The 124,612-nt window shown below is 48.2% G+C and overlaps 1 protein-coding gene, 1 long non-coding RNA gene and 1 pseudogene across 2 annotated transcripts; 2 read left to right on the top strand and 1 right to left on the bottom strand.

Annotated features, from left to right (window-relative positions):
- Positions 1–30,706: 30,706 nt before the first annotated feature.
- LRRC38 (leucine rich repeat containing 38) lies at positions 30,707–73,416 on the bottom strand. The gene is made up of 2 exons (XM_015114256.3): positions 71,995–73,416; positions 30,707–31,815 (listed from the first exon to the last, which is right to left on the bottom strand). The coding sequence occupies exons 1-2, from the start codon at positions 72,623–72,625 to the stop codon at positions 31,562–31,564; spliced, it is 885 nt and encodes a 294-aa protein (XP_014969742.2). The 5' UTR covers positions 72,626–73,416; the 3' UTR covers positions 30,707–31,561.
- LOC106993240 (uncharacterized) lies at positions 44,686–50,854 on the top strand. The gene is made up of 3 exons (XR_001439435.3): positions 44,686–45,186; positions 46,396–46,498; positions 50,719–50,854. It is a non-coding gene; the product is annotated as an uncharacterized LOC106993240 (long non-coding RNA).
- A 41,500-nt stretch (positions 73,417–114,916) lies between the features above and the next one.
- On the top strand, positions 114,917–115,638 carry LOC722790 (bromodomain and WD repeat-containing protein 1-like; annotated as a pseudogene).
- Positions 115,639–124,612: the final 8,974 nt, after the last annotated feature.

The raw sequence follows: 124,612 nt of genomic DNA, 5'->3' as shown, positions 1-124,612 counted from the left end.
ACTCAGCTGTCAGAGGAGCTGTTTCTAACAAAGGACTGCCAAGGAGTTCTATCTTCCTGCCCACTCTTTCCAGAGCTCTTGGCTTCTGGGTGGTTCTAGATGTTGCTGGTGGGATAGTATGGTATAGTGGCCTCCGAATGGATGTGTCTCACTGGGCACCAGCTTCCCCTGTGAGCACAAGCGCTTCCCAAGGGAAAAACAGGGACAGAAGGGCTTGTCTGGGATGGAGGTTTGGAAGCTGTGTGACAGGTACCTGGCTTGTGGCAGCAGGAGCTCACCAGGTAATTATTATTATGATTATTTTCATCTTCTTTATGGCTGACATCAGCCTAACACGTACGTCTATAGCCACATGACTTGAAGAATACCAGGGTTTAAAGAGATCTGTGCAGGCCAGGCGCGGTGGCCCACACCTATAATCCTAGCACTTTGGGAGGCCGAGGTGGGCAGATCACTTAAGGTCAGGAGTTCGAGACCAGCCTGGCCAACATGGTGAAACCCTGTCTCTACTAAAAATTAAAAAATTAGCCAGGTGTGGTGGTGCACGCCTGTAACACCAGCTACTCGTGAGGCTGAGGCAGGAGAATCACTTGAATCCAGGAGGCAGAGGTTGCAGCGAGCTGAGATCGTGCCACTAGACTCCAGCCTGGGCGACAGAGCAAGACTCTGTCTCAAAAAATAAAAATAAATAAATAAATAAATACAATTAAAGAGATCTGCGCAATATGAATCCCCAGGGCCTGAACCCAGCCCCATCTCTATAGTGATTTATAACAATTAGTTTGGGGCCCAGTTGGAATGGGCTGCCTCGCAAAACGTTGCAGGTGGGAGGCCGAGGTGGACGGATCACTTGAGGATAGAAGTTCGAGACCAGCCTGGGCAACATGGTGAAACCCTGTCTCTACCAAAAATATAAAAATTAAGCCAGGCGCGCTCCTGTAATCCCAGCTACCGGGGAGGCTAAGGCAGGGAATTGTTTGAACCCAGGAGGCGGAGGTTGCAGTGAGCCGAGATCGTGCCGCTGCACTCCAGCCTGGGTGACAGAGCGAGACTCCATCTCAAATAATAATAATAATAATAATGTTGCAGGTGGTGCTCAGGCAGAAACCCTGCCATATCACCAATCATCAATGGCCAACCCCACCCAGAAATCCAGAGGGCAGAGCAGCTGGTTCCCTTTGGGAGGGTGAAATCCCAGTGAGTAGGAATACTTAGAATCATTTAGAGCCATCATCTTCTACTTGCTGACTCTGGGCTTCCCACAGCTCTTCTGATTTTGCTTCTATCTCAACGTTTCCCCCGCGTCTTTTCTTCCAGACTAAACATCATGAATTCTTTCTGCATTTGCTGTCTGCTGTTTGCATATTCTCCGATGGTGAATATCTTTTTGTTCTTTCTGTCGGGACTTGCTTGTAAAGGGACTTGCTAGCCAGCTCCTGAGGCTGGGGATGGGCTGCCAGCTGCTGGCTTTGTGTAAAGATGAAGGATTGCAGGACTTCTGTGAGGCACAAGGAGAAAGAGGAGACAGCAGCCATCAATTCTCGGTTATATATAACTGTCCACCCGCAGCGGAACCAGCCCTGCCAGGGCCCAGGCAGCTTTGCTCGCTTTTTCTAGGGCCCCACTCCAGAGGGTGGGGCTAGAGAGAAGGGGAAACGGGGCTCTAGGTCCCTCTGCTCAGCAGGGCTGAATGCTTAGCTTCTCAGAACAGAATTCTCCACCTTGCTACTTACATCTTGTTCTTTGAATTTATCCCACCTCTTCAGCTTGGAGAGGGGCAAGAGGGAGAAGTTAGGTTGAACAGAACTGAGTTGAAGCACACTCATTGGCTGTGTGACTTTGGGGAAGACACTTAACCTCTCTGAGCTGATTTTTTCCATCTGTTAAATAAGCTTAAATATTTCTCTTTCATGGGAGTATTGTAAGGATTAAATGGGTTATGTGTGTATCTGTATACGTGTATATGTGTGTATATACACAGTTGGTTCTTCTTATTTGAAGTCATCATGTTTTCTTCTTCCTTTTTTTTTTTTTTTTTTTTTTGAGACAGAGTCTTGCTCTATCACCCAGGCTAGAGTGCAGTGGCGCGATCTTGGCTCACTGCAAGCTCTGCCTCCCGGGTTCACGCCATTCTCCTGCCTCAGCCCCCTGAGGAGCTGGGACTACAGGCGCCTGCCACCATGCCCAGCTAATTTTTTTTGTATTTTTTAGTAGACACAGGGTTTCACTGTGTTAGCCAGGATGGTCGCGATCTCCTGACCTCGTGATCCACCTGCCTTGGCCTCCCAAAGTGCTGGGATTACAGGCATGAGCCACCACGCCTGGCCAAAATCATCATGTTTTATAAAGTCATCTCGAACACTGAATTATGAAATATTATACTTGTTTCCCTAGTAGAAACATAGGGCTAGGTTCTTTGAGCCTCTGGTCACATTTTTATCTATCAATACACAGCCTTGTTTTATGTATGTTACTGTTTAAAAATACCTTATTTAGTATATATCGTTGTTTCATTAACATTGAACTTCCCTACAGCACTATAACTCATGCCTGGTTAAAATTTTTTTTCTCACAATAGAGCGAGACTCCGTCTCAAAAATAAATAAATAAATAAATAAATAAATAAATAAATATAAACAAAAAAAATTTAATGAAAATATGTGCATCCAGGTATGTTTCTACTTCTGAGGGTTATGTAGTCTTCACTTTTTTTTTTTTTGTTTTTGAGATGGAGTTTCGCTCTTGTTACCCAGGCTGGAGTGCAGTGGTGCGATCTCAGCTCACCACAACCTCCACCTCCCGGGTTCAAGCAACTCTCTTGCCTCAGCCTCCCGAACAGCTGGGATTACAGGTGTGTGCTACCACGCTTGGCTAGTTTTGTATTTTTAGTAGGGACAAGGTTTCTCCATGTTGGTCTGGCTGGTCTCAAACTCCCAACCTCAGGTGATCCACCTGCCTTGGCCTCCCAAAGTGCTGGGATTACAGGTGTGAGCCACCACGCCCAGCCTAATAGTCTTCATTTTTTTTTTTTTTTTTTTGAGATGGAGTCTCGCTCTGTCGCCCAGGCTGGAGTGCAGTGGCCGGATCTCAGCTCACTGCAAGCTCCGCCTCCCGGGTTTACGCCATTCTCCTGCCTCAGCCTCCCGAGTAGCTGGGACTACAGGCGCCTGCCACCTCGCCCAGCTAGTTTTTTTTGTATTTTTTTTAAGTAGAGACGGGGTTTCACCGGGTTAGCCAGGATGGTCTCGATCTCCTGACCTTGTGATCCGCCCGTCTCGGCCTCCCAAAGTGCTGGGATTACAGGCTTGAGCCACCGCGCCCGGCCATAGTCTTCATTTTTAAATTAATTTTTTTTTGAGAGCATGTCTGGCTCTGTTGCCCAGGCTGGAGTGCAGTGGCACGATCTCGGCTCACTGCAACCTCTGTCTCCTGGGCTAAAATGATTCTCCTGCCTCAGCCTCCCTAGTAGCTGGGATTACAAGTGCACACCACCACACCTGGCTAATTTTTGTTTTTTTGTTTTTTGTTTTTTTTTTTAGTAGAGACGGGGTTTCACCATGTTGGGCAGGCTGGTCTTGAACTTCTGACCTCAAGTGATCCGTCTGCCTCAACCTCCCAAAATGTGATTACACACGTTTGCGCCACCATGCCTGGCCAATGTAGTCATTTATCCTAGTTGATTAAAACTGAACCAGGGAGGTACCAGTCAGTGGCTTCATTATCATCAACTTGGTGACTAAGGTCAAGCTTTTAGAATCTTCTAGAATAAATAATGTCTTACACCTCTAATCATATACACAGGTTTAAAAAAAAAATCTTTAACATAGGCTGGGCACGGTGGCTCATGCCTGTAATCCCAGCACTTGGGGAATCCGAGGCAGGGGGATCACCTGAGGTCTGGAGTTTGAAGCCAGCCTGACCAACCTGGAGAAACCCCATCTCAAAAACACAAAAATTAGGCCAGGCGCTGTGGCTCATGCCTATAATCCCAGCACTTTGGGAGGCTGAGGCGGGAGGATCACGAGGTCAGGAGATCGAGACCATCCTGGCTAATACGGTGAAACCCCGTCTCTACTAAAAATACAAAAAATTAGCCGGGCGTGGTGGCGGGCGCCTGTAGTCCCAGCTACTCAGGAGGCTGAGGCAGGAGAATGGCGTGAACCCAGGAGGCGGCGCTTGCAGTGAGCCGAGATCACGCTACTGCACTCCAGCCTGGGCGACAGAGTGAGACTCTATCCCCAAAAAAAAAAAAAAATTAGCCAGGTGTGGTGGTGCATGCCTGTAATACCAGGTATTTGGGAGGCTGAGGCAGGAGAACCACTTGAACCCGGAATGCGGAAGTTGCAGTGAACTGAGATCACACCATTGCACTCCAGCCTGGGCAACAAGAGCAAAATTCCATCTGAAAAAAAAAAAATCTATAACATGTAGTTTCCTATAACAAACATTCCTAGGTTGTAAGTCACAGTCCTTACATCATCTATCATAACAAATTTTTACTATTATAAGAAGGAGGTTCCTCTCTTGGTGAACAGACAACATACAGAATAAACTTAAATTTAACATAAATATGAAATGGTAACTGGAATGTACAGACTTGCTGATCTCCACAAAAGCAAACTGTTCACTGAGTCCTTTGCATTCTCAAAATCAGAGTATTATGTTCTCTTGAGTGTCCTGCTACAGTAATCTCTAATCATAATTTATATTCAGGCTAAATTCAAGATACATGGGGCTTGTCATTTTTTTTAATTCTATAGTGCAAAGCACAAACTTTTTCTTTTTTCTTTTTTTTTTTTTTTGAGACGGAATCTTGCTCTGTTCCCCAGGCTGGAGTGTAGTGGTGCGATCTCAGCTCACTGCAACCCCTGCCTCCCAGATTTAAGCAATTCTCCCTGCCTCAGCCTCCTGAGTAGCTGGGATTACAGGCACCTGCCACCCTGCCCAGCTAATTTTTTGTATTTTTATTAGAGACGGGGTTTTGCCATGTTGGCCAGGCTGGTCTCAAACTCCTGACCTCAGGTGATCTGCCCACCTCGGCCTCCCAAAGTGCTAGAATTACAAGTGTGAACCACCATGCCTAGCCTTTTCTTTTTTTTTTTTTTTTTTCTGAGACGGAGTCTCTCTCTGTCGCCCAGGCTGAAGTGCAGTGGTGCAATCTTGGCTCACTGCAACCTCCACCTCCTGGGTTCAAGCGATTCTTCTGCCTCAGCCTCCCGAGTAACTAGGATTACAGATGCCTGCCACCACGCCCGGCTAGTTTTTGCATTTTTAGTAGAGATGGGGTTTCACCATGTTGGTTAGGCTGGTCTCCAACTCCTGACCTCGGGTGATCCACTCGCCTTGGCCTCCCAAAGTGCTGGGATTACAGGTGTGAGCCACTGCACCTGGCCCAAACTTTCTTTTTTACTAGTTTAGGCAAATGACTATTTCAAGGCAGTTGCATGGTGGGCATTTCATAAATATTTTGGACTGAATCAATGAGTGGTTGAATGAATGAACACATGAGAATCGAGGGATAGTTTCAACTAAAGCTTGCAGAAGGGAATTTGAAAGCTTTTTGCAAAGAGGAAAAGGACTATTGATTTTAAGGGCTAGCCTGGTCCAGTGAATACCCCCAGCATCTTGGATTTTTGGAGCCGGGATCTCTTCTGTACAAAGCGTTTGAAGAGTATCCAGTGCCTATCACCGTTCATTCTCGTGACTGCCTTAGGTGAACATCTACTTTCAAGACCTTCACTTCCAACTCAGAGCAAGATGCAGGGGTCACCCCGAGTGTCTGGACTAGATATTGGCCCTGTATCTGCTAGGTGTCATAAATCAGAGCTCTGGTCACCCTCTGAACAGAGAACAAAGAAGCCACCAACGTCACATCTGTCACCCTGGTGCTCGGAACTGTCATAACTGCCGGCCAGTGTGACTCAGGCGTGACCACATTCTCAGTGTAACAAATCCCCCAGGATGAGGCATGGCTTTCAGCAAGAGCCAGAGAAGAGGCAATGCAGAAGGAGCTACCCACAGGGCTCGAAGCCAGAGCAACAGAAGTCAGTGGTCACGAAACACCCTTTGCCCTTTGACCGATTGCAAGGTTTGGACCTCTGCAGACTCTTCTGAAGATACCCTAACCCTCAAAAGGGGATTGTAGATGTGATTGTAACAATAATAATTAATGTCTAAACAGTTATTTCCTTTTTTTTTTTGAGACGAAGTTTCACTCTTGTTGCCCAGGCTGGAGTGCAATGGCACGATCTCGGCTCACTGAAACTTCTGCCTCCCGGGTTCAAGTGATTCTCCTGCCTCAGTCTCCTGAGTAGCTGGGATCACAGGCATGTGCCGCCACACCCAGCTAATTTTGTATTTTTTGTAGAGACAAGTTTTCTCCATGTTGGTCAGGCTGGACTCGAACTCCTGACCTCAGGTGATCCACCCACCTCGGCCTCCCAAAGTGCTGGGATTACAGGTGTGAGCCACCACGCCCAGCCTCTAAACAGTTATTTCTTTTTTTTTTTTTTTTTTTTTTTTTTTTAGACGGAGTCTCGCTCTGCCACCCAGGCTGGAGTGCAGTGGCCGGATCTCAGCTCACTGCAAGCTCCGCCTCCCGGGTTCACGCCATTCTCCTGCCTCAGCCTCCCAAGTAGCTGGGACTACAGGCGCCCGCCACGTCGCCCGGCTAGTTTTTTGTATTTTTTAGTAGAGACGGGGTTTCACCGTGTCAGCCAGGATGGTCTCGATCTCCTGGCCTCGTGATCCGCCCGTCTCGGCCTCCCAAAGTGCTGGGATTACAGGCTTGAGCCACCGCGCCCGGCCCAGTTATTTCTAAGGAAGAAAGGATTTGACCTTCTTGCCTTGGCCAAGGTTCTCAACCTCTCTCTGCCTGTTTCCCCAACTGTAAAATATGGAAAATAGAGTAATCCACCTTGTAGTGTTGTTGTGAGAATTAAATGAACAAATTGCACACAGCACTTAGAGCAATGCATGCTCAGTGCACAGTAGGTGTTATCTGTTGTTATTATTTGTGTGCGTGTACAGAAAAATTGGAACAAATTATTATTATTATTATTATTATTATTATTATGAGACAGGATATCCCTTTGACACCCAGGCTAGAGTACAATGGCACAAACACGATTTACTGCAGTCTTGACCTCCCAGGCTCAAGCGATCCTGCTGTCTCAGCCTCCCAAGTAGCTAGGACTACAGGTGTGCCACCCTGCCTCGCTAATATTATAATATTATTTCTGTTTTGAGGCTCAGGACAGAGCCTTGTGGTTCCCTATCATTTTACAGCCATCTTGCTGAGTTAGGCAGAGTGGGAAGAATGCGTGATCTTTTCTTCACAGTTGAGGAAACTGGCTGTATTGGTGTCATCGGTATCTCCTGTTCCTCCCCTCCCTGCCTCTCAAGGGGTTTGTCTGGAGCCACAGTGTCTGCAGAATTCTCTTGGTGTTCTCCCTGCTGCCGACCTCTGGGAGGCAGTGAGCTCACTAAGAAGAAAAAGAACCTCAATGTCCGGCAAAGAAATCTCCGAGCTGGCTACCAAAGAACCAAACAAATCCGAGTGTAAACGCTTTCAGGGCCAGATGGTGGTGGCAGTTTTCCAATCTGAGATTATCCAAGAGTATAAACCCCTAGGTTCCTCCAGCAACTCAGACAGGGAGTTGGCTCAGACAGTTCCTCCTATTGGCAATGTTCCTAATGAGTAAGTGTGAACTCCATGACCTTGCCCTTACTCCACGGAATTAATGGGTGACGATTCTTTTATGTGCATTGACTAAGAAAGCCTTAGCTCCCATCTTTCAGATGCCCACACTGAGGCCTGGTGCAACGAAGGCCAGACAACTTTGCTTTTTTTTTTTTTTTTGAGATGGAGTCTCGCTCTGTCGCCCAGGCTGGAGTGCAGTGGTGTGATGTCCGCTCACTGCAAGCTCTGCCTCCCGGGTTCACACCATTTTCCCGCCTCAGCCTGCCCAGCAGCTGGAACTACGGGCGCACGCCACCACACCCAGCTACTTTTTTTTTATTTTTAGTAGAGATGGGGTTTCACCGTATTAGCCAGGTTGGTCTCAATCTCCTGACCTTGTGATCTGCCCGCCTCGGCCTCCCAAAGTGCTGGGGTTACAGGCGTGAGCCACCGCGCCCGGCCTCATAACTTTGCTTTTCAATCTGATCAGGGTTACCAAATTCAAATTCAAAATATCACTTCCAAATTTGATTCACTTCATATCCAGTAAAGCTACAATGAGTATAAGTATGTCTTAAATATTGGAAGAGATATACTAAAAAAGTTAGTTTTTTTTGTTTTTGTTTTTGTTTTTTGAGACAGAGTCTCACTCTGTCACCCAGGCTGGAGTGCAATGGCACCATCTCAGCTCACTGCAAGCTCTGCCTCCCAGGTTCATGCCATTCTTCTGCCTCGGCCTCCCAAGTAGCTGGGACTACAGGCGTGAATCACTGCACCAGGCCAGTAATTCTTTAAAATTTGAATTCAACTGGGAGTTGTGTCTTTTATCTGGAAACTACATCTGCTTGTACCTCCATTAAGCTGGTTGTTTTAGGCAGTAGAACAAAAAGAAAAATACTAGAAGGTGCTAGACCAGTGTGTGAGCTCTGAGCTTAATCTACCTGGGTTTAAATTCTAGATCTATATCTGGGGATGGTGGCTCACGCCTGTAATCCCAGCACTTTGGGAGGCTGAGGCAGGTGGATCACTTGAGGTCAGGAGTTTGAGACCAGCCCGGCCAACATGGCAAAACCCCGCCTCTACTAAAAATACAAATTTTGGCCAGGCATGGTGGCAGGTGCCTGTAATCCCAGCTACTTGGGAGGCTGAGGCAGTAGAATGACTTGAACCTGGGAGGCAGAGGTTGTAGTGAATCAAGATTGTACCTCTGCACTCCAGCCTAGGGAACAGAGCAAGACTCTGTATCAAAAAAAAAAAAAAAGAAAAAATCTAGATTTACCCTTTTCGAGCTTTGTGACACTGGATGAGCTATTTACCCTCTCTGTGTCTCTTGTGTAAAATGGAAATAATAATTGTACTTTCAGGGCTTTGTGGCAAATTAAATAGTACCCATAATGCAAATAGTAGGCACTCGACAGGTGATATTATTATTTAGAGTATCGGGCAAGCTAGGATATTATGTAACTATGTCTGGGGTTCAGCTTCACTTCCAGTCTTCCCTTAGTTTTCATTGTCATTTGCTGACAATCCCAGACCCCTCACACGCAGGCACAGAGGGCAATGACCTCATTAGGACTATGTTCGATAATGTCCTAAATCAAGCTTGTCCAACCTATGGCCCACAGACCACATGGGGCTCAGGATGGCTTTGAATGTGGCCCAACACAAATTTGTAAACTTTCTTAAAATATTATGAGATTTGTTTGTGACTTTTTTTTTTTTTTTTAGCTTATCAGCTATCGTTAGTGTATTTAATTTAATTCAATTAATTTATTTACTTTTTTGAGACAGAATCCCATGCTGTTGCCCAGACTGGAGTGTAGTGGCACGACCTCGGCACACTGCAACATCTGCCTCCTGGGTTCAAGCAATTTCCGGCTAATTTTTGTGTTTTTGGTAGAGATGGGGTTTCACCAGGTTGGCCAGGCTGGTCTCAAACTCCTGACCTCAAGTGATTCACTTGCCTCGGCCTCCGAAAGTGCTAGGATTACAGGCGTGAGCCACTGCGCCCAGCCATTAGTGTATTTTATATGTGGCCCAAGATAATTCTTCTTCTATTGTGGCCCAAGGAAGCCAAAAGACCGAACACCTCTGTGTATAAATGCTAAACCCCATGCCCAGTCTTGGAGTCACAAAAGCAGCTCGGGGCTGGTAGATGGGAGACCTCAGAAGAGAGTTCTGGATGCCTCTCAATACCCAGTCTCCCCCTCTTCTCAGTTGAAACACAACAATAACAACATTTCAGGCAGTCACATAACTCCCCAGCTAAACGACATTTCCCAGCCTCTCTTAAAGGAGTTATGGCCTGAAGGCCAAGTTCAAAACAGTAAGAAACCCAAGTGTTGTGTGGAACTTTGGGGAAGTCCTCTTTTGAAAATTTTTTAATTAATTAATTAATTAATTAATTATTATTATTATTATGTTTAGGGGAAATGGAGTCTCACTCTGTCACCCAGGCTGGAGGGCAGTGGCGTGATCTCGGCCCACTGCAACCTCTGCCTCCTGAGTTCAAGCAATTCTCCTGCCTCAGCCTCCCTAGTAGCTGGGATTACAGGTGCCTGCCACCACGCCCGGCTAATTTTTGTATCTTTAATAGAGACAGGGTTTCACCATGTTGGCCAGGCTGGTCTCCAACTCCTGACCTCAGGCGATCCACCCACCTCAGCCTCCCAAAGTGCTGGGATGACAGGCATGAGCCACTGGAAGTCCTCTTAAAAGGGAGTGGGGATTCCCTACCCCTCTTTCCCTTCAGTTCTTTCTTCTTGCTGACTAGGATGGTGAAGTGATGACTGGAGTACAAGCAGCCATCTTGGACCATGAGGTTCCTGGAAGCCAGAGCCACAGTGAAAAAAAGCCTGGGCTCCTGGAATTGTGGAGTGGCCAAGAAGCCCTCTACTGACCACCCAGTCTGAGAGGGAAAGAAGCTTCTGTCTCATTCAAGCCACTGTTATATTTTTTGTTGTTTGCTTGTCTGTTATTATTTGTAGCCAGACTGAATCCTGAGTAATACACGGGGATTTTCCTCCTGCTTCACCATTAACCAGCGTTATTTATTTATTTATTTATTTATTTATTTATTTTGAGACAAGGTCTCACTCTGTCGCTCAGGCTGGAGTGCAGTGGTGCAATCTTGGCCCACTGCAACCTCCGCCTCCCAGGTTCAAGCGATTCTCCCACCTCAAGCTCCCGAGTAGCTGTGATTACAGGCACGCGCCACCACGCTCAGCTAATTTTTGTATTTTTAGTAGACACAAGGTTTCATCATGTTGGTCAGGCTGGTCTCAAACTCCTGGCCTCAAGTGATCCACCCACTTCGGCCTCCCAAAGTGTTGGGATTATAGGCGTGAGCCACTGCGCCCAGCCACCATTAACCAGCTTTATAACTTTACCGCAGTCATTTTACCTCTTTATGCTCAATTTGCACATCAGCAAAACAATGTGGGAATAAATTAGAAATGAAGTAACTTTCTTGTTCTAAAATCCTGATTCCAATCAATCTGAGACATAAGCCTTCCATAGCCTGTATTCGTAGGGTCATTTTCTTAAGGTAGATGGAAAGTAAGATGTGGATGTCACGGAGACGCCCCAGGGATGCTGCTCAGTGCCAGTTGTAGCAGAGAAGATGCCCAATGCCTGTTTTCTGGACAAACGGAAGGAACTTGTGCCAGCGTGTGGTCAGAAAGCCACTAGTGGGCTTTATGATGAATCGGAAGGATGACAGCCTTTGTCCTGGCCAAAGAAAGCCACTGTTCTTGCCTCAGGAACCCGGGGATGGAGCAGGGTAACTGTTGAAAGCGAAGGTTTCTTATGCAAGAAAGCCAGAGATTGCTCAAACTAGACCACAGGCATAGATGCCCAGAGGAGGGAGTTCCAGGACACCTTGAAAAATAGACCTTATAGGTACAGCCCGTCCAATGCCCCTACTCCCAGCAGCAAGTGAGGCTTCCCTGATAGGGGGAGGGATGTAGCCCAGAAAGGGGTGGGGTTTCAGTTCAAGAGAAGGGCTTCCTTGCCCGGGTGACTCTAGGGCCAGGGGTTCCTCCATCAATAGGTGTCCTCTCTGTTTTGGAAGTTCTAGTTGTTTTATTTTATTTTATTTTATTTTATTTTATTTTATTTTATTTTATTTTATTTTATTTTATTTTATTTTATTTTATGTTTTGAGACGAAGTCTTACTCTGTCATCCAGGCTGGAGTGCAGTGGTGCAATCTCAGCTCACCGCAACCTCCGCCTCCCACATTCAAACAATTCTCCTGCCTCAGCCTCCGGAGTAGCTGGGATTACAGGCGTGCCCCACTGTACCCGACTAATTGCTGTATTTTTTTTTTTAAGAATATTTATTCAAGACTTGGCAGGGTGAGGCGCTTATGCTTATAATCCCAACAATTTGGGAGGCTGAGGCAGGTAGATTGCTTGAGCCCAGGAATTCACGACCAGCCTGAACAACATGGCAAAACCTGTCTCTACAAAATATAGAAAAAAATATTGAGGCATGGCAGCACGTGCCTGTAGTCCCAGCTACTTGGGAGGCAGAGGTGGGAGGATCACATGAGCTCAGGAAGTGAGGGCTGCAGTGAGCTGTGATCGAGCCCCTGCACTCCAGCCTGAGTGACAAAGTGAGACTCTGTCTCAAAAGAAAAAAAAAAATTGCTATCTTCCCTTTCCATATGGGAATTGTATGGAACTATTAGAAACAAGACTTGGGGTTAAGCTGGCCAAGGAGATCCAGAAGTGCTTCTTGTTTCTGTTTCTCTTTCTTTTCTTTAAAAACAACATATTGCCGGGCGCGGTGGCTCACGCCTGTAATCCCAGCACTTTGGGAGGCCGAGGCGGGCGGATCACAAGGTCAGGAGATCGAGACCACGGTGAAACCCCATCTCTACTAAAAATACAAAAAAAAAAATTAGCCGGGCGCGGTTGTGGGCGCCTGTAGTCCCAGCTGCTCGGGAGGCTGAGGCAGGAGAATGGCGTGAACCCGGGAGGCGGAGCTTGCAGTGAGCCGAGATCTCGCCACTGCACTCCAGCCTGGGCGACAGAGCGAGACTCCGTCTCAAAAAAAAAAAAAATAAAAATAAAAATAAAAATAAAAACAACATATTTCCATTCTTTTCTAGGGCAGGGGCTGCTCCCCCACTGCCTCCCCACTCTCAGCCCTAATCACCCACTGCACTATTTATAGTCCTCATGCAGGATCGCAGCAGAAAGGAGGGCAGGGCTGACAGCAGTCGACCCTGCAATTGCAACTGATCCTCTGTGTCTGCAACACTGGAGCTGAGTTCTCCTCCCAGCACCCCGACCGCTCAGGGCGATAGAGCTGCTGCTGCCTGTGAGGTCACGACCAGCACAGAGGGCCCCAGAACCCTGGGCTTTCCGACGTTCTCTCTCTCCACAAATTAAGATCTCAAGGAGATTTTTTTCAGACTCTGAGGCAGTAGCTGCACAGGGAGAAATCCCAGGCTGGACAGGAAGGTCCTGGAAGACGTACACAGTATTCTGAATCTCAGGAAGAAAGACAGGCAGGTAGTGGTTCCTCAGGAATCTGGTGTCTATTTACCACTGAGGAAACTGAGGCCCAGAGAGATCGAGTGACTTTCTTAAGGTCAAAGAGTATTCCAGACCACTCAGCAATAAAAAGAAATGAACTATTGACACATGCAGCAACACGGATGAATCGCAAAATAGTCACACTGGGTGAAAGAATTCGGCCCAAATAGGAGAACGTACTCTATGGTTCCATTCACAAAAATTTTAGAAAATGCAAATCTAAAATCCCCTATAGGGACAGAAAGCAGATCAGCATTTGTCTGGGGATGGGATGGGGAAGAGGGAAGGATTCCAGGGCGGAAGGAGGAAAGCCTTTGGGTGGGGACTATGGTCACGATCTTGACTGTGGTGATGATTTCATAGGGATAGATAGATGATTGATTGATTGATTGATAGAGAATTATATTCTTTAAACATTTTTACATGTCAAATATATCTTAATAAAGCTGTTAAGGGCTAGGCGAGGTGGCTCACACCTGTAATCCCAGCACTTTGGGAGGCAGAGGCAGAAGGATTGCTTGTGCTCAGGAGTTTTGGCACCAGCCTAGGCAACATAGCAAGACCCTATGTCTACAAAAAAATAAAATTAGCTGTGCAGCATGATGGCATGCTCCTGTCATCCCAGCTGCTTGGGAGGCTGAGGCAAGAGGATCACTTGAGCCCAGGAGTTCAAGGTTGCAGTGAGCTATGATCACACCACTGCACTCCAGCCTGGGTGACAGAGTAAGACCCTGCCTCTTAAAAAAAAAAAAAAAAAGGTTGGGCTTAGTGGCTCACACCTATAATCCCAGCACTTTGGGAGGCTGAGGCAGATGGATCACCTGAGGTCAGGAGTTCAAGACCAACCTGACCAACATGGAGAAACCCTGTCTCTACTAAAAATACAAAATTAGCCAGGCGTGGTGACGTATGCCTATAATCCCAGCTACTCAGGAGGCTGAGGCAAGAGAATCACTTGAACTCAGGAGGTGGAGGTTGTGGTAAGCCGAGATCACACCATTACACTCCAGCCTGGGCGACAAGAGCAAAACTCCGTCTCAAAAACAACAACAGCAACAACAAAAATCTGCCCCAGTCAATCTTCCTTAATCCACTCTCCCCATCCTTTCAAATAGCATTCAGAGAACAGATACTGTCTTTGATTCCAATCTCCTGATACTCACTGGCTTCTGACCAAGATGCCTTTCTCCTCCCACCCCCCATCTATTAATGTGCTCTAATGAAATTACTACACATTTTGCAGCTTAAAAAACAACACCCACGCATCATCTCCTGGTTTTAGAAGGTGGGGAGTCTCAGCAGAATTTAACCATGCCCTCTGCTCAGGGTCTCACCAGGCTGCAACTGATGGGTAAGCCAGGGCTGGGATCTCATCTGAGGCTTGCAGTGGCAGAATTCACTTCCTCGAAGCTGTACAACTTAAGGCAGCTTGCTTCTTCAAGGCTAGCAGGAGACAGTCTCTCTTCAAGATCTTCCTTTACAGAGCTCACCCTATAGTTCAGACTCACCCAGGATAACTTCTCTTGGATTGACCCAAAGTCTTCAGCTGCAAAATCCCTCCACCTTTGGCCACATCCTACATCCTTATCCTGAGAGTGAAATCCATCATATTGTCTGTCCCACCCACACTCAAGGGGAGGGGATTAGGCAGGGTGTACACACCAGGGGCTGAATCTTGGGGATGGTATTAGAATTCTGCCTCCCTATGGCGGAGCTAGCAGTGAGCCGAGATCACGCCACTGCACTCCAGCCTGGGCAACAGAGCAAGACTCCTTCTAAAGAAAAAAAAAAAGAATTCTGCCTCCCTGCGATTCTGGCGCTCTCTCTCCGGTAACATACAAGTAAACAAGTAAGTAAATAAAACCTTACATACACCACTTCAGAAAGAAGAGCAAAGCAGCTTAGATTCCCGCTCTGGTGGCACTGTCGACTCACTGCTTGCCCGCCTTCATTTCTTTCTTGGTTCTGAGTTATAATAAGCTACAGTGTCTCCCTTACCTGTGAGTTAGCTTTCTGGGGTTCCAGTTACCCGAAGTCAACCATAGTCTGAAAATATTAAGATATTTTGAGAGAGAAGAGGCCACATTCATACGACTTTTATTACAATATATTGTTATAATTTTTCTACTTTATTGATTATCATTGTTCATCTCTTACTGTGCCTAACTTAGGAATTAAACTTTATCATAGATATAGGGAAAAACCTAGTATATTTAGGGTTTGGCACTCTCCACAATTTTTTTTTTTTTCTTTTTGAGACAGAATTTCACTCTGTTGCCCAGGCTGGAGTGCAATGGCATGAGCTAGGCTCACTGCAACCTCTGCCTCCCAGGTACAAGCGATTCTCCTGCCTCAGCCTCCTGAGTAGCTGGGACTACAGGCGTCCGCCACCATGCCCGGCTAATTTTTTGTATTTTAGTAGAGATGGGATTTCATCATGTTGGCCAGGCTGGTCTCGAACTCCTGACCTCAGGTGATCCACCCGCCTCAGCCTTCCAAAGTGCTGGGATTATAGGCGTAAGCCACGGTGCCTGGCCGACTATCCACAATTTCAAGCATCCACTGGGAGTCTTGGAATGCATCCACCTCAAATAAGGGGGACCTACTGTATTGCATTAAAGAATACCCCCATCTTTTGAGGGATCTCAGGCCCCTCTGCTGACTTGGAGTAGCCGAGAGCTCCCACCTAGACAACAGGAGGTGACAAGACCTAGGGAACACGTCAAAGCTGAAACCATACTGGGGAACATAGTCACTTTTCTGGAGACCAATGACACAAATGGCCAATTCTGAGGAGCCACAAGCATGGCTGGAGTTTGCAAATAAGGAGTCTTGACTGCAGCCCAGGAAATAGCATCAAGGAACTCAATTTGGGAGCAAAATATGAAGAGTCAGTGGTGAGCAGGGGGCAGCCCTTTCACAGGGCAAGTGTACACCTTGGCAGCAGGGACTGTGAATTGGAGCAACCATTTGCTGCAACGCCTGTGGTTGGAGTTACATGCTAGTGCATGCCTGTGCCATCAGGTAAGAGTATAGAAAGCCGAGGGGAAGGAGCTGCATCCCTTCCGTGGGTCTCCTGGCTGAGACCAGGCTCCCCCTTACCTCAAGCCTTGCCCTCCTAAAAACAAGCCATCTTCACCCCACCTGGGTCAAAGTAGGTGTTCTAAGACCTGCTTCCTTTCCCCAGAGCACTGGCCTCCCTGTTGGGGCATGGTTCAGGACCAGACTCTCCACTAAAGAGAGGTTGTGATGATGAGGACAGGAAATGCTGCAGCAGAAGGTTCTTTACCTGGGCCTCATTTCAGCTGAAATGATTGGGCCTATTTCACCTGAAAGAACCTGGACCCACAGCCTCACAGCTCTGGGCTACCTGCCCTGGTGAAGTGTTTCTCAGTGGCACTTCAAGAAGAGCGGGGGTTGCAATCTGAGCCCCTGAAGTTGAGGCATTCTCTTCAACTTACGAGGTTTTCCCACCATCCTCCAGGAGGAGCTGGAGAGGAGTCTGGTACCGCTGTGTACACAAAGCCAGAAGCAGGGAGGGGTGAATGAGGATGAAGGGACAAGTAGCCATGCGCCACTTCACACCCCCAGGATGGCTGGAGTCAAAAAGATGGACCATAGCCAATGGGGTCGAAGATGTGGAGAAACTGGAACCTTCGAATATTGCTGGTGAGAATGGAAAGCGGTGATGTCACTTTGGGAAACAGGTAGGTCCTCAAAGCATTAAACAGAGTTACCGTGTGACCCAGCAATTCCACTCCCATATATACACCCAAGATAACTGAAAACATATGTTCATAATAACAATATGTACATAAGTGGGCCAGGTGGGGTGGCTCCCACCTGTAATCCCAGCACTTTAGGAGACTGAGGCAGGTGGGTCGCTTGAGGTCAGGAGTTCAAGACCAGCTTGGACAAAATGGTGAAACCTCGACTCTACCAAAATTACAAAAATTAGCAGGGCATGGTGGGGCACACCTGTAATCCCAGCTATTTGGGAGGCTGAGGTGGGAGGATCGCTTGAGCCTGGGAGATTGGAGCTGTAGTGAGCCAAGACTATGCCACTGCACTTCAACCTAGGTAACAGAGTGAGACCCTGTCTCAAAAATAAAAACAAATGTATAGAAACGTTCACAACAGCATTATTCACAAACCAAAGGGCAGAAACAATCCAAGCGCCCATCAGCTAATGAATGGGCAATCAAAATGGGGTCTGTCCACACAATGGAGTATTATTCAACCATAAGAAGGCAGTGCTGGCCGGGTGCAGTGGCTCACACCTGTAATCTCAGCACTTTGGGAGGCCAAGGTGGACAGATGGTTTGAGCCCAGGAGTTCAAGACCAACCTTGGCAACACAGTGAAACCCCTTTCCTAACAAAAATACAAAAATTAGCCAGTGTTATAACCCAGTCTCAAAGTAAATAAATAAAAATTTAAAAATAAATTTTGGTTAAAAGGAAGCACTGATCCATGCTGCAACATGGATAAACCTTGAAAACGTGATGCTCAGTGAAAGACGCCAGACACCCAAGGCCATGTACTATATGATTCCATTCACAGATGTCCAGAATAGGCAAGTCCACAGACACAGTGGTTGTCATAGATTAGTGGCTGTCAGGGGCTGGGGAAAGCAGGGAATGGGGGTGGCTACTAACGGGTAGGAGTTTCTTTTGAGGTGATGAAATGTTCTGGAATCAGACAGTGGTGATGGTTGCACAACCTTGTGAATACTAAGAACCATTGACTGTACATTTTAAAAGGATGAACTTTATGGTATGTGAATCATAACTAGATTTGGAGTTTTTTTACTCTTCCTAGTGCTCCAAAGGAATGGTTTTTGGTTGGTTGGTTGGTTGGTTGGTTGGTTGGTTGGTTGGTTGGTTGAGACAGTGTCTTGCTCCATTGCCCAGGCTGGTGCGCAGGGGCACGATCATGGTTCATTGCAGCTTCAACCTCCTGGGCTCAAGCCATCCTCACGCCTCACCCTCCCGAATAACTGGGATGGGCGCATGCCACCATACCCAGCTAAATTTGGTATTTTTTGTAGATGGGGTTTTGCCATGTTGCCCAGGCTGGTCTCAAACTCCTAAACTCAAGCAGTCCACCCAGCTCAGCTTTCCAAAGTTCTGGGATGACAGGTGTGACCCATCGTGCCCAGCCTAACTCTGTTAGGGACAGGGACAGGGCAGGGCTGGCTGAGAGCCTACTGGGTAGAGCTGATCGGGAAGAGGGAAGGAGGCTGGATGGGTTGAGAGCAGCTCCAGTGAGGCCAAAGGCTCCTGACACCTCGGTGAGAGGCGGTCACTGGGGATAAAAAGAGCTAGGACGGCCTTGCGCCGATAGGGTGGACCAAAGACCTCCTCCCCTTTCTGACTCCAGCTTGTCCAAGTCTCTTTTGACTTCTCCCTTATTCTCTATTTGGAATATTCTTGCCTGCCCTGCCTCTGTGCCTCACACTCACCCACGAAGCCGGACTAACTGCTCCCCAGCTTTCCAGCTTCAGACAGAATGCCCCTCCCACAGCACCAAAGAGAAACAAAGCCAGGTGTGAGTTAAAGCAGTGAAAATAGATGATATCCAAACAGTGGCCGAAAGGGCTGAGCTCCATCCTGATTTGTGCGGAGGGAACTGGGTGTTCCGAAGGCAGAGTGAGGGAGTTTGGAAAGATGGGCTTAGTAGAGCCTAGAAGTGAAAAATCACAAAAGGTTGGTCGATGTGAATGTGACGAGGCCAGTGTCTTCAGGCTGGCAATGACTAAAGTCAGGATTCTAATTCCTACAGGGTCTGGGAATTGGAGGTGCCATCCTTCCTGATTACATTTCAAGAAGTGGCTGTTAAGTCCTGGAGAAAGACACTTCTGAGTTGCAGGAGATACAAATGCATCTCAAAGGGACCAAAAAAAAGAGTTTATCATTAGCCCCTTTCAGTAAATGCTCTAAGAAAGGGAGACCAGGTCCTATGTCAGTTGCTGGACTGGCAGCCCTGGGCTTTCCTAGGCAGGCATCTCAAGGAGGTGCTGGCGTCATGCTGGAGTTCAGCTGTCTCTGAGTGCAGGTGTTTGGATAGAGTTACGTGCTGAGAGTTCTGCATTTCTTGCCAGGAAGCCTTTTCCTGATCCCTGACCCTGAGATAGTCCCAGTTCTAGGCTCCCCAAGCAGCCCATGTTTCCTATGGAAACTCATTCTCATTACATTTGTTGCGAGCACTTGTTTATTTGTCTTCTCTGATAGAAAGATGCTTGTGGTTAGAAACTGTGTGTCCTGTTTGCTGCTCTGTGACCAGTCCCTTGCATGGGTTAATACTTAATAAATCACAAATGAATGAATGAATGAATGAGTCTCAAGTCAGAAGCATCTAGGATAAGGAGGATTTAGCCAGGACAAATAGGGGAAATGGGGGGAAAGTGAAGACTCAAATAACATGGGTGCCTGTTACACCCTCCCTTGAAGCACTGGAGGGCTGGGGACAGGTACCACGGGCATCAGGTGATGGTTTGAGGGGCAGTGGGGGCTGTGGGTGTTTGTTTTGTTTTGTTTTGTTTTTTGAGAGAGTCTCGCTGTGTCGCCCAGGCTGGAGTACAGCGGGGCAATCTTGGCTCACTGCAATCTCCGTCTCCTGGGTTCAAGCAATTCTCCTGTCGCAACCTCCCGAGTGGCATGATTGCAGCTCACTGTAGCCTCTGCCTCCTGGGTTTAAGCAATTCTCCTGCCTCAGCCTCCTGAGTAGCTGGCGTGTGCCACCACACCCACAGGGTTTTGCCACGTTGGCCAGGCTGGTCTCGAACGCCTGACCTCAAGTGATCTGCCAGCCTCCGCCCCCCAAAATGCTGGGATTACAGGCATGAGCCACTGTGCCTAGTAGTGGAAGCTGTAGGTTTTTATGCCACGCTTGAACTTCTGTACCGTGGGCTGGGTTGCTCCACGCTGGCCTTTCCTTGGATGTAAGAACCAGAGAGGGGACCCCAAAACAACAGAAGTGGTTAATTCCGCAGGGCACAGATGACAAGGCGCATCCCCCCTCCCTCCTTCTCCTGCTCTCACACTTGTTTCCCCCATCAGGCAATCAGTCACCAGAAGATTCAGGATTAGTCAAAGAATAAGCTCTTCAAGGGAACCTATCAGAATGACAGACGGACCTCAGTCATGGCTCAGAATCTGAGAGAGAACAGATCGTTGGGAAATTGAATAACCTGCACCGTGTACCGCCTCCTTCCTCCAGGGACAGGTGGCGGACAAGGACAGATGAAGGACATCCGCTTCCCGCTGTCCCTGGGTTTTAAGCCCTTTTGGCACAGAAAGCCTGTCCAAGTAATTAACAGAAGTAATTAGAGGTCAGATGGTCACAAATGGAAATCACTCAGTACCCAGCCACCGATGCCAAGGCTGGCAGTGCCAAGGAGGTGGGAGGGCTCAGAAAGGAGAGGGCAGCCTGACCAGACATGGTGATCCAACTGAGGGGCTTATTCCCCCAGCCTCTCACAGGAAAGGCAGGCTGTGAAGTCTGGGGTTTGCGTCTGTAACCAGCAGCCCGAGGTACAACAGGAATAGGCAACTGCTAAGAAAGGAAACACCACAAATGGCTCCTGCTGTTGCTACAGCCCTGGGTTCAGAACTGTGCCCCAGGGAAGATGAAGAAGAGGAATTTTTCTTTAATGAGCTCAGTATGAGTCTTGTAAATCCTTCCTTGGTCATATTTCTTACACATTATGTGTGGCTTTCACATCTTTGGAAAGGATAGGACATTTATGACCTACCCATCTACCCATTCACCCATCTATCTACCCACCCACTCATCCACCCACCCACCCATCCACAGGTCAGTCACCTACCCATCCATCCATTCATCCACGCACTCACCATCCACTTCACAAATATTAATCAGGCTCCTGCCAAGTTCAAGGCAGGTCTAGGCTCTGGGCATACAGAGTAAGCAAGACAGGCATGGACTTTGCTCTTGAGGTTTATAATCTAGCAAGGGAAAACAGTATACAAGCAAGCAATCAAAACCCACGAAGCCCACACAGTCGTGAATGCTGTAAAGACAAACAGGGGTTACAATGCATTAGAGGGTGTATTAGGGTTCTCCAGAGAAACAGAACCAATAGGATAGGTAAATAGATGATGATGATGATGTTAGATGATAGACAGATAGATAGATAGATAGATAGATAGACAGACAGACAGACAATAGGTGATAGACAATAGACAGATGATAGATAACAGATGATGGATAGATGGATGGACAGATAATAGATGATAGAATGATGATAGATAAATGATAGATGACTGACGGATGGATGGATAGATAGAGAGAGAGATTTTTAGGAGAATTGGCTCATGGGAGTAAAGAGACTGAAGAGTCCCACAGTAGACTGTTTGCAGGCTGGAGAGCCAGGCAAGCTGATACTGTGGCTCAGTCCAGGTTCAAAGGCCTGAGAACCTGAGGGTCACTGGTGCAAGTCCTGGAGTCCAAAGGCCAGAGACCTGGAGTTCTGATATCTAAGAGTAGGATAAGAAGGCATCCTAGCGGCCGGGCGCGGTGGCTCACACCTGTAATCCCAGCACTTTGGGAGGCCGAGGCAGGCAGATCATGAGGTCAGGAGATCGAGACCATCCTGGCTAACACGGTGAAATCCTGTCTCTAATAAAAAATACAAAAAATTAGCAGGGCGTGGTGATGGGCGCCTAGTCCCAGTAGTCCAAGTAGTCCCAGCTCCTTGGGAGGCTGAGGCAGGAGAATGGTGTGAACCCAGGAGGCGGAGCTTGCAGTGAGCTGAGATTGCGCCACTGCACTCTAGCCTGGGCGACAGAGCAAGATTAAAAAAAAAAAAAAGCATCTTAGCTTCAGAAGCCAGAGGGAGGAGTGAATTTGCCTTTTCTCTGGCTTTTTGTTACGTCCCAGCCCTCAATCGATCGGATGGTGGCTGCCCACCCTGGCTGAGGGCTGGTCTTCCTTACTCAGCCCACTCACTCGAATGCCAGTCTCTCTGGAAACACCCACAGGCCCGCCCAGAAGTAATGCTTGACCAGCTACCAGGGTAGCCCTTCATCCAGCCAAGTTGACACCTAAAATTAACCATTACAGAGAGTGGCAACAAGTGAGGGTTTCTTTGGCAGGGACGGGCAGGGAAGGCCTCTCCAAGCCAAGACAGTGACCTGGAGGCCTAGAAGGGGCAAAGATCTCTGGGGAAAGCATCCCATGCAAGGGGATGTCCAGGTACCAGGACCCTCTGGCTGGAGCAAACTAGGCCTGGGTCAGAAACCGAAGGAGGACACGGCTGAAGGACATGAGTGATGGGGACAGGGACAGGGCAGGCTGGCAAAGTCTGGGACCTCTCATGACAGCACTACAGAACCTAAGGGCCGGCTGGGTGGGCAGCGGGCCCAGCTCAGCTGCCCCCTAAATACTCAAGTGGAATGTGAATACTCTGATATTCGGCTTGAATATTTTGTTACTCTGCTATTCTAATACTTGGGTAACACTACTTCCAAATATTCTATTAGAACCACTTCAATCGTTGTGGGTTTCTGAAAAGATCAACTGCAATCAACTCTAGCTTGGGCCCCAGCTTGGACTCTGCCATGCCTCCTCAACCCACCTTGGACTTACTTCCTTAAGGCACGCCACACGGTATGGCCCTCTGCAGGTTAGGAGCTGCGTCCGTGTTCCTCAGTTCATGCTCTAATCGAGGGTTCCTGTCTGCCAAGCCTGCGTCAAGGCTTGGTATTTACTGAGGAGTGACATCCATTAGTCCTGACCTCATGGAGCTCACAGTCTAGGGCATCTCTGGGGACAGAGGATTCCATGGGGAGGAGGGGAGATGTCCCGTGGTGCCCCAGTCCCTGCGTTCCTCGCCGTTTCAGGCAGCAGTTCCTAAGGATGTGTGGAGCGCACGGCTTTCTGGTCACCAGCAGAAAGAACCCTGCAGCCTCCCTGACGATCAGGAAGGAGCAGAGGTGCAGGCTCACAGCCATGCACTGTCCCACCTGAGCCTGCTCTGGAGTTAGGAAGCTGGCCGGCTGCTGTGGCTTCAGGATCTTCCCTGCCCCGGGGAACCTCATTTCTTACATTGATTAACCTGAGTGGAGGAGGCTGATGAAAGGGAGGTTTTGATGTCCAGAGAAGAGACTGGAGCGATGGGGAAACTGGGGTGATAGGAGGAAATCTGGCCCTGAGGTTGGCCTAGGGAGTAGGGCTGACCTCGTGGAGGGGACACTGTCCCTGTTTCCAGGAGAAACACTGTGGTCCTGTGGGGTGAGTACGAACCAAAAGGAAGCTCATTCTATGAGGGCACCTCCAGGGATTGGCAGTTTGGGATTAAACACCTGGGCAGGGGCCAGGTGCTGTGGCTCACGCTTGTAATCCCAGCACTTTGGGAGGCCAAGGCAGGTGGATCACCTGAGGTCAGGAGTTTGGGAACAGCCTGGCCCACATGGTGAAACCCCGTCTCTACTAAAAATATAAAAATGAGGCAGGTGTGATGGCGCACGCCTGTAATCCCAGCTACTGGGGAGGCTGAGGCAGGAGAATCGCTTGAACCCGGGAGGCAGAGGTTGTAGTGAGCCGAGATTGTACCATTGCACTGCAGGCTGGGCAACAGAGCAAGACTCCGCCTCAAAAATAAATAAATAAATAAATACCTGGGCAGGGTGGACAGTTTCAGGAAGGGGACCCCAAGAGGGCCGGTGGAGGCCATATTGCCCCAGGGTAAGGGTGAGCTCTCAGCAGGTACCCTGCACACGAGTGAGGCTTGGCTTCAAGCCCAAGAAAGCTTCCCCATCCCCAGAAGTCCTTAGTGCCCACGGGCTGGAGCGTGGAGCGTGGAGCGTGGGAAGGTGTGCTTTCACTGGGGTGAAATCTTGCGTTCAGGTGGTTGAATGACCAGGACAGCATAATTTGGACATTCATATGGCCTCATTTGTATGCCCAGGTGAGTGGACTCTGGGGCGTGTGGGTCACATGTGTAAAAGCCGCCTCTGACATTTATGCAGATTCTCAAGCACTGAAGTGCAGCTGGGTCATTAAGCCAACAGCAGGGGGGCCTGGGGACTAATTATGAAACAGTACAAATGAGAACTAAGGTCTTCAGGCTGCTGGCTCTCCGTTCTGTTATCTGATGCTGGGAATTGGGCTCTGAGGCTAGGGTCCTCTTGCCACTGCATCCTCTTCCATCCACCTGTGAATCCTCAAGGAGGCACCACCAGGATTCTGGAGGAGGAGAGAAGGGAACCCACGTTTGCAGGGAAGTCCCTCTCATTACCTCATTGTGCTCTCACTGACTGCCAAGCAATCAGTGTGACTGTTTACCAGAGGAGGACCCGTGGCCCTAAGAGAATCCATAGCATGTCCCAGGCCACTCGGCTGTGAGGATAGAGGGGACGCTCCACTGAAGGGCTCTGTAGGAGACCAGTTAACAGGCGATTGCTTCCTGCTGTGGTTATTCACAATCAGAGACTCAGACAGGGATGAGAGCTCTGTGCTGAGTGTCAAACTCTGAGAGAATGATTCTCGGAAAACCAACTCCCAGCTTGGGTTCCAGTGGAACTACAGAGAGCAAATGAGTTCATGACTACTGGTCCTGAATGTGGGTATAAAGTTTTACCCTAAAAGTACCTTGTATTTTTTTCCAGCCAAAATATAATAACTCATTTGCACCCTGGAAAGTTATGTTTATAAAAAAAAAATAGATTGCATTTGCAAACAGTAGAGAACACTGCTCCTTTTTATTAAAAAAAAAAAATCTTTTCCATGAAAAACAATGTAAAGTTTGCATGTGTGTTTATTGGTCTGGGGACTTAAAGAACAAAAAGATACCTTGTGGATTGCGGGCAAATGAAACCCACAGAGGTTTGCTTTGGGAAGGTTTCACCATACAGGTGTTTGAATAGACCACTTTGCAAATAATAAATTACTTAACACTCAAGGCCGCTAGAGGCCACTAAAAAGGAGTTTATGGCCAAGGCACAGGGCTGGTGGCTGGCTCTGAGCGGTAGCAGGATATTAATGAGACTCAGAGCCTGGATGTGCTCTGGGTCCAGTTAAATGTAACAGAGTTGGAAAACCACCTGCCCCCAGCCAGTGACTGCACCTAAGATTGGTGCCTGTCACTTTGAGCATCTGAGCCTGTAGGGACACTGGGGAGGAGAGGGAGGGTGAAAGGAGGCAGTGGCAACAGCAGCATGGATGTTCCATGCAAACCCTTGTCTGTCACCAGGGAAAGCAGTCTGCGCACATGCATTTCTTAGTCCCTCTTCCAGGATAAAGCCTAGTTTGGACCAGCATTGCAAGGTTGAAGTGTTACTGCATCCTGGGGCCAGAGCCAGGGCGTGTGGCCACGCCCTTGGTCCCTGCTGTGGTACCCAGAGTCACCTGGAACATCTGTGAAGCCAGGACAAGAGTGCAAATGCCCTCCAGATGCTGATATCTAAATATTTACAAGTCACAAATACACATAAACTGCAAAAAAAATGTTCTGGCCAGGCGCGGTGGCTCACGCCTGTAATCCCAGCACTTTTGGGAGGCCGAGGTGGGCGGATCATGAGGTCAGCAGATCGAGACCATCCTGGCTAACACAGTGAAACCCCGTCTCTACTAAAAATACAAAAAAATTAGCCGGGCGTGGTGGTGGGCACCTGTAGTCCCAGCTACTCTGAAGGCTGAGGCAGGAGAATGGTGTGAACCTGGGAGGCAGAGCTTGCAGTGAGCCAAGGAGTGAGCCACTGCACTCCTGCCTGGGTGACAGAGTGAGACTCTGTCTCAAAAAATAAAAATAAATTTTCAAAAAATGTTCTATCCAGTTACCTTGACAAAAGTACCTTTTTTTTTTTTTTTTTTTTTTTTTCACTCTTGTTGCCTAGCCTGGTGTTCAATGGTGCGATCTTGGCTCACAGCAACCTCTGCCTCCCAGGTTCAAGTGATTCTCTTGCCTTAGCCTCCCAAGTAGCTAGGATTATAGGCATGCACCACCACGCCCAGCAAATTTTGTATTTTTAGTAGAGATGGGGTTTCTCCATGTTGGTCAAGCTGGTCTCAAACTCCTGATCTCAGGTGATTCGCCCACCTCGGCCTCTCAAAGTGCTGGGATTACAGGCATGAGCCATCATGCCCGGCCAACATAAGTAACTTCTTAATGACTTTGAAGACTAGGTTTAGATGGTAAATTATTATATTATTGGAAATCTGCTGCAGAATACGGCATTGTGGGGACAGCCGAGCTGATTGGAACCTGCTCCCTTTCTCTTCCCACCCCCAGCTCCATCCTGCACCTTAGGGGTCTATGCACACCTGTGTGGACATCCCACCCTCACATCCAACCTCTATTCACATTCCCCGCCACCATCTTGTGTGACCACTCAGCCTGCTCTAAAGCAGGGATGCTGGGAAGATGCCCACATCTAAGCTTGCAATTGTTTTTGCCAGAAATCGGGGGCCCCAAGTACCCAGAAAATGTTCTAGAAAGGGACATGTGTGGGTGGCCATGGATTCCTTCCTCCCTAGGGAAGAGCACAGTTGGAGGACTGGAGCAGGGCCCCCTAAAGCCTGGAGGAGGACTGGAGCCAGGCCCCCTAAAGCCTGGAGGAGGACTGGAGCAGGGCCCCCTAAAGCACTGGACCCAAGATAGCGCCCCTCTTGCCCAGGTCCAAGGGCTGTACTAGTGGTATCCGCTGTCATCATAGCATTCATTACTGATGAATTTGATTGTGATGTTGGAATCCTCTAGTCATAAGGTCTTGAGAGCAAGACAGTAAGACATTTTGGTGGTTTTGACTCTTCACTGGGGGGATCTGAGATGTTGGATTTGAGGCTTGGAATAAAGTCATCTTGGGTGCATATGGCAACTGCAGGCTGCTTTTCCAGAAGCTCAGCATGCAGCCTCAAGAAACATGTCCCTCCACGCTGCTCTTGCCAGGCCTGCACCTGCTGACCTAAGAAGGGAATGCAGGTGGCTAAGAGAGGCAGTGCATGCAGGGGTCAGAGCACCTGTGGCCAAATCCCACTCTGTCAGTGACAGACTGCATCCCCCCGGCAAGTTACTCCCAGACCCAAACCAGCTCTCTCAGTGGCAAAATGGAAATGATGGAATCGTAAAGACTAGGTAGTAATGGTACCTGCCTCATCCAATCTGAGTGGTTTATAGGAGGAAATCCGCATAAAGGCTTGGTCCAGCATCTCATACAGAGAATGCCTCTAATACACATGAACTATGAGCAGAACCAAGAGCACAGGCTTTGGAGTCCAATAGCCACAAGTCTTTTTGGGCTCAGTTGCTTCCTGTAATCTACCTACTTTCTCTGAGCCTCAGTTTCCTTATCTACAAAACTGGGATGATAGTGGTTCTTACCTGGAGTTGTAAGGATGTGTACATAGACCTCAGGTTTGTGGGGTAGCTAGTGTGGCAAACCATTTGCTTGCTCTTTCAACCAATACCTATGCTGGCTGTCCCACTGCTATGTGCCGGGTATGGTTCTTTTTTTTTTTTTTTTTTTTTTTTTTTTTGAGACAGAGTCTCGCTCTGTCACCCAGGCTGGAGTGCAGTGGCACGATCTCGGCTCACTGCAACCTCCGCCTCCTGGGTTCAAGCAATTCTCCTGCCTCAGCCTCCTGAGTAGCTGGGATTACAGGCATGAGCCACCACACCCAGCTAATTTTTGTATTTTTACTAGAGATGGGGTTTCACCATGTTGGCCAGGATGGTCTCAATCTCCTGACCTCATGATCCGCCCACCTCAGCCTCCCGAAGTGCTGAGATTACAGGCGTGAGCCACCACACCCGACCATGCTGGGCATGGTTCTAAATGCTGGGCACATGAGCTGCCCAAGTCTGCCCTTGGGGAGTTCAAGTTCTAGTCCAGGAAGGAAAACAGTAAACACGTGCACACACACATAGATCAGATCACGGTATGAGCTGTGCAGAAAATAATACAGGGTGGTGTGATAAGGCTGACACTGAGGAAGTGATGTTTGAGCGGAGACCCAAATGACACCTTTGGAGATGTGGGAGACCCTAAACTGGTGTGTAGCCTTGTCGCTGTTAATAACGGCAATAACTTGAGGCCCAGTGGTGAGTCAGAGAGCTCTAAATCATTGCCTATTGTTTGTGCAGTGTCACGTCTCAAAAGGCATTTCCCCAGTTGAGCTGTGGCTCCTGGTCAGTTTATTTTCTTGGGCCTGACTGCACATCCTCCCCACTCCCAGGTCCCCCGTATTCTCAATGTTTTATAAAAATGTTATATGCAGGCAGTAAAGGACCGTTTTAACTGGACATCTTTTAAAGCTTCTCTTCTTCCCAAGAATCACGTTCACTCCAAAATTCTTTGGTACAGCCAGCAGAAATGACTGCCCCTCCCCTGCTCACTCGTTTATTCTGTGAAGGAACCCTGGCCCCTGTGCCACGCAGGGTTCGTGCCTTCTAAGGAAACAGCTGAACCTGCTGACCAGCATGAATCACCTGAGGCAGACAGAAGGAATAAAGCAGACTCATTACATGGGAATTCATTCACTAGAACCTACTAGAACAAGGGTCTAGTGCTATTTCCCCAGCTTAGGGTACCACGTCCCCAGGACTCTTGGAGGTACATATTATGACCTTGGCGGGGGCCAAAACCCAGTTGGGTTCAGGCCTTTGAGTCTCAGTAGTGGTGCTCCTGGGGTAGGGAGCAGGCCACGGCAGCAATTCCAACCCCACGTAGATCTCAGCTGAATCTGTGGCCAGGCTGGGGAGATGCTGACTTTAGATTGTGTGTCTTGCATCTAAAACTCCCAGGGGGAGCAGTATGTGCACCGAGGGTCACAGACCATAGATGGGGCTCTCACAGGAGCTGAGGTTACCATGGAGTTCTGGAAGATGCCACTCACTTCTCCGCTGGCCCAGGGTCTCTGTGAGAAGGTAGCCCTCCTGAGTCAGGGGTCTCTTCCACTGGAGACTGCAATGCTGGGGAGCAGAGGGGTGACCCAGAGTCTCCTCTAGGCCGAAGGGGAGAAGAGTGGAGAAAGAGAGTGGGAGAGTAGGCAAGAAGGGAGGAGGTTAGGAGGCGGGAGAAGGGGGAAGCAGGACTCAGCCCAAAAGCCACCCAATCATAGGCCTTCTACGATGTGATGGTTAATTTTGTGTCAACCTGACTGGGCCATGGGGTGCCCAGATATTTGGTTAAACTATTTCCAAGTGTGTCTGTGTGTTTTTGGATGGGATTAACATTTGAACAGGTGGACTGAGTAAAGCAGATCTCATCTAATCCAATAAGGGCCTGAATACAACAAAAAGGTGGAGGAAGGAAGAATCCACTGTTTTTCTACCTGACTGCTGAGCTGAGTCTTCTCCTTCCCTTGGCCTGGGACTACACCATCAGCTCTCCTGTCTCCAGCTCACCAACTGCAGATCATGGACTTCTCAGCCTCCATCATCTCCTGAGCCAATTCCTTACAATAAATCTCTTTGTCTGTCTGCTGTTGGTTCTGTTTCTCTGGAGAACCCTAACACACCCCACTGCCTCCGCTGGAGTGTCTTCTCCCAGTGACTCTCTGTCAACGGACTTCGTTTATTTCCTTCATGATACTTTACCTGCAATGGTAGTTTTGTTTCCCTGGTTTTGTGTGTGTGTGTGTGTGTGTGTGTGTGTTCTACCCATAAGAATGTAAAGCACAAGAGAGCAGGGAACCTGTGTTTCCTATCCAATGCATAGCCACAGTGCCTGCACCAGTACCTGGCACTTAGCAAGCACTCAATAGCTATTTATGAGGGCAAAGACGGAAGGGAGCAATGGAGGAAAGAAACAGGAACATATGATAGGAAACAATGGAGAAATGATTCTCAAAAATATCTCGAGAGTTGGTGTGAGCCCCTCATCCAAGTCTTAGCCCCCAGCCTCATCCAATGCTGCTAACACAAGCTATCTTGTATTAGCGCACTGGGGCGTAAGACTTGTTTGTTTCGTATTGTCTCTGAACCAAAGTGCTGCATTCCACATCCTGGAAAACACTGCCTGTCATAGCCTGGGCACCAAAGCAACGTCACATACACCCTAAGGGCCACTGATGGGAGTTTTTCAGAGGCTAAGTCCCAGTGTTTTGTTTTGTTTTGTTTGTTTTTTTAACCATTTGGTTGATCCAATGCAACATGCTGCGTGGAATACTGGCCTCCAGGTAAGTTTACCCAAAGATCTGGAGATGATGAGTCCAGAACTGTGCCAACATAGAGAGTAGCTGGGAAGGGACTCAGGAAGCGGGTGATGGAGAACCACCTGTCTGTACTTCAGAAGGAAAAATGATGCTGAGCAGAGAGACCATCACAACGGTACAAAGCAACTAATTCTTCCTCTACAAGTCGCTACTGCTTAGGATAAAGATCAGGGTTTGAGTTATGTCAACTCAAAGTTTTCCCAACAAGCTTACCAAAATTAACAACAGACACCCTCTGGCCAGTTCTTAGCTTCTTCATGGGTCCATTTCAGTCACTATAACAGAATACCAGAGATTGAGTGGCTTACAAACAACAGATATTTATTTATTTCTCCCAGTTCTGGAAGCTGGAAGTCTGAGATCTGGGTGCCAGCATGGTTGGGTTCTGGTGAGGGCCTGCTTCTCGGTTCATGGGCGGCTGATTTCTTGCTGCATCCTCAAGTGTTGGAGGGGTGAAGGAGTTCTCTGGGGCCACCTTTCATGAGGGCACTAATCCCATCATTTGGGCCCCATCCTCATGACATCATCTAAACCTAATCACCTCCCCAAAGCCCCACCTCCAAATACCATCACATTGGGGATTAGGTTTCAACATATAAAATTTGGGGGGAAATAAACATTGTGTCTATTGCACACGAGTTTATTAGTTCTCAGTATAACATCCCAAGGTTGCTGAGGCCTATTATATAAAGATCAAAGTTCTCGCTCTTGTGGTGAATGACCCGAATTTGAATCATTTGAATTTGAAGGAAGGCAGATGCTTCATGATCTCCCAGTACAGGTCAGAAGAAGAGTGGCGCAAAATCGTCTTTGCCATTGAAAAGCTACCAGTCTTCATATCTCCTGGGGGAGGCTTTTAGTCATCAGCTATGAAGCCCGACTGGGTCATCCTCTCCCCCAACACACACCTCAATCTGAGAGGCAGGTTATGCTCCAGGAATAATTCCCTCCATCCTTCCTGGGCTTCTCTGCTCTGTTGATTCTAAACTCTGAGATTGGTGGTCCCAGCAGGTGTACCCAGGGGCCAAGACACGGAACAGGCTCTGTTCCGTTCACGGACAGTGGCCAGTGCTTTTCCATTTGCAGCATTTCCCTCTCTTCTTGGAGAGAGCTTCTGGTTCGGTGCTGGAGAGTAAGGAGCAGGAGGGAGGAGGTGGCTCACTCATCCTCGTCCTCGTCTTCATCCTCCGCATCTTTGTTGGGTGCACACCTCTGGAAGCACTGCACCACAGTGGCCAGGAAGAAGCTGGAGATGATGGCCGCGATGGACACAGCCACGCCGGAGAAGATGATGATGAAGAGGTCTGTGAGCGACAGGCTGAACCTACACTCGCTGAAGCTGGCCTCCGACAGCTCGCGCAGGGATATCCTCCTGCTCTCCATGGGCAGGGAGCACTGGATTTCATCAAGGCCTGAGAAAAGGCAGGCAGAGGAGAGAGGGGTTTAGACTGCAGCTCAAGGTTGCCTAAAAGTTGACAAGGCCGGTGCTTACAAAGCTAGCAATATGCAAGCATCCTCCCAAAAATAAAGGGGGGGAAAAGACTAATTTAAATGGAATTTAAACTATAAAAAAAAAGCCTTAGAGTGATCACCGTGGGAAAAACTGGAACGTGCTGGTCTTCACTGACCTATTTTCAGGGTTTTTTTTTTTTTTTTTTTTTTTTTTTTTTGAGACGGAGTCTGGCTCTGTCGCCCAGGCTGGAGTGCGGTGGCGCGATCTCGCCTCACTGCAAGCTCTGCCTCCCAGGTTCACGCCATTCTCCCGTCTCAGCCTCCCGAGTAGCTGGGACTACAGGCACCTGCCGGCACGACCGGCTAATTTTTGGTATTTTTCGTAGAGACAGAGTTTTACCGTATTCGCCAGGATGGTCTCAATCTCCTGACCTTGTGATCTGCCCGCCTTGGCCTCCCAAAGTTCTGGGATTACAGGTGTGAGCCACCGTGCCCGGCCTCTTTCTGTTTTGTTTTGTTTTGCTTTGTTTTGTTTTTATGAGATGGAGTCTCTGTCACCCAGGCCGGAGTGCAATGGCATGATCTCGGCTCACCTCAACCTCCACCTCCTGGGTTCAAGTGATTCTCCTGCCTCAGCCTCCCGAGTAGCTGGGATTACAGGCGTGCACCACCACACCTAATTTCAGTATTTTTAGTAAAGACAGCGTTTCACCATGTTGGCCAGGCTGGTCTTGAACTCCTGACCTCAGGTGATCCACCCACCTCGGCCTCCGAAAGTGCTGGAATTACAGGCCTGAGCCACCGCGCCCAGCCAGGTTTAGTACTCTTTTGATTTTGAATTACTCAGTGCGGGGATGGAAGGGCACCATTATCTGTTTCAGGTTTAGGACCTCTGTAGACCCTAATCCAGACCCGGCTAGTAGCAGGGAGTGGAGGTTGGGGCAGATACAGTGGGATGGGTCAGTGCCAATTAGCGGATGGACCCACCACTTGGTAGTGCCATTTTCCAAGTTAGATACTGTCCTCCTTTTCACTGTCCTCTGAGTGGAAGTGAAAGGGGAGTTAGCATGGCATTGTGGGAACCCCACAACCCCGAAAGGATTTTCCCTTGACAGGGGTGGAGAACATAAGGATGTATCTGAAGGTGGCCTTCAAATAGTACTTGGTACTTGGAAGCTTGGAGGAAGCTTCCATGTGCTTAGAAGTCACCTAAAGACTGTTAAAATGCAGGTTCCGAGGCACCACCCATGGGGAATCTGATTCAGTAGGTCTGGGGTGGGGCCCCAAACTCTGTATGTTTAATAAGCATTTTTAATAACCAGGTGTTTCTGATGCTGTGTGAATCCTGAGGCCCACTTCAAGAAGCATTATTTTCTAGTTGTCAAGAGGAGGATGGGAAGGGATTTGGGAACTTCTAGGACACTCACTTCCACTAGGACCAGAGAAGCCCCTTTTTTTTTTTCTTAATTTATGTACTTACTTATTTTTGAGACAGAGTCTCGCTCTGTTGCCCAGGCTGGAGTGCAGTGGCACGATCAGGGCCCACCACAACCTCCACCTCCTGGGTTCAAGTGATTCTCGTGCCTCAGCCTCCCGAGTAGCTGGGATCACAGGTGTGCGCCACCACACCCAGCTAATTTTTGTATTGTTAGTAGAGATGAAGTTTCACCATGTTGGCCAGGCTGGTCTCAAACTCCTGGCCTGAAGTGATCTGCCCACCTCGGCCTCCCAAAGTGCTGGAATGACAGGTGTGAGCCACCGCACCTGGCCTCAGAGGAGCCCTTCAAAACTGTGTGTTGCATGTTAGGATTGTCTTCCCAAGTTCACTTGAAGAGTGTTTGACTAATTTATGAAGATGTTTCAAACCCTCCAGCCTAGAAAAAGACCACAAGTGAGTATGTGCTAAGCAAGAACTTTATAATTACTAACATATACATGCTACGTAGACCTTACCACAGGCCAGGCACTGCTCTAAGCATCTGGCTATATCGATTCATTTAATCCTTCCAACCACTCCATGGGGGTATGTTCCATTATCATCCCCATTTTACACACAGGGGAACAGGCTCAGAGTGGGAATGTAACTTGCCCAAAGCTGTACAGCTAGTAAGTGGCTGAGCCTGGATTACAAGTCAAGCAATCTGTCTCCAGAGACCTGGCCTGTAGCCACTATGTCTCCAAAAGGAAGAGAAAGGAGAAGAAAGCCAAGAAGAGAAGCGCCAGGGATGCAGGTGATGCGGACACAGGAAAGTGATGCTTTCTTGCCATGGCTGCCATCACATGACAGTGACAGAAGCTGCCAGTCAGCTGGTGGTGTCCTAGCATAATGGGCTTATAACATTTTAGAGACACCTCCCGAGGACGGTTCCCTTATCACTAAACTACCGCTTTTAGGGAATCCCACCAGCCACCACGTGCGGTAGAAGGCAGCTTTGAGAATGACAGACAGGTGGATTCTGTACCCTTCATCTACTCATATGAATCAAAAGGGAGACCTGCCTGAGAGGTGAGAAACTGGGCACCATGAGAGGTGGCTCTCCATATGCTCATTTATTCATTTAATAAGATGTACTGGCTGGGTGTGGAGGCTCATGCCTGTAATCTCAGCACTTTGGGAGGCCGAGGTGGATGGATCACTTAAGGTCAGGAGTTCGGGACCAGCCTGGCCAACGTGGTGAAACCCCGTTTCTACTAAAAAATACAAAAATTAGCCAGGCATGGTGGTGTGTGGCTGTAATTCCAGCTACTCAGGAGGCTGAGGGACGAGAATCACTTGAACCCGGGAGGCGGAGGTTGCAGTGAGCCGAGATCGCGCCACTGCACTCCAGCCTGGGTGACAGAGTGAGACTCCATCTCAAAAAAAAAGGAAGTATTGAAGATGGGGTTTCACCATGTTGCCCAGGCTTGAACTTGTACTTTTCCTGGGCCAAGGGGTTGGTGATATACAAGGCAACTAAGTCCTCTACCCCTCAGAGAGTGTAAATTCTAGTTCAACAAGATAGACATTCATTTATGCCACCGATGTTTTTGAGTATTTGCCATGTACTAGGCCCTGGGGATACAGCAGGAAACAAAACAAAGCCTTTATGCAGCTTACATTTTAGACAATAAATGAATAGTTCAAGACATATGTAAAATGTGTAGGATGAAACAGCAGGGTAGAATGATAAAGAAAGTCTGGGACAAATAATTGTCTTTAGAAGGAATGGCCAGGAGGTATTATTTCAGTTAAGGTTAAAAGGATGAGATGAACCAGCCATGAGAAGAACACTCTAGGCAGAGACAAGAAGCTGGGAAAGAGGCCGGGTGTGGTGGCTCATGTGTACAATCCCAGCACTTTGGGAGGCCAAGATGAGAGACTCACTTAAGCTCAGGAGTTCAAGACCAGCCTGGGCAACACAGCAAGACCCTGTATCCACAAAAAATTTAAAATTTAGCCAGGTGTGGTGGTACACACCTGTAGTTCAAGCTACTCAGGAGGCTGAGGCAGGAGGATCATTTGAGCCTGGAAGACTGAGGCTATGATCACGACACTGCACTCTAGCCCAGACAACACAGTGAGACTCTGTGTCAAAAAAAAAAAAAAAAAAAAAAAGTTAGGAAAGAGCTCAGCATTTGGGGAACACAATGTAGCCAGGGTTAGCTTAGTGAACATAGGATAATTTAGCATTAGCTTAAGTGAGAAACACAGCATGTGTTGAGATGAAGCCCCTGATGGTTAAGGTCTCTGAATAAATATTATGAACAGAGCACCCCTCCCCATCCCCATTACCAGCCCTCCTTGGACATGAACCAAAGAAATAGCTTATGTGGTACAGAGCTGCTGAAGACTGTTTGTTACCAAGCATAATCATCCTGACTGATACACAATACAAGCTATGTTCAAATTCAAATGATGCCCATGATTTTACAAACCTCAGTAATAAGAGAATGAATGGTATTAGAATGCATAAAGAGCTCAGATCTTTTGTTTCTGATCTGGAAGAGGAGAGAAAAATAAAGTAGTAGTAACTAATGGTCATGTTGCACTTACTATGTGCAGATCTTGTTCTAATTGCTACACACGTTTTTACTCACAACAATCTTATGAGGTTAAGTACTGTTATTATGCCCATTTCATGAATGAGAAAACTGAGAGCATTTGCATAGCTTGACTTTAGCAATACAGCTTCACAGTGATGAAGCCAGGATTTGAACTCAGCCATTTGGCTGTGGAAGCTTACTCTTATCCTTTGATTAACAAGGTGCCCTTTTCCCAGTGAGAATAGCCAGAGAGATGCAAGGCCGCCATGTTGACATGAAGCTCAACTGCCTTCAGCCACGGCGTGCCTCTGGCTTCGTTCAACTCTCAGGAAAACCTTCACCTACTCTCTTTTTTAGTGCTTCCAGGTTTCAAAAAGCTGACCCTTAACCCATTTCCAGCATCATGTGAAAATTGAAATGATGTCTTCACATCTCGCTAATTAGCAGGCTTCTGTCCTGCAAAAAGCAACCCTCCTAATTACACAGCAAGCCTGCAACCACCCTGGGGGGGCTTGTGTGTCTTTTCTTCTCCATCTCAGAAACTGAAGATGGAGGAATAGTGTCTGAGCATCCTCCTTCCTTCTGTCCTGCGCCATCTTTTATGTAGTCTACAGCCAACCCATCGATGCTTCTGTCCCATGGGAACCATTGCCTAGCAACAAGACTCTGCCGTTCCCTTCTTTGCCGGAATCAGTGTCTGCTTTATATACCCAAGGAATTAGCTGGACCAGAGCTCTGCAGGCCTCCTCAATTTACACTTGATTACTGTTTTTGACTGGTTCTTTTTCTTAAAGAGGCCAAACTTCTGCCTACTTCTGAGAATTTTAAATGTATTTGAATAAAACAGGAGAGATTTATCTTTTCAAAAATAAAAATAAAAACAGGAGCACTTTAAAACAAAGTTATACTGGGCTTTTTTTTTTTTTTTTTTTTTTTGCAGACACTGATGTCTTCAATGAAAAAATGGAAAAATAGCAATCAACCTGCCTCCTAACAGCCCACCCCAGCCAAAAACGTTACGAAAATAAATAAGATGGACACCAACAGACTGTGTGAAGCACAGACAGTTTCTAAAGCCAGCAGATTATCTGCAGCCTCCAAACAAGTGACAGATCATTATTTAGCTGGAGAAATTTTCTAGAAATCCTCATCTTCAGGAAGCGGTATCAACCGGAAAACAACCACAACCCAACAACGTAAGCCCACAGCGCCTGCCGTTTAAATCCAACCTTTGCAAGCCACGACTTCCCAAGTCAGTTCTGGTGCCTTGAGACTCATCTTGGCATCTTTGCAAAGTGACAGTTTTAGAAAATGTCATCTCACATTTCTGTGTGGCTAGAAGAAATGGACTTGTTTGGAAAATGGTGCACACAAGCCCACCGGGGTGGGGACTTTGGAACGGCAGTGCTTAGTGGAGCTTTCATAATAAGATCCACTGACTTGATGAGCTTTCATAGCTCACAAAGGGCAGAGAAATACGAGGAGTTGGACAAAGAGAGTCTGCCAGGCAGACAGAGCCCAGCACAAGGCTGAGGGGGGTATTGCTACAAAAGCTGTCTAGAAAGGCTGTGAAGCCAACAGCACAACTCTGGACTTGGCATAGGCAGATTCCAGGGTCCCGTCTTCTCCCCTAGCGGACCCTTGGTTAGACCAAGGTTTCTCAACTTGGCCATTACTGACATTTGGGACAGGATCATTTTTTGACATAGGGCCTGTCCTGTGTCCTGTAGGATGTTTAGCAGCATCCCTGCTGGCCTCCACCCACCAGATGCCAGCAGCACACCCCACCCAGTGTGACAATCAAAACTGTCTCCAGTCCCGGTGCAGTGGCTCATGCCTGTAATCCTAGTACTTTGGGAGGCCAAGGCGAGTGGATCACCTGAGGTCAGGAGTTCGAGACCACCCTGGCCAACATGGCGAAACCCTGTCTGTACTAAAAATACAAAAATTAGCTGGGCATAGTGGCACATGCCTGTAATCCCAACTACCTGGGAGGCTGAGGCAGGAGAATTGCTTGAACCCAGGAGGTGGAGGCTGCAGTGAGCTGAGATCATACCACTGCACTCCAGTCTGGATAACAAGAGCGAAACTCCGTCTCAAAAAAAAAAAAAAAAAAAAAAAAAACTGTCTCTAGACACTGCTATATGTCTCCTGGATTGGGAAGGACAAAGTCACCTCAGTTGAGGATCACTGCTTTAGACTGAAATGCTCTACTAAGTATGCAGCTATTGTGTAGACTTTTAAATTTTTTTTTAAAGATGGGGTCTCGCTATATGCCCAGTGATATGGTTTGGCTGCGTCCTTACCCACATCTCACCTTGAATTATAATAATCCCCAACTGTTACGGGGGAGACAATTGAATCATGGGGTTGGTAGGTTTCCCTCAGACTGTTCTCCTGGTAGTGAATAAGTCTCACTACCATGACATTTTTATAAAGGGGAGTTCCCCTCTACCTGTGCTCTTGCCTGCCACCACGTAAGACATGAGTTTGCTCCTCATTCGCCTTCCACCATGATTGTGAGGCCTCCCCAGCCATGTGGAACTATGAGTCCATTAAACCTCTTTCCTTTATAAATCACCCAGTCTCAGGTATGTCTTCATTAGCAGCATGAGAACAGACTAATACACCCAGGCTGGTCTCGAACTGCTGTCCTCCAGCCATCCTCCCACCTCAGCTTCCCAAAGCTCTGAGATTAAAGGCATGAGCCACCAGGCCCAGCCATTAGGTGGCTATTATGGACTAAACATTTAGATCCCCAAAATGCAGATGTGGAAGCCCTAGCCCCCAGTGTGATGGTAGTTGGAGGTGAGGCCTCTGGGAGGCAGTGAGGGTTAGATGAGATTAGGTAATTAGGGTGTGGACGTCCTGATGGGATTAGTGTTCTTCCTCCCCACCCTCGCAAAAGATGGACTCTCACTCTGGAGTGCAGTGGCGCGATCTCGACTCACCACAACCTCTGCTTCCTGGGTTCAAGCAATTCTCCTGCCTCAGCCTCCCGAGTAGCTGGGATTACAGGTGTGCGCCACAAGGCCCCGTTAATTTTTTTTTGTAGTTTTAGTGGAGACGGGGTTTCACCATGTTGGCCAGACTGGTCTCAAACTCCTGACCTCAAATGATCCACCCACCTTGGCCTCCCAAAGTGCTGGGACTACAGATGTGAGACACCACGTCTGGCCAGGGATTAGTGTTCTTATGGTGTTTTTGTTTGTTTGTTTTTTGTTTTTGTTTTTGTTTTTTTTGAGATGGAGTCTCGCTCTGTCACCCAGGCTGGAGTAGAGTGGCGCAATCTTGGCTCACTGCAAGCTCCACCTCCCGGGTTCACGCCATTCTCCTGCCTCAGCCTCCAGAGTAGCTGGGACTACAGGCGCCCGCCACCATGCCTGGCTAATTTTTTTTGTATTTTTTTAGTAGAGACGGGGTTTCACCATGTTAGCCAGGATAGTCTCGATCTCCTGACCTCGTGATCCGTCCGCCTCGGCCTCCCAAAGTGCTGGGATTACAGGCGTGAGCCACTGTACCCGGCTAATGTATTCTTATAAGAGACACCAGAGAGCTCTCCCAATCTGTCTCTGTCTCTTTCTTTCTCTCTCTCTCTCTCTGCCATGGGAGGACCCAGCAAGAAGGCGACCATCTGCAAGCCAGGAAGAGGGCCCTCTCCAGAGACGGAGAGGACCCTCTTCCAGCCCTGCTGGTATCCTGATCTCAGACTTCCACCTTCCAGAACTGTGAGGAAATAAATGCCTGCTTGTTAAGCCACCAATCTATGGTGTTTTCTTATGGCAGCCTGAGAAGGCTAAGATAGTAACCTTCTAAGACAGACCTATTTTTAGTCAATCAATAGACATTTAGTTATTAAATGGCTTCCTTTAATTCATGCATTTAGCGAAACAGGTGAGGCTTCATGCTACATGCCATTCAGGATACAAAAGGAAGGAAGGGAGGATGGAAGGGAGGCAGGGAGAGAAGGAGGAAGAGAGAGAGACAGAGAGAGGTGGCCCTGGCCTCATGGAGCTTAGATCTTAGAGAAGGGGGCATCAGGACACAGGCACAAAAGAGAACATTTAAAGTAGAAAGTGCAAAGCCCTGCCAGGCACAGCGGCTCACGCCTGTAATCCCAGCACTTTGGGAAGCCGAGGCTGGTGGATAGCCTGAACTCAGGAGTTCGAGACCACCCCGGGCAACATGGTGAAACCCCGTCTCTACTAAAAATACCAAAAAAAACTAACCAGGTATGGTGGCACACGCCTCTAGTCCCAGCTGCTTGGGAGGCTGAGACAGGAGAATCTCTTGAGCCCCAGAGGCAAAGGTTGCAGTGAGCCGAGATCGCGCCACTGCACTCCAGCTTGGGCTACCAAGTAAGACTCTGTCTCAGAAAAAAGAAAAAAGAAAGTGCAAAGCCCCACAGGAGAGGTCAAGGGCAAGCCCAGAGGGGGCTTTGGGGGCTGGATCAGCAGGACAGTGGAAGGGTGGGCTGGCAGGCGGCATGTGGAGGTAAGGATGGGATCCCTGCAATGTTCCTGCTTGACCTTGGAATGTTCTTTTCCCGACCCGTCCCTTCAGCTGTCTAAGTTAAGAATAGCGAACGAAAGCCAATACTTCACAGCACCTGGTGTGTGCCTGGCACACTTGAAGCTTCACAGAACGTACTCGCCTTGTTTATTCCTCAGGCCAACCCGATCGGAAGGCCACTGCAAATATCCACATCTTACGGCTGACCAAACTGAGGCACAGAGAGGGCAAGTCACTTGCCCGGGGCCATGCAGCAGGGAAATACCAGAGCTGGGCCTGACCCCAGCTGGTCTGGCTCTGCAGCTTGGCCACTGCATCGTGCCTCCCATTCTCCCAGGCATGAGACCCAGGGCTGCACCAGCCTGGCCCAGCCCCTCCCAACAAGCCCCTTCGAGGCACAGTATCTTTTTAATTTTATTAATTAATTTATTTAATTTTGAGACAGAGTCTTGCTCTGTAGCCCAGGCTGGAGTGCCGTGGTGTGATCTTGGCTCACCGGAACCTCTGCCTCCCGAGCTCAGGCAATTCTCCTGCCTCAGCCTCCCGAGTAACTGGGATAACAGGTGCATGCCACCACCCCCAGCTAATTTTTGTATTTTTAGTACAGATGGGGTTTCACCATATTGGCCAGGCTGGTCTCGAACTCCTGACCTCAGGTGATCCACCTGCCTCGGCCTCCCAAAGTGCTGGGTGAAGCCACGGGGCATCCAGGGAGCACAGTTTCTGGAAACCCTTGTCAGAAGGGCTTCCTGGATGCCCCGAAAAACAGAATGGAGAGATGCTGCCCATGTTAGGGTTAGGACGGACCCCAGGCTGGGCCACTGTACCTCCTGGTGCCTGTGTGACCCTGGGCCAGGCCTAGCCACCCTGAGTGCCACCTGGAGGTGACACTGTGAACATGAAACAAGGGAATATCTGAAAAGCTCTCACCACAGTACCTGGCCACACACGTACTCAAGAACCCTGTGGTTAGCATTGTTCAGATTTTTGAAGTTGCAGACTGAGCCTGCATCTGACTCCAGATATATGAGGATGGTGCCCGTGTTAGGGTGCTCCAGAGAAACAGAACCAACAGGGAGGAGAGGAGCGGGGAGTAGAGGAGCAGGGAGGAGTGCGGAGGCGAGGGGAGGAGAGGGGAGAGGGAGCGAGCACGCGTGTGCGTGTGCGCGCGCGCATGTGTGTGTGTAGAGAGATTTATTATAAGTACCTCTAGTCATTCCTCTGCTCAACCACCCTCAGTGGCTCCCCATCTCTCTTAAAATGAAATCCACAGTCCGTATCATCCCTGCTAAACCCCTCCACTCTGCCTTGCTCACCGTTCCTCAAACACCCCGGCAGAGGCCGTGCCCTCGCGGCCTCTGCACCTGCCTGCTCTGCCTGGCTCACTCCTTCCCTTTCTTCAGGCGACTCTAGGCGGTCACCTTCTCAAAGAGGCCTCCCTGCCTCCATTCAAAGCAGGTGCTCTCCCCACCCCATCATCCTCCATCTCCCCCTTCCTTCTTTAGTTTTCTCTGCGCAGGTATTTATTTTCTGCCTCCCTGCTCCTCCCCCACCCCCAGGTCGGCTATGTGAGGTCCAGCATTTTGTTTTGTTCCCTGCTGTATACCTAGGACTAGAACTTGTAAATGATATTTTTGAATCAACCTATGAATAAAGACAGGATCAGAGAACATGGCTTAGATGTGTGGCCACAAAGGAGTTCTGAAGCCAGCTCCCCTATCAGACAGGTGGATCCCCAGTGGCCAATGGTGCTGGACCGGCACAGGCCCCTGCCTTCCAGGACAAAAGTTCTTTTCCCCAAATTCACCAGCAGGTAACTTGCAACTCTCTGGAGGAGAGAGAAGCTGTGTATGTTTTCATGCTTTCCTCTCTTGGGAGGCGGAAATTCTCATTGATCTTTGGAAACAGAGTGGAGATGCATCAGCCAGCCTCTCCTGCAGCCTCACCATAGGCCAGATATTCTTCTAAGCACCCTGCATTGCCTGCACGCCTTTCGTCTACAAAACAAATTCTGCGGCTGGTCCTGGGAGGATCCTGGTTCGCAGATAAGCAAACTGAACAGTTATGTTACCTGCTTGAGGTTATCCAGCTAAGAATGGAAGAGCCAAGATCTAGAATCAGGTGATCTCACTCTAGTGCCTATGCAGTTAGCCAGTACCCTTTCCTGTTGCCTTAAGAATGCTTGCACAGGCCGGGCGCAGTGGCTCACACCTGTAATCCCAGCACTTTGGGAGGCTGAGGCAGGCAGATCACTTGAGGTCAGGAGTTCAAGACCAGCCTGACCAACATAGAGAAACCCCGTCTCTACCAAAAATACAAAATTAGCCAGGCATGATGGTGCATGCCTGTAATCCCAACTACTCAGGTGGCTGAGACAGGAGAATCGCTTGAACCCGAGAGGCAGAGGTTGTGATGAGCCGAGACTGCGCCACTGTACTCCAGCCTAGGCAACAAAAGCAAAACCTCGTCTTAAAAAAAAAGAAGAAGAATGCTTGCACAAGTTATTGCCAGGACACTAAGACCCAGAGGGTCCTATAATGATGCCAAAGCTGCACAATGTCTTGTCAACCTGGTTTGGGGCCCATGCTACCTCCATTGGTGGCCTGAGCCTGGAGTACTCAGGGCAAAGAGCACTAAAAGGTCATTCTAGGAGGGTTGAATGCTGTGTTTGTTTTTTGGGCTGCTGTTACAAATTACCACAAACTGAGGGGCTTAAAACAAATTTATTATCTCATAGTTTTAGAGGCCAGGATTCTGAAATCAAGGTGTCAGCCAGGCTGGGCTCCCTCCGAAGGCTCTGGGGAGAATCCTTCCTGGACTCCTCCAGCTTCTGGTGGTTCCTCTTTTTTTTTTTTTTTTTTTTTTGAGATGGAGTCTCGCTGTGTCCCCAGGCTGGAGTGCAGTGGTGCAATCTAAGCTCACTGCAACCTTTGCCTCCCGGGTTCAAGCGATTCTCCTGCCTCAGCCTCCCGAGTAGGTGGGATTACAGGTGCCTGCCACCACGCCCAGCTAATTTTTGTATTTTTAGTAGAGATGGGGTTTCATCATGTTGGCCAGGCTGGTCTCAAACTCTTCTGGTGGTTCTTGACATCCTTTGGCTTATGCCTGCCTCTCCCTCTGTCTCCACACGGCCTCTGCTCTGAGTCTCCAATTTGCAAGTCTCCCTCTGCCTTTCCCTTACAAGGACATCTGCCATTGGATTTGGGACAGTCCTACCCTCAATCCAGGATGACCTCATCTCCAGATCCTTCATTTAATTACATTTGTAAAGACCCTTTTTCCAAAAACAGGTCACATTCATAGGCGCCAAGGCTTAGGGCTTGGACAAGCCTTTTCAGGGGATGCAGTTCAACCCACTATAGGTATCACATATTTCATAGCCACCTGTTGCCCCCTGGCTTCTCCCCCTTCATCTCTCCTGAGGCAAATTCCCAGCTTCTTTTGGGGCAATCACTTCTCACCCATTAAATATGTCTTGGTGCCCTTCCTTCCTTCCTTTCCTTCCTTCCTTCCTTCCATCTTTCTTTCTTTCTTTCTTTTTCTTTTTTTTGAGACAGGGTCTCACTCTGTCACCCAGGCTGGAGTGCAGCGGCATGGTCATGGCTCACTGCAACCTCCACCTCCTGGGTTCAACCAATCTTCCCACCTCAGCCTCTCAAGTAACTGGGGCTACAGGCACGCGCAACCACACCGGGCTAATTTTTGTATTTTTAGTAGAGACGAGATTTCGCCATGTTGCCCAGGCTGGTCTTGAACTCCCAGACTCAAGTGATCCACCTGCCTCAACCTCCTAAAGTGCTGGGATTACAGGTGTGAGCCACTGCACCTAGCTTAACTTTCTTAAAATGTGTGGCCCTCTCCTGGCATAGAGGTTGGTACCCAACCCACACTGAGCCAGAGTCTGTCCGTCCCAGGACACTGAGTCTTGGGTGGATTGACTGAATAGAAGGCTGGAACCCGTTCAGTCCAGCCAGCAGCCCCGCCCTGGAGAAACTGTCCATTCGTTCTGCGTTCTCCACCTGCAGAGCTACCCCATTCTCTTCTGAGCCTGCCTCTCCAGGCTTCTTTTCAGTTCTGTGAACTATCTGACATCCCTGCAACAAATTCCTTCCCTCCCTACATTAGACAGAGTTGGCTTCTGTTTATGCTCAAGACACCCAACCGATGGATTCTAGGACAATGGAATTCAAGAACGAGTTGGGCTCCTGTCCTAACTGTCAGCCTTTGTCCCACAGCCACAGATCATTTAACTGGGTCCTGCTGTTCTATAAAACACGAGGGCTTCGGCAGGCAGCGGGAGTCACGCGGCTCACCTCCCCACAATGGGCAGGCTCAACTAGTGGGAAGTTGACCTCCTACCTTTCGTCTTGTGATGGGTCTACCTCCAACCCACTGAAACCAAAGTGGGCTCCATCTCATTCCGGCCTAGGCAGAACAGGGTCCGCAGCACCCTCCCCTTATAACCACGACTTCCTTCTCTTCCAGGGCACATTCAGAAGAGACAGGCATCTCCCTTGTGCAGGGCGGCTCGGTGGCCTGCCTGTCACCACCTGTCTGGACTCCCTCCCCTTGAGTGATGCCTTCTCCCCAGCAGCTGACACCTGAGCTGGAGAGGGTGAGGAGCTGCCATTCTCCAGAAATAGACAGTGACACAGCGGATGTTAGACTGAGATTAATCTCTTGCACCGGACCGGCCCCTTGCCAACAAACAGGCCTGCAGCCAGAGGATCTCTCAGGGCCTTTCCCCTCGTCTGGCCTCCTGGGAACTGCGTAACTCAGATTAACAACAGGCTCTGGTAAGCACTTTTTGTCATTAAAAATATATTTTTGTTTTCCTAACTCCACTTATTAGGCAAAGCTCACATATATACTGAGACAATAAAAACAATCAAAGAGAAGGTAGAATTAAAAAAAAAACAGTTAACACTTGGCTTATACCTTTCTAGACTGTGTGTGTGTGTGTGTGTGTGTGTGTGTGTGTGTGGTGTGTGTATGTATGTACATAAAACTACCAAGTAGAAATATACTCCACCACTCTGTCGGATAACCATACTGGGAACATCTTTCCATTCAACAAATATAATTATATCATTTTTAATGGCTGCAGGGTATTTTACTGTGTAGATGAGCCATGATTTACTTACCCAACCCCAGGATGTTTCCAGTTTTCTCTCTTAGAACTAATGCTGCTATGAACAGCCTTGCACACATTTTTTTTCTTTTTTCTGAGACGGAGTCCTGCTCTGTCACCTAGGCTGGAGTGCAGTGGTGGTGGGATCTCAGCTCACTGCAACCTCCGCCTCCCGGGTTCAAGCAATTCTCCTGCCTCAGCTCCTGAGCAGCTGGAATTACAGGCACTTGCCACCATGCCTGGCTAATTTTTGTATATTTAGTAGAGACGGGGTTTTACCATGTTGGCCAGGCTGGTCTTGAACTCCTGACCTCATGATCCGCCTGCCTCGGCCTCCCAAAGTGCTGGGATTACAGGCATGAGCCACCGTGCCTGGCTGAACACATTCTTTTTTTTTTTTTTTTTTTTTTTTGAGACGGAGTCTCGCGCTGTCACCCAGGCTGGAGTGCAGTGGCCGGATCTCAGCTCACTGCAAGCTCCGCCTCCCGGGTTCACGCCATTCTCCTGCCTCAGCCTCCCGAGTAGCTGGGACTACAGGCATCCGCCACCTCGCCCGGCTAGTTTTTTGTATTTTTTTTTTTTTTAGTAGAGACGGGGTTTCACCATGTTAACCAGGATGGTCTCGATCTCCTGACCTCGTGATCCGCCCGTCTCGGCCTCCCAAAGTGCTGGGATTACAGGCTTGAGCCACCGCGCCCGGCCGCTGAACACATTCTTAATTATTTCCCTAAGATACATTCCCACAAGTTGAAGGTTGTGGGTGAGTCCTTGAACTTGTGCCAACACTGGATTTTGTCACTCTTTCATCTTTATCAATCTGATAAGCCATGAAAGGGTATATTGTTGATTTGGTTTGCATTTATCTGGTTATCAGGAGAGCTGAACGTTGTATTACGTGCTTAGTGGAAACTTGGATGTGTCCTTCTGTGAACTGCCTGCCCAGGAGCTGTGACATGAGCTTTGCAAGTCTTCCCAAGGTGAGAGGCCGTCGTGCAAAGGGGGAATTGGAGAGAAATACGGTGGATCCAGCCCACCCAACCCCACCCATTTCCACAAACTTCAACTTGTGGGAATGTGTCTTGGGGAAATCATGAAGAATGTGGGCAAGGCTGTTCACAGCAGCATTGCTTCTAGGAGAGAAAACTGGAAACCTCCCAGGACTGAGTAAATCGTGGCTCATCTACACAATAAAATATCCTGCAGCCATTACTGCAGCTACAACTTCAGGGAAGGCAGGTTCTTCCTCCCATGGCCTAGAGGAAGGACCAACATGGAAGGTTCTCCAGGGACCACTGGGCATTGGTCCCTCTGCTCTTGGCAAGAGCTTACTACTCCCCGTCACTCTCTTCTGCCTTCCCTCCCTGGCTAAGAGAGCCCAGCCTATGCTGGTAGAATACCTTCCCCTGCCCTCCCTGCCAGCCTCCAGGAACTCCAATCCCAAAGGCCCAGGAAATAACAGCGGCTTTTTGGCCTTTCAGGCCACAGCCAGCCTTGGTTTCACAGTATCATAGAGGATCTGAGGCCACCTTTGGTATCTCTCACTTCCCCTCCCTCCCTACCCCTCTCCCTTATTTTACAGATGAGAGGCCCAGAGAACTTGGGCAATTTGTCTAAGGTCACTTGGAGTCTAGACTGGAACCCAGGTCTCCTGACTCCCTGTGTAGTGCTCTGCCCAGGCACCAGGTCCTTAATTCGCCCTGAGCATCTGGGGAAGCTGCACGTGCTACGGTCGCTGCTGCAGCTGCTTCAAGCCGCAGAAAAATATTATTCGTAAGGAGGCAGCTGAGAGGGGACCGCAGGGCTTGCTCCTCTCCTGGGGACACGGGTGCCAGGAACACCAGCTCTAATTTCTGATAGTGCTGACCTGTGTTCTCCACCACCACTTTCATTAAATATCGACAGTGGCATCGGGCAAAAATTCCCAATTAAACTCCCATCTCGCCTCCACCGCAGACACTTCGTCTGATTGAGTAATAAGCTGATTTTGCTAAGAGGAAGCTGCATCTGCAGCTTTGGGTCAAGGGTTCACCCTGGCTTATCCTGGCTCCACAGAGTGTGTCCTGTAGAAGGGGCAGTGCGGTAACGGGGACCCTGCACCAGGGGTGTGACCTGTGTCTGAATGCCACACACTAGCCTGAGTCCCACCCCTCATCTTAAAACCCTGACATCAGTCACACACATAAGCGAGGAAAACCGACTGACTGTTCATGTGATTTTTATAATCTGTCCTTCCCCTGGTAATAAAGGAGCAGAGGATGATCATAGAATTTTCTTTGTTTGTTTGTTTTTGAGACAGAGTCTCGCTCTGTCGCCCAGGCTGGCATGCATTGGTGCAACCTTTACTCACCGTAACCTCTGCCTCTCGGGTTAAAGCCATTCTCCTGCCTCAGCCTCCTGAGTAGCTGGAATTACAGGCACCTGCCACCATGCCTGGCTAATTTTTGTATTTTTAGTAGAGATGGGGTTTCACCATGTTGGCCCGGCTGGCCTTGAACTCCTGACCTCAAGTGATCTGCCTGCCTCGACCTCCTAAAGTGCTGGGATTATAGGCATGAGCCACTGCACCTGGCCTTATAGATAATTATATTCTTGGGAAGGAAGCAAGAGTTTCCACTATTCCCACTGATGTCACAATCACCCCTGTCATCTCGACCATCCCTGCCACTGCTGCTCCCATCACCTCCCCATGTCCACCCCCACCCCCACCCGCTCCATCATCCAAAATAAACACTTCCTATGAGTTGAGCCCTAGGCTGAGTACTAGGGAACTAACCTGTGTCTGGTGACTACAGATGATCTGGTTAGAGAGAACCTTCTGGTTAGGCAGTGTGAGGAAATCCAGGAATGGTCCATGAGTCTCGTACCTCCCATAGGCTGTCATGGTGCTCAGAGCTCCACACGGCCTCTGGATGGTCAGGCACCCACTGTGGCTCCCTCCCAGGCCTGCCCTTCTAAAGTCTCCATGGTCCCAAGTTCATCTGTAATGGTGGGCTCACCGGCACGCTGGAAGCAGAGACGTGTTATGTGTCTCAGGATATGCAGGGGTGTGTGTCCCCTCCCATGACACTGTCAAGCAGGCATCCTAATGGGAAGTAACATTTCTAGAAACTCCTGCTATTTATCAGGAACTACAATGAGTACTTCCCAGTTACCATTCAACCCCTTTGTCCAACAACCCTTCAGGGCATTGGTTCTCCGCTGGGGGTGATCTTGCCCATCAGGGGGATTTGTCGATGTCTGGAGACATTTTTGGTTGTCACCCTGGGTGGGGCACCAGTAGCATCTGGAAGGTGGAAGACAAGGATGCCATGGAACATCCCATACTGCACAAGACAGCACCCACAACACAGAAGTAGCCAGCCTCACTCACACAGCAGCTGTGCTGAGTGTGAGATGCCCTGCCTTGGGGTATTTTTTAAACCCAGTTCAAAAATTTTTATTTTTCATTTTTTAGACAGGGTCTTACTCTGTCGCCCAGGCTGGAGTGCAGTGGCATGATCTCAGCTCACTGCAGCCTCAACCTCTTGGGCTCAGGCGATCCTCCCACCTCAGCCTCCTGAGTGACTGGGATGACAGTCATGTGTGACTCCTGGCTAATTTTTTGTATTTATTTGTAGAGACAGGGTTTAGCCATGTTGCCCAGGTTGGCCAAAACAAATTTTTGTTGTTGTTGTTGTTGAGACAGAGTCTTGCTCTGTCGCCCAGGCTGCAGTGCAGTGGCGCAATCTCGGCTCCCTGCAAGCTCCGCCTCCCGGGTTCACGCCATTCTCCTGCCTCAGCCTCAAGAGTAGCTGGGACTACAAGCACCTGCCACCACGCCCGGCTAATTTTTTGTATTTTTAGTAGAGACAGGGTTTCGCCGTGTTAACCAGGATGGTCTCGATCTCCTGACCTCGTGAACTGCCCGCCTCGGCCTCTCAAAGTGCTGGGATTATAGGCATGAGCCACCATGCCCGGCCCCCAAAATAATTTTAATTGTGGTAAAATTTATAACACAACAATGTGAAGGTAGCTTCATGCTAGAGAAACAAACTGTCCACTTGAAAATGGCTAAGATGATATATTTAAATCTTAGCTATTTTCTTTTTTTTTTTTTTTAGACGGAGTCTCGCCCTGTCACTCAGGTTGGAGTGCAGTGGTGACATCTCGGCTCACTGCAACCTCTGCCTCCCAGGTTCAAGTGATTCTCCTGCCTCAGCCTCCAGAGTAGCTGAGATTACAGGTGTGTGCCACCATGCCCAGCTAATTTTTGTATTTTTAGCAGAGACGGGGTTTCATCATGCTGGCCAGGCTGGTCTCGAACTCCTGACCTCAGGTGATCCACCCACCTCAGCCTCCTAAAGTGCTGGGATTACAGGCGTGAGCCCCAGCGCCCAGCCAAATCTTAGCCATTTTCAGGTGGAGAGTTTCTCTAGCGTTGTTACATTCACATCGTTGTGCAATCATCACCACCATCCACCTCCAGAACTCCTTCCACCTTCCCAAACTGAAAGTCTGTCCACATTAAACACTAACTCCCCATTCCCCCTCCTCCCAGGCACAGGCAAATATTATTCTACTTTCTCTTCTATGAGTTTGACTATTCTAGGTACTGCATAGAAGTGAAATCATACAATATTTGTCCTTTTGTGATTAATTTCACGTAGAATAATGTCCTCAAGGTTCATCCATGTTGTAGTACATGTCAGAATTCCCTTGCTTTTTAAGGCTGCACAATAATCCATTTCATGGATAGACAATATGTTGTTTTTACATTTAATAGGAGGAAAAATATAATGTAAAAAATAGAGAAAATTTTCATTCTTAAAAAAAGCACTTTTGGCCGGGTGCGGTGGCTCACGCTTGTAATCCCAGCACTTTGGGAGGCTGAGGCAGGTGGATCACCTGAAGTCAGGAGTTTAAGACCAGCCTGGCCAACATGGCGAAACCCCATCTCTACTAAAAATACAAAAATTAGCCGGGCGTGGTAGTGGCAGGTGCCTGTAATCCCAGCTGTTCGGGAGGCTGAGGCAGGAGAATCGCTTGAACCTGAAAGGTGGAGGTTGCAGTGAGCAGACATCGCACCACTGCACTCCAGCCTGGTCGACAGAGCGAGACTTCATCTCAAAAAAAAAAAAAAAAAAGCGGGGGGGCACTTTTAAAAAACATACTATTACCCAGCCCTGAAACTCTATGAATTCTTCTCTTACTCATCCAGGACCTGTTTGACTGGCGCCTCTGTAGACCCAGCAGATCTCAAGCCAACATAACATAGCGTTCACAATTGTATCACAAAGATGTAACGCATCTCTGCTCTGCCACTCCCCTCTCTCCTCTGACCCAGGCCTAACCTCTGACCACGTGAGGCCTGTGTCTCTTGGGAGTTCCCTGGGAGCCACGCTGTCCCTGGGATGGGGATTCTCCCTCTGTGTCTGTGCTGTGTGTGAGTTACTCCAGGGATATCTTCCTGTGAATGCCAGCATCTCAGCCTCAGATCACGAAGTGCTCTCTACGCTTCAAATAGCTGCAAAACTATTTACCAATAAAAGTAATTCCGATTTTCCTGGCAAGTCGGAAATCAAGTTGCTTTTTTTTTTTGTTTTGTTTCTGTATATGTAATTTTTCTAGCAGCAAGGGCCATGGTAGACCTAGGTTCCCAGCAGCAGATATCTGCACCTGGTGGTCTTAGCGGGGTTCAATACTGCAGCAACTGCTGTCACCAGGGCCAGAGTTGTGGTAGGGGAAGTGACCTCGAGGTGGGGCCTTTGGGGTGGACAAGGGGAGGTTCATGAGAAATGAGCTACACAGGTGGAGGAGACGTCACCATTATCTGACCTTCTACTGTCACAGGTGGGGACACAGCAGTGAGGTTACTTCCCTGGAGGAGATACAGACCGACCCTCTAAGTCGTCCACATGCTAATCCTCAGAATCTGTGAATATGCTGCCTTGCAAGGCAGAAGAGGCTTTGCCAATGTGATTAGATTAAGGTTCTTGGGATTGGGGGATGATCCTGGATTTGCAGGCAGTCCTGATAGAATCACGAGGGTCCTTATAAGAGGGAGGCAGGAGGATCAGAGTGGGAGAAAGAGATATGCCGATGTAAAGAGAGGTCACGGGGAGGTGCCCAAGAGCCGGGGGGTGCCGGCACCCTGTAACCTGGAAAGGCAAAAGGACACAGACATTGTGATTTTAGCCTGTAAGACACATTTTGGGCTGGGCACAGTGGCTCATGCCTGTAATCCCTGCATTTTGGGAGGCTGAGGTGGGTAGACCACAAGGTCAGGACTTCAAGACCAGCCTGCCCAACATGGTGAAACCCCGTATCTACTAAAAATACAAAAATTAGCTAGGCGTGGTGGCGCGCTCCTGTAATCCCAGCTAATCGGGAAGTTGAGGCAGGAGAATCACTTGAACCCAGGAGGCAGAGGTTGCAGTGAGCTGAGATGGCGCCACTGCACTCCAGCCTGGGCAACAGAGGGAGACTCCATCTCAAAAAAAAAAAAAAGAAAAAAAAAGACGCATTTTGGACATCTGACCTCCAGAACTGGAAGATAACAGATTTGTGTCATTAGAAGCCCTACAACGTGGTCGTTTGTTCCAGCAGTAATAAGAAACTCACACGTACCCCTAGGTCACACAGTGAGTCAGTGGCAGAGCTGAGCCCAGGAGCCAGGTATCCGCACTCTCAGTTCCACCCATGTTCAGCAGTTCGTCATTGAGACACATCTGTGGCTCAGTGTGAGCCTCAGGAACTGGGTCCTTTGAGTGTTAACACTGACTGACTGCAGTGACAATAACAGTGGCATTGATGTGCTCTGTGTGCCAGGCACTGTGCTAGACTTTATTTATTTATTTATTTTTCATTTCTTCCTTGCTATATAATGTGGTAGGCTTTTGACAGGGATTCTCTCTCTGGCCCTCATGGTAGATTTGTGAATTTTTTTTTTTTTTTGAGACGGAGTCTCGCTCTGTCGCCCAGGCTGGAGTGCAGTGGCGCAATCTCGGCTCACTGCAAGCTCCGCCTCCTGGGTTCACGCCATTCTCCTGCCTCAGCCTCCCAAGTAGTTGGGACTATAGGCGCTAGCCACTACGCCGAGCTAATTTTTTTGTATTTTTTGTAGCCACTACGCCGGGCTAATTTTTTTGTAACACGGGGTTTCACTGTGTTAGCCAGGATGGTCTCCATCTCCTGACCTCGTAATCCGCCCACCTCGGCCTCCCAAACTTTGGTTTCCAAAGTGCTGGGATTACAGGCGTGAGCCACTGCACCCGGCCTTGTGACTATTTTTGTCCACTTTTTATACATTAGAAAACTGAAGCACATAGCGGTGAAGCAGTTTGCCCAGGCTCACACAGCTGGTAAATAAAGGCACTGAATTTAAACGATGGTGGATCGAAATCAAAAGTCTGTGTTCCTAGCCACTGTGATGTATCTATCCCCCTCTAAGGGGTGCCATGCAATATGAGGGGAGCAGTGCTGAACCAGGAACTGGGGGGCTTGGCTCTTGCCTCGGCTTCTCACTAGTTCGCTGTGTGACTTTGTGCAAGTCACTTGGTCTCTCTGAGCTGTGGTTTCCTACCTGAAAATGAAGAAAGGCAGGTTACGTGACCCTACAGTCTACACATGTGTCTTCTGGAATGTTGGCTCCACGAGGGCAGAGCCATGGTCAGCCTCGCTATGTCCTAGGCAGCTGGACTTAAATTTGCTTTCGGCAGGTGTTTGGTCTGCTCTGGTTTCTGCTTATATGTTCAGGTCACCTTTGGTTTAGCCCCTACGAGGCCAGGTTCTGAAGCAGGGAAGCTAAGTTTGGCTCTCAGCCTAAAGCAGGAGCCATGGACACAAGGGGGTAGGGATACAAGTTTCTGCTATGCGATTTGAGACCACAGAAGAATCAGGGACAAAGATCCTGGAACCAGTCTCTCTGAAGCATGGAGCAGACGCAAGACAAATATTCATGAAGGAAAGAATGAGGATGAGCTGGTGACATACACGGTGGGATAGCCCCAGTGTGTCTGGGAGCCCAGGCTGCACAGGTCCACAGGAAGAGCTGTAGAAGGTCAGTATTCTGGCTCAAGGGTAGCTGAACATAAACTAGATGTACGTGATACATATTTAGAAGCCGATTCTGGTTGCTGGTGGGTGATCTAATTTCTGACAAGGATCCGGTGTGAGCAGAATGAGACCTGAGACGTGCAAGAGGCTGGGAGCTTTGCATGTCCTCTGCTGCAGGCTTAAGGGCTCTGTCTATTTAGGTTCAGAAAGGAACGTGGTGGAGACGGGGAGGGAGGGAAGAGGAGTGACTGCTCTGGGTATCAAAGGAGGCACAGTCACTGGTTTATAAGCACTCTGGACCCTCCTTCAAGACCTACTCCTTTGGCCAGCAGAACCAGAATAGGAACCCCAGAAAGAATCACAGGACTCAAGCACCCTGGGCAGAAATCCCACCTGATATGTGATGCTCCTTGCAGCACCACTAAAAAGTGGTCATCTGGACTCTGCTCGAATGCCCCTAGTGATGGCAGCCTCATTACCTCCCAAAGGCAGCCCATTTTCAGAGCCCTAATGCGGTTAGACAGTTCTCATTATGGTACATCGAATTCTGTTTCCCTGTAGCTCCCAATCATGGGCCCATCTTCTGAGGTCAGAACAAGTCTCCAGTGTTCAGTGACAGCCCCTCAGGCGCCTGTAGACAGGCATTATGTTCTTCCAAGTCTCTACTCTTGAGAGTTGAACATCAATTGTCCTGTATCAGCACAGTCTTACTCTCCGAATACAAAGAGTGTCTGACATTTTATAATGAACTGGAAACCCAGGTAACGGCTTACAAATTGTGATTAGAAGGGGTCTGGGGGCCTCAACCTTCCTACTCTCCGAACACCCCTATCCAAGCATCACCATGTCTGAGAGTCTATACAAACTCATGCCTCAATGATCAACAGTGCTTATCAGATATATATATATAATATTATATATAATATTATATATATTATATATAATATTATATATAATATTATATATATTATATATAATATTATATATAATATTATATATAATATATATAATATATAATATATACATTATATATCATATGTATAAATTACATATGATTATATATACATATATTATATATAATATATATATATATAATGGAGAGAGGGAAAGAGAAAGAGAGAGTCTCGTTCTGTCACCCAGGCTGGGGTGCAGTGTCAAGATCCTAGCTCACTGTAACCTCAAACAATCCTGGCCTCAAGTGATCCTCTTGCCTCAGCTTCCCAAGTAGCTGGGACTACAGGTGTGTGCCACCAAACCTAGCTATTTTTTAAAATTTTGTTTTGTAGAGATGGGGTTTCACTATGTTTCCTAGGCTGGTCTCAAACTCCTGGGCTCAAGCAATCCTCCCGCCTCAGGCTCCCAAGTGCTGGGATTACAGGCGTGAGCCACCTCACTCAGCCCCCTTCTGTCTTGACTGCATTTATCTCTGCTTAAGCCTCAAGTTGCTAACACTCCAGCAAGAACCAGTTGACCATACTGGCTTCTCTCAGCAAGGGACAGTTCTGGAGGCCTATTCCTCTCCATTTCTCCTCCCTTTGCCTTGGCTCAGCATCCACCCACCATGTCATTCATCCCTTCAACGCATACGTATGGAACACCTGCAAGCGTGGTCCTAGCACCGTGGCTAAAACACTGAACAGAACAGACAAGGCCATGCTCTTGTGGCTATAACTAAGTGAAACAGATGATGGGTAAATGAGTAAAATGTATAATATGACCCATAGGGACTGGTGCAACAGGAAGAAGAGGAGCAGGGGGACAGGGAAGGAGAGCCAGAGGCAGTGGGGTACAGGGTGCAATGGGGCTGCGGCTCAGGGATAAGGTGGCATTTGAGAAAGGGTCTGAGAGGAGGGAGGGGCCTAGTCATGCTGACACCCAGAGGGAGGTCATCCTGGCAGAGGAAGTAGCAGGTGCAAAGGCCCTGAGGTAAGGAAGTACCTGATGAGCTTCAGGAATGACAAGGAATCTGGGGTGCCCAGGCCAGCGTGAATGAAGGGAGAAGAGCAAGAAATTTGATCAGAAAGGAACTAGGAGGAGGACAGATTACAGGAGGCCTTGTGAGCCGCTGGAAGGACTTTTACTTCTGCTCTTCACGATATGGGAGCCCCTGGAGAGCTCTGAGCCGAGGAGGAACATGACTTGATATCTGACAAGCAGGGAGGGGTCACTGCTCCAGAAAAAGCTCTCATAGAAGGTAGAAGTCAAATTTGTTTTTAACACGTGTTTAATCCACTCGGGTTTCCACTAATATGGTCAAGTTACCTTTGATTTACCTCCCTCCAAGTCAAGGTTCTAACTCAGAAAGACGCACTGAGTTTGGTTCTTAGCCTGAAGCAAGAGTGGAAGCTCGTGGCTAAGAGACTCTAGTTTCTGACGTGAGATTTCAGGGGCCACAAAATGGTTAGCAACAAAGATCCTGGAGTCACACCTCAGCTCTGCCACTTCTTGGCTGGTGACCACCTTGGTTTCCTCTCTGGGGGAATTGCTCCACATAAACTGGAGTGATTCTGAAGACTTCATATGAAAAAAAAGGAAAAATAGCTCATGATTAATTTTTCTATTGATTACAAGTTGAAATGACATTTTGGGCCGAGCATGGTGGCTGATGCCTGTAATCCCAGCACTTTGGGAGGCCGAGAAGGGCAGATCACCTGAGACCAGCCTGACCAATACAGAGAAACCCCGTCTCTACTAAAACTACAAAATTAGCTGGGTGTGGTGGCACTTGCCTGTAATCCCAGCTACTCAGGAGGCTGAGGCAGGAGAATCGCTTGAAGCCTGGAGGCAGAGGTTGCCATGAGACGAAATTGCACCACTGCACTCCAGCCTGGGCAACAACAGTGCAAAACTCCATCACATATACACACAAAAAGACATTTTGGATATGCTGGATTAAATAAAATATCCAAGATCATCTCATCTGCTCATTTTTCTGTTTTAAATATGGCTGCTGGAACATCTGGAATTATCTCTGCAGCTTGCATTCTATTTCTATCAGGCCACGCAGCCCAAGAGTTTTCAGCTCAGCGCCTGGAATCGAGCAGATAATTGACAAAATGAAGCCAGGGGAGGAGCCTGCCCCGGGGCAGGAAGCAGAGAGGACCCCCAACCAAAAAATAAAAATAAAAAAAGAGCCCAGTTTGTGTTTTAGTGCTTATTTCCTCACATGCAAACCAAGTAAAGCAACTTATTTGGATATTATAAAATCTGAGGGCTGAGAGGCAGGGCATGGTGGCTCACATCTGTAATCCCAGCACTTTGGGAGGCCAACGTGGGCAGATCACAAGATCAGGAGTTCAAGACCAGCCCGAACATGGTGAAACCATGTCTCTACTAAAAATATAAAAATTAGCCAGGTGTGGTGGTGCGCGCCTATAGTCTCAGCTATTCGGAAGGCTGAGGCAGGAGAATCCCTTGAACCTGGGAGGCGGAGGTTGCAGTGAGCCAAAATTGTGCCACTGCACTCCAGCCTGGGTGAGGAAGCAAGACTCTGTCTCAAAAAACAAACAAACAAACAAACAAACCCTGAGGGCTGGACCCATTCTGGAAGCTGTAAACCACTCCCTGCCTCTGATACATGAGCTGTTAGCATTATACCCTGCAGGTGTCTCCTGGGGTGGCTGCAATGCAATACCACCAACTGGGTGGCTTATACAACAGAAATGCTTGTCTCAGAATTCTGCAGGTTGAACATCTGAGATGAAGGCATCGGCAGCGCTGGTTCCCTCCAAGGGCTGTAGGAAGAATCTGTTCCCGGCCTCCCCACTGGCTCCGGTGGTTTGCTGGGAATCTTCGGCTTTCCTTAGTTTGTAGGTATAACACCTCCACCTCTGCCTTCCTCTTCACATGGCATTCTCCCGGTGTGCGTGTCGGTCGCTATGTCTGTCCAAATTGCCCCTTTTTATAAGGATACCAGTCATACTGAGTTCAGACTAACATCTGCAACGGTGATCCTATTGCATTTTTTGTTTGTTTGTTTGCTTTTTTGAGACAGAGTCTCACTAGTCTCACTCTATTGCCCAGGCTGGAGTGCAGTGGCATGATCTCAGCTCACTATGCAACCTCCGCCTCCCAAGTTCAAGCAATTCTCCTGCCTCCACCTCCCAAGTAGCCGGGATTACAGGTGCCCGCCACCACACCCGGCTAATTTTTGTACTTTTAGTAGAGATGGGGTTTCACCATGTTGGCCAAGCTGGTCTCAAACTCCTGACCTCAAGTGATCCACCCACCTCCGCCTCCCAAAGTGCTGGGATCACAGGCATGAGCCACCGCGCCTGGCCGGATGATCCTATTTCTAAACAACAGAAATAGGATCAGGTCACATTCTGAAGTATTTAGGGTTAAGACTTCCATGTATGAACTTGGGGGTGACAGGGAGACACAATTCAACCCAGAGCATCCTTTTCCGTTGCTCCTTGCTCAGAAATCTACAGGAATTTGCTTCCTTTGTCAGGATCCCGGCATGGCCCACTCAAACAGGATTATTTGAACAGAGTCTAACAAAGGGGCTGGTTACAAAGGTGTGTACTGGATTTAGAAAGTCAACAGGGATACTGCGGTACCCCAGGGCTCAGGCCAGTGGGCGGGGTGGTCTTACGGCCCCAGCCTGAAGAGATAAGGAGAGCGGGCAGTTATGTAAGGCAGAGAGGCAGCAGGACTGGAGCTGTGTGCGGCCTTCCAGACCACAGTGCGACCCACGGGAGGTTGCCTGCAGGAGGTATGCACGCTTTCCGTATGTGTATTGTGAAAGAAAAATAAATCTCACCCAAATCACTAAGCCAAAGGGAAAAGTCAAGCTGGGAACTGTGTAGGGCGAACCTGCCTCCCATTCTGTTCCTAAATAAGATAGCTACAAAGATTGGCCGGGCTCGGTGGCTCATGCCTATAATCCCAGCACTTTGGGAGGCCGAAGCAGGCGGATTACCTGAGGGCAGGAGTTGGAGATCAGCCTGGCCAGCACGGAGAAACCCCGTCTCTACTAAAAATACAAAAATTAGCCAGGCATGGTAGCACATGCCTATAATCCTGGCTACTTGGGAAGCTGAAGCAGGAGAATCACTTGAACCTGAGAGGCAGAGGTTGCAGGGAGCTGAGATCATGCCACTGCACTGCAGCCTGGGCGACAGAGTGAGACTCTGTCTCGGAAAAAAAAAAAAAAAAAAAAGCTACGAGATTTAAAAAGAAAAGAAAAAAGCTACATACCTCCCTCACAATTTGCCCACAACAAAATTCTCTGTGGACAAAGGGCAGGTAGAGCTCAGAGTCATCTCTCTGTTCATATGAGACAAATGCCCATCTGATTGCTTCCTTTAACCTACTCTTTCACTCAGACAGACTGTGGCATAAGTGACTATTCCTATAAATTGTGCATTCAGCAAAAGACTAATCAGAAACTTGAAAGAATGAAACTGTTTGTCTCCTGGAGGCCCCCTCCCCACTTCAAATTGTCCCACCTTTCCAGACTGAACCAGTGTACATCTAACATGTATTGACTGATGTCTCATGTCTTCCTAAAATGTATAAAACCAAGCTATGCCCCGACCACCTTAGGCCCATGTCGTCAGGACATCCTGAGGCTGTGTCACAGACACATCCTGAACCTTGCTAAAATACACTTTCTAAATTCACTGAGACCTGTCTCAGATACCTTTTGGTTTACAGTGTTATACTAAAATAAAAGGTTATAAAGTGAACGCCAGCAGGCATACGAAAGAGCAATTTTAAATGATACGACATTCTGGAAAAGGCAAAGCTAGAGGCAGCGAAAAGATCAGTGGTCACCAGGGGTTGAGGAGGGAGGGGAGAGGAATGAATGAGCGGGACACAGAGATTTTTAGGGGCAGTAAAACTATTCTGTGTGATTCTATGATTGGGAAGGATGACATGACATAATCCACTTGTCAAAACCCATGGAATATGCAACACAGAGTGGACCCTCATGTAAACTTGCTGTGGGCTTCAGTGAATAATCACGGTCACATTGGTTTATGCAATATATGGTACAGATGTGGCATACTAATATATATACGCATATGTATTAGTATATACTAAATAGTATGTGGCATAGTAATATATATATATGAATATATACAGCATATATATAGAGTATATATACTATAGATAGTACTTAGGTGTTTACGGTACAGAGGTGACATATTAATGTAAGATGTTAAAATAGGGGAAATTGCAGGGTCAGGAGTAAAGGGAAACCTTTACTGTCTGCTGAATTTTCCATAAACCTCAAATTGCTCTTAACAAAGTCTATTATTTATTTATTTATTTAGAAACGGAATCTCACTCTGTTGCCCAGGCTGGGGTGCAGTAGTGTGATCTCGGCTCACTCCAACTTCCAAATACTGGGTTCAAGCGATTCTCCTGCCTCAGCCTCCCTACCAGCTGGGATTACAAGTGCGCGCCACCATGCCCAGATAATTTTTGGGTTTTTTTGTTTTTTGGGGGGTTTTTTGTTTGTTTGTTTTGAGATGGAGTCTCGCTCTATTTCCCAGTCTGGAGTGCAGTGGCGCGATCTTGGCTCACTGCAACTTCCAATTCCTGGGTTCAAGCAATTGTCCTGCCTCAGCCTCCCTAGCAGCTGGGATTACAGGTGTGCGCCACCATGCCCGGCTCATTTTTGTGTTTGTTTGTTTGTTTTTTGAGACGGAGTCTAGCTCTGTCACCCAGGCTGGAATGCAGTGGCGCGATCTCAGCTCACTGCAAGCTCCACCTCCCGGGTTCACGCTATTCTTCTGCCTCAGCCTCCCGAGTAGCTGGGACTACAGGCACCCACCACCACGCCGGGCTTATTTATTTATTTATTTATTTATTTATTTATGTATTTTGAGACAGAATCTTGCTCTGTTACCCAGGCTGGAGTGCAGTGGCGCAATCTCAGCTCACTGCAAGCTCCGCCTCCCGGGTTCACGCCATTCTGCCACCTCAGCCTCCCCAGCAGCTGGAACTACAGGTGCATGCTACCACGCCCAGCTAATTTTTTTTTTTTTTTTTTTGTATTTTTAGTAGAGATGGGGTTTCACCATGTTAGCCAGGCTGCTCTCGATCTCCTGACCTCAGGTGATCTGCCCACCTCAGCCTCCCAAAGTGCTGGGGTTACAGGTGTGAGCCACCGTACCCAGCCAAAGTCTATTAATTATTTTAAAAAATAAAATAAAATAAAACCACCTTTTCACCCAGAGAAAATCACTATTGACACTAGGCTGTCTATCTATCCCTCTGGTCAGTTTTCTAGGGAACTTACTTCTTTCCCCTGACCTCGGGGCTCCCATACCTGCCCCCGCTTGCTTCCCCAGCCTTGCTGCTCCCTGGCCAAGAAGGCAAGAGGCACTGGCCAAGAGGGTTCCTCACCCCCTCACCGCCTCCTCCCTCTGACTCGTGCACACACAAATGAACGCTGGAGCCGGGGTTTCCCATCAGCAAGCAGTTCTTGTGGCCTGGACCATCACCCTCTCTCCTTGTCTGGCTGCCCTGTTGTTATTCTGTGGCTTGCCATGTGACTTGGAAGGGGAGATGAGGAACGGTCTATAAACCACTGTCATTTTACTGGGCTAACACGAGCCCTCCTCATTTGCAAGCGCTCCTCCATTCTCTTCTAAAGATTTTTCACATCTGTGTTTCCTCGATCCTCTTGACAACCCTCAGGATGACAGGCAAGGGAACAAACACCCAGGGAAGTTAGGTGACCTGTCAAGTCAACAAAGATGTCCTGACCCTCGGCTCTAAGCCCTCTGTCCCCTCCAGGCGACCACCTCAACTTTCACTTCTGGTGTAGATGATCACTTATGATGGTAACATCTAAAAGCACACATCATCTCATTGGGGTCTTATGAAAAAGCAATGCTATTCTTTCCAATAACGCACGGAGGAAGGTATTTTTTCATATGAAGACAGGAACATACTCTTGCACCTCCTGATTTGAAAGAGATGTCCTGGGGTGGTGGGACATTGCCACAGGAACCCACCCAGGGGACCTTTGCTGGGAGCCTCAGACTCTTTCATCCTGTGCCCTGCAGGAGGCTGGCACAAGAGGCCCCAGCTCAGCTTACATCAGAACGAACAGGGGCCTTTTTGGTCACCTACCACTGGTGGCCAGTGGGAGGAACACGTTTTGGAGTTCAGCCAGCATTCAAAGTGTTTGTTTGTTTGTTTGTTTTTGAGACAGTCTCGCTTTGTCGCCCAGGCTGGAGTGCACTGGCGTGATCTCGGCTCACTGCAAGCTCCGCCTCCTGGGTTCACACCATTCTCCTGCCTCAGTCTCCCGAGTAGCTGGGACTACAGACGTCTGCCACCATGCCTGGCTATTTTTTTTTTTTTTTTTTTTTTTTTTGTATTCTTAGTAGAGATGGGGTTTCACCGTGTTAGCCAGGCTGGTCTCAATCTCCTGACCTCAGGTGATCTGCCCGCCTCGGCCTCCCAAAGTGCTGGGATTACAGGCGTGATCCCACCGCACCCAGCCCTCTCTGAATTGTTTATATACCTATATTCTCTGCTGACTCCAACCGGCTGCTTCTCCTGCTAACCTCACCCAGCGGACCCAGGGGCATCTGAGGTCTCACTCCTTCACTCCTTATCTGGGAAAATCCACTCTCTGGGAGATGAGAAGGGTGAAGCCGAGAGAAGCACGTGACTCTTAGATCCCACCGGGAGCTAACGTTGGAGCCGTGATTGGGACCACGGTCCTTGTCTGTTCGGTTTCTATTGGCCTTTGAGAAGCTGCCCCTTCATCTTGAATGGCCCATAGCTCCCTCGAGGTCCTGACTACCTGACCTTGACATTTACCACATATCCAGCTGGGAGGATGGAGAAGATGGGACGCCAGGGGACTCTTGATTGGCAGCCTCCGAAGTGCGAGAGCCGCGGGGAGGACGTGCTTTCCCAGATCCTGCTGTCTGCGTGGGTTGTCATACGTTTGGGATTTGACAGGCAATTCCTTAGTTCAGTGGGTTTTGTAAGTCTGTATACGTATCTGGTCTATTTGGCCACATTTCTATGCTTTAAACAAAGACAAAATAATAACAGCTTCTATACGTGGTGATGGAGGAAATCGCTCAAAAGCTTCTTTATATGACTATCATTTGAGGTCAAAGGAGAGACGCTATCACCTACATTTGACCAGGGGACACTGAGGACCAGGAACATCAGGGGACTTATCTGCCATCAGAGAGCTCAATGGAAGCACAGACAGTCATGGACGCCTGGGGGTGGCTGCCCAGCCCTGCCCCAGACCCATGGTAACCACAGTACATATTCTTTGCCATACGGATAGGAAAACAGAGAAAGCCCATCAATACACAAAGAGAAAATAAGAAAACAGCATGAGGCTGGGCACAGTGGCTCAGGCCTGTAATCCCAGCACTTTGGGAGGCTAAGGGGGATACTTTACTTGAGGCCAGGAGTTTGAGACCAGCCTGGCCAATGTGACAAAACCCCGTCTCTACTAAAAATACAAAAAAAAGCTGGGTGTGGTAGTGTACACACCTGTAATCCCAGCTACTCAGGAGGTTGAGGCACGAGAATCGCTTGAACCTGAGAGGCAGAGGTTACAGTGAGCCGAGATTGTGCCACTGTACTCCAGCCTGGGCAACAGTGCAAGACTCTGTCAAAAGACAGAAGAGAGCGGGAGGGGAGAGGAAGGAAGGGGGAAAGGGAGGAAAGAGAGAAAGAGGAAGGAAGGAAGGAAGGAAGGAAGGAAGGAAGGAAGGAAGGAAGGAAAGAAAGAAAGAAAGAAAGAAAGAAAGAAAGAAAGAAAGAAAGAAAGAAAGAAAGAAAGAAAGAAAGAAAGAAAGAAAGAGGAGGGAGGGAGGGAAGAAAGGAAGGAAGGAGGGAGGGGAAGGGGAAGGGGGAAAGAAAGAAAAAGAAGAAAGAAAAGAAAGAAGGAGAGAGAGAAAGAAAAGAGAGAGAGGGAGGGAGGGGAAAAGAAACGAAAGGAAATAAAGGAAGAAAGAAAAAAGAAAAGAAGAAAGAAAGAAGAAGAGAAAAGAAGAACAAAGAAAGAAAAAACAGTATGAGAAGCAGAGACAAGTATATCAGCGAGGAAAGGGGGTGCTGTGTTTCCTGTGCCCCAGTTCTGCTCCCACGACTTCCTGGGGCTTGACTGTGTGTGCCACTGTGCCCGGCTAGTTTTTTGTATTTTTAGTAGAGATGGGGTTTCACCATCTTGGCCAGGCTGGTCTTGAACTCCTGACTTCAGGTGATCCGCCCGCCTCGGCCTCCCAAAGTGCTGGGATTACAGGCTTGAGCCACCACGCCTGGCCCTGATGCATTTTCACAGCCCGCACCAACCCGAAGGTTGATAAGGCCGGGCAAGCACCTCATCCCTGCAAACCATGTTCCAGACCACAAGACGCTAGGACAGCAGGAACCACACAGCCACTTGGCTTAAAGGGCTTAACACTTTGGGTAACTGAGTCGGCTGGAACTTGCCTGCTGTACCTACTGGTGATACTGTCCTCTCCAAACCAAATCCCCTCCTGGGTTCCCCTGGGGCTATCTGTCCACTGTCTTATGTTGTTCAGCAAAAAGGGGTCCCTTTGAGTTCATTGATAGAGTAACTGGATGAGTGGAACATTTTCAGAAAGATCTGGTTTTTGAGGCCAGAGTAGGATGACCCTGTGGGAGCTCTCCAGGGAGCAACTAAGGCAGACCCCTCAGTGAGGCTGCCTTAGGTGAAGCTTGCAGTTGGCTTGGCACCAGAAAGCCAGACCACAGTGCCCATAAGAGCTGGCACCTGGCTCCTGGACACTGATAATGGTGAGAAAGGTGACACCCCAGTGACTCAACTCTAAGAGACAAGTTAAACATGCAGTGGACTGTGGCACACAGGACATGTACCGACTCATCAACAGCAAGACAGCTTTTACTTGCATGAAAACTGAGACCTCAGTAAGCCTCTGCCCAGGAACATGGCGCTCTCAGGTATAAACACACGCAAAATGTTCACTTGACCGGTAAGCAAATAACGCAAATTAAAGCAATAAGGAGATGTTGTCGCTTTGCCCAGCAAATTGAAAAATATTTTTTTAAAATGAGAATAAAAAATGTTGGGGGCCAGGCACGGTGGCTCACGCCTGTAATCCCAGCACTTTGCCAGGCCGAGGTGGGTGGATCACCTGAGGACAGGAGTTTGAGACAAACCTGGCCAACACTGTGAAACTCCATCTCTACTAAAAATACAAAAATTAGCTGGGTGTGGTGGCATGCGCCTGTCATCCCAGCTACTTGGGAGGCTGAGGCAGGAGAATCACTTGAACCTGAAGGTGGAGGTTGCAGTGAGCTGAGATCATGCCACTGCACTCCAGCCTGGGTGACACAGCGAAATTCCATCTCAAAACAAACAAACACAAACAATGGGAAAGGTGTGGCTGCGCCTGTACTCTCTGCTAATGGTGCCAGGCAGCTGGCACCATTAAGGCATTCAGGGGTTTAAAAAAAAGGATAGACTTGGCTGGGCTCGGTGGCTCACGCCTGTAATACCAGCACTTTGGGAGGCCAAAGTGGGCAGATTACCTGAAGTCAGGGGCTCGAGATCAGCTTTGCCAACATGGTAAAACCCCATCTCTACTAAAAATACAAAAATCAGCCGGGCGTGGTGGTGGACACCTGTAGTCCCAGCTACCGTGGAGGCTGAGGCAGTAGAAGAGCTTGAACCCGGGAGGCGGAGGTTGCAGTGAGCTGAGATCGCACCACTGCACTCCAGCCTGGGCAGCAGAGCGAGACTCCGTCTCAAAAAAATAAAAAAAAGCATAGACTTTCACCCTGTGTTTCTACCCCAAATAAAATAACCAGAGGTTTCCACAGACTTTCTATGTGTAAGGATATTCAGCTCAGCACTGCCTACGTACAAAAAATAAAAGGAAACAAACCCACACTTCTAACAACAGGGGATGGGTCCAATTCATAAATCTATAAAATGACCTATTCTCAAGGCCATTTCAAGTTAAATCCTCCGACAACTGTAATGACAGGAAATGCTCCCAATTCAGTAACAGAAAAAAATCATTTTGCGAATGCATAGTATCATATCAATCTGTTTAAATATACATATATGTAAGAATACAACTAGAATAAAATGTAGCAAAACTTTAATAGCAAGGGGATTTTGGATACCTTTTATTTTCTTCATGATACTTTTGGCATTTCCCCAGTTTAATAACAGGAGCCTGTTATTTTTATCAACAGGAACATAAAGCTGCTTTTATTTTCTCAAAGAAGAAAAAGAAATAGAGTCACCGGGAGAAAGGACCAGCGTGACCTTCAGGCAAGCACCGGGTTTGTCCCTTAGGCTGAAATACCATTTATGCTGTCAGTATGACAAGAACTCCTCATTCCTCTGACCAACCCAGGCCCTCATAGGGTCTGACATCAGAAAACAGAAGTGGAGCTTCGGGGAGATGGGGAGCGGCTCCCCCAGCAAGTCCCAAGTCAGGCCTGGTAAGCTGATGGGGTTAAATGATGTGACCTGCCTGCCATGATGCCCTTCCTAGACAGGATGGTGCCTTCAGGGTCTGCCCCATGGGGCACCCAAGCCCCTGAATGCTCAGATGCTCCAGACGCTCTTTAGTGGATCTTTTCTGGGAAGCTGTCTCCACCCAGGAGCCAGGGTTCACCACAGACCCAAGGCATGACATGTGGTTCTGTTTAATTCCGCCCCAGTCCATCCTTCCTCCCAGCCTTGCCCTCCCTACACCTCCGTGCATCAAGGTCATACAGCGAGAGAATCAGCTCGAATCTCTTTCCTAGTGCTGTAGGCTGTGACCTTCAGGCTACACGTGGCTGCGGCTAGAAAGGGAGGTGCCAGAGGGTGCCTGGGTGAATGCTGCCTCCCACCTTGACACCTGCAAGTACCCCTCCTGTGATACACTCCCAGGCATGCTGTGGGCTGTGTCAGCTGCCCTGTGCCCCTCCAAAGCCAAGCCCAGAGTCCAATGACCCCTACCAAGCCTCATGCCCACTGGCCTCGCTTTCTCAAACCCAGCGGCATTTTCTCCCTATGGCCCAGGACCAGGGCTAGGGACAGCATGTGTAAAGTCCTTCCACACTGTGACAGCATTTCAGGCCCATGAGCCCAGAGCCCCAGTGCACCCAAGAGCTCTGCCCTCCCAAATGCACAGAGACTACGGCCCCCTGAACTCCAGCAGAGGGGTCTTTGGAGGTCACCTCCCCTGGGGGCCTCGACTTCCTAACTTTTAAAACCAGGTCAATTTCCCCTTCCCTAAAACTATAGAACTTCAGACTTGGAAGGAGCCTTATGGTCTTCCTACCTACACTCTTTGTTTATAAGAGAAAAATCTAAGGCACAGAAGACAGGCAACTTATACACAGTCCCACAGTGAGTGAGTTACTGCACCACAGAGCCAGCGAAAAGCCCCAGCTCTCGCATGCATAGGAATCCCCTGGAGGTGTGGAGCTTGCTAAAATGCAGATCCCCAGGCCTCAGCCCCCTACCCCCAAGCCCTCATTCAGTCATAGATCTAGGGGCCTGTGAATCAATCTGTACTTCACACAAGCCCCCCTGGAGATTCTCATGCAGGTGGTTCTCAGGTGACACTTTGAGAAACACCATGGTGCTCCTTTTGTGTCTTTATCTCCTGCCCACTTCGCTGGGCTGCTATGCAGAGAAGACGATGGGACGACGTGAAAGGCTTTGAAGATCACTGCCAGGTGAAGACAGTGTCCTTGCACTGCTTCCTGTTCTCCTCTGAGCCCTCCTCACTCTCCCGCTCTGCCTTGGCTTCCAGATCTGGAGCCCTTTCTAATACTTAAAAAGAGATCAGCCGGGCATGGTGGCTCACGCCTGTAATCCCAGCACTTTGGGAGGCTGAGGCGCGATCACCTGAGGTCAGGAGTTCGAGACCAACCTGACCAACATGGTGAAACCCCGTCTCTACTAAAAATACAAAATTTGCCGGGTGTGGTGACGCATGCCTGTAATCCCAGCTACTCGGGAGGCTGAGGCAGGAGAATCGCTGGAACCTGGGAGGCGGAGGTTGCAGTGAGCCGAGATTACACCACTGCACTCCAGCCTGGGCAACAACAGTAAAACTCTATCTCAAAAAAAAAATAAAAAAAAGAGATCATCACTGTCCTTTTGGCGATACACTGTCCTAAACTGCCTGGAACCCACCCCACTGTCTCACAGGAGAACCACCAGACTAGGCCACTGTCATCCAAATGGATCAGTGATGTCGGGGGTGGGGCGTGCTGGGGATACTCTCATTTTCCCTCTTTTTTTTTTTTTTTTTTTTTTTTGAGACAGAGTCTCACTCTGCCACCCAGGCTGGAGTGCAGTGGCACAATCTTGGCTCACTCACTGCAACCTCCACCTCCCAGGTTCAAGCAATTCTCCTGCCTCAGCCTCCCGAGTAGCTGGGATTATATGTGCCCACCACCATTCCCAGCTAACTTATTTGTATTTTTTTAGTAGAGACGGGGGCCTCATCATGTAGACCAGGCTGGTTTCAAACTCCTGACCTCAAGTGGTCTGCCCGCCTAGGCCTCCCAAAGTGTTGGGATTACAGGCATGAGCCACCGCGCCTGGCCTCATTCTCGTTTTCTATGCGTATCAGAAAGAATTGGGTGTGGGTTCAACACTCTTGAATTCAAGCTCACCTCAGCCACTATGTAACCTGTGCAAACCTCTTCACTTCTTTGTACCTCTTTTGGTTTCCTGTTGGGTGAGCTGTAGGTAAAGGTACCTGCTAGGTACTGCTGTTGTATTAAAAGAGACAGCACTTGTAAACTACAAGGCGGCTTGTACCCATAAGATAGGGTGGTAGGGTTGCCAGATGAAATGCAGGATCCCCAGTTCATGTTAAATTTCAGAAAAACAATAAATAACGTTTTGGATACGTCCCAAATATTACATGGGACCTACTTATACTAAAATATTATTTGTCATTTATCTGAAATTCAACATTAATTGGGCATCTTGGGTGTTTTGGTTTGTTGCATTGTTGTGTTTTGGTTTTTGCTGATTGGCTGCTGGGTATTCTGGCATCCGTTGGCCCTCCTCCCACCAGCAAGGCAGTTCCTCCTCAGTCCTCAGACTCAGATTCCCCCAGCCCCCGGACCATGGAAGGGCCTGGACGGAGGGTACCACTGGGCCTTGACAGCCTTTTCTTCCTCCCCTCTGCTGCATGCTCTGGGGCTGAGTGCTCCCCGTCAGCCCTGTGGCCACAGGGGGAGGCTCACCTGGCAGACAGTACAATGTCTGCAACTGTCACAGCTAGACAAGGTCACAGGGAGAACGCTCTGGGCTCTGTCTTGTTTATCTGGGGGACAAGGGGGCAGGGAGGCAAGGGAAAGCAAGGGCAGGCTCCTCTTTGCTCCTTCCTTCAATTTCCTCCCCTGGAAGAGGCAGAAGGCCTGCCTAGAAAGCCCCGGAACTTGCACCCTAATGGAGCCTGGTTTTCTCTGGCAGGAAGTGGGTGGTCCTCAGGGAGGCGGTGCTTTGAGCCAGGAGATCCTGGTGCACCCCCAGCTCTGGGTTTAACTCTCTGTGTGATCTAAGGCAAACTACATCACTTCTTTAGTCAAAACAGGATAATAACAACAGCGCCAATTAAAACACTGATATAGTACACACTGTAAGCCAAGCACTGTTCTCGGTCCTTTATAAATAATGCCCTTTTAACCCTCCTAACAAGCCTAGAAGGTGGGTACTGTATCAGCCCCATTTTACAGGTGAGGAAACGGGTACAAAAAGATCACACAATCAGTAAGAAGTAGAGGCAGGATTTGAAGGTAAGCAGCTTGGCGCCGGTCTGGGCTCTGAGCTGTCTCTGTGAAAAGTAGAAAAAGCACAAATGCAGGAGGAGGTGGGAGGCGGCGATGAACACCTATTGAGCACCTATAGCACGCTAAGCAAGACAGTGTCCTTTACAGAGATGATCTCATTTAAATCTCACAGCAAGCACGGCAGAGGACACCGTTACCACATTCTGAATCCAGATGCAGAGAAACTGAGGCTTGGAGAGGTCCGGGACTTGCCTAGGATTATAAACCTGAGTCCAAACCTGAATGTGGGTCTCACTTCAAGGTATGTGCTGGGACCTCCACCACCCACCCTGCATCTGGCTCACAGTTTAGGAGACACTCTCGGGCCACACAGCATGGACAGTGGCAGTGAGATCAGAGCTGCTCGTGGCACTGCACCCTGCGAGGTACCCTGGAGCTGCGTCCATCCTCTCCCTACTGGCTGAGACAAAGCCACACCCCCAACCCCTGTTCCCAGGGCCCTGGACACGGCTCCTTGCTCTGAACCTGTCCATCCTTCCTCCAGTCTTTCCCATCTTAGTCCAGTTTCTTCCCCACATCACAGAGAGCAGGAGGAGGAACATTTTGCTTCGATTGCTCTTGTTACTCTCACCCACATCACCTTGTTTGGATCCCGACAACCACTGGGTCGGATGGACTACACAGCATTACCCATATCCTGATTTCACTCAAAGGGAAGGTGAAGCTTAAAAAAGTGGAGTGACCCGGCCGGGCGCAGTGGCTCACGTCTGTAATCCCAGCACTTTGGGAGGCCGAGGTGGGTGGATCACAAGGTCAGGAGATCGAGACCCATCTGGCTAACATAGTGAAACCCCATCTCTACTGAAAATACAAAAAATTAGTTGGGCATGGTGGCAGACACCTGTAGTCCCAGCTACTCAGGAGGCTAAGGCAGGAGAATGGCTCGAATCCAGGAGGCAGAGCTTGCAGTGAGCCGAGATCGTGCCACTGCACTCTAACCTGAGTGACAGACCGAGACTCTGTCTAAAAAAAAAAAAAAAAAAAACTGGAGTGACCCACCCAGAGTCCCCCAGATTTTAGGCCAGGACTTAAACCCATGTCTTCAGACTCCAAATCCAGGGCTCTCTGGAGATCTTAGAGGTCAACTCAAGTATTCTAGAGATGAGGAAACTGAGGCCCAGATGGGACAAGTGGCCCGTTCAAGGTCACAGCCACCACGGCAGAACTGAGACAAACCCACAGCTCCCGACTTCGTAACACCTTGCCTTCACTTGGAAGACAACTGGAGCCAATAAACCAACCCAACCCACAACAGGGGTGAATGGTGCCAACCCCACTGAAAACGAAAGGCGGAAGCAAGCAGGACTGAGGTGCACCCCATGCAATCGTGAGCTCTTCATCCGGTCACTCCTGTCTCCAGGACCGAGTCTACTGGTGGGGAGGGTCTGGGGAGCCAGACAAGTGGATGAGGACACAGTTTAAAGGTGGGGACTCTGCACCCTGCAGGCCAGATCGTTTTCGGAATTTCAGCCAGCCTGGGCTGAAAGTGCTGGCTCAGGGGCCTGCCTTTGCTGAGTAGTGAGCGCCCCGAAGCATGGGGTGTGCTTGATGACAGTTGGGAATGAAGATATGAATGCAGGAGCTCAGCACACAGATGAACAGCATCCTCGATTTCTCCATAAATGGGGGAAAAAAAGATATTCTGAAGCTAAATCTGCATGTATGTCACCTTTGATGATGTGTGCCTTGCAGCTGCGGTTCCAATTCTGCTGAAATCTTGGGAGCAAGGTGGGAGACAGAGTTCAGCTCTGAGAGGTCACTGTGGGCACTGGTGCTCACGGGGTCACAAGTGGAAGGCTGGAATCCACTTGGGGGAAGGACACCCACCTGCCACCTCACTCTGGGTACTCATCCCTGTGGATGCTGGGGTCCCCTCCTTCTCAGCTCCACCCCTGCTCCCTTCCTGTGGGCCTTAATGGGGCCCCTTAACTCCCTCTGTCCTGGTGTTCCCGTCTGCCAAGTGGGTATGTATGCCCATGCTGCCATTGGAAGGGTGCACCAGGAAAGCAAAGGGGGCACCAGCCCACTACATTTTGGTTCAGCTTTTTCACATCTGGCTGAAAAGCCACAGAGAACTACAAATCATTACTGCATCATTGGCTCTTAATGGGCTGCCATTATTCCTCATCAGAAATCTTCCTCACCCATATTAGACAGAAGAGCAAACTGGAGCTGAGAAGCTGAGAGGCCAGGTTAGGCTCGGGAGGCTGCTGGAAAGCCCATGGAACTGGCTGACTCCCCGTGCACGGTACTGAGAATAGGGCCTTTTCCCATACAGTAGGCTGCGTTCTGCTTACCAGAGACCTACAAGTAATCCACACCCACCAGTCCTAGGACCCAAAGCCCAGGGAGATGATCCGGGGCATCCCGAGAACGGGAAGGTCCCTAACTTGGGAAAGTGAGTTACTGGAGAAACAGGGGAAGAAGTCCAGCCCCGGGGGTTCAGAAACTCCAAAGAATTCCAGATGTGTTCCTCTCCACCCACTTCCTCAGCGGAGACCCAGGAAAAGTTCAGGATCCCCCAAGCCTCCTCTTCCAAACTCAACCCAAGGCTCCTCGCACCCAGACTGGGGTCTGGGGGGCCTCTCCCTGGCCCCCTCCCTCCCCCAGCCCAGCCGGCCCGGCTCACCTTTGGGCAGTTTGGATGCGTTTTCCTGGATCCAGGAGAAGAGGTGGGCGAAGTCACAGTCGCAGAGCCAGGGGTTCCCGTCCAGACGCAGGGAGCGCAGCGCGGGCAGCGCGGCCAGGGCAGCCACGCTGAGGCTGCGCAGGTTGTTGTCGTTGAGCTCCAGCACCTGCAGCGACTCCAGGGTCTCGAAGGCGGCCTCGTGCACGCCCGCCAGGTTGTTGTTAGCCAGACTAAGCTTCACCAGCCTCCCGGCCGAGCGGAAGGCGCCGGCGCCCAGCTGGGTCAGGTTGTTGTAGCTGAGGTCGAGGAATACGAGCTTGGCCGAGCCGCTGAACGTGCCCTCCTCCAGCGAGCGCAGCGAGTTGTTCCTGAAGTCCAGGTAGACCAGGTCGCCGTAGAAGATGAAGAAGTCCTCGGGGATCTGCTGGATGCGGTTGCCGGCCACCAGCAGCTTGCGCACGTCCAGGGGAAAGGGGTCGGGCACGCTGGGCAGCCCGCGGTCGCTGCAGTCCACGGTGTGCGGGTCGGTGCAGGCGCAGCCCGCGGGGCACGCGTGCCCGGGCGCGAGCAGCAGCAGGAGGCTGCAGAGCAGGAGCGCCGCGGCGGCGCAGGCTGGGGCGCGGGGGCGCATGGCCGGGGGGCCCGCGCCGGCCGCGGCGACACCGAGGCGGCTCTCGGAGCGAGTCCTGGCGCGGGGCGGCGCGAGGCGGCGCGGTGAGGCACTGGCTGCCGGGCGCCGGGAGCCGGAGGGCGGCCCGGGCGGGGAGGGCGTGCGCCCGGGCGCGCGAAGGCTATGGAGCGCGGCGCAGAAGGACTGGGGGAGCCCGGACAGTAGGGACGGAGAGGGGAGCGGGGGAGGGAGGGGCGAGGGACTCACCAAAGGATTTCCCCGTACAGGAAATTAACCCGCTAGAAAAATCCCTTGGGAGAGGCAGGAGCGGTAGGGGGGGCCGAGTGGCCGTCGCCAAAACGCAGTCCCACCCTGGCAGCTGATTTCCGAGATCGGGAAGTAAGACGCCGCGCTGCACTTGACGTCTAAGTTCAGTTACCAAGCCCAGGAGCGGTTTCCTTAAGGCGTGTCCCGGGCGTGCGCCCCGCCCCCTCGCGCCCGCCTGGTGCCAAATCACGCTCCCTGCACGCCACCCCATGTCGCTGAAGGGAGTGGGACCTGGGTCACTCTGACTCTGCTCCGGGGGCAATCCCCGCAGTCTCTCGGGTGCCGCGCCAGGGGCTGCTGGTCTGAATTTGGGCGGGGTTTCAAGGAGAGAGATAGTGGCTGGTCTTCCCTTTTCCCTCCCCCACCTGCACTTGAACCATCTTAGGCCGGAGGGTGAGTGAGACAGGTGGTTGCCAAGGCCCCCGCTGTGGCCTAAAGGAAGGCCAGGGCCAGTCAGCACTTTCATGCTGGCCCCGAACTTCTGGATGGAACTGGCATCTACGCAAGGATCAGCTGCGGGTCTGACAGGTCCAGCCGCTGAGGCTCTGAGGCCTGGAGTCACCAGGTCTGGCTTCCAAGCTGTGTGGCCTCAGACCAGTGCCTCTGCCTCTCCGAACCTGGTAGCTCCATTTGTGAAATGGGAAAGGGTAGTATATATCTCACCAGCTTTGAGGGAGGACCAAGAAGTCAATAACAAAGTTCAAAAATTATCTTCGCCTCTCTCCCCCTCAAAACCCCACCTTGGATAGCCTAGGGAGGCGGTCGGGAATGTGCCAAGGCTGAGATGAAAGGACAGTGAAGAACTGCTGATATCAGCCTCCGACACCGGCAGGAAAATTCCCTCTTCACCACCCCCATGCCAAACTCCTTTCCTTCTCATTCTAGAAACTTCTGTATGGGGAGGGGTCCCCACAGAGCTATCAAGAGATTGTCCTGCTGTTGGCTATTTTGGTCCAAATGGCCTGGAATTGACAGACTCCCACTAGACCAAAATAACCCAGGGAACAGCTGTTGGGCAGCGGGCCCCCGGAGACCCTGCCCTGGCCCCTGGCCGTGCTGGGGATTGGTGGAGCCTCGGATTCTGAAGCCATAAAGCTAAGCCCTCGGCCTTCTTCCAAAGGTACAGGCCGACTTGATGCCTCTGAGCCATGGGATGAAAGCACTGATCCACTGGGATGGAGCCAAGGGCTCAACAGATGAGCATATTTGCAGAAGCCCTGGGGAAGAGGCGGGGGAGACCCAGGGGGAAGCTTTGAGGCACCTGGAGTCCTGCAGCTCTTCCCCTACTTACATTCCAGGCCACTAAGCCAGACCTCCCTGAGTTCTCCATCTCTGTCTCCACTCTCCCAGGGTGCGCAATTTGCGGTTGCCATCCCCAGCTTCAAGGGCTCAGCTTCCCCACCCCGGTCTCATGCTCTTAAAGAGGCAGGTGCCCGGGGGAGTGGTCTGAATGCTCCCAGAGTGGATGAAAATGCTTCTGCCTACATAAATGATGCATAAATTACAGAAGAGTCACACAAAGTGCAGGCAGGTGGCAGAATAAACACATCTCCCACCCTTGCAACTCTGCAAAAGCAGCCTGAACCGAACTGTTGCACTCTGCCAATCTCAGGCTTGGCTTTGGCTGCTCCCTCCTGTACTGAGGGGAACCTATTACTGGTTTGAGCCCTTAGCATCATTGTTTCATGACACCCGCATTTGGCTGGGCTGCCATCTTGCATGTGCATGCCGTGTATCTGTATGTCTGAGTGTGTGCACGAGCCCTCTCTGCCAAGTGGTCTGGTTGGCTGGAGCACTGGCCTGTATGAATCAAGACCCTGGGTCTGCCCTGGCCCCAGAATCTTTCACAAGCCACTTGATCTCTCTGGGGACTTCTCAGCCCGGGTCCCCAGATACTATGAAGAGGAGGTCTTTTCCAAATTTAAAAAAGTCTTGTGAAAATTAGGCCTTTATCTTTGAGGAGATCTCCCGCATTAAATTCTGCAATTCTTGGCAGTGAACTTAATGGTAGCGCTAGTCCTTTTGTGCAGAACTGGCATTCATAGGTGACTTTAAGAAAAACAAAGATGGTCGGGCACGGTGGCTCAAGCCTGTAATCCCAGCACTTTGGGAGGCCGAGACAGGCGGATCACAAGGTCAGGAGATCGAGACCATCCTGGCTAACACGGTGAAACCCCGTGTCTACTAAAAAATACAAAAAAAAAACTAGCCGGGCGAGGTGGTGGGCGCCTGTAGTCCCAGCTACTCGGGAGGCTGAGGCAGGAGAATGGCGTGAACCCGGGAGGCAGAGCTTGCAGTGAGCTGAGATCCGGCCACTGCACTCCAGCCTGGGCGACAGAGCGAGACTCCGTCTCAAAAAAAAAAAAAAAAGAAAAAGAAAAACAAAGATGAGTTTCTACTTAATAAATGCAAGTATTTAGTTGACAACGGCTTGCAAAACAGGGGAATGCATGGTAGTAAAATATTAAGAGGGGCTCTCGGTAACAAACCTGTTGAGAAATACCACTCCTAGCCTTGATTTCCTCATCCTGAAACTAAGGAAAAAATACCTTTCTTCTTCATTTCCACAGACAACGTGACGGCCACATGGAGAAGTATTTGTATGGGAACATGATTTGAAAGGTCTCTGGAGAAATATTGCAGATAAAAGTGGCCACAAATCTTGCCATGGCAGGAATGACTTGTTTCCACGAGTGTCCCCCAAAGTTCCTTGGATCCAAATGTAAGCATTCTTTTCATTAATATCAGCAGAACTAGACATGGTTGGGCTTTGTGGGGAGCAGGGAGGTATCTCAGATTCCAGAGCTCTCATCCCTTGGGGGAAATGCAAGCTTCGCCACCTCTAATTTTTTCTCCCGACAAATAAAACAGAGCCATGACCTCAGCAAGGTCACAATATGAGTCAGTGACAGGTGCTGGAAATAGAACACAGGCATTCTGAGTCCTCACCTGCGCCACTCACCAATTCACCCACTCACCCCCTCCCCAGGAAGGGAGTCTCTTATCCTTGACAGCCAACACTGCAGGTAACAAACATTGCAGGTAACAGAGAGGAAGCTTGGGAGATTCCGCTTGTCAGCTCTGTTTCCGTATGTATTCTCAGAGTCAGCACACCTTGTAATTCCTATTCAACAGGCTCAAAGCAGGAGTGTGGCAAATACCCAAGGTATCCCCATGATTTAAAAACCTGATGTCATGCCTTCCCCAACCCCCACCCCCAGCGGAATCCTCACTCCTCTCTGTGTTCTCTGAGCTACAGAGCACGTCATGTCTCAGTCTCCATCCTTGTCCAATTCCCCATGAGGCTGGGCCTTGGGAAGCTATGTGCAAGGCGGTACCCAGGAAACCCCACCCTACGATGCCCGGTTGCTATAAGCAAGAAAAATTCAATAATAAGAATATCCCCCTTTGGTCACCAGACTGACATTTATATTAGCCAAAATCCTATGCCTCGAGTTATAAACAAGATGCTGCCAGCATTTTATGTGTAGAAGTTGAAGTGCAAATACCAGGTTTGAATGATGAGAGTATGGCTGGTGTTTGGTGATGTCATTTGCGTTACTGGCATGTTTCACCTCTGAGCAGCACCTGGCTGACCTGGCCAGGGAGCGTGAGGACATCCCATGGGCCCCAGGAAAGGAGACACGCTCTAGCCCTTGACTTGGGGCAGCCTGCCTCGACGGAACAGCTCCCTGCTCCACGGACACAGCTGTGTCTTTGTCACCAGCCCGTTAACTGACTGAACCCAAGCAACTCCAACTCCGTGTTCCCGTCGTACGGCCGCTGCCCTTTTTAGCTACCACCGCTAGGGGGCACCACCTGCTGCCTGCACTGCTCAAAACTGAGCGCTTCTCTCAACGCAGTTTACTCTCTGGAGCAAGCCTGGACCCACGTTTTAGAAGAAAAACTCCCGCCTCTAGTTTCGCCTCTGGCAGCAGGAAATGAATCTTCCACCAGCATAAATGGGAGCCAGGATGGTGGTAGCCGTTGGGCACATGGGTTTGAAATTAGACAGATCTTGGGCAAGTTACTTAACTTTTCTAAGCCTCAGTTTTCCCATCTAGGAAATGGGATAATACTAATGTCTACTTCACTGGGTTGTCATGAGGATGAAATGAGGTGTCTGTCAAGGGCTTAGCAGTGAAACTGACACGTAGTGGAAACACAATAAATGGTAACTGCATGATGATCTATTTATCCACATGGAGCAAATAAAGGTTTCATGTAGACGGATATTCTTCAGATAAAGAACTTACGTGTTTATTTCTCTGGAATATACTAACTAGTGATGCCCTAACATTTTAGGGTCAGTTGTAGTAACTCTCCCTGCCCTGAACCACTCTCTGCTCCAAGTGTAGCCCATTTGAGACAGACACACACCCCTACACCCCCGAGCCCTCTCCAGCTCTGGCTGACTCTGTGATCACAGTTATAGGGGAGCGGCTTCCCTCCTTCTGGCCTGCTGGCTTGGTTGGTCTGAGCATGGGCAGGCTAATGAGACGGAGGACACAGGGTCAGTCCCTCAGCCTGGCACAAGGAGACATCTGTTCTCTGCTCACAACCGGGGCTCCTAATGCTGGCCAGCCATCCAGAAAATGTGTGACCTTGAGTAGGGTTGAAGAAGGGTGGAGAGAGTTTTGCCCCGTCCCAGGAGGAGAAAAACAAGAATCCAAAGTGCCATCCTCCCATAGGTAGGAGTTGCAAGCCCTGGGAAGCCGGGGAGTCATCCCCAGTTCCTCGTTACGTGACCCTCTCTGGATCCACTGGCAAACCCCCTTTGGCTCTGCTTCTCTGCATCTCCACCACTACCTCCTGAGCCCAAACTGGCATCATCTTTTACAGCAGCCCCTGGCTGGCCAGCTGGCTCCCACTCTCGCCCATCCCCCACCCACACAATATTTAAGGAAGCCAAAGTGACCCTTTGAAAATACACATCAGATCAAGTCACCTCCCTTCTTAGACACCTCCAGTGACTTCCTGTGAGTGGCAGGCAGCCTTCTAAGATGACCCCCAATGATCCCCACCACCAGCTATTCCTTGAGTGGAGATAGGACCTATGACTTGCTTCTAACAAATAGACTACGGCAGAGGCAATGCAGCTCAGTTCTGTGTTCAGGTTCTGTCTTGCCGGCAGACTATGTGATCTCCCTGAACAATTTGTCTCCTGCACAATTTGATGAGGAAGGCTATTCTGTTGGAGAGACCCTCATGGTGAGGAACAGGGTTGGGGGTGCTCAGATCGACAGCCCCCTGAGAAGCTGAATCCTGCCAACAACCACGGGAGCTTGAAGTGGGGCCTTCCCCAGTTGAACCCAGACAGACTACAGCCCAGCCTGTACCTCGACTGCAACCTGTGACACTCCCTGAAGGAGAGGACCCAGAGAAAGCCTGCCCAGACTCCTAAAACAGTGAGCTTTGAAATGTGTTTTGTATGAAACTGCTAAAAAGGGGTAATTTGTTACACGGCAATAGCTAACTGATACGCTAAAGGAACTTGGAACAAGAGCCCACCAGATCCTGCGTGACCTGGCTCCATGTTCCTTCCCCTAACCCCCTGATTTGGGACCCCTCTTCTCTTGGTTCACCACACTCTAGGCTTTTCATACACCTAATTCCTCATGTTTGTTTCCACCACCAGACCTTTGCCCTTTGCTGTGCCCTCCACTGGCAGTGCTTCCTTCCCAGCTCCTGGCATGGTTGGTGCCATTTGGTCATTTGGGCGTTCTCAGCCCAAATGTCACCTCCCCAAACTGGCATTCACTCCTATCTTTCTCCAGTCACTCTCCCTTGTCTCCCTAAGTTGCTTCCCTTCTTTTCCTGGCTTCAACATGTTTATTACTCCCTGGCATTACCCAGCTTGCTGGTTTGATTACTTATTCACACTACCTTCCACCACTAAAATGGAACATTTATAAGGGCCAATCTTTTTATCTTTTCTTTTCTTTTTATTTATTTATGTATTTATTTATTTATTTAGATAGGTTCTTACTCTATCGCCCAGACTGAAGTGCAGTGGGGCAGTCATGGCTCACTGCAGTCCCAACCTCCCAGGCCCAAGAGATCCTCCCACCTCAGCCTTCCAAGTAGCTGGTACTACAGGCACATGCTATCACACCTGGCTAGTTTTTGTTTTTTTTTTTTTTTTTTACTTTTTGTAGAGATGGGGGTCTCACTATGTTGCCCAGGCTGGTCTCAAACTCCTGGGCTCAAGTTATCCTCCTGCCTCAGTCTCCCAAAGTACTGAGATTACAGATGTGAACCATTGTGCCAGATCAGGCTCAATGCTTCATCCCAGTTCCTAGAATCAGCCCCAGAACACTCAAGAATTGATTAATTAACTAATTGTCACCTGTAAATGATGCCTGTCAACTAGGCTACCAGTTTCTCAGCAGCATCTCACCTAGAGAAGCTCATTCATCGTTTCTGCTAGAGCAAGGAACTTCATCCCTCCAAAGACGGCCTTGGTTTCTTTCCCCTGGAAGGAACAAGATTTGCATGGGGAGCACAAAGCACTCCAACTGTACCCCTGAAGTAGCCTGGGAGTTTGGGGCTCCCCCAAACACATATCTAGTTCCTCTTCATCAAAAGCATGCGGCACCCCATCAATGATGTCATCACGTCCACCTTTGCGCCTTTATGCATACCCTCTTCCTGGCTTGCCTCTCACCATGTTCCCAGTTTGCTTAAGGAAATTTGGCCTCCTCCAGGAAGTCCTTCTAGAATTACCCTGAACAATTCCCTGGTCCCCTTTATTCTCCATTCCAGGAGAATAAGTGCTATGCTAGGTATGGAGCACAGAGAGGGCACAGGTGTGGCCTCATGCTCAAGGAGCTCAGGGCTCAAGAGGCAGCCACAAGAAGAAATAACCACTGTTTTATTAGAGTTGGGACTTAGGTTTTGGTCTCTAAAACTCGAATTCATATAGTGTTATTAAGTATACCAAAATAGAAGCTGTACATTTGGGTAGAGTCAGAGCTAAAAACATTGGCCCTTGAGCCAGTTAGCCCGTATTCAGATCCTGGCTCCATCCTTTCTGAGCTGCTGTTCTTCTGCAAGTGAAGTCATCGCCATAAACCTTTCATCTGCAAAACGGGGACTCACCGTATCTACCTCATAGGGTTATTGTGAAGATTCAATGAGATAATAGACAAATTAGCATTTGGCATAGCACCTGTGGGATTCTCAATACCTAGTACCATCTGAAGGTGGGAACATTCTCATCCATTTGGATACCTCCAGCAAAAAAACTTCTCTTGCCTTCTTAATATTCCAAAGGAAGGCATTCAACTGGGTTCCCAGGAGACAAAGATAGAGTAGACAGCCTCAGTTCTCAGGTGACTCACAACCTCCTTGAAGAGACAGGCCACACACAGCAAGGACTTGTTCTGTACAGTAACTGCCAAACAAGTACTGTGGGTTAATAAATGTCACAGGCATTTGGAGGAGTCAGGGATGTCTGGGCCAGGATGATTGGAGAAAGCCACATCTTGACATAGCAGACCGTATTTTCCGAATCAGATCTCGGAGCATACGGCCATGCAGCTTCATGCTTCTCTACCCCGGCACACAGGGTTCCCTGCCAGTCCACTTGGCAGGCCCCTGCTCACTCTCAAAAATGCCTTGCATTCCTCCGTAAGGCCTTGACCTTCCCAGGTACAGCCAAATTGCTTCCTCCCTTGTATCTTTCCTCCGTTGTGTTACTGTCCCTTGCATGCAGTGTGGTATCTATTGATAACGTATTTCTGTCCTTTCCTGGATTATTACTCGGCTCTAGTATGAGAAAGAACAGGTCCTCCTGAACAAAGACTATGTCTTCTCCGTGTTTATATCCGGGAACCCAGCATAGGACACCACACAGGGCAGGTGCTCAAGGCATCTTTGCCAAATGAATGAATGAGCGCATGTGTGACAAGCAAATACCTCTGCCATGTGGAATGATCGGTAGACAAAGCATTTGAGGTCAGGATTGCCTTGGAAGGCTCTAGAGGCGCAGGTCTCTGTGATGCTGCTGCTGTGATGATCTGTTTAACCCCACAAATACCGCAGAAGGTGGCCTCGGGACTTCCCCTCCTTGCTCATGATCTCTCCTCCTGATAATAACGATGGTGACCTGAGCACTGTCACAGCCATATGCAACACTGCAGAGACCCCTCACACCCATGCTCTCAAGTGAGCCTCAGAGCAGCTGTGTCGGGGGCTGGTCGGCCCGCATCTTTGTGCCCATTTTACAAAAACCGCTGGTGGGTGGCTGGTTACTCACCCTTTGGCAGCTGAGTAGCCCTAAGGATACCTGACATTTCAAACCCAAAGGCAAGTTTCCTGTATTCCTTTTGCTGCCCTTGGGGCCTACCGCATAGGGTTATCTAATGATGGGAGGTTATTAGGGGGCTGTTGATCGCATGGACTGACTGATTAGAGGTAGGGCCTCAGAGCCTGGAATTTTACATTTTATTTTGGATCAATAAAAATTTGACAGCTGAAACACTGCTCAGCAAACATATCTGATTGCTGAGCAGTATTTCCGCTGTCATGACTGGCTGCTGAGCGGTATTTCCGCTGTCATGCTGGCTGCTGAGCAGTATTTCTGCTGTCATGACTGGCCTCCCCTGCCCTCCCCTGGCCCATCCTGCAGACGTGAGCACACACTCACGTGCACGCACCTCCCTCCTTCCAGGTAAGTCTTGCTGAGACAGCAGAATAGAAAATGGCATAATCCAAAGGTAGAATGGTATAAAGCCACCAGAATTCTCTCTAGTACCTGCGGAGGCACACACACAAGGCTGTTTTATATAAATTTGTGTGCAATTTGCATACATTTGCATATGCTCCCAAAGCTATCTCATTGAGTTCTTGAAACAAGTGACAGGTAAAGCCACTCCACCTACACCAGCCAATGGCAGAAGAAGAGACACATTTGCCATCCAGGCAGCCATGGCTTCTTCTACCCTTTAAGTTATTCTAAATTAGCATAAAATCACTGTTAAGTATTGATATTACTGAAGATCCCAAAGGCTGGAGAAAACATGACATGGATGCAATCATAAGAATAGTGCTGCCAGGCATGGGGGGCACCTGTAATTCCAGCACTTTGGGAGGCCGAGGTGGGCGGATCATGAGGTCAAGAGATTGAGACCATCCTGGCTAACATAGTGAAACCCCCTCTCTACTAAAAATGCAAAAAAAAAAAAAAAAAAATTATCCGGGAGTGGTGGTAGGTGCTTGTGGTCCCAGCTGCTCGGGAGGCTGAGGCAGGAGAATCTCTTGAACCCAGGAGGCGGAGGTTGCGGTGAGTCAAGATCACACCACTTCACTCCAGCCTGGGTGACAGAGCGAGACTCCGTCTCAAAGTAATAATAATAATAATCTCTAGTACTGAGCACATATATGTCAGGCATTTCTCTATGAGCTTTAAATATATTATCTTAATCTCCTCAATAATCCAAAGGGTAGATCCAATTTTTACCATTTTACTGGTGAGGAAGCTGAGATCCACAGGGTTGAGGCCACATGGCTTGTCAGTGATTCAAACACAAGAATTCTGACTCCATTCATTTATGTGCCAATATTAGTTTAAGCACCTACTATGAGCCAGATATTATTCTAGGCACTAGAAACACGGCAATGAAGGAAAAAGACCGAGTCTCAGTTGTCACAAAGCATTAATATGTGTAAGTTAGGGTAAGGTTAGGTAGGAACAAAGAGAACCCAAAATTTATTAAAGAGCAAAGAAGTGAATTTCTTTTTTTTCTTCTTTTTTTTTTTTTGAGACAAAGTCTCACTCCATGGCCCAGGCTGGAATGCAATGGCACCATCTCAGCTCACTGCAACCTCCACCTTCCATGCTCAAGCGATTCTCCTGCCTCAGTCTCCTGAGTAGCTGGGATTACAGGTGAGCACCACCATGCCTGGCTACTTTTTGTATTTTTTGTAGATACAGGCTTTTGCCATGTTGGCCAGGCTGGTCTCGAGCTCCTGACCTCAAGTGATCTGCCTGCCTTGGCCTCCTAAAGTGCTGTGATAATAGGCATGAGCCCCAGCACCCGGCCTGAATTTCTTTCTTGAGTAGTAACTCAAGTTGTATGTCCCAGACTGATGGACAATCTTGCTCTAGCCACATGGTCATGTGGAAAACCCTGGTCCCTTGCACATCATTGCTCTTCTAAGCACCTAGGACACTGTCTTCACCGGCTTAGGTGAGACTGGGCTGCCGCCACATCCTTGTGTAGCCACGGGAAGGTGGGAAGGAATTCGGAGAGGCCACACCTACCATGCCGAAGCCCGGGTGTGGGAGGGGCAGCCATTGTTTCTGTTTCCTTTATGTAGGAGAGAACCTAGGCCTGTGGACCCATCCTACTTTAAAAGGGGTTTAGTCAAGAGCCAAGGAAAAAGGGAGAATGGATTTGGGTGGGCAACCAGCAGCCTTTGCCATGAAATGACATTCACAAGGCAAATACATTTGTTAGCTGATGTCACAGAGCAATAAAGGCAACGAAGATAAACAAAGCAGAGGAAAGGTTGGAGAGGGATGGGGTCACATTTTTAGACACAGTCATCAGCTCTTAATCACTGTCCCTAACTGACCCCCGATTCCACCCATGCTCACGGTGACAATGAGGAAGGTTTAGGAGAGCCTCAAGCGCTTCCTGAACCAAATAAGGTCAACTTATGTCCAGCCGAGTAGTCAGGTACCCTGGCCAAGCACTAGACTTGACCTTCATAGAGTCTCTCATGCCTTTTGTCAAGGAATTTTTATTTATTAGTCAGTTTATTTTCATTAAAAAAAAAACTTTCAGGGTAGCTAGGGAAGGTATTGTCATCTCCCTTTGATGAAAGGAGAACTTGAGGCTTGAAAATGTTCAGTTGAAAAACAAACTATTAGGCCGGGCGCTGTGGCTCACGCCTGTAATCCCAGCGCTTTGGGAGGCCAAAGCGGGTGGATCACGAGGTCAGGAGTTCAAGACCAGCCTGACCAATATGGTGAAACTCAGTTTCTACTGAAAATACAAAAATTAGCTGGGCATGGTGGTGCATGCCTGTAGTCCCAGCTACTTGGGAGGCTGAAGCAGGAGAATCGCCTGAACCCGGGAGACAGAGGTTGCAGTGAGCCAAGATCACACCACTGCACTCCAGCCTGGGCTACAGAGTGAGACTCTGCCTCAAAATATATAGAGAGAGAGAGAGAGAGAGAGCTCCTATATTTGTATCCCAAGGCTCCAGTGCCTCGGGATACAAAGGCAAATGGGATGTGGTTCCCTAGACAAGTTGACGAGTAGTGTGGTATGCAGACATAGAAGCAAGTAATTTTTCAAAATGTACAATGATAAAAGTATGTACAAAATACAGCAGTACAGAGGAGGAAAGGAATAATAATTCTACTTGGGTGAGAAGGATCGAGAGAGGGTATTATAGTAGAGGTGATGGCTGACCAGGGTTTTGAAGGATGAATAGGAGTTCTCTAAGCAGATGGGGAATCTGTTCTAGGTAAGGAAAATATGTTCCAGAGAGGGAAAACTGCATATATAAAAGCATAAAGGTCTAACAAGGTGAAATGCTTTATGAATTTGGCTATGAACATTTGAGAAAGGCTCACTAAACCTTTACAATGGGTGCTAGAAAATAACCCAGGTCTCCCAATTCCTTTTTTGTTGTTGTTGTTGAGTTGGAGTTTGCTCTTGTTGCCCAGGTGGAGTGCAATGGCGCGATCTTGGCTCACTGCAACCTCCACCTCCTGGATCCAAGCAATTCTCATGCCTCAGCCTCCCGAGTAGCTGGGATTACAGGCATGCACCACCATGCCTGGCTAATTTTGTATTTTTAGTAGAGATGGAGTTTCTCCATGTTGGTCAGGCTGGTCTCGAACTCCTGACCTCAGGTGATCTGCCCGCCTCGGCCTCCCAAAGTGCTGGGATTACAGACATGAACCACCGCACCCAGCAGGTCTCCCAATTCCTAATCCATACTAGTTTTCTTTCTTTTTTTTTTTTTTTTTTAAAGACAGAGTCTGGCTGTGTCACCCAGGCTGGAGTGCAGTGGCGTGATCTTGGCTCACTGCAACCTCCACCTCCTGGGTTCACGACATTCTCCTGCCTCAGTCTCCCGAGTAGCTGGGACTACAGGCGCCCATCACCATGCCCAGCTAATTTTTTGTATTTTTAGTAGAGACAGGGTTTCACCGTCTTAGCCAGGATTGTCTCGATCTCCTGACCTCGTGATCTGCCGGCCTCGGCCTCCCAAAGTGCTGAGATTACAGGTGTGGGCCACCAAGCCTGGCCTAAGTTTTTGACCTTTTTTTGCAGCCATCCCAGGGTCTGATGAAAAAAATCCCTGGCTATGCACAAGCATTTTACACTTAACCTTTGCCAAAGGGCCAAGAAGCAGTGTGTACAAGCATTTTAAAAGCTGTGATCTCGTTCACCCAACGATGCCTACGAAGTGCTTTCTTTTTTTTTCTTTTTTTTTTTTTTTTTGAGATGGAGTCTCGCTTTGTCGCCCAGACTGGAATGCAGTGGCACGATCTCAGCTCACTGCAACCTCTGTCTCCCAGGCGTGTGGATCACGAGGTCAAGAGATCGAGACCATCCTGGCCAACATGGTGAAACCCCGTCTCTACCAAAAATACAAAAATTTGCCGGACGTGGTTGTACGTGCCTGTAGTCTCAGCTACTCGGGAGGCTGAGGCAGGAGAATCGCTTGAACCCGGGAGGCAGAGGTTGCAGTGAGCTGAGATCATGCTACTGCAACCTCTGCCTCCTGGGTTCAAGCGATTCTCCTGCCTCAGCCTCCCGAGTAGCTGGGACTACAGGTACATGCCACCACACCCAGATAATTTTTTGTATTTCTAGTAAAGACGGGGTTTCACCATGTTGGCCAGGATGGTCTTGATCTCTTGACCTCGTGATCCACCTGCTTCAGCCTCCCAAAGTGCGGGGATTACAGGTGTGAGCCACCGCACTCGGCCAGCAATCCTGTTGGTTTATGTTATGTATGGCCGGGTGTGGTGGCTCACACAAGTAAGTGATCCCCGCACTTTGGGAGGCCAAGGTGGGAGAATCAGTGGAGCCCAGGAGTTCGAGATCAGCCTGGACAACATGGTGAACCCCCATCTCTACTAAAAATACAAAAATTAGCCAGACATGGTGGCGCACTCCTTTAGCCCTAGCTACTTGGGAGCTTGGGAGACTGAGGTGGGAGGATCACTTCAGCCTGGGGAGGTCCAGGCTATAATGAGCTGTGATCATTCCAACTGTATTCTAGCCTGGATGACACAGTGAGACCCCATCTCAAAATTTAAAAATAAAAAAGGAAATGTTGTTTTAGAAGACTATTTAGTGATATAAAAACTCATACAACTGAGTGAAAATGGTTTACAAAACCTTACATGGGGTATAGTTCTAATCTCATTTTATAGACACACACAGAAAGAAAATAGAATAAATATTAACCAAGCGTATCTCTAAGTGGAACCTGATAATCCAGAAAAAGATATTCAAACCAAAGGAAAAACTTCTCCTGACTCAGCTTCACCCTTAAAGTGAGTCCAAACACTGATCAAAGATTTCAGTGTCCAGGCCGGGCGCGGTGGCTCAAGCCTGTAATCCCAGCACTTTGGGAGGCCGAGACGGGCGGATCACGAGGTCAGGAGATCGAGACCATCCTGGCTAACACGGTGAAACCCCGTCTCTACTAAAAAATACAGAAAACTAGCCGGGCGCGGTGGCGGGCGCCTGTAGTCCCAACTACTCGGGAGGCTGAGGCAGGAGAATGGCGTGAACCCGGGAGGCGGAGCTTGCAGTGAGCTGAGATCTGGCCACTGCACTCCAGCCTGGGTGACAGAGCGAGACTCCGTCTCAAAAAAAAAAAAAAAAAAAAAAGATTTCAGTGTCCAGATGTGCCCTCATGAGGACGGGGTCTTTCTACCTTCATCTCTGGCCACCCTGTCTCCTGCTCACCTCTGTGCCTTCACCGTGCTGTGATTCTAACCCCCTCTTGCCTGCCTGGGATAGAACAGAACAGGAAAGGTCAGAAAAGGTGCGTGGGGTGAGACTTCAGGGCGTGTGGAGAGTGAGAGGGTTGGAGCCTGGGAACAGCTGTGCAGAATTAAGCAAATTGGAGAGAAGAGAACCAGGGAGAGAGGAGAGAGAAACTGAATGTGCCTAACCCGACCTCTTTTCTCTTCCTTAGGAGGCTTGTTCTCCTCCCATCTGGGGGTTTGCACAGGTGGCTCCACCTTAGCAGTGGGGAGGCCCACGCTGGCCCCACTCTGCCTATACCCGGGCAGGTACATCTGTGTGTTTCCATTGCAGAATATGCGCTTACTTTCAGATTTAAATAACTTTTTCTCCATTGTCACCTATCTGTGTTCCCGTAGTGCTTGGTACTGACCTCTAATGCGCCTCTAGCCTCGCTGAGCTATAGAGATTTGTTTATGTGTCCGTCGCCTGCACAAAATCGTGAGCCCTGTCAGGGCAGACTGCAGAGACTGTGACTCGCTCTTCTCATCAGACCCTGTCCCAGCACCTGGCCCATTACAGGTGCTCAGAAAAGGCCAGCCCTGTTTTTGTTGTCATTATTGTTGTTGTTGTTGTTGTTGTTTGAGACAGAGTCTCGCTTTGTCGCCAGGCTGGAGTGCAGTGGTGTAATCTCAGCTCACTGCAACCTCCGCCTCCTGGTTTCAAGTGATTCTCCTACCTCAGCCTCCAGAGCAGCTAGGATTACAGACGCAAGCCACCATGCCGGGCTAATTTTTGTATTTTTAGTAGAGATGGGGTTTCACTATGTTGGCCAGGCTGGTCTCAAACTCCTGACCTCAGGTGATCCACCCGCCTTGGCCTCCAAAGTGCTGGAATTATAGGAATGAACAATCACACCCGGCCTGTTGTTTTAATATTCTGGATAATCCAATTATAAGCCAGGAATACAGGCAAAGAATCTCTATGGTGTCAAATTCAAAGAAATGTCATCGCCATCTTGTAACCTAAAGTAGCTAAAATATAAATTCAATCTTTGCTGGCACTTCTTGAATAACATTAAGGAGTCTCCGAGTAATAAGCCTCAGCAACTCTTCAAAAATCTCTCCTCTCTCTCTCGCTCTCTCTCTCTTTCTCTCTGGTTCCCTTCTCTCCAGTTTCCTTAAATCTGCACAGCTGTTTCCAGGCTCCACGTCCCTCACTCCACGCTGTCTGAAGTCTAAGCCCACTCACCTTTTCTGTCCTTTCCTGTCCTGTTTTGTGACTTTCTTTACTCATTGTCCCAATTTGGTATCTCAAAAGCCCAGAAACCAGGCTAGAAAAGGCAGAAGTCAGGCCGGGCATGGTGGCTCCCGCCTGTAATCCCAGCACTTTGGGAGGCCGAGGCGGGTGGATCACCTGAGGTTGGGAGTTCAAGACCAACCTGACCAACATGGAGAAACCCCATCTCTACTAAAAATACAAAATTAGCCAGGCGTGGTGGCGCACACCTGTAATCCCAGCTACTCGGGAGGCTGAGGCAGGAGAATCGCTTGAACCCGGGAGGCAGAGGTTGTTGTGGTGAGCCGAGATCGCACCATTGCACTCCAGCCTGGGCCACAAGAGTGAAACTCCGTCTCAAAAAAAAAAAAAAAAAGAAAAGAAAAGAAAAGGCAGAAGCCCAAAGGAGGTGAAGGAGAAGGCAAAGCCACAATCACTGCTCAGCCCTGGGGCTGCAGGCATGAAAGGGGACTTGTTTCTCAGTAGTTCCTGTTTATGAGATTGCACGTCATGCTGTGCTGAGTTAGACAGAAATACAAGGCTCATTTAGAAACAGGTTGTGCAACCCGCTCCCCCCAAACCCCCCACCAAGGCCATGCCAGCCAAAACCCCCAAAGAGCTGATGTTTCTGTTGGGGGTGATGTTTCCTGATAGTGAGGGAGCTGCTCTTGGCCTTGGCACCCATTCCTCCTGTGGGAAAAAGGGTAGCTTGGAGAAACTGAACGTGCCTAGCCCGGCCCCTCCTCTCTCTGTTCCTTTTGGGGCTTATTCTCTCATTTGGGGGTTTACAGAGGCAGCTCCACCTTAGGAGTGGGGAGGCCCACGCTGGCCCCACTCTGCCTATACCTGGGCAGGTACAGCTGTCTGTTTCCATTGCAGAATGTATACCCACTTTCAGATTTCAATGACATCGTTTTCACGGTCAGCTTTCTTGGTAATAAAAAGAATGCTTCAGTCCTCTGTCCGCTAACAGTTCTGTTATTTCTCCATTGATCTGAGCCCTGGTAGGGACGAGGGATGGTATTAATCAGGTCTCCCCAGCACCTCCCTGCTCGTGCCTCCCTCCCTCTACCTGTCTACCAGTTACCAGGAAGCCTGATGCGTGCAACCTACGCTTTCTTACTTTCTTTTCTAGCTATGCAGTTGTTACTAACAGCTGTAACCGTTCCTCCCTGAAGCGACCCTCTTCATCTCCGGGCATCGCGATTATTAGAAACTTGTAAGGGCAGACGGGGCGCGGTGGCTCACACCTGTAATCCCAGCACTCTGGGAGGCCGAGGCGGGCAGATCACGAGGTCAGGAGATTGAGACCATCCTGGCCAACACGGTGAAACTCCGTCCTCTACCAAAAAATACAAAAAAAAAAAAAAATAGCTGGAGTTGGTGGAGGGAGACTGTAGTCCCAGCTACTCGGGAGGCTGAGACAGGAGAATGGCGTGAACCCAGGAGGCAGAGTTTGCAGTGAGCTGAGACCGCGCCACTGCACTCCAGGCAGAAAGAGACTCCGTCTCAAAAAAAAAAAAAAAAGTTGTAAATGCAACTCCCTCCCGCTTTTATCAGTTGGGCCTTGCTTGTCTTCTGGCTGGAATTCAAATCTGACTCCTCCTGAAGTTATATGAAGAGAGATGAAACAGCCTCTCCCTCCAGGCCCTGGTTTCCTCACCCCATGTGGAATATTCCAACGGCACCCTTTTCTCAACTTTGCTGCAATGCTTAGACTGGATAATCTGCGGAGCTCCTGGGAAATTCTAAAATGCTTTGCAAATGTAAGGCCCATTTTCTCCTGTGCCTCTGAAGGCTATGACACACTCATCCTTCGTTCAAATATACAAGAGCAGAAGAGTTCGACACACCTGATTTTTTTTATTTGTTTTTAAACTTTTTTCTTTTATTTAGAGATGGGGGTCTTGCTGTGTTGACCAGGCTGGTCCCAAACTCCTGGCCTCAAGCAAGGCTCCCATCTCAGCCTCCCGAAGTGCTAGGAATACAGGCATGAGTCACCGCACCCGGCCTGACACACCTGATTTCTACTGAGAAGTTCTCTTCCTGGGGTGGCTTGAAAAATTGGATGAGCTCTGTGGAGGCACTTTGAACTGATGCTTTTGTAGAAATCCTTCCATTCTACTTAGCATAATGCTTTTTAGGTTGATCTATGTTGTTGCATGTATTGATACTTCATTCATTTTTAAAGCTGAATAATACTCGTTTTTATGGATATAGCACACTTGATGATGTGCTTCTTTTGACAAGCATACAAGGAAACTATAGATTATTTGGGTGCTAATTTGTTTCACTCCAAATTTGCTCTAACACACGCTAACCAAGATGCAAGGGTTGTTTTGTTTGTTCATTTAAACATTAAACAGCTTAGTTCCCTGACTCATCTCTGGGAGGCAAGGAGATTTGAAGAATACACAGTGGCTCACGCCTGTAATCTCTAGCACTTTGGGAGGCCGAGGCAGGCAGATCACGAGGTCAGGAGTTCGAGACCAACCTGGTGAAACCAGCCCTGTCTCTACTAAAAATAACAAAAATTAGCTAGGTGTGGTGGCACGTGCTTGTAATCCCAGCTACTCCAGAGGCTGAGGCAGGAGAATCGCTAAACCCCAGGGGGCAGAGGTTGCAGTGAGCCGAGATGGTGCCACTGCACTCTAGCCTGAGCCACAGAGGAAGACTCTGAGAAAATACCCTGCAGAGTGCTCCTCTGGGTGGAGAGAATGAATTTGTTTCCACTGGCAGATGGAGATAAATGGAACCTACTTTTTCCATCCAGTGCCAGTCGCCCTTACTCTCTATGCTGCCAACATTTTGTTTCTGGGTCCTGAAAATAATTTATGATAAATTATTGTTGGAATATTCTAAATTATCGTAAGTGCTGGGACTACAGGTGTGAGCCACCTCGTTCAGCCAATTTATGATAGTTCTAATGGGGTTGTTGCATTTGAGGAAAACTTTGATAGACATTACCCATTTTTTAAGTTGGACCCCATCATGCCTGGAAATGTGTTGTAACTAGCCATGCACTTTTAAATGTTTCCTGATTCTCCTGAAAAAAAAAATGTATATTATATGTATACATAAATAAGTATCAGTTTTTTGCTGATGTAGAGGATGTATACAATAATTTATAAGTAATAATAAATTATACAATATTCTTTATTGCATAAAGAATAAATCCCATATAGCCAACCGATTCGCACAGAATATTCTTGCTAATTTTTTGCTGAACTCTTGATCTGTAGTCAGCCTATGGATGCTATTAAACCAGGTCATGCCAAAATTGGACTACAAATCGCTGCTTGATCGCTAACTGATTCAGCAAGGAAGATGCTTACATCATTGACTACTAAGGACAATTCCAGCACGAACATTGATTAGTCTCTTCATGTGCATTCGTTGAGTGAAATAAACAAAGATACATGTGAGAACCTCGTTAATAATACAAACAATTTCTTTGCTAAATTAGGTAACAGTTTTCAAATACTAGAATATTTCCTCAATTGTTTTGCTAATCACAATATAACAGTTACGGATACAACACACTTTTCAGTTTAACCTGCATTATTAATATTTTCTCCATCTGTTTCTTTTCTTTTTTTTTGAGACAGAGTCTTACTCTGTGGCCCAGGAGGAAGTGTGGCAGTGCGATCTTGGCTCACTGCAACCTCTGCCTCCCAGGCTCAAGCGATTCTCATGCCTCAGCCTCCTGAGTAGCTGGAATTACAGGCATGCGCCGCCACACCTGGCTAATTTTTGTATTTTTAGTAAAAACAGGGTTTCACTATGTTCGCCAGGCTAGTCTCGAACTCCTGACCTCAAGTGATCTACACACTTCAGCCTCCCAAAGTGGCGTGAGCCACTGGGCCTGGCCATATTTTCTCCATCCCTTTCTTAACTGCACATGGTTTTTTAAAAAACAATGTGTTCAGTCCTGATATGTAGTGCTTTCCAATTGCTGTGGTGTAAATACTCCCACCACAGCTGGTTTCAAGCTGCCAAGATGCTGTCACTGAACATGGAGCTGGGAATAGATGTGGATTTTTATTTTGCTCTTTCTATTCTATTCTATTCTATTCTATTCTATTCTATTCTATTCTATTCTATTCATAGAATTTCTACCATACAGATACACAGATATCAATAATCACAAAAGCACAGACAATACTAAAAGTAGTAAAATGATTAGGACAAGATGGGTTTTGAGTATATGTTACCTTTTCTATTTTTTTCCATTCTAATCATTCCTTTTTTTTTTTTTTTTTTGAGATGGAGTGTTTCTGTCACCCAGACTAGAGTGCATTGGTGTGATCTCAGCTCACTGCAACCTCTGCCTCCAGGGTTCAAGTGATTCTCCTGCCTCAGCCTCCCGAGTAGCTGGGATTACAGATGCATGCCACCACGCCCAGCTAATTTTCGTATTTTTAGTAGAGACAGGGTTTCACCATGTTGGCCAGGCTGGTCTCAATCAAACTCCTGACCTTGGGTGATCCGCCCACCTCAGCCTCCCAAAGTGCTGGGATTATAGGTGTGAGCCACCATGCCTGGCCCCATTCTAATCATTTTATTGTGTACAATTCAGTATTGTTAAATATATTCACAGTGTTGTACAACCATCACCACTATTTAGTTCCAGAACTTTTTCATCATCCCAAACAGAAACTGCCTACTTAGTAAGCAGTCATTCCCAATCCCCTTTCCTCTGGCAACCGCTAAGCTGATTTCTGTCTCTATCAATTTGCTTATTCTAGATACTTTGTATAAATAGAATTATATAATATGTGACCTTTTGTGTCTGTCTTTTTTCACTGAGCATAATGTTTCCGAAGTTCATCCATATTATAGTATGTATCACTGCTTCATTTCTTTTGATTTAGAGATAGGGTCTTGCTCTGTTGCCCAGGCTGGAGTGCAATGGCATGATAGTGGCTCACTGCAGCCTCAGCAACCTCCTGGCCTCAAGCAATCCTTTCTCCTCAGCATAGGTAGCTGAGACTATAGGTATACACCACCATGCCCAACTTATTTTTTTTCTTTAATTTTCTGTAGACAGGATCTTGCTATGTTGTCCAGGCTGGTCTTGAACTCCAGGCTGGTCTTGAACTCCAGGCTGGTCTTAAACTCAAGCAATCCTCCTGCCTTGGCCTCCGAAAGTGCTGGGATTATAGTCCTAAGCCACAGTGCCTGACCCCAGTACTTCATTTCTTTTTATAGCTGAATAATATTCCATTGTATGGATAGACCACATTTTGTTTATCCATCTGTTGCTGGCCGTTTGAGTTGTTTCCACCTTTTGGCTATTATAAATAGTGCTGCTATGAACATCCATGATTACTTTCCTTTTTAATATAATTCACTTAGTTGTAAGTTTATATAATTGAATTTTTAATAATAGCTGTGTTTATCAACCGCCTTGCAAAATTCCTGGACATCTAATGATTGACTTGTAGGAGGGGCAGGAGTTGACCCCAGCACACCGATGGTTGTCACCATCTGTACAGCTCTGGGCAGATGACAAAGCCCAGAATTATGAGTCAGCAGGTCGGCATTCTGGGGCCAGTGCAGCGTCTAACTCACTTGTCATTTTGAGCACATCACTCACCGCTCTTGTCTTCTGTCTTGTTTCTAAAATAAGGCTGTTGGGCTCAATGATGCCTAAGGTTCCTCCCTAGGGGATCTTCTGTCTAATAAGTGGCCGGGTTAGGTCAACAAATGAAATAAGCCCACAGTTACTTACCACCCAGCAGGTCAGAGAATGGTACACTCACTGTTCCTCTGAAGTTGAGCGTTGTTGGTTCCATCCCCAAGACATGTTTCCATTGTCATCTCACTACGCTTGCTGTCTTCTCTTCTCAACACTTTTCCCGTCTTCCCCTGCTCCCCCAATTCTTTGGCTATAAATGCTCACTTTTCTTTGTACTGGGAATTAAGCCAATCTTTCTCCACTACTGCAAAACCCCATCACAGCAATCCCTATACCTGTCTTGATAGTCCGGAGTAAAGCCTGCCTCACCGCTTTAACAATTGTCATGAATGATTTTCTTTAACAGACCCCATCCTATGTCCAGGTGATGGGCTCAGACATGAACACATGTCCTAGCAGTTTACAGGTGAGACCTTTGATGAACAAGGTAGATTAGGCCTTGGTGGGGACTAAGTGGCAGAAGGGAAATAAGTGGGGCATGGCAAGCCTGAAATCACCCAAGAAAAGGAATAGATTAAGCAAAATGAGCAAGTTATGTGTGTGAAGAACCACGTCAGTCTGTAAGCATTTATTGAGCACCTCCTGTGTGCACACAGAGCCCTTAATCAGCCCTGGACCAACTATTGGGAGGAAAGGAAGGTAATGGAAGGTACAATTCTTTTAGTCGTCATCGTTGTTTTGAGATGGAGTCTCGCTCTGTCGTCCAGGCTGGAGTGCAGTGGCGCTGCCCTGGCTCACTGCAACCTCCGCTTCTCGGGTTCAAGTGATTCTCCTGCCTCAGGCGCGTGCCACCACACCTGGCTAATTTTTGTATTTTAGTAGAGGTGGGGTTTTCGCCATGTTGGCCAGGCTGGTCTCGAACTCCTGACCTCAGGTGATCTGCCCACCTTGGCCTCCCAAAGTACTGGGATTACAGGCATGAGCCACCACGCCCGGCTGGCAGGTACAATTCTGAGGACCCCAGGGCTCAGTCCCACAAGACTGTCCCCACTGCAGAGGCCGGTTCCATGGGTGTGAGTTCTCGGTTACAACAGTCCAACTGTAATCCGGACATGGTTGGCTCATCAGGGAAATGCTGTTAATCATCTCTGGGTTTAAAGGGAAGCACTTAGAGCCACTCAAATCAGATTGGAGACACTGAATTTGGAAACTGTCCAGTGTCTAACAGGAGGCTAGCCGTCTGATTCCTTAGGGAGCGAATGACCTCAGCAGAGGGTGGATTTTATCGCAGGAAAGGATGAGAGGAGGTGAGGGGGAATGCCTCATTGGAAGTGACACCTAATTACCAGTTTCCCATCCTGTTTTCAGGCCCTGCAAAATAGAGTCCTTCTGGGTATCTGGTCTACCCTTCACCTGCAAATGCAAGACATACATACAAACAGGGTAAATCAGGGCTGTTTCCTCAGCTTAATCACGAGCTCCTGTAAGGGCAGAAAATGACTCTCGCGTTGTGACGCTCCATTTCCCACTCCTGCTTAGTTATTCGGGAGCTGTTGATGGGTGACACTTGCCTCAGAATTGCGGTGACTTTCAATACGCCTAAGTGTAGAATTTAAGGAGGAAGGCCTCTGCACAGAATGATAATCATATTGGGGTGGGGGGGGGATTGCTGCCTGGAAAACAGGTATATACCTTAGATGAGAAAACACCTTACTGAGACTCTCAGAAAAGAACTTGTGAGGGGATAGTTTTTGCTAAAACATACCCATTGTCCGATGATGAAGGAATGGATGAGCAGAAAGGGAAGGAGGCGACTTCTCATCTCATCTGGGATATACATGCCCTCGCTTCAGGGATGAGATGTGTTCCTGGAAAGGTAACTGCAAATTGGAATTTTTATAGCCCGAACCACCTTTTCCATTACTTTCCCTGCAAAAATGAGTCCTCGGAATATTCTTAGGCTCTAGGATGTAATAAAACCGCAGCTAAGGCTCTAGCACATTTTTTCACGTTATCGCTTTTTAGCTGAAACTGACCATTTTCTTATATTAAAAAAATCACATTCCGAAAAACATGACATAAAATAGCTGGGGTTATTTCTCCGTGTGGTACAATCATTTCAGTGTCAACAACCGTTTACTGGAGAGCCTGTAAGTTTGGGGCACCTGGCTAAGCATTTTCACACAGTATCTCATTTGGCTGCCGCCCCAATTCTGTGAGCTAGATATTACCTCCTTTTTGGGAGAGGTAATAATAAAGTTTAGGAAAATTGAGGAAGGGATCCCTGTTCACGAAGCAGCAGTGGCAGAGCTGGAATTGAAACTCAGGTTTGAGCAAGTGTGGGCCTGGATACTTCACCTCTACCACAGCTGCCTAATTTAAAGTGTTAAAATAAGAAACGCAAACAACAATAACCCCAACAGTAACAACCTCAGCGATGATCTGAGATAGGACGCGGCCCCAGTTTCTAACAGGTTGCTCTCTCAAGGATCCTTTAAGAGGGTAAGGAAACCAGCTTTTGCCGTTCAGACCTCAGGTCCAAACTCTTTCTGAAATCTGCTGCCCGACATAACAGCTTGGGCAAGACCGAATGGGTGATAAGACAAGGACCCAACCACTCAAAGCCAATCTGGAAAGGACCAGGAGGAGTGTACATCTCTAGCACACGTGAAGAGTGAAAGAGCTCAGCTGCTGAAACTCCTGAAGGCCTGAGGGGTCCAGGAAGCCCAAGCTAGCACATCCAGCAATTGACTCTCACATTTGCTTTGTTTTGTTTTGCTTTTTTTTTTTTTTTTTTTTTTTGAGATGGAGTTTCGCTCTTGTAGCCCAGGCTGGAGTGCAATGGCATGATCTTGGCTCACCGCAACCTCCACCTCCTGGGTTCAAGCGATTCTCCTGCCTCAGCCTCCTGAGTAGCTGGAATTACAGGCACCTGTCACCACGCCCAGCTAATTTTTGTATTTTTAGTAGAGACAGGGTTTCTTCATGTTGGCCAGGCTGATCTCAAACTCCTGACCTCAGGTGATCTGCCGGCCTCAGCCTCCCAAAGTGCTGGGATTACAGGCGTGCACCACCACGCCTGGCTAATTTTGTATTTTTAGCAGAGATGGGGTTTCTCCATGTTGGTCAGGCTGGTCTCGAACTCCCGACCTCAGGTGATCTGCTCGCCTCGGCCTCCCAAAGTGCTGGGATTACAGGTATGAGCTACTGTGCCCAGCCCCAAATTTGCTTTTCTAAGGATGCCAGTACTCCTTAGCTGTGTGGTGGTCAGCCTCTAAGATGGCCTCCAATGGTCCCCCCTCCTGGTATTCACACCCGTGTGGAATCCCCTCCCACACTGTGCTAGGGTGTTCCCCATGACCAACAGCGTATGGTATGCCAATTCTGATATTAGGTTACAAAAAGACTGGAACTTCCAGCTTGGCTTCTCTCTCTCTGTCTCTCAACTCTCTCTGGGGAAAGTCAACTGCCATGTGGTGAAGACATTAAGTCTGTGAGGATGCCCATCTGACAAAGAGCTGTGGTCTCCTGTCAACAGTCAACAAGAAACTGAGGCCTCCTCCAAAAGCCACATGAGTGAGCTTGGAAGCTAATTCTCCAGTCCCAGAAAACTGCAGCGCCCCCCCTTTTTTTTTTTTTTTTTTAGACAGAATCTTGCTCTGTTGCCCAGGCTGGAGTGCAGTGGCACGATCTCGGCTCACTGCAAGCTCTGCCTCCCAGGTTCACACCATTCTCCCACCTCAGCCTCCCAAGTAGCTGGGACTACAGGCACCCGCCACCACGCCCAGCTAATTTTTTGCATTTTAGTAGAGACGGGGTTTCACCGTGTTAGCCAGGATGGTCTCGATCTCCTGACCTCGTGATCTGCCCGTCTTGGCCTCCCAAAGTGCTGGGATTACAGGCGTAAGCCACCGCGCCCGGCCAACTGCAGCCCTTCTGATGTCCTGAACACATTCTCTGGAGAGATCTGGAACCAGAACTATCCAGTGAAGCTCCTCCCAGATTCTTTTTTTTGAGATGAAGTCTTGCTCTTGTCACCCAGGCTGGAGTGCAGTGGCATGATATCGGCTCACTGCAACCTCCACCTTCCAGGTGCCTCAGCCTCCTGAGTAGCTGGGATTACAGGTGCCCACCACCACACCCGGCTAATTTTCGTATTTTTAATAGAGACAGGTTTTCACCATGTTGGCCAGGCTGGTCTCAAACTCCTGACCTCAGGGGATACACCCGCCTTGGCCTCCCAAGGTGCTGGGATTACAGGCGTGAGCCAGCACGCCCAGCCACTCCTGGATTCTTGATCCACAACCCCTGCGAGATCATAAAAGTTTGTGATTTCAAGCTGCTAAACTCTAGTTTCCTTTGTTCTACAGCAATAGCTAATACAAGTTTGATCAAACCATTTTCCTTCCTATTGTTGGCATTGAGCCCTTTCTGGCCAGGTGGTGCCCATCCTTGATAATTTCCCTCCTACCTCCAGCTCATTTTACCCTCAGCCCCTTTATTTTGAATGACCTCATTAAGGCAAGGAATCTTAACTGAGGACCACTGCATACAGTAAGTGTGCAATTAGCCATTGCGTGACTGCAGGAGATAGTAGTTTCCACGAGTGGTGCCCCCTGGAGGTGTACGGTATATAACCTGCACAGTTCTATGTGGCAGTCCAGCCAGCAATATACCTGAAAAAGTGTCCAACGCCAGGTTTTCCTGCTGGACACAGCAAATGGGGCAATTCCTCCAAAGATCACAGACAAGAGAGGTAGTGGAAGGTGGTTAGTTTTCACAGGGGCTGGCTGACCCGTTGTGAGGTTGCAGGCAAAGCCCATGAGTTGGGGTCATTTTCTTTCTTCCCGACTCAGGAAAGAACCTGCAGGGCATGATGGGGTGGTGGTGGATGAGCCTGGACCCTGGAGTTGGACCCATGGTCCAAATGTCCGTGTATTCACCGGGTGCCTCCTCACATAAGTTCGCACTCAGGAAGCCATGGAATCTAGGAATCTAGCCCTCAGATTCCTCAGCTGTCAAATGGGAATCATAATAACGCCCCCAGAGAGTGGCTGAAGGACACGGTAAGCTCACACACATATATACCGACGTCAGTGTCTGACAGTGAAACAACAGATGAGGTCTTGCTATATTACCCAGGCTGGTCTTGAACTCCTGGCCTCAAGTGATCCTCCCACCCAAGCCTCCCAAAGGGCTGGGATTATAAGTGTAAGCCACTGTGCCCACCCCAACAGCAATTTTTATTCTGTTTCATTTCCCCACAAAGCGAACCTCACACTCTGATTATTCCCGAGTGGAGGATCATTAAGGATTTCCTGAATGAATTAAATAAGAGGCTCCATCTCTCCAAGAGGGAGACAGTCCTATCTTCTAGTCCTGGGTAAATCAACAACCAACAACAACAATCCTAATAAGAAAAGCACATCCTTAACTGAACAGTGCAAAGCATACAGTACCATTTGAGCCATTTGCCCTCACAAGCCTTCAGTCATTTTTTTTTAGACTGGAGAAATTTCAGAAGAAACTTCATCCGTTAGCAAAACACAGGCACAGAGGCAGCAGCTGTGCGGTTCCGGATGTCCTTCAAGGGCTCTGCTGCAGGATAACTCTAACCTGAAGATGCACAGGCAAACATTGAGTCAATAACTCAAGCCTGACTTAACTTGCATCAAGCTGCCGAGCGCGCAGAAGCTATAAACAGCCCTGCCTGGATGGACAGCCCTTCCTTTGTCGCCGGGATTGGGTCTGAGAGACTCCCAGTTGGAGAGAAAATGCCAGCCTGTTTCTTCTCTGGCTTAAGGACACAGTCAGATCAACCGCTGACGTCAGAGGAGAATTCCCTCCCCCCAGTTATCCGGCCCAAAAGGTCATGCCAGGTAATGGGACACAGAGCAGAGCAATGCTGGCGTGGTCCAGGGGAGCTGCCTTGCCTGGGCCTGCACTCTAAGGCTGAGCAAAGATTTTAAAAGAAGAGAAAACAGGGCCGGGCGCGGTGGCTCAAGCCTGTAATCCCAGCACTTTGGGAGGCCGAGACGGGCGGATCATGAGGTCAGGAGATCGAGACCATCCTGGCTAACACGGTGAAACCCCGTCTCTACTAACAAATACAAAAAAAACACTAGCCGGGCGAGGTGGCGGGCGCCTGTAGTCCCAGCTACTCGGGAGGCTGAGGCAGGAGAACGGTGTAAACCCGGGAGGCGGAGCTTGCAGTAAGCTGAGATCCGGCCAGTGCACTCCAGCCTGGGCGAGAGAGCAAGACTCCGTCTCAAAAAAAAAAGAAGAGAAAACAGCCTGACTCTATTATCCGTTCGTGGAAAAAGAAGCTCAGATCATCAAAGATAAACAAAACCCACCAACCAAACAGCAGTCAAAAAGGCTGAGCATGGTAGCTCAGGCCTGTAATCCCAGAGCTTTGGGAGGCTGAGGTGGGGGGATTGCTTGAGGACAGAAGTTCGAGACCAGACCGGGTAACCTAGCAAGAGCTCCATCTCAAAAAAAAAAAATTAAAAATTTGCCTCGTGAGGTGGTGTGCACCTGTAGTCCCAGCTACTCAGGAGGCTGAGGCAGGAAGATCACCTGAGCCCAGGCAGTTGAGGTTGCGGTGAGCCATGATCGCTCTGCTGCACTCCAGCCTGGGTGACAGAGTGAAAGAAACTGTCTCAAAAAACAAAAACAAAAACAAAATTACCCTGACCTTCCTCCTCCTGAGTCTCTGATGCTGGTGCTAACTGATCTCTAGGTGGACGGTGGGCAATTGTTCTAGCGATGGCTCTGGGCCTCCTGGAAGGAAATCCTGCTGAGTGACCCACAGGGAGAAACACAATGATCCTGCACTGCAAGTGAAGAGGGTCCTACTACAGACCAATGAAATGACTGCTGACTGCACTCAGAGAGGGCAGCTACTCCACAGGGCGCAAACAGAAAGCCCATCGGCCCCTTGACCACTCCTGTCTGAGCCCCCAGGCCTCCCCTGCCCCATCGGACCCACCACCCACCCTCCTCCCAAGGCCTGTCCTCTTCATGCCACTCACGGGCACCAGGTGCTGATGGGGCCGCCGGCTCTGGGTTCTGAGTTGGGGACATCACTGCAAGCAGGTAGGTATGAAACAGGGCAGACAGCAGACAGGGAGAGAGCTGAAGGATGGGGTCACTTTGGGTGGGATGGTGACGTGAGGAGAAGAAAGCGGTTCTGGGATGGAGGGAGAGCAGTGGGGCTCCTTCAGACAGATGACCAGGGAAGGCCCTTCGGAGGAGGTGACATGTGAGCAGAGAAGACCTGGCTGACTGAAGGAGCCGGGCCCACAAAAAGTAGCACGTTCTAGGTAGAGGCAGGGCTCACTACCCATTTGCAGGGTCCAATGCAAAACTAAATGTGAGACCCCACTCAAAAATTATGAGGAATTTCAGGATGGCGAGGCAGAGTGTTCAGGGTCCACGCCCGAGAGGCAGGCCCTGGTAGAAGGAACCGTAAGTCCTGTAGCCCTAAGCCTTGGAAAGTTCCAGAATTCGAAAGGAGGCCAGCGTGTTCTGGAAGGCAGAAGGCATGAGAGGCTGTCAGAGGGCTGTGCAGGAGATATCTGTGGGGCAGACTGTGATAGCCCCTGAGACCGGTAAGCTGGGAAACCACTGGGGGAGCTTTGCATGAGGGATGGGCTTAATAGAATTAATTTTTTTCTTATTTATTTATTTTTTACAAAAGAGAGGGTGTCTTGCTGTGTTGGCCAGGTTGGTCTTGAACTCTTGGCCTCAAGCAATCCTCATGCCTTGGCCTCCCAAAGTGCTAGGATTATAGATGTGAGCCGCTGCACCTGGCCAGGATTAATTTTTATTGTTTTTTTTTCTTTTTCTGAGACACAGTCTTGCTCTGGCTGTGTGCAGAAAGAGCCGAGCTGAAGTTCAGTGGCGCAATCTTGGCTCACTGCAACCTCCACCTCCCAGGTTCAAGCAATTCTCCTGCCTCAGCCTCCCAAGTAGCTGAGAGTAGCATGCACCACCATGCCCAGCTAATTTTCTTATTTTTAGTAGAGACAGGGTTTCACCATGTTGGCCAGGATGGTCTCGATTTCTTGACTTTGTGATCCGCCTGCCTCGGACTCCCGAAGTGCTGGGATTATAGGCGTGAGCCACCATGCCCGGCCCAGAATTAATATTTTTTAAGGAACCCAGCTAGCTGCTGGGTGAGGCTGGTGTGGAGTGGGGGTCTGAGGAGAAGCAGGGAGTCAGACTAGAAGGCCGGGAGGATGGTGGCTCAGGCCCAGCGATGACCTAAATTGCCCAGGCCCAGCTCCTGACAGCCGGCTGAGTGTCGTGGCTCATGACCCCGCCTCTGTCTGAAGTTTCCACTCCCCTGGCACCGTTAGGACACTCACTTGCACCATCAGGTCCATCCTTCAACCCTACTTCAGTGACACCTGGCCTCACTCCTACCTATGCCCCCACTGGCACCCACCTCCCCAGCTGCCCCTGGGAAGTCCTTAGCATTCCTGGTGTCCCCACAGAGTGAGTTCCCGGCTCGTCTCGACACTGAGCAGCCTGATATGTGCTCAAAAACTTGCTGCCGAGTGAGTGAATGCATTTATTACTTCATATTAGAGGAAACAGGCTCTGCTCCAACCAGGCAAATCTCAACCTAGGTCCTGACCTGAAAAAGAAGAATTCTATTTCCAAACGCCCGGTGCATTTCCCTCTCATTAGATTTAAAAAGAAAGAAAGAAAGAAAGAAAGAAAGAAAGAAAGAAAGAAAGAAAGAAAGAAAGAAAGAAAGAAAGAAAGAAAGAAAGAAAGAAAGAAAGAAAGAAAGAAAGAAAGAAAGAAAGAAAGAAAGAAAGAAAGAAAGAAAGAAAGAAAGAAAGAAAGAAAGAAAGAAAGAAAGAAAGAAAGAAAGAAAGAAAGAAAGAAAGAAAGAAAGAAAGAAAGGAAGAAAGAAAGAAAGAAAGAGAAGAAGCTGGCCTCCGAGGCTGTGGCACTCAAATTGCAGCCTTTGACTATTGTTTACGCTATATTTGTCCTGTCTCCAGGCATCATGCTGGGGGACAGAAAGGAAAATGCCAAACCATTTCTTCCTGGCCTGGCACCTACGGCGGAATGTTACCCTGCTGCCGTCTCGTGGCCAGGACAGTCACTGCAAATGTCCCAGAGTGATCATTTCCAGAGACTGCAGGAAGAACAGACTGGTTTTGATGGCAAACGATTTAGCCAGGAGAGGTCCAGGCTGAGGACCTCTTGGGCTGGTGGCCTCCAGTAACCTGGGCTGTTATTTATCCTGGGTGGTCTTACAGTCCTAGAATTGCCAACTGCACAGTCCCTGGATGACAGCTCCCCTGGACAGACGACTTGCAGCCCTGGCTGAGGCCAGAAACACTGAGCCTTTACAAATCTTTTTATGGTTCCTCCACAGGACTGTTTTATTTACCTGCTGTGCAGATGAGGCCTAAGAAAAACCCAGACCAAACGTATAATTTGGAGCTAAGTACATGATGGATGCCCAGAGATGTAAAATTAGCCGAGTAAACTTAATACTGGGGCATTATGCTTGCTTTCCAGCGCCTGAATGTCTGTTAGGGACGCATCACTTGGGAATAGTTCTTGATAAAATAAGCAGACTCTATTCTCGCTGGAAATTAAAAATTAAAAAAAAGATCCACTCCGACGGGGACCAGTTGTCTCAGATGTCCTCCAACCAAGTCAGGGAGGAGAGCTTGTTGTCTGTGCACACTCATGTCCAATGTATGGGATCATTTGGTGGTTTGCACAAATGAAAGTGAGATTTGGGGTGATTTTCAACACGTAACTATGTATTCACTATTTTATTTTGTTGTCGTTGAGATGGAGTTTCACTCTTGTCGCCCAGGCTAGAGTGCGATGGCATGATCGCAGCTCACTGCAACCTTCGCCTCCTGGGTTCAAGCGATTCTCCTGCCTCAGCCTCGGGATTACGCCCGCCACCACGCCCAACTAATTTTTGTATTTTTAGTAGAGACAGGGTTTCGCCATGTTGGTCAGGCTGGTCTTGAACTCCAGACCTCAGGGGATCCGCCCACCTCGGCCTTCCAAAGTGCTGGGATTACAGGCGTGAGCCATGACACCCTTCACTATTTTATAAGCACATCCCGCTTAGCTTGCACAACCAGAGATCCCCACCTTCCGGAAGGATGAATGATAGGTGGGGTGGGGTGGGGTGATGAAGGGGTGTGTCCCCCAGCACCTTCTGTGAGTTCATGATAGGAGACTGCAGAAATTCATGTTAATAGCTCACACGTGAGGGAACTTTCACCCTTACATTTTTTACACGCGTTATTTCATTTGATCCTTACAACAATGTCATGAGGTAGGTATTATCACCTCCATTCGCTAAATGGAGAGCCTGAGGCTTAGAGTGCTGACATGGCTTGCCTATGATCAGGCGGGAGGAAGTGACTGCAGAGGATTCCAACTGCAGGATGGGTAATCAAATTCTCAGCACTGTTTTCATCCAGACTAGGAGTAGTCGACCAGGTGTTACACCTCTGATCTCATCATCTGTTGAAATTGTAGGGAGCCAATCAATAACACTCTTTTTTTGTTTTTTGAGACGGAGTCTTGCTCTGTCATGCAGGCTGGAGTGCAGTGGTGCCACGTCAGCTCACTGCACCCTCCGCCTCCCGGGTTCAAGTGATTCTCCTGCCTTAGCCTCCTGTGTAGCTGGGACTACAGGTGCCCACCACCACGCCCGGCAAATTTTTTGTATTTGTAATAGAGACAGGGTCTCACTGTGTTAGGCAGGATAGTCTCCATCTCCTGACCTCGTGATCCGCCCACCTCAGCCTCCCAAAGTGCTGGGATTACAGACATGAGCCAGTGTGCCCAGCAATAACGCCCTTTAATCCCCTTCAGAGTACAGCAACAATTGAGACATGCACTGTATTAGTTATCTGTAACAAAGGATCCCAAAATTTAGCAGCTTCAAGCCACGGTAAATATGTATTGTCTCACAGTTTCTGAGAGTCAGGAATCTGAGAGTGGATGTGTTGGGTGATGAGAGGGGAGGGACTCTTAGGAGGTTGCAGTGAAGAGATCAGCCAGGGCTACAGTCAGCTCAAAGCTCAATTGAGGCCGGAAGACTTTATTTATTTATTTTTTTTTTTGGAGACAGAGTCTCGCTCTGTTGCCCAGGCTGGAGTGCCGTGGTGCGATCTCAGCTCACTGCAAGCTCCGCCTCCCGGGTTCACACCATTCTCCTGCCTCAGCCTCCTGGGTAGCTGGGACTACAGGCGCCCACCACCACACCCGGCTAATTTTTTGTATTTTTAGTAGAGATGGGGTTTCACTGTGTTAGCCAGGATGGTCTCAATCTCCTGACCTCGTGATCCGCCTGCCTCGGCCTCCCAAAGTGCTGGGATTACAGGCGTGAGCCACCGCGCCCGGCCCGGAAGACTTGACTTTAAGTTCGCTCATTTTCCTGTCAGCAGAAGGCCTCTTCCTTGCCATGTGGTTTTCTCTCTGGGGACGCTCATGACATGGGTGCAGGCTTCCCCAAAGCAAATGATGAGAGAAGGAGGGGTGGAGAGAGAGAAACAGAACCCAGCAGTGACATACTATCATTTTTGCCATATGCTAATGATCACGTAGACCACACCTCATACAGTGTGGCACTATGCAAGGGCATGAGCACCAGGAGCCTGGAATTACCGGGCACCATCTTGGAGGTTGCCTACCACATGGACAGAAAAGTTGGCAAGATAGAGAACAAAATGATGGCTTTAAAACTGAAATAGTTGCATCAAAGGAAGTGGCATAAGCTGTGTGGGAACAGGGGTTTCTTTTTTTTTTTTACTTTTTTTTTTTTTTTTGAGACGGAGTCTCGCTCTGTCGCCCAGGCTGGAGTGCAGTGGCGCGATCTCGGCTCACTGCAAGCTCCACCTCCCGGGTTCACGCCATTCTCCTGCCTCAGCCTCCAGAGTAGCTGGGACTACAGGCGCCCACAACCGCGCCCGGCTAATTTTTTTTGTATTTTTTTTAGTAGAGACGGGGTTTCACCATGGTCTCGATCTCCTGACCTTGTGATCCGCCCGTCTCGGCCTCCCAAAGTGCTGGGATTACAGGCGTGAGCCACCGCGCCCGGCGGGAACAGGGGTTTCTTAGTACTTCATCTCTGAAGTAGAGACACTTAGCCACCTGGCCACAGGTAGGGCTGGAAAACCAAAGCCTCTGCTGCAGGAGCACAGCAGCCAGGTGAGGCTTAAGGCATGGAGCAGTAGAGAACCCCCACTGAGGACCAGACACTCTGCAAAGAGAATGCGCTGAGCTGGGAAGGCTCGGCAACATCTCCCAATGGCCAAACCCAGGTCATGCCTCTCCTCTCCCAGGAGGCTGGCAATGCTTTTCTGGAAGACATGCCCAACATGAACATATGGCCAGTAAATGGATTTCTCCCTCTACCATCCCTGGCCCAATCCACTCTCTTCCACCACGGACTGCTGCATCCAATGGATGTTTTATGGACCCCTATGAGCAAGGTCTGTTTCTCATTGATGTGGGTGTCCCCAGAATCTATCATGGTGCATGACATGTGCCATCTTCCTCCTTCCCCTCTTCCATCATTGAGTGCCTCGCATGTGCTAGGCAGTGTACTAATTCCTTCACAGGAATGATCTCATTCGATCACCATCACCCTCTGTTATGTGGCAGGTACCAGTACTATCCCCATTCAGTGGATAAGTCAGCATCAGAGAAGTTAATGTGCCGATGGTCATAAGTTAGCAGGTGGCACAGGTGGGATCTGGTACCAGCCAGTCTGACTCCACTGCCACGCTCTTAAACTCCATGCCAGAGAGGCTGTTCAGTAAATATTTGTTAAAATAGATTCATTCAAAAATAACCATTGACTTAAAAAAGGAAAGAAAATCTAAGCAAGTAAAATTGTTGGACCATAGCAAGTTCTAGACAGAAGCAAATCCCCACAGTTCTTTCTCCAGGTCCCAAGAATGAACTTAAAATGGAAAAGAAGGACATCTTGCAAATAAATCATTAGTTTCCAAAAGGCAAAAGCTTGAGCCAGGAAACCACTTCATTTTCAGCATAGACCCTCTTCTCATTCCCATATACTTCTGTAGATGCTGCTTCCATGATTAAAAGAAGGGCTACTGATGAGACCTTAGCAAGCAGGAGGAGGTGAGAGCCTTACTCCCCTAAATCCGCACCAGAAGTTCAGCACGATGGTCAGTGCTGATGGCTTTTTGGCTCTGAGTACTGGGACATGGGGATGGGTTTATACTCCACTTTCCAAGAAACACAATTTCAGAGTTTGTTTATGAGACAAACAAATGAAAGGCCAAGAGCCAGGCTGCTCAGGGCATTAGCGCCTCCCCTCAACTTGTTGACTTGTCTGGAAGCAACAACTCATTTGCTGGTATGCAGTGGTGCCTGGCCTGCTGTTTAGCTGCTCCCCACAACCCCACCCACTCATCTGATTATGTCAACTCATGTCACAGTTCCCACACCAGAGCAGACCAACTGCCACATGGGCACCAACTATGAGTAAGGCATAAGGCAAAGTTTCACGGGGACACAAGGTCTCATGGGGAGACATGAGGAGATAAGATTTCATGAAAATACGGGCCAGGCATGGTAGCTCACACCTGTAATCTCAGCACTTTGGGAGGCAGAGGTGCGTGGATCATGAGGTCAGGAGTTCGAGACCAGCCTGGCCAACATGGTGGAACCCCATCTCTACTAAACATACAAAAATTAGCTGGGCGTGGTGGCATGTGCCTGCAATCCCAGCTACTTGGGAGGCTGAGGCAGGAGAATTGCTTGAACCCAGGAGGCAGAGGTTGCAGTGAGCCGAGATCTTGCCATTGCACTCCAGCCTGGGCGACAAGAGCAAGCCTCCATCTCAAAAAAAAAAAAAAAAAAAGATTTCATGAAAATACAAGGTCACATGGGGAGACATGGGGAGACAAGGTCCTGTGGGGATACATGGATACATGGGCAGACAAGGTCACATGAAGATACATGGGGAGCCAAGGTCTCACAGGGAGACTTGAGAAGACAAGGTCGGCCGGGCGCGGTGGCTCAAGCCTGTAATCCCAGCACTTTGGGAGGCCGAGACGGGCGGATCACAAGGTCAGGAGATCGAGACCATCCTGGCTAACATGGTGAAACCCCGTCTCTACTAAAAAAAAATACAAAAAACTAGCCGGGCGAGGTGGCGGGCGCCTGTAGTCCCAGCTACTCTGGAGGCTGAGGCAGGAGAATGGCTTGAACCCGGGAGGCGGAGCTTGCAGTGAGCTGAGATCCGGCCACTGCACTCCAGCCTGGGCGACAGAGCGAGACTCCGTCTCAAAAAAAAAAAAAAAAAAAAAAGAGAAGACAAGGTCATGCGGGGAGACATGAGGACATAAGGTCATGTTAGGAGACGAGGTTTCATAAGGACACATAAGTGTACAAGGGCACAAGGGGCGAAACGGTATATTAGTTCATTTTGTGCTGCTAAAACAGAACACTTGAGACTGCTTAACTTATAAAAAACAGACATTTATTTTCTCACGGTTCTAGAATCTGGGAAGTCCAAGATCAAGGTGCGGGCATCTGGCGGCTGCTGTCCAAAGGGCAGAATGCAGTGTCCTCACAGGGTGGAGGGTGGAAGGGCAAGAGAGAGTGAGACAGCAAACTCCCCTTTTCAAGCCTTTAAAACGGCATTCATTTATTCACAAGAAGAGAGCCCTCATGACCTAAACACCTTCCACCAAGTGCTGTCTTCCAACATTGTTGTATTGGGGATTAAGTTTCTAACAAGAGAATCTGGGGGGACACATTTAAACCACAGCACATGGGGAGATAAGGTTTCATGAAGAGACATGGGGAGGCAAGGTCTCGGGGGAGACAGAGGAGAAAGGGAGCACTTCCCCTATAGGGACTGGATTTGGGTTTTCATTTGTCCTCCGTCTAGGAGCTTGCTTCCGTCTTGGGGTGAATTGGGGTGCAGGGCACATGACAAAGGGATGATCAGGAGGCAGGCTGAGAGGCACTGGCCACAATGCTTTCTTTCATCACTCAGAGAAGGGAGGGGGCACTGGGGCTGGACTGCAAAGGGAAGTTTTGACCAAGGACATGGAGCCTGGGAATTGGGAAGATACAGACCAGTGTTTCCCAGCCCCCATTCTCATATGACTTTTGCAATAGTTGATGACAACCTGTACTATTTTTTATTTAACAAGTTATTTAAATTGTATCTTTTTTTTTTTTTTTTTTTGAAGCAGAGTGTCACTCTGGCACCCAGGCTGGAGTGCAGCAGCAAGATCTCAGTTCATGGCCGGGCGCGGTGGCTCAAGCCTGTAATCCCAGCACTTTGGGAGGCCGAGACGGGCGGATCATGAGGTCAGGAGATCGAGACCATCCTGGCTAATATGGTGAAACCCCGTCTCTACTAAAAATACAAAAAACTAGCCGGGCGAGGTGGTGGGCGCCTATAGTCCCAGCTACTCGGGAGGCTGAGGCAGGAGAATGGCGTAAACCCGGGAGGCGGAGCTTGCAGTGAGCTGAGATCCGGCCACTGCACTCCAGCCTGGGCGACAAAGCGAGACTCCGTCTCAAAAAAAAAAAAAAGATCTCAGTTCACTGCAGTCTCTGTCTCCTGAGCTCAAGCGATCCTCCCACCTTAGCCTCCAGAGTAGCTGGGACCACAGGCACACACCACCACATCCAGTTAATTTCTGTATTTTTGTAGAGACGAGGTTTTGCCATGTTGCCCAGGCTGGTCTCAAACTCCTGGGCTCAAGCTATCTACCTACCTTAGCCTCCTGAAGTGCTGGGATTACAGGTGTGAGCCAACATGCCCAGCCCATTTATATCTGTATATACATATATACATATATAAACCTATACACATGTATATACACACATATACATCTATACACATATGTATGTATATACATATACACATCTATATACACATGTATGCATATACACACATATACGTATATGTGTATATAGACACATGTACATACATATATGTATATGTATATATACACACATATACGTATATGTATATACATGGGCCAGGTATTAAATTAGTTTGTACATATATATATTACTTCCTCTTTAAAGGAAACTTCCTATCTCTATAGTAAATGGAAAACCAGTATTACTTGCCATAATAGAATGAAACCATAGGATAAAGATAATGCAAACAAAACAATTATATTACATTCTAGCTGGATACTGTTGCTGGTGTAGTCTCTGACTCTTAACAGGTGTTAAAGAGGTGTTTAAGACATAACAACACATAATTCACACAAGAATACATAATTCAGACTTTCTCCTTGATATGATCCAAAGATTAAAAATGAACTGAATTTCTTTTCAAGAAGTATGGCATATCAGTTCCTCTGAAGGCCCCTCCTCTGTAATATAAGTAGGTCTTAAGAAAATTACAATAAACATAGTTTTATGCACTGCTAGGCTTAGATGAAAATAAAGGCTCTCTAAGGTTGGTGGGGGGATGGGAGGAGAATACTAAATTGACAGTAGATTGGGAACAGTCACCAAATGTAACCAGAGGAGACAGTGTGAGTACCAGCCCTGGAATCCGCACACTAAGCCTAGAGCTCTCTGTGAGATGGGGAAGCTAAATCTGAGACTCTTGCCTTAAGCCCTGATTCTTTCAAGGGAGCTTAAATGTATCCAGTGTGGTAACAGCCTCTGGCTCTTGAAAAAAGCAAACACAAATTCTCTCTGGAATAAAGCATCACCAATCTATGCTCCCAGGATCCCTACAGATTATGTTCAACCAATTAAAAAAAAACACACACAATAAAAAATTCACAATAAAAAAAATTACCAAACACGCCAGGAAACAAGCTTCGCTGAGTGAGATCAACAGAATTATCTAAATACAGATTTAGAATCATATGAATTTCTGTTACTGGAACTGTCAGATACAAAACATAAAGTATGAAGTGTTTACAGAAAAAAAAAATATGTAACTAAAAACGGAACAAAGACCAAGAGACCATAAAAATTGATCAGGCAGATTGGAAAGAAACCACATAGAACTTTTAGAATTGAAAACTATAATCATTGAAACTCAATATACTTGTTAAGCATCAAATTAGAGAGAGATGAGTAAACTAAGAGACAGATCTGAAGAAATTATCCAGAAGGCAAAACAGAGACAAGGAGATGGAAAATATGAAAGATAAGGAAATTCCAATGAGAAAGCATTATACACACCACATGAAATTAGTTAATATATGTAAACACTCAGAATAGTGCCTGGCAATTAGTATCAACAAAGCCAAATGTTGGTTCTTTGAGAAAATCAGGTGTTGGTTCTTCTGATGATAACAATTTAGAAACCTCTGGCAAGAGGAATGGAGAGAAATAAAAAAGACATTGCCCAAATAAACAGGATCTGGCATTAGCTGAGACAAAAAGATAAGCATATACTATAAACATTATGGTAATACATTGGAAAATATAGATGAAATAGGCAAGATAATAGAAAATGTCATTTACCAAAACTGACTAAAGGGAAAATAGAAAATTTGAACCATCATATAAACATTAAAGAAATTGAAGGTTGAATTAATAGTTAAAATTTGAGGCCGGGCGCGGTGGCTCAAGCCTGTAATCCCAGCACTTTGGGAGGCCGAGACGGGCGGATCACGAGGTCAGGAGATCAAGACCATCCTGGCTAACACAGTGAAACCCCGTCTCTACTAAAAAATACAAAAAACTAGCCGGGCGAGGTGGCGGGCGCCTGCAGTCCCAGCTACTCGGGAGGCTGAGGCAGGAGAATGGCGTAAACCCGGGAGGCGGAGCTTGCAGTGAGCTGAGATCCGGCCACTGCACTCCAGCCTGGGCGACAGAGCGAGACTCTGTCTCAAAAAAAAAAAAAAAAAAAAAAAAAAAATTGACTGAAAGTACATATACCAATCCCAGGGATATTCACAATGGAATTCTAACAAACTTTCAAAGAACAGATTATTGGAGGAAACATTCCCCAATTTATTCTATAAGGCAAATAAAACTTTGATATTAATGCCAAGTAAGAATAATGCTAAAAAAGAAAATTGGCCAGATGCAGTAGGTCACATCTGTAATCCCAACACTTTGGGAAGCAGAGGTGGGAGTATCACTTGAAGCCAGGCATTCCAGACCAGCTTGGGCAACACAGTGAGACCTTCATCTCTAGGGGGGAAAAAAAAGTGCTGAGCGTGGTGGCACACTCCTGTAGTCCTAGCCTGGGAAGTTGAGGTTGCAGGGAGCCAAGATTGTGCCACTGTACTCCAGCCTGGGTGACAAAGCGAGACCCTGCCTCCAAAAAAAAAAAAAAAAAAAGAGTTTAGCAAAGTGGCTGCAAATAAGAGCTAAGGCAGGCAGATCACGAGGTCAGGAGTTCAAGACCAGCCTGGCCAACATGGTGAAACCCTGTCTCTACTAAAAATACAAAACAAAATAACTGGGTGTAGTGCCATGTGCCTGTAATCCCAGCTACTCGGGAGGCTGAGGCAAGAGAATTGCTTGAACTTAGGAGACAGAGGTTGCTGTGAGCTGAGATTACACCATTGCACTCCAGCCTGGGTGACAGAGCAAGGCTCTGTCTCAGGGGAAAAAAAAAATCAATATACAAACATCAATTGTATTTTTATACACAGGAAACAAATGGAAATATTATTTTTGCCTAATCCCACATCAAGACTTACAATGAAATTATGGTAAGTAAAACAGTATGATATTGATGCAGTTACAGACATAATAATCAATGCAACCAGACTAGACCCCCAATTATTTGCAAACCTAATACATGAAGGGGAGATATATCAATTCCATGAGTAAAGGATATACTATGGAACTAATCTTGAGATAACTGGTTAGCCACCTGGGGTGGGGATGGGGGTGATTGAACCCTTACCTCACACCACATACAAAACCAATTTTGAGTGGATTAACGACTTAAAAGTAGGACTCAAAAATGTAAAACTTCAGAATAAAATATGAAAGAATATTTTTATGACCTAGAGATAAGGTAAGAGTTTTTTACATGACTTAAAAGAAAAACTTGGCACTTTGAGCTACATTAAAATTAACAATTTCTGTTCATCAAAAGATACCATAAAGAAAATGAAAAACAAGCCATAAATTGGGGGTATATTTGCATACACATAACCACAAATAAGTGGCAGCATATAAAGAATATAGATATGTATTAAATTTTGACAAATTAATAATAAAAAGACAACCTAGGAACAAAATGGACAAAAGATATGAGCAGACCTTTCAAAGAGAAAATGCATATGGTGGATAAACATATGGAACAATAACCAATCTCATTAGTAGCTATACTAATTTGCATTTAGCATCCAAATGAACTATACTATTTTATACCCTCTAGGTCTGCATTGTGCAGGAATTAAGAGCACAGACTCTGGAGCCAAATCCTGGCTCCTCCATGGACTTGAGAAGGTAGCAACATCTCCATACATGCCTCAGTTTTCTCTATGGAAAAAGGAACATTAACCCAGCAAAATCCGATTGGAAGTTGGCTACCATTATTCCCCCCGCTCCTGTTTCCATTCCGTCAACTTCAAAAAGTGCTACCTAATATCTTAAACAATTGGATTTTTTGGACTTCATTTATAGGATTATGGCAGGATTTGGCTGTGATAACTAATTCATAAGTATTGTATGAAAATTAACATATAATGAAACTGTGTCACAGTCATTCTCTACCCCAGTGGGCTTCAAATTTTTATTTTGCTTACATATATTTTAAAATAATCTTGAAAAATTATATACCCTCTCTGCACACTTTAAAACTTAGATTTAAAATTCCTCAGCACGGCCAGGTGTGGTGGCTCACGCCTGTAATCCCAGCACTTTGGGAGGCCAAGGCAGGTGGATCACAAGGTCAGGAGTTGGAGACCAGCCTGGCCAATATGGTGAAACCCCATCTCTACTAAAACTACAAAAAAATTAGCCAGGAGTGGTGGCAGGCACCTGTAGTCCCAGCTACTCGGGAGGCTGAGGCAGGAGAATAGCTTGAATAGGTTGCAGTGAACCGAGATCATGCCTCCAGACTAGGCGATCATTGCACTTCAGACTAGGCGAAAGAGTAAGACTCCGTCTCCAAAAAAAAAAAAATTCCTCGGCCGGGCGCGGTGGCTCAAGCCTGTAATCCCAGCACTTTGGGAGGCCGAGACGGGCGGATCACGAGGTCAGGAGATCGAGACCATCCTGGCTAACACGGTGAAACCCCGTCTCTACTAAAAAATACAAAAAAAAAAAAAACTAGCCGGGCGAGGTGGCAGGCGCCTGTAGTCCCAGCTATTCAGGAGGCTGAGGCAGGAGAATGGCGTAGACCCGGGAGGCGGAGCTTGCAGTGAGCTGAGATCCGGCCACTGCACCCCAGCCTGGGCAACAGAGCAAGACTCTGTCTCAAAAAAAAAAAAAAAAAAAAAATTCCTCAGCAGAAGTTCAAATAGTTGCACAAGATACAACTTTACACCCAGCATAGTGTAAATGTTGACCTTTTAAAATAAATGATTACGTTACTCTTTTAAATGCACCCAACAGAATCTGGAAATCTGCAATTAGTTGCCCTTCCATATTCATTTAAAAAATCATATATGATGAAAAAAATCTTTTTGTTTGTTTGTTTCTTTTTTTTGAGACGAAGTCTAGCTCTGTCGCCCAGGTTGGAGTGCGGTGTCTTGATCTTGGCTCACTGCAACCACTGCCTCCCGGGTTCAAGCGATTCTTCTGCCTCAGCCTCCTGAGTAGCTGGGACTACAGGCGCCCGTCACCACGCCCAGCTAATGTTTTTGTATTTTTAGTACAAACGGGGTTTCACCATGTTGATCAGCCTGGTCTCGAACTCCTGACCTCGTGGTCCGCCCGCCTCAGCCTCCCAAAGTGGTAGGATTACAGGCATGAGCCACCGAGCCCGGCCAAAAAAAATCTTACGTTGATGACACTATTATGTGTCTCTGCAACAAAAGTATAGCTAAAAATGGAAATGGAAGGCCGCAGTGGCGCCTGCCTGAGGAGAGGAACGCCAGCCCGGTCAGACCTCGGCGGGGCCTGCAAGCTTCGCTGGATCACTCGCTCCCGCCTCCCGCCCGGTGCCCGGCCATGGCAGAGCCCCTGTCCGCTCAGCGCCCAGTGCCTCTCGCGGACTCGGGGCTGTGCTTCCTCATCGCCCGGTACCTATCGGCGGGCTAGTGTAGGAGAGCGGCCCAGGTGCTGGTGCAGGAGCTGGAGCAATGCCAGTTGCTGCGGAAGAGGTTGGACTGGGAGGGCAACGAGCACAACAGGAACCACGAGAAATTCGTCTTGTCCAGTAAGCATGTGGCTCCTGATCATCTATTGCAAATCTGCCAAGCGCATCAGTCCTATGTTGGATAAAGAAATTCCGGCTGGGTGCGGCGGCTCACGCCTGTAATCCCAGCACTTTGGGAGGCTGAGGCGGGTGGATCACCTGAAGTCGGGAGTTCAAGACCAGCCTGACCAACATGTTAAACATATTCAACATTTAGTACAACTTTTTTTTGTACTAAAAATACAAAAAAATAGACGGGCGTGGTGCCACTTGCCTGTAATCCTAGCTACTCGGGAAGCTGAGACAGGAGAATCGCTTGAACCCTGGAGGAAGAGGTTGTGGTGAGCTGAGATTGAGATCGAGCCATTGCACTCCAGCCTGAGCAACAAGAGGGAAACAACATCTCAAAAAGAAGAGGAAACAGAAAAAAAAAGAAAAGAAAAAAGAAATTCCACCCCGTATTTCAAGAGTCGCTTCTTTGTTTGGTGCAGGAAGGCAGCCTTTGCTACTTACAGCAAAAGGTGACTTAATTTGAAGAACTGTTCTGCTTTGTATTAATAGCTTAATAATGATTATAATTGTGAAATAATGTAAGCATTGTGGAAAAAAGGTGATAATGTAACTATAAATCATGCAGTGTACTGTAAAATTCTCTGCATTTAGCATAGAACATTGAATTTTATTACGTAAGTGTTTAACGGGCCGTTCCATAGTAAAAAGTTGACAAAGACGTAGGTGTTAAGCTAAAAAGCTTGAATTTATTCTGAGATGTGTTTGAGGTTTTATCAATGTGAGTTCTTAATTTTCCATTTTGTAGCTCACTCATAACTTCATTGAATGTAATTGTATGTGTCTAAAAAACTCTTTAAATGCTAGAAGTATTTCATTTGATAGTTGGATTCTGAAAGCCCTTTGTTATAAAGGGAAATGATTTTTCTTTTGCAAAGTTATGTGCTAGCAAAATGTTTGAAATTGCTATTCTTTTTCCGTTAGCTTGGTATATATGATTTAGACTAAGTATATGTATGTGATATAGTCTATGCGTACATGTGGCTAAACTGCTAATGGGCAACGATCGTTGGGTCTTCTGATGCTGAGCATACATCAAGTTCACCCCATGATTATTTTTTATTACGAGTCATTGCTGACGTGATGCTACCTCTTGGATGCACCACCAATATAAAACTTAACTGAGGCCAGGCATGGTAGCTCATGCCTGTAATCCCAGCACTTTGGGAGGCCGAGACCGGCGAATCACGAGGTCAGGAAATCGAGACCATCCTGGCCAACACAGTGAAACCCCGTCTCTACTAAATATACAAAAAATTAGCTGGGCGTGGTGGCGGGCGCCTGTAGTCCCAGCTACTCCGGAGGCTGAGGCAGGAGAATGGTGTGAACCCGGGAGGCGGAGCCTGCAGTGAGCCGAGCTTGTGCCACTGCACTCCAGCCTGGGGGACAGGGCGAGACTCTGTATCAAAGAAAAAAAAAAAAAAGCTTAACTGAGAAAGAACAACCCTTCCTCTGGTTCCATGCTAGGCTGGTTTGTTACCTTTAGTTGTTTCTTAGTGCTCTAGCCATGCCGCCCTGTGGCACTCATCAGGACACTGTTTATATTCTTCCTATTCACTTTGTAATTATTCTATTTTAGCTGGTTCTATGGTTGTAGTTATTTGGTAGCCTGTTTTCCTTTGTTTTCTGTACTTGTGTGAAGCTCCACGTCATTGTTTTGTGATGAGCAGTGATTTAGAGCTGGCAGATCTTGGAAGGGACTTCAGCAAGCTGCCCTAGGGTAGGGACCATATTCTCTATTTGTTTTGTACTAGTGCCGCAAAAGGATGCCTTGTAACTTACAGTAGCGGCAACGAATCCATTCATGTAAAATACAACATGGCTGTTAGTTTGGGGAACCCAAGGCTCAGTAGAGGTTTAGTATGATACCTTCCCTCTCTTCTCTGAGTTGTGAAGAAACTAATTTCTGGCACAGTGTGACTGCTTCAAACCTATGTTCTGCTGTTATCTCCTATAAAGGAGAGCAGACTTTTTTTGTTTTATTTTAAGTGCATTGCTGGTAGGTCAAGCGGGGTGGACTTTGAATTAGTGTCCAGACTCACAGATCCTGCATGTGTGCTGTCCAGTAGAGGATTTTCTGTGACCGGAAAATGAAGGGACAGCTGTATAATTTATCACTACTTCGTAAAGAGAGAGACTAAAGTCATGGCAGTATTGGCCAAATTAATTTTAAAACCGAACGAGCCATGAATTTTCATAGAAATCGAAGAAATTAAATTTTCCTTCTCAAAGCTTCCATTTTTGAGAAGTTGGATCAGTTGTAAGACCTTTTATTTTTAACACTGTATGGTATAATTCTGCATTGAAAACATAAACACTTATGGCTGGGCGCGGTGGCTCACGCCTGTAATCCCCGCACTTTGGGAGGCCAGGGTGGACAGATCATTGGAGGTCGGGAGTTCGAGACCAGCCTGACCAACAAGGAGAAACCCCCATCTCTACTAAAAATACAAACTTAGCCAGGGGTGGTGGTGCATGCCTTTAATCCAGCTACTCAGAAGGCTGAGGCAGGAGAATTGCTTGAACCCAGGAGGCGGAGGTTGCGGTGAACCGAGATTGAGCCATTGCACTTCAGCCTGGGCGACAAGATCGATACTCCATCTCAAAAAATAATAATAAAAAAATAAAAATAAATACTTACTTGGCATGGAATGGGACTTGGAGTCAAAAAATCTGGTTTTCTGGTCCATCTTTACCAATCATTTGCTGTGGATCTCTTTAAAGTTCCTGGAACCTCTGAGCCTCAGTTACCTCACTTGTAAATTGGCAAAAATACCTACCTCACAGAGTTGTTGTGAGGATCCAATGAGCTAATGTATGCTGAAAGCACTTCGTGAATTGTAAAGTGCTACATAAATGTTAGTTGTCCTTGCTGCTGTATCTGAGATGTCTTAATTTTTTTTTTCCTTCAGAAATAGTCTAATAAACCTCCAGGGCTTTTCTGTTACAATATATTAGTCGGTAAAATGTTGACTAAACAAATTCGTTACAATATTAAAAAATGGAAATGAACAGTTTTTAATTGTCTAAGTTAAATTTTTTCTGGATTGAACTACTGCAATTTTTTTTTTTTTTTTTTTTTTTTTTTTTTTTTTTTGAGACAGAGTTTCACTCTTGTTGCCCAGGCTGGAGTACAATAGCGCAATCTCAGCTCACCGCAACCTCCGCCTCCTGGGTTCAAGAGTTTCTCCTGCCTCAGCCTCCCGAGTAGCTGGGATTACAGGCATGCACCACCACGCCCGGCTAATTTTGTATTTTTAGTAGAGACAGGGTTTCTCCATGTTGGTCAGGCTGGTCTTGAACTCCTGACCTCAGGTGATCCGCCCGCTTTGGCCTCCCAAAGTGCTGGGATTACAGGCGTGAGCCACCAAGCCCAGTCAAACTATTATAGTATTATACAATTGATACACACTGATACAAATATTACCAATTTTAATAAATAATATCAATTTTAATAAATAACTAAATATATTCTTATTATTTATGCTAATAAAAAATAATAAAGCAAAAATAATAAAAGTAAAATCTTATTGGACATGTAGCACTTAATGAGATGAGTATCTCTCCCAATTAACTCATACCTATGGATGTCTATTACTCATTGCTAGAATAAGATAGGAGTCGATATTAATTTATTCCAATTTTAAAGTTTGTATGACTGTAAGTTTGAGGAACCATGTTCACATAAATACAAATATTGGAATAAAAGGAATGCTGTTATCTCACTTCCTTGAACTCATGAATTTATCAAAGATAAATTATTTATTAAAGATTAGGGCCGGGCGCAGTGGCTCATGCCTGTAATCCCAGCACTTTGGGAGGCCGAGGCTGGCGGATCACGAGGTCAGGAAATCGAGACCATCCTGGCTAACACGGTGAAACCTAGTCTCTACTAAAAATACAAAAAAATTAGCCGGGCGTGGTGGCGGCGCCTGTAGTTCCAGCTACTCGGGAGGCTGAGGTAGGAGAATGGCGTGAACCCAGGAGGTGGAGCTTGCAGTGAGCTGAGATCATGCCACTGCACTCTAGCCAGGGCAACAGAGCGAGCCTCCATCTCAAAATAAATAAATAAATAAAATAAATAAAAAATTTTAAAAAAGATTAGATGGTGATCAATCGTTAAATGACAAGTTAATGATGGCGATTGGATTAAATTTTCTTGGAGAAAAAAAGAATTGGAAACATTTTGGTTTGCAAAAAGACATATCTCTGAGTCATTTGAGTCATTTTCAGTTTCTGGAAAGCAAACCAAAAGGCCCAGCGGTCCCCTTTGATCCTCAGGGAATACACTTTGAGATTCTCAGTAGATGTCTGAAACCTTGAATGAACCTCTGTACAGCCAGCTCCCCTTAGCTATGGGTTCTGCACCCATGCATTCAACCAACTGAGGATTGACACTATTTGGGCTGGGCTCGAGGCGGCTCACTCCTGTAATCTCAGCACTTTGTGGGGCTGAGAAGGGCGGATCCCTTGAGCTTAGGAGTTTGAGACCAGCCTGGCAAACATGGTGAGACCTTGTCTCTATTAAAAATACAGAAAAAAGGCCGGGTACGGTGGCTCATGCCTGTAATCCCAGCACTTTGGGAGGCTGAGGCAGGCGGATCACGATGGCAGGAGATTGAGACCATCCTGGCTAACACGGTGAAACCCCGCATCTACTAAAAATACAAAAAAATTAGCCGGGTGTGGTGGTGGGTGCCTGTAGTCCCAGCTACTCGGGAGGCTGAGGCAGGAGAATGGTGTGAACCCGGGAGGCGGAGCTTGCAGTGAGCAGATATCGCACCACTGCACTCCACCCTGGGCGACAGAGCGAGACTCTGTCTCAAAAAAAAAAAAAAAAAAAAAAAAAAAGCTAAGCGTGGTAGTGTGCACTTGTGGTCCCATCGGGAGGCTGACATGGGAGAATCACTTGAACCCTCGGGGCGGAGGCTGTAGTGAGCAGAGATCGCGCCACTGCACTCCAGTCTGGGTGACAGAGCAAGACTATCTCAAAGAAAAAAAAATTTTGAAAAATAATTGCATCTGTACTGAACATGTACAGACTTTTTTCTTGTCATTATTCCTTAAGCAATATGGTATAACAACTATTTACATATCATTTACATTGTATGAGGTATTATAAGTAATCTAAAGATGATTTAAAGCACATGAGAGAATGTGCATAGGTTATATGCAAATACTACACCATTTTATACCAGGGACTTGAGGATCCAAGGATTTTTGTATCCCTGGGGGTCCTGGAAGCAATCTCCCATGGATAGTGAGGGATAACTATATATGCTATGCTTATCCTATACATACATACATATGATAAAGTTTAATTTATAAATTAGGTGCCGTAAGAGATTGTTAGATATGAGTTCTAAATTCCTTTTCAAAAAATTAATATGTCAGTATGTTCAGTTCTTTGCCTTCTACTTTTAAACTTAACTTCCTTGTAAAGCATCCTTTTTCCATTACCTACTCCACCCCGACTCATTCTGATCACCTGCTCCACCCTAACTCACTCCAATTACCTGCTACCTGCTGGGCCCTCGCTCCCGCCAAAGCACTCACTCCGTCATTCTCTTTAAATTAGCCAATGGGAATTAGTTGAGCCTGTGCGGTCTAACCCTAGCCAATAGGGGGGTGACACAGCAGCAGGGACCATCTGCCTCAGGAATAAAAACCTTTCCCCTCGCTCGTCCGAATGTGCGCTCACCATCGTTCCATCTGTAAAGGCGCACCCTTCTATAGAGAAGTAACTTGCCTTGGTGAGAACTAAAAAGAAAATTTTATATTCGAGTGCTATTTCTTTTGCGGCACTGAATCTTTGTATATAACAATTTGAGGTCTCGCCCGGGATAGCATCCTCCTCCGAGGACGGACTCCGGTGCACCCGGCCCTATTGTGGCGGCCTCAGCGGTGAGAAATCAAGACCCACCCAGTGCGAGAAATAACCTGAGCTCTCAGCAACGTGGAAAAAAAAAAAAAACTGGCCTGCAACCTAGTTTAAAGGATCCTCACATAGAGCAGCGACAACTCTGTGCAAAGACCAGGGAAGGAGAAGCCGCGAGAGCTGGTAAAGTATTTCCTTGGTGGTCAAATTCTAAAGGGCTGAACGTGTGTGTGCATGAATGATCACAAACGACCCTGCTTGCGGTGTTGTTCATGTGGATGGTGACAAGTCCTACTGCTGGGTGGGAGTGAGTGGATCCTCTCTGTGGTTCCGTAGCTACCTCATATGGCTTAGGGCGGATCCTGCCTTGGGCACCCCAACACTAAGAACGGCCTGATTCTTCCTTAGGGGAGCGGCCAGAGAGGACAGCACAAATGGGAACTCTGCAAAGGACCTTCAGAGGGGGAAAGGGGAGAAAGAGATCAATGCTCCAGGACAGGCAAGACACCCCCTGGTTTGAGGGGTTGAGCTGTCAGGCCTCTGAGCCCAAGTTAAGCCATCATATCCCCTGTGACCTGCGGGTATACATCCAGATGGCCTGAACAACAAAAGATTCACAAAATAAGTGAAAATAGCCTTAACTGATGACATTCCACCATTGTGATTTGTTCCTGCCCCACCCTAATATGATATATTCTCCTTACGAAGGTACTTCGTAATATTCCCCCCCCCCACTTAAGAAGGTACTTTGTAATATTCTTCCCCCTCTCCTACCTTAAGAAGGTACTTTGTAACATTCTCCCCGCCCTTGAGAATATACTTTATACGCCTATCCCAAACCTATAAGAACTAATGATAATCTCACCGCCCTTTGCTGACTCCTTTTTCAGACTCAGCCCGCCTGCAACCAGGAGAAATAAACTGTCTTATTGCTCACACAAAGCCTGTTTGGTGGTCTCTTCACAAGGATGCGCGTGACATTTAGTGCAGAAGACCTGGGACAGGAGGACTCCTTCGGGAGACCAGTCCCTTGTCCTCACCCTCACTCCGTGAGGAGATCCACCTACCACCTTGGGTCCTCAGACCAACCAGCCCAAGGAACATCTCACCAATTTCAAATCGGGTAAGTGGTCTGGTCTTTTCACTCTCTTCTCCAGCCTCTCTCGCTACCCTTCAGTCTCCCTCTGTCAGTATACTTCAATCTCCCTGTCCTTCCTATTCCAGTTCTTTTTCCTCTTGAGTAGAGACAAAGGAGACACATTTTATCTGTGGACCCAAAACTCTGGCGCCGGTCACGGACTTGGGAAGACAGTCTTCCCTAAGTGTTTAATCACTGCAGGGACACCTGCCTGATTTTTCAACCACATTTCATTGGTGTCTGATCACCACGGGGATGCCTGCCTTGGTCATTCACCCACATTCCCTTGGTGGCAAGTCAATTGCAGGGACACCTGCTTTGGCTGCTCACCCACATTGCAGCCCAGCTGCTTACCACCCTCTTCTCCGTGTCTCTACCTTTCTCTTTAAACTTAACTCCTTCACTATGGGCAACCTTCCGCCCTCCATTCCCCCGTCTTCTCCCTTAGCCTGTGTTCTTAAAAACCCAAAACCCCTTCGACTCACACCTGAGCTAAAACCTAAACGCCTTATTTTCTTCTGCAACACCACTTGGCCCCAATACAAACTCGACAGTAGTTCCCAGTGGCCAGAGAATGGCACTTTCCATTTGTCTATCCTACAAGACCTAGGTAATTTTTGTCGAAAAATGGGCAAATGGTCTGAGGTGCCTTACGTCCAGGCATTTTTCACACTTTGTTCCCTCCCTAGTCTCTGTTCCCAATGCGACTTCTCCCAAATCCTCCTTCTTTGCCTCCCGCCTGTCCCTTCAGTCCCAACCCCAAGCGTCGCTGAGTCTTGGGAATCTTCCTTTTCCACCGACCCATCTGACCTCTCTCCTCCTCCACAGACTGCTCGTCCTCAGGTCGCTCCCCGCCAGGCTGAATCAGGCTCCAACTCTTCTTCAGCCTCCACTCCCCCACCCTCTAACCCTTTTATTACATCCCCTCCTCACACCCGGTCTGGCTTACAGTTTTGTTCTGTGACTAGCTCTCCCCAACCTGCCCAAAAATTTCCTCTTAAACAGGTGGCTGTGGCTGGAGCTGAAGGCACAGTCAGAGTACACGTGCCTTTTTCTCTATCAGACCTTTCCCAAATCAGTCAGCATTTAGGCTCTTTCTCATCAGACCCCATTAAATATATACAGGAATTCCAGTATCTAACTCTGTCCTACAGTTTAACCTGGAGTGACTTAAATGTCATCCTGACTTCTACCCTCTCCCCAGACGAACGGGAAAGAGTTTTTTCTCTGGCCCAATCTCATGCTGGCAACCGCCAGCTTCATGAGCCAGACGTCCAGGAAGGCATTAGAGCAGTTCCCCGAGAGGACCCCAATGGAACATCAGGCCGATTCCCCAGGTATAGCGAGGCGAGATTACATGGTTTCCTGCCTAGTTGAAGGGCTTAAAAAGGCAGCGTACAAAGCTGTTAATTATGACAAGCTAAAGGAAACTACCCAAGGTAAAGAACCTAGCCCAGTTCATGGCCCGCTTAGCAGCAACCCTTAGACGCTTCACCGCCCTAGACCCAGAGGGGCCAGAAGGCTGTCTTATTCTCAATGTGCATTTTATTACCCAGTCTCCTCCCGACATTAGAAAAAGCTCCAAAAATTAGATTCTGGCCCTCCAACCCCACAACAGGACTTCATTAACTTCACCTTCAAGGTGTACAATAATAGAGTAGAGGCAACGTATTTCTGACTTGTAATTACTTGCCTCCACTGTGACAGAAACCCCAGCCACACCTCCGGCACACAAGAACTTCAAAACGCCTGAACCGCAGAGGCCAGGTGTTCCTCCAGGACCGCCTCCCTCAGGATCTTGCTTCAAGTGCTGGATATCTGGCCACTGGGCCAAGGAATGCCCACAGCCCGGGATTCCTCCTTAGCCATGTCCCATCTGTGCGGGACCCCATTGGAAATCAGACTGTCCAACTCACCTGGCAGCCACTCCCAAAGCCCCTGGAACTCTGGCCCAAGGCTCTCTAACTGACTCCTTCCCAGATCTTCTCAGCTTAGTGGCTGAAGACTGACACTGCTCAATCGCCGCAGGAGCCTATAAGACCATCACAGATGCTTTCGGTAACTTACAGTGGAGGGTAAGTCCGTCCCCTTCTTAATCAATACGGAGGCTACCAACTCCACATTACCTTCTTTTCAACAGCCTGTTTCCCTTGCCCCCATAACTGTTGTGGGTATTGATGGCCAGGCTTCTAAACCTCTTAAAACCCCAACTCTGGTGCCAACTTGGACAATATTCTCTTATACACTCCTTTTTAGTTATCCCCACCGCTCAGTTCCCTTATTAAGCCAAGACATTTTAACCAAATTATCTGCTTCCCTGATTATTCCTGGACAACAGCCACATCTCATTGCCACCCTTCTTCCCAACCCAAAGCTCCTTCGCATCTTCCTCTTGTATCCCCCCACCTTAACCCATAGGTATGG

Source organism: Macaca mulatta, chromosome 1, assembly GCF_049350105.2.
Source record: "Macaca mulatta isolate MMU2019108-1 chromosome 1, T2T-MMU8v2.0, whole genome shotgun sequence".
Lineage (NCBI taxonomy): Eukaryota > Metazoa > Chordata > Mammalia > Primates > Cercopithecidae > Macaca > Macaca mulatta.
This window is presented reverse-complemented; position numbering and strand designations above follow the sequence as displayed.

Coding starts and splice junctions, on each gene's coding strand:
- LRRC38 (XM_015114256.3), bottom strand. CDS start 72,625: ATGCGCCCCCGCGCCCCAGCCTGCGCCGCCGCGGCGCTCCTGCTCTGC. Junction 31,816..71,994: donor CGCATCCAAACTGCCCAAAG/GTGAGCCGGGCC, acceptor GCCTTTTCTCAG/GCCTTGATGAAATCCAGTGC.